This window comes from Lytechinus pictus, chromosome 17 (genome assembly GCF_037042905.1).
Source record: "Lytechinus pictus isolate F3 Inbred chromosome 17, Lp3.0, whole genome shotgun sequence".
In the NCBI taxonomy this organism is placed as follows: domain Eukaryota; kingdom Metazoa; phylum Echinodermata; class Echinoidea; order Temnopleuroida; family Toxopneustidae; genus Lytechinus; species Lytechinus pictus.
Genome location: NC_087261.1, coordinates 4,081,445 through 4,212,568, shown reverse-complemented (window position 1 = coordinate 4,212,568; position 131,124 = coordinate 4,081,445). Strand labels below are relative to the sequence as shown.

At 36.5% G+C, this 131,124-nt stretch overlaps 3 protein-coding genes across 10 annotated transcripts; 2 read left to right on the top strand and 1 right to left on the bottom strand.

The window, feature by feature from the left end:
• Positions 1 to 33,086: 33,086 nt before the first annotated feature.
• On the top strand, positions 33,087 to 64,246 carry LOC129279845 (orexin receptor type 2-like). 3 transcript variants are annotated; one of them, XR_010296297.1, is made up of 8 exons: positions 33,087 to 33,528; positions 54,595 to 55,094; positions 55,674 to 55,910; positions 56,409 to 56,582; positions 59,269 to 59,411; positions 60,020 to 60,153; positions 60,955 to 61,979; positions 62,216 to 62,634. XR_010296297.1 is itself a non-coding variant. In XM_054915903.2 (7 exons), the coding sequence occupies exons 2-7, from the start codon at positions 54,702 to 54,704 to the stop codon at positions 61,173 to 61,175; spliced, it is 1,302 nt and encodes a 433-aa protein (XP_054771878.2). In that variant the 5' UTR covers positions 33,087 to 33,528; positions 54,595 to 54,701; the 3' UTR covers positions 61,176 to 64,246. The 3 variants fall into 3 exon arrangements, 1 of the variants encoding a protein (XP_054771878.2); XR_010296296.1 differs by having other exon boundaries at positions 60,955 to 62,033; positions 62,196 to 62,630; XM_054915903.2 differs by having other exon boundaries at positions 60,955 to 64,246.
• A 1,447-nt stretch (positions 64,247 to 65,693) lies between these two features.
• LOC129279822 (nuclear transcription factor Y subunit gamma-like) lies at positions 65,694 to 81,946 on the bottom strand. Of its 6 annotated transcripts, none has more exons than XM_064112082.1 (10): positions 81,537 to 81,946; positions 78,818 to 78,926; positions 77,686 to 77,760; positions 76,333 to 76,446; positions 74,965 to 75,060; positions 74,368 to 74,547; positions 71,454 to 71,528; positions 70,452 to 70,577; positions 69,007 to 69,111; positions 65,694 to 67,358 (listed from the first exon to the last, which is right to left on the bottom strand). In XM_064112082.1, exons 2-10 carry the CDS (start codon positions 78,920 to 78,922, stop codon positions 67,245 to 67,247), a joined length of 990 nt encoding a protein of 329 aa, XP_063968152.1. In that variant the 5' UTR covers positions 78,923 to 78,926; positions 81,537 to 81,946; the 3' UTR covers positions 65,694 to 67,244. The 6 variants fall into 6 exon arrangements, with proteins under 6 accessions (XP_063968152.1, XP_063968151.1, XP_063968153.1 ...); XM_064112081.1 differs by having other exon boundaries at positions 81,554 to 81,923; XM_064112083.1 differs by having other exon boundaries at positions 81,559 to 81,644.
• Positions 81,947 to 89,075: 7,129 nt separating this feature from the next.
• On the top strand, positions 89,076 to 118,918 carry LOC129279944 (gamma-aminobutyric acid type B receptor subunit 1-like). Its single transcript, XM_064111889.1, has 19 exons — positions 89,076 to 89,817; positions 92,927 to 93,064; positions 93,835 to 94,005; positions 96,436 to 96,537; positions 99,461 to 99,526; positions 104,992 to 105,186; positions 105,532 to 105,676; positions 108,265 to 108,371; positions 109,130 to 109,193; positions 110,840 to 110,929; positions 111,200 to 111,350; positions 111,844 to 111,976; positions 112,188 to 112,298; positions 112,572 to 112,694; positions 114,508 to 114,622; positions 115,234 to 115,451; positions 116,179 to 116,295; positions 116,465 to 116,602; positions 117,264 to 118,918. Exons 1-19 carry the CDS (start codon positions 89,323 to 89,325, stop codon positions 117,480 to 117,482), a joined length of 2,898 nt encoding a protein of 965 aa, XP_063967959.1. The 5' UTR covers positions 89,076 to 89,322; the 3' UTR covers positions 117,483 to 118,918.
• The last annotated feature ends 12,206 nt before the right edge of the window (positions 118,919 to 131,124 follow it).

The following is a 131,124-nucleotide window of genomic DNA, read 5'->3' as shown; positions in this document are numbered from 1 at the left end:
AACTGCCCGTAATGACAAAGACCAACAACGACGAAGTCTTTGTGAAGGTGTTACGAGGAATCTGCTCTTCGAAGAACCACCTGTCCGTTGTGAAATGCATGTGAGTTCATGAGAGTGATCAAAAGTCCCTTTGAACATGTTGAAATTACAAAGAGACGTTCGATGACGTCGTGATATATGCGCTATACCGTCCTGAACGGAATATGATCATTAAAATGAATAAAAGAAACTCAACCCTTCACGTTTTCTTGATCGTGATGCTTCCATGTTCTACCACTGATAATCAAGATTCAGTAAAGACATTTGTATGGCACTTGCTGCTTCTATTAGTCACCCTGTGATATCAGCAACATGGATGGCCGTATTCCCCAGATCGCTTCTCAAGTCAGATTGCCGCTACATTATCATGATTATTTTCCCCTTGTGAAATTCGAGAATGCGAGAAAATGTTAACCTGTAACATATATTTCACGTTCTTCAGTGCTGGAAATTCTTTATTAAGGATGAGATTTCTTTGATTCCACATTCTTAAAGGTTTATGCCATGCTCCCTGTATTTTTTTTAACGGGAATGGGGGCCGCGGGGGCTGATATCCCACCCCTAAAATCATCTAGGCCTATTTGTAATCATCACTCTATAATTGGAATGAGATCACAGGCAGAAAGGAATGGATGAAACAATACCTTCGAAGCTTAGATCCACCTCCTTTAGATATCGTCTGGTACCCCAGTCAGACCGCAGGTCCCTATGCTAATGAGCAAAAAGGCCAGATTCATCCAAATCATCTCGTGGCTGAATCCTCCTCCTTGCAAAATCTCGTGATACGTGAGATTTTCTTTCTCTAAGAATTTACCTGTTTTAACCTCAAGTTAAATGAAATATTATTGCACCATCAGATAGAGTAAATGTTACTCTTCCATATTGGTCATTTATTTTGTATACAATATTTTGTTAAATAAGTAAATTTCTGGCCTGAAAATGTGCCTCAAAACTGAATTTTCTTCCTCTGTTTTCTTTTGCAAATTGTGCAAAACTTTTTATTTTGAGCCTCAATGATATCTATATCACCATAAAGCTGAACTTCTGTACTTTCTCACAATGCCACTCTTGATATGCGGCACCTTTTAATCGGGTCAAGATCACACTTTTCCCACCAAGGTACAAGACGAGATTTCTGAAATTTTGTACTTGCATGAAATCCAGAGTTCTGATTGGCTGGATAAGGTTCACAGAACAACAGGCGCGGGGTATTTGAGGAGATTACCACATGGGAAGTGTGACCTTCCCATGAACACAGGCACTGGAACCGTTGGAATTTGCCAATGGGTGGTCTCTTTGACCAATCAGAGTGCAGTATTCTTGTTTTCAAGCTGCTTTATGTACTTGGCAAATGAAAAGTGTGATCTTGACCCGATTAAACCAATTCTAATTTTGAAACCTATATCATTTTAAAGCATACATATTCAGCTTTATCATGATCTAAAAATTATTTGGGCTCAAACAAAAATAAAGTGTGAAAATAGCAGCTTTTGTCAGGTGAAAATAATTATTTTGTAGCATATTTTAGATCAAAATTTTAACCTATATTACAAAATCTTTGAATAAATTCAAACACATGACCTGAAAGAATGATTCTTCTTCTTTACAATGATACCAAATTCATGAAATTCGATGCACAATTAGAGCAGCAATGACCGAATGAAAAGAGGTGTTTTGGTCCGCATCAAGCTCATTAAATATGCAAAACATATCAAGTCATGAATATCACTTTGATGAAAGAAGCCACTTTCTTGGGACCTGCCGTCTGACTGACCCCCCCCCTCCCCTTTGCCGGCGAACGTGTTAAAATGGCTCCCTAGGATGAACCGAATAACACCTCAATAAACATGAAGGTCCTTCTTCCTCTGAACCCTGTTTCATTATACATTCACCAAATCTTCGTCTTTTCCCCCCAAGTCCATCAGGAGCAATTGTCTAGGTATCCTTTCTCAAGTTTTGCTCAAATACATCCAACCCCTTTAGCATCGATAAATATTCCGAGAAGGTCGCACTAGATACAAGAATCGCAGCATCTCGAGAGCTTGATACTATCCAGAAGTTTTTTACCCGGAACTTTGTATTGTGGTGTGGCTGTTTAAGAAGAAAAATTAGCATCGTAGATGTCCAAATCTGCAAGCAATTTCGCACTTCCGTCCTTACTTTTTTTTCTTCTCACCAGTGCTTTTTATCTGTGATGTTATTTTTTCCTCTTTTATTAGACTATAAAGATATAGATCTGGAAAAATGGCAGTGATGTTTTTAAAACCATTTTAAGTCAATAAACATATACCTGGAGGAGTCTCGAAGATTTAGGAGAGATGCGGTGGGCGGCTGCGGGGGGGGGGTGCTCTCATAAAACTAAAATACTTATAGAATGTAGGTTCGGACTGATTCATCAGCAGATCATTAAAATTGTCGTTCGTCATACTATAATAATAATATGTCAATTTATATCAAATGGATAATTAATTTCACAAAAAGCAATTCAGCACCAATATTATATGAATGCAGGAATCCTTTGAACTATTATTTTGTTCGGGAAATTATCACCAAGGGAGGGTCCAGGTTTTTTTTTTGGGGGGGGGGTGGTCGGAGGGAGAACGAACGGATGAGAAAATGATTAAGACGCGGGAAATATCGCGAAGGAAAAAGAAACATCAAGCGCATTTTGCTTACGATAGCTATATACCCCTGCATTTGATCCTTACAGGTTTATAACTTCTTGTATCACTTTTTTTCTGTTGGCATTACTGCCGAAGGGTTGTGAAACCAAGGGGGGGGGGGGGTTCACCCCCATTGTTTAAAAAAACATGTAAAAAACGTGTAATTACCATATTTGTGATTTTGTGCATGTTCAAGCAGCCACTGGGTCCCTTCATAATCGTTCCACATACCTGTGTTGTATGATAATCACTATATATTGTAAATTTGTAGTTTTGCACAAAAAAGGAAAATGGGAAAAGCCAGTATGATAATCGTGAACCACGGAAAGAGAGAGAGAGAGAGAGAGAAGAGGGGGGGGGGGTACAGAAATGTGAAGTAGGGGAGGGGCCAAGAACGTGCAGAATTATGAGATTCATCCATGAACAGTTAATGTATACACTTTTCATAATGTAGCACTCGTCTTTCTCCAAGAAAACGTGTTTGTGGATAAAAACAATGATCACGTTTATGATTTTTGAATAGGCCCTACGATATTCATGGTGAATGAAATTTAAAGACCAACTCTAAACAAGGTTATTATCATTATTATTATTACTTTCTTCACTGAAGGTCTATTTCAATTTATTACATTATCATGTCATTTTAATTTTCGAACTTGCCACTTAAAACCCACGAAGGATGATATTTGATACGGCTCAAAAATCTCATATCGCCCTCTCGATATCGATACTGAGACAAGCAGACGATAATGAAGAGCTCAATAATATTTACCATGTCACCAACCGAGTATTCATTATGACGTAATGAACCCTCAAACTATGTTTACTTCAAGCACAGCAAACAAGTTTCCAATGATTAATGTTTAGATTGGTGATGCTTATTTGCAGAATATAGCGAGGGATTGTGACACGATGACCCCTGTCAATATCATATGAATTTTCATTTCACAAAATATGTCTCAAAAGTTTCACCCCAAAAGGTAAATACTCCAAATGGTTCTGATAATATTTGACGAGATTACCACACCCCTAGCTGCTTCTAGGCACCATTCTTGTTCAGTAAAAGCTCCGACTACATTGCAAAGAAGAAGCTAGTTAAAATGAGTAGTGTCTATAGTTATATCAACTGGGTGCAGCTATCATGGCTAATTACATATCTTGCTATATGATAGTAATTATGGACCATTTATACAGCGTAGCTACTTTTGTATTATACTCTACTGCACTTAACAGTTAGCATCATAATTATTATTACCCCGGTTGTAGCCGAGCCGCCATATATACAGACGCTCAAGCATTCGAGGAATTTCTTCCTTCCGGATACCCATTCACCTCACCTGGGTTGAGTGCAGCACAATGTGAGTAAATTTCTTGCTGAAGGAAAACACGCCATGGTTGGGAATCGAACCCATGTCCCTCAGATTGAAAGACGAATGTCGTAACCACTAAACCACGAGGCCCCCACACTATATTCTTGTCATCAAAGTACTATTTTTTTTATTGACATGCGACGGAAAAAAGTGCACAAATTGACTAAAAACGCTGCTTCCAGCTTATATATATCTTTATTAAGCCATATCAACTTGTTTGTTTTAAGATCTCATTCAGATAATTACTCCTGCTTCTGATCTTCAGATGCATGAGTTCGCATTTATGGCTTTCCAACTATTAAATAGCTCGTAATTTGCATTCTCGATTCCATAAACTTCCATATAAGCATTACTTTCATATTGCAATAACGCTTAATATATAAATAAATGTTGCATATTATTATGATATATTATTGTTACAAAATGTTATATTCTAGTCTTCTTCTCTAAAAGAATGTTAATAAACTTGGGCCCAAAATAAAAAAAATGGTCCCTTTATCTGACGGAAATGACATATGATCAGGATAAGAGTAAACTTCGATGTTCTACTCGTGTTCAGTCGTTCAACTGAACTATTGTTAAACCTTTTGGGACCATATCATGAGGATACGACACAGGGGGGTTTTCATGAACATTTTTTTGTTAGTGAATTTCACCATCATTTCTTAAAAGCTACTGAAACTTATGCATCTGATTGGCTAAGAACAAATTAGTGTGTTAATTCACTAAAAAGGACAATTCATGAAACACACCCCAAGCTAACGACGATTCTAATCTCTCCAAAACACGGTTCCATGCGAGCAAAGTATATACCTAGCAAGGTTCACCTCACATACGATGGAATCACTCTACGGCGGGAATCACTTTTCAACAATCTTTGAACATGGTGAAGACTCTTGATTGATTCTGTCTCTCAGGTATACATATTAATGAGCAGACAACGATTGCGAGAGTTTCGTCCGTAATTGACATTTTGTTCTTCACGCTTGTTTGGTTCCGATACTTAAACCAAGACAGGCAGAAAGAAGAGACAGACTCGACATCTTCTTTTCACCTTTCGTTTGTCTTCTCAATAGCTTGCTGTCTAATTCTTCAACCCACACAATTTTGCCTTCCTCCAAATTTTGAACATTTTGTTTTCTTTCATGTTACATACTTATTTCAGTTCAGTTCAGTTCAATTAAGTCATATCGTTGCTTTCACACATTGTGGTTCTATCATTCATTCAAGATTCTAATTTCATTCAATTTTTATATGATTTGATTTAATTTCGATGTAAATAATTTATCCTTTTCCATTACCATTTTCGTTTACTCTGATGTCATTCAAAGATTCCCCTTTCAACCTTTCAAACAATTTCAAGTCATTAATCATTTTGTTCCATTTCATTTGACTTCTTTTCTTTTCATTCATCCTCATGTCACGACATGGCATTTAATGGGGGGGGGGGGGGCAGTTGTTCATTTCAACTCAGTTACATAAATACCGTTAAGATATAGACATCATGTATAGAACGGAGTTCATGATGTGTTACAGTTAAGACAAACAATTGATTTCGTAGTATAACTGCAGAAATATTTTTCAAGAAGCAGGATTTATCATATCATTTTGTTGGCAATTCAATATTCCGATAGTAATTTTCATTTATTTATATTTACCATGTTTACAGATTCAGCAATATCTAAAGTCATGCGTTTGTTTTTTAGGCGTTCCCCAGCCTATATAATGCAGTCACTTTCCTCGGATCATAATATGAAATGGTTATATTATAATATTGAGCAATTTAAAGATCAAAGAGCTTTGAGGATAAAACGGATGACTAAAATATGGATTTACAGAGTGTCTGAAAACTCCCATCGTCAAGCTTATTGATCACGTCATAATGGAAAGTACCGTATAGAGCAAAGTTAATTGAAAAACTGCACTTAATATCTCGTGCTTTTATTAGCTCTACATATTCATCAGGCAATGGGTGTCGTCGCCTCCTAACATATTGCGGCATTCTTAATTCTTAACTAAAGAAATACATACCGTATAGCAATAACAAAAATTAAACTATTTAGAATGGAAATATATGGAGACTCTATTTCTATATTTTCTGAATAATTTTGTATTTGCAGTATTCAGGAAATTTGGAAGTAATGCTAGTGATCTCCTCTTTTTTGCGTAAATATGTATTCTTCTCGGAATGCTCTCTGTAAAGAAAATGATTTTCATCACTATTAACATAATTGTGGGCTATACAGTATCTTTCCTCTGAAACAAATGCCGATTGGTGTATGTCCGAAATCATTCGTCTACTCCCCGTTTGATCTCATCCTACATCATGTACATAGCCTGTACTTTGCATATTACCAGTTCGTCTACAAACCATTTTGTTTATGGCGAGTCGAAAACAGCCGTTTTAACATTTTTGTACCAGCTACATAATTATGGGTGGTTTGAATAAAATTATATTAAAAAATGATGTTTTCGACTTGCCGTACGGCGGCCGTAGGGGCAATGTGACTGCAGCATAAGTTGTCCAACTAACCATTTTTGTATAAGTTCCAGTTAAGCTTTATCCATTTCGTCTAATATCTACTTTGTCTAACAGCACCATTTCGTCTATCATGTCTATTGTTAGATGAACTGTTTATGAACCAAATTCATATTTGACAGAGGACAAAATAGACAAGTACATTGAGACCAACTTGGCATAATACTAATTGAGAATTAGAATAAAGGGTTGATTAGACCAAATTAGTGTAGTCGTGTAGACCAAACGAAATTTAGACCAAATTGACAGTTGACCAAATGCATTTAGCCCATGTGGTATCAGACTAACTGAGAAGAAGACCAGCTGCTTGTAGACCAATCAAATCAAGAAATTCTCTCAAAATTTCTTGATCAAATACGAGCCAACGTAATTATATAAGTTACCAGCTAGGACAACAATGTTGACGAGACAAGTCAAATCTATAAAATTATCTGATTTTTTAAATGAAAATGGGATGTTTATGGTCTTGATTAAGGTTGACAAGTCACTATATTATTTTCAAACGTAAATTGATATTGATGTTCATTAATTCTTACTATATTCTTGTGTGGATTATGTAACAACATATACAAATTTTGTTAATACGCTCTGGCTGAGTAATTCAATTCAATTCAATTTCATTTTATTGTCCACAAATGACAAATATGTCACATGCGTATATGAAACAAAATTGCATTAGAAATCGACAATAGTGGCAAACACATTTTTATGTATACTATTCGAATACCGACAATTGTAATTTTTCGACATTTTTCTTTATATAATCGATTTATTGTATTATCTTCTCTTACATATTGAGACTTCTTATTTCTTTGATCATACAGACTGAACAAGCGTTACCTTTCAAGCAGGTTTCCTCATATTTTACCTTATTTCAATTTGTCTTTGATTTCAAATAGCTGTATTATTTAATTTGTATGAATGATGCATATCTGATTTACATAATTATTACGATGAATCTTCTGATGTTATATGGTTTTTGTATTATCTTCACATGTGAAATAGGTAAAAATAAAGTCAAATTCAGATTATGGGGTGCTGGATTGAAGTTATAGATTTGGCCTTTTACCATGAACTTGATTGATGAACAATAATTAATCGCTGAAACATAATGTGCTTCCTATACCCTACCGTTCTTTTATTTCCACTCCATTCTCAACTTGATATTCTATTATTCATGACCTTCTGATTATACCGCAATCACCTGAATATCACATTCACCATGACCCATTCTCTCCGATTCCACATTCACTCTCGTAATACGAAAATGGACGGGGCTTTTTGAGCAATTGCCTGGATGGGCGGGGTGTTTGGATGAAAAGTGAGATGTCAGGAGCTTAACCTATCCATTTTAGACCGTGTTCATACATCCAGGTGCAGTGGCCGATCCAGGGGGGGGGGGGCAGCCGGCCCGTCCCCCCCCCCTTTGTGAAGCAAAATTAAATTTTTTAATGTAAAAATGCCATTAAAACAGAAGTGTGCCCCCACCCCTTTGAAAGTGATGACCTTTTTTTTTGCTCGTCAATTTTTTCGAAAAAATGTGCCCCCCCTTTGGAAAATCCTGGATCCGCCCCTGTCCAGGTGTATGAAACAAATCGATCACAGCTATTACTTTTTTTTCATTGAGTCCACACCTAATTTTCAAGAATGCCTATAGTACTTCCATTTATTTTTATGAGCAATGTTGATGAAATACCTTGCTCAAGAGCGTAGGTTCCGCGGCCAGGGATCGAACCCCGGACTTTCAAAATGATGTCCAGTCGGCGCCTTAGATCACCATGATCACTCGGCCACGGCACCTCCATGTTGTTTCGAATGGCATATCATCGGCCGTTTTGGAGTTGGTTTTGTTGACGTAACAACAGTATTACATAATTTATTTTGTTTATTTTTTTATTCACTCGGTTTTAAGATATAGATACATGATGCAAAGTTCCAAGGAATAAAACCAAACAGGTTTGAATTATGGAAAAGATGTAACATCAAAAAATTGGAAGCAATAATGCCGTTGTTGGTTTTAAGAGAAAATACAAATCCCTTGACATAATTTAAATTCCCATCACGATTAAATGATAGATGAATAAATCTTTTGAAAATCAAATATCATAAAATAAAATTTTGAATAAAAAAATACTTGACCTGGGAGATATATGATTTTTAAAACTAACAAAATTATATCTTGTATAATTTTGTAGGCCAATAAAGATGACCAATATGAATTTCGTGAATGAACGGGGAAATGTAAGTTTGGACACGGGCGACTCAAACTATTTCAATGAAGTGAAATTGGGGGGCAACTCCTGATAGGTAGAAGCACACTCGTAGTGATGGTAGGATGAAGGTCTTAACCCAGACATCTCCAACAGTTCTCACTTTCAGATTTACGGGATTGAAAAGTAGGCGTTCATTTCCACGGTACACCTAAATGACTTGTAATACAAGTTAGGGAAGAAGGTGAACAGGTGAAGAGAGAATGGGGGGGGGGGGGTGGTTGTAGGGTGAGTGGTGGCGCCAACAGGTGATTCAGATCGCGATAGGTAAACGTGAGAATAACTTATCAATAATAATTTTACTTGCTTATATATAGCGCTATGCGCTCTACAATAATGTAGCATATTATTACCCATGCATGCAGGCTTTAGCTGAGCTGCTGTTACGCGCATTGCGTTTCACGGAATAATTTCCTGCCAGGTACCCATTTACCTCACCTGGGGGGTGTTTCACAAAGATTTAAGTATGACTTAAATCGCACTTTAATGCCGACGCGTATCTGAAATGCAACGCACAATCTAATTGATCAATATACAATAGTGCGCGTCCTCTTTGCATGATCTCACCAATGCGGTCATGGCTTTTATACCAAGCACAACTACTCTTAAAAATGTTGGGCAACATACGGTCCACACAACAATTGGTTAAAACTTTATCCAATTCTGGGTAGTTTTACACCAATAATGTGTGCTTTGGGTGAAAACTACACAGTATTGGTGTAAAACTACCCAGAATTGGATAAAGTTTTAACCAATTGTTGTGTGGACCGTATGTTGCCCAACATTTTTAAGAGTGTATAGGCATTTAAGTGCGACTTTAAGTCATAATTAAATCTTTGTGAAACACCCCCCTGGTGGATGTTTCATAAAGCTGTTCGTAAGATAAGAACGACTTTAAGAACGACTGGTTATCCTTTCTTGTGGTAAATGATATTTTCATCGGCGATGGTTTAGCGCGTAATAAGTCGTTCTTTAAGTCGCTCTTAACTTACGAACAGCTTTATGAAGCACCCACCTGGGTTGAGTGCAGCACGACCCTATGTTTCAAATTCCGGAGACGAATCCACTGGGCCACAACGCTCCACATCGTGGATCCAAATTGTTAAGATGGAAACCCAAGGAACATTCCATTTATATATGGATGTTGTTACTATTGTAGCTTTTTCAATAATGTTTTAACTTTGAGTGTCGATAATGGGACCCATTAAGCACATCATTATCAACACATCATAGTTAAATTGATGATGATATTCTTTTCATAATCCAAATTCAGTTTCTTTAGAGATAAAAATAAGACCAATTGAACATATTGATAAGCATTTGATAATGTTGCACATTTGGAAGGACTGAACTTGAACATGATGATATCTATTAGGGATATAATTTACCAATTGAAAATTTGATAGCACCACTTTCGTGAATATGTTAGACATGTATCCTATCGTGGACCTATGACATGTCCATGATGCTAATAACTATGCATACATGGACGCCACTCGACACGCAACAATATCTCCTCCCAATGGAACAAATCCATTAGCAGATCATTCAAGGTCACAATAATGCACTCATTCACAGAAATATAGTCACTCAAAATGCTCCATTTGATTTACGAAATTATAATGCACTGATATCTTGAATTCGAAGGCCCGATGATATTCGAGACCCTTTCCCCGATAAACTGCTTTAAGAGGAGACACGTTAAAACTTATTCTGTTGCTGCTGCTAATGATGATGACAATGATGATGACGATGGTAATGGTGACGACGATGAGGATAACATTGATGATGGTGATGATGGTGGTTGTGGTGGCGGTGAAAATGATGATGATGATAATGATGATGGTGAAGATGATGATGATGATGAAGATTGTGATGATGATGATAATTGTGATGATGATGGTGAAAATGATAATGATGATGGTGAAGATGATGATGGTGATGATGATGGTGAGGGTGATGATGGTGATGATGGTGATGAAGATGATGATGATGGTGGTGGTGAGGATGATGATGATGATGGTGGTAGTGGTGGTGGTGGTGATGATGATGATGATGATGATGATGATGAAGATGAAGATGATGGTGGTGGTGATGATGGTGGTGATGATAATAATGATCATGATGATGATGATGGTTGTGGTGATGATGATTGATAGTATATATCTCTGTATGGCATCACGTACGTCATGTTTTAACTCGTTATTCTCTGTTCTCTGGAGTTACCAATCTACTTAAATCCGCCTTCAATAGCAACATCACTTGACTTCTGCCATCAACACAACAATGAACCACAAGGATCGTCCCCGTTTCTTCTTTCTCCCTTTATTTCTACATCACTCATCCCTAAAATGGAGTCATCTTCTTGAAGAATGTGTCAGCCAGACAATCCTGAGGATCGATTTAATAGCGTTTTAAGAAAGTAACCGCCCTAAAAATCAGGTTTTACGTCGCGCGTAAAAGACCGAGATTTAATTACAATACGTGGGAAGAGCAGGTAGCATTGATTGCGGTATAAGCTTACTCCCCTAACGCATCAGAGCAATGCTTCGTGTACCTTTAACCCTTCCCCTCGACTCGACCTTTACAAATACTTGATGTTGGGATGAGATGGGTTAAAGAGGGTGACAACAAACATCTTGCAGACATCGGCCTCCAAACTTGAACGAAGATAGGACGAGGGAATAGCCAAGATCAGCAATTATCTCCATCCTTAGATAGAAAATTTGCACATAACATGGGCGTTTTAAACTATTTCTAACTGTATTTTTTTTACAGTTGAATTTCAAATTATTGGTATTGTATTACAGCATGTAAAATCGTGAATAAAAGTCCTGGAAATTACAAAAAAAATACAACATGGGGGCTCTGGGCCCAGCAACACAAAGGTTAACGACTATATAGATGAAACAGCCTATCAAGATCATCGTTACATGCGCATTTTGCTCAGTAGATTCATGAGGAACCAATCAGAATTGTACTTTCAAATTAGCGATTAATCGCTAACCTTTGTGTTACGGGACCCAGGACCCATCTATCAGATGAAAGTATCATTTTGACAGGATGCTACGCTTGGGTGAGCACTGTCCATTTTGTAAAGCTTGCAGAAATCCGTTGGCGCAACACGCTTTGTCAAGGGAAAAGGTGAAAAACGAACTACCCATTTCTCTTTTTTTGTTGTTGCATCGTTAGTCAATGGAAATTAAACAGATACGATGTATCTTCCTGCAACAACTTTCCTACCCGAATGAACATTTTTACCCAAGGTGAACACAACTTTTAGGTTCTTAGTGCCAGTTTGATCTGAGGACATGGAATGAAAAAAAAATCAATGTAAAGAAAAGTTCATTTCAGACATCTCCAGCATTTTAAAAAATTAAGCTTCGTCATTTAAAGGGGTTTTTACATTCCATAATTCATTACATACTTGTTTCCCGACACTTTCCCTTGACATGATAGGGAATGACAGGAATAAAAAAAAATCGAGCCGAAACCATTTGTGCATCATCTGATCATAGCATATAGTGTTGGTCTTTGTGTGGGGCAGAGAGGGGCAGTGGCGCTCGAGTAGTCTGCTGGGCAAACTCTTCGCTCGAGTTAAGGGTCTGAATGTGCAGCCTACTCATGCCTTGTGTACTGAAGGCTCTCTGGAACAGCAAGTTTTGTATGTGCTAGTCTTTGCGTGGAGGCACACTTGTTGATCAAAGTTCCAATCAGGGTCTGTGCCTGCATGCAGACTAGCGCTCGAGGGATTTTTTTGGGGCAAGGAAACAAGTTAGACTGTTAGAAAGGAAAAAGAAGAAGATATCTTCAAATTAATATGATATGCTATAGTCCTCGTGCTCTTCTTGATTAACGTCTATTTTTATCCATATAAATATTTCCAAGTTTTTCGCAAATCACTTTTACGCACTGTAGGCCTACATATACCAGAATGTGTGAAAGGCCCCATGGGTATTCCAAATATGTCATTTCATAGGATTATTTCAAAGTATAAATTTTCTCTTTGATAAGCATTGTATAACGGCTGAAAATGAATTTATCGATGGAAAAGGTTAAAGTAACAGTCAAGGCATCAGTTTTACGTAAACCATTAATATTTTTTCAAGATACTTGAAAATGTATTAAAAAAATATGAAAAGCAGTCAGTAACTTTATAAAATTACTTTAAAAACCGAATGTAAGATTTAAATAAGAGACCATTCTTCACCTCATATCAATAGATCCTTGTACGTTGTAGGCCAGTCTTACCGGTTACTTCGGTGATTACCGTCACAACATGAAGATGGTCACAGTCACAGCGGCGAATCCGGGCACCAGACCGACCTAATCTATTACGTTATTACCAATGACATACCATCGATCGGTTTGGAGTCGGTTTCGTGGGTGTGACTGTACACGTCACGATGATCGCTCAGAAAGAAGAGAGTCGATCAATATCAATAGATTATCAACTAGTCTTTATTTCAGCTTAATTTCTCTCGTTTCCGTCGGATATGCAATCATGACCAACAGGTTTAATCAAAATTTAATTCTGCGAGTTCCTCGGATGAAATCTACCTTAAATTGAAGCTTTGTACGATGTGGTATGAGAGATCACTTTCAGGAGACCTGGATGAAGAGAAGCATGACGTCTTCAGATGAAAGGAAAGGGGTCTTGCCCCCTCCTCCGAAAATACATATATAAATACAATGACATTCTGGTCTTGTACAACGCATATCACGTTATCATCTAATTTATCTATACGAGCTTTCAAAGTACTTAGGACATCATTATTACCCTGGCTTTAATCCATTAATCCTTAATACATGCAGCGCAGAAGCAGGGATGGGGATAGATTCCTGCCATGTACTAATACCTCACCTGGATTGAGTGTGGCAAATGAATATAAATGTCTTGCAACAATATCCATTGTGATGTGGTATGAATTTGAACCGTGTGGTTCAATTCCGGAGGTTTATCCACTAGACCACAACGTCCCTACAATTTAAATGCAGTCCGATATTGTTTGATAAGCAGAAAAGGTGATTATAATAGTGTGTATATGTATTTGTCGGGAAGGTGGTATATGGAAGATGGGGAGTAGTGTCTTTCATGCACCCCTATCGTGCCCCTCAAGTATTTTAGGGAATCCACCCCTGATTCAAGTTCATTCGAGGAAAGTGTTTCGTGTTCGGGATCTGTATTTTCCTCTTGTAAGTCTGATTGCAATAGACAGAACAGTTCGACACCCTAATTCACAGGAAATTGAAGAAAAGGGATTACAATCAAATTCCAGCCTTTACATATTAAAATACTAAAAGGGAGATAACCCGGTAACATGATTTTCTTTAATGACAGCTCTTTCCTTAATTATGACCAAGAAATGCCTTGATTTTGATCATTCTCTACCATTTCTTTCATAAAGGGGAGATCTGCATGGAGAGCATTTTATGAAAGGACTTTCCGGACGTTTTATCCGAAAAGCCTTGTTTTATCCGACAATTACCATAGTAACAATGCTTTTCAACCATTCAAAAACTAAGGAAAGTTGACATATTTGACATCTTGTCGGACGGAAAATGTTGATGAATGCTCCCCAGCGGGGGGGGGGGGGGGGGGGGGGGGCTGGGTACCTCCCTTTCTCTCCTGTTGCATAAAATGCACCATCAATAGTTAAGGGGAAAATTCAAAAGGAAGGTTTTTATTAGAAATTTCCACTGATGACGAAGTTACCATAAAATGAATCGATATCCAAATAACCAAACTTTTCACCGATGTGAAAGGGATAAGCAATAACAAAAAAATGTGGGGTACTTGCACGTCTTGGATTTAGTTTGCTGCATCTAGAATTCTTTTGAGCGAGAGGAGCAAAACGAACAAAAAAATCACTTCTTTCATAATTTTTTGTACATGTCTATAGTCATGATATTAGGCCTAATTTGATCATTTTTTGCTCTATTATATAAAGGAGAAAAATAACTCATTGATTAAAAGATAAGGAGCCATTATTTGCTTGGAAAGTCTAAGCAAATTATTATTCTCCGACGAAGATTCTGCTAGGATCGAAAGCTTAGGCCCGTTTTTGACTTTCTAATTTACTAAATTGGCTCTCTTTTATTAGATAAGCAGTTTTCAGCAGCTTCTTTTTGCCAAATTATCATTCTGTTGAAAAATATATGACAATGATTTTTGTAGTGGAGGAATGGGGGGGGGGTTAAGTCCATCCGTCCTAAACAAAAGCAACACATCAGCATATCTATATGCCATGTGTGTTACTGGAGAATGGAGATCAATATTAATATTTCACCCTTTTTATATTTGCAACAAGATTATTCATTCATTATATTTGTTGCATAATTAGCGCACACAACAAGTGTGAAACTAGTATTGGTCTATCAGTATGATCATTATTTGTCTATGATATGTGTTGCAGAAAATATTATGTACTGAAAGTGACATTTATGAGAAGGTTACATAAATCGTATTTCAGACATTTCTCCTTTATTCTGTTAAATATTGATCCGACAAGGACATAAAGCGTGTCCTGTATTTATATATATCTTATGTCAATAAACTATATCACCATCTTCCGCCCTTCATTCATCGAATTCCTCAATCGAACCACTATGCTACAACAATTCTGTTTTGTCTCTGATAGAGCACATCTCAATATTTTTTTTAACCTTTTTACGACATAACTTTATGTGTTTTCGGTAAAGAATCTCAAAGAATTGATTATCACTCAAAATAGAGAGCTCACATGAAGCATTTTTAAACATCAAGGTGAAGGATGTGTAGCAGCTCTTCTTTATCAGAAGAAGAAATAAACGAAGAGAATAGCAATCCATTTATTCATTACTTTAAAAACGATTTTCAAGTCAATTTTGGTACCTACAAAATGTGTTAACATGGTAAAGTGGTATCCTTCCGTGTACATGGCATATTACATGTATCATGGCATTATATTATCAAAGAGAGACAGAATTTCGTATAAAAATGCATTTTGAATTCTCTGGCTGCATGCACCTTGAACTATTTTATAACTGACATCTCCTTATAAATCAAGCAACCAAAACTTCCACGGTTTCATATAGAGCAGTAAGTATTATGTTATTTTGTCACTCATTCTTCGAGAGAGAAGAAGGAATATCTGTTGAAAGTAGAGTGGATTGAAAATGATCAGCGGGATAAGAGTGAGATCTTCAATTGAATGTTCATTCTATAAATCTCACCTTTTGTCTAAAGTCACTGCTTAAAGGTCAAGTCCACCCCAGAAAAATTTTGATTTGAATAAATAGAGAAAAATCAAACTAGCATAACGTTGAAAATTTCATCAAAATTGGATGTAGAATAAGAAAGTTATGACGTTTTAGAGTTTTTTGCTTATTGTTCACAAAACAGTGATATGCATAACTCAGTGACATATAAATGAGACAGATGATTTCTTTTGTTTTTAATTGTTTGAATTATACAATATTTCATTTTTTACAGATTTGACAATAAAGACCAACTTGACTGAGCCATATAGTATTAAACAATGCCAATTCCACAGGTTCAGGGAGGAATTAATCATTGATTGTTTCGCTTGACAATGAGGAGAAAATTAGAATATTTCATATTTCATATAATAAAATACAAAAGAAATAGTGAGTGGATGACATCATCATCAGTCTCCTCATTTGCATACCCACCAGGATGTGCATATAGCTTTTTTGTGAAATTAAGCGAAACTTTAAAATATCATAACTTTCTTATTGTACATCTGATTTTGATGAAATTTTCAGAGTTATGCTTGTTGGGGTTTTCTCTTTTTATTCAAATTAACTTTTTGTTGGGGTGGACTTGTCCTTTAAAGAGTAAACGTTTTCAATATCGTTCGCTGACCGTTGGTTTATCTCAACCATTGTTTGAGTGTTTGAAATAAAACAGTGGACAAATTTTATAAAACAATGTGTATTATACATGATATAATTATTATTTCAATTGAGCGATCAACATGATCAATGAGAGTTGTTCGAATCAATTTACCAATTGGAATTCAGTTATCACATTGTATCTTTCTTTATCTTATATTTTCATTTTACCTGTATTGTCTGGTCGGTTACCCCTGTGTAGCAGAAAGGGGCCTTTGAAAACAAATAAGTTTTGTATACTTTTCATCTCTCAATATTGCAGACCCGTTGGCTGCGGCAAGAAACACAAGTGTTTGTGAATAAATCTACTATTTTTTTCTCGCAATAGTTGTCATTACAATATTTGAGCGAGTATAGAGTATGCCCCTGTTAGCCCATCCGTAAAGCGAAAAAAAAATCCAGATGAATGTGACAGAAAAATAGATTACAATCAATATTGTACGGAAAACACAAGCTTTTGAAAACATTACTATCACACGAAAACTCGATTTATGATATACCACGGAAATCCAATCAGACCAGAATAAAGTTCACTGAAAACACATTGCAAAATAATTTAACACAATTAAATGGACAAAGGGATCTCATCTTTGATTCATTATCAATTTAAACCTTTAAGGTTGAAATATAAATCGACTGGTCACTATCCACAGCCAATCTGGTCTTTTTTTCATATCCATCGAATTTACAGTGGAGATCCGACTTTGACGGGTCTGCATCTAATGTCATTCTTCATCAAAATTCAAACATTGTCGAGTGTTTGTTCCGTAAACAATCTGATGTGAACGCTGTGCATGATAGCCGCTTTTTCCCCATCCTGGTTCAACATTATGAAGACAGTCCACATATCAAAAACGTGCTCATCTTCGAGTTATCTTTGTCACGAGATCGAAAGGAAACGAAAATATTTCTCACGCGTTAAACTGGAAGCCTCTTCTTCTTAAAAAAGGGAATAAATAGAAATGATCATGATAGGGAAAGGAAATGATGTTGATGTTAATGAAAGTATATAATTCTTTTAAAAATCAACGCGGCGAAAATTGAAATCAATAGGCTACAACATCATGTAGTGGCGTACAGATGGGGGGATCTTGCCCCCCCCCCAAAAAAAAAAAAAAAATCACGAACAAGGAAAGAAAAAGAGAAAAGGAAAGAGAGACGGGTGAAATATGATATTACTTTCTGAATATTATGTAAAAATCTACTACAAAATGGATTTTGTAATAAAAATTTCGAAATTTCTGCTCGCTCGCAACTTACGCGATACGCCATAATCCCCTTTCATTATCATTATTGTAAATAATAATAATAATAATAATGATACTACTATACTACTACTACCAGGGGCCGCGGAAGCGGGGGGGGCAGGGGGCTTCAGCCCCCCATTTTTTTCCAAAACCGTGTACAAAAAGGTAAAAATGACCATATGATTGTGATTTGTTGCATGGTCAGCCCCCCCCCACTTTGAAAACCGTTCCGCGGCCCCTGACTCCTACTACTACTACTACTACTAATAATAATATTATATGCTTATATAACGCATAATATTCGCCAGAATCTCTATGCGCTTAAAAAAAAATTAAGTCTAATACAAGTATACTTAGAATAAAAAACATGAATACTAAATGAACAAAATGACTGAATTAACAAAACAATACAAAAAATTTTGTTGTAGAGAAAGGCGAGCTAAAATATGACATTCTAATTTCATTTATTTATTTCAACACGATGAAATTACTTCAGCTTTTCGGTTGTATAGTCCTTGATGTTCTTTGGTAAGTCAGTAAAGATCTGGGGAAAGTTTCGACCAAGTATAATTTAATTTATGTTTAAGATGGCGTTTTAATTCTAATTACATGACACCCATTATCATTTTATTGTTAATTTTGCCGCACCCAACGTGCAATATTTTAGTGGTGGAAGTGATTGTTCAGTTACCTTAACCTGAAAGAAAATTACGAACATTTTGTGTTCGCGGTGCATGACTACTTAGACCCGATAGAAATTATAATCCCATATATGTAGCTTGTCATATGATACGATATGTCGGTATTCTCCATGCGAGAAACATATTTACCAACTGACCGCCGCGTGTCATTTGGCGAATGTCAAATTTACCCTTCGAAGTTGAAAATCCTCCCATCTATATAGAAGTTCTATATACATCTCCTCTTAACCACGCTGTTGGCGCCCCATTCCCTGCAAGTCTATCCCTTCCCTCTATATTTTTGTATAATTATATTCTTTTATGTTTTATCACCCCTCTCCATATGTCACTCTTAACAAGCCACATATTTGTAGTGAAAAATCATAGAATTTCATTTTAATCTTAAAAAAAGTCACGTTTGATATTGATGACTCGAAATTATTCCACAGACACAATACAAGAAGCATTGTTGTTTTACAAAGACTGTACTGTCATCATTAAAGAGAAAAATAATTATTACGATTGTAGAGATGTACAATTGCACAAAAACGTGTCCGTAGCATGCTATAAGATAATTATGTATAAAGATGTGTTTCCCGTTCCGCTCTTCTTTTCTAGTATGTCATATTACACAGTGAAGATGCTTTATGCTTATTCCTTATAGTTATACGAAACTGATTATCATGATTATGTGTTGTTTTCGTTCTTAAACAAAATTTTAAAACTCTAAACAGCATTGCTCATTTTTTTTTTCAATTTAATTGTGTTAAAAGTTGAACATTATTGTATAGTCTTTAAAGCATTTATTTAAACTAGTATTCTTTGATGGATCTTCATCAAACTTACATAAATATTTATCTCTATTTAGGTAAATTGCCAACTCGTCCACTTACCACATGGTCTACTTTCATTTAGTCTATAATGCCATTCCGTCCACCAACATTTCGTCTAGCAACCATTTTGTCCAATAACCATTTGGTCCAATCATCACTTCGTCTAATAACCAGTTCGGCTATGACCATTCCGTCTAATAACCAGTTCGTCTATGACCGTTCCGTCTAACAACCAGTTGATCTAATAGCCAATTTTCATTCATTTCGCCCAATGAACACTTTTCTAATTAGACCAAATGGTTTATGGACTAAATGGCTATTGGACCAACTGGTTATTAGACGTAATGGTGAGTGGACGAAATGGCAATTAGACCATGTGGATAGTGGACGAATCGATGATCAAATGATAGTAAACGAATTGGTAATTAGACAAATCGGCATTAGACCAATTGGAAATACACCTCTATTTATACCGCTGTTATCACCACTGGCGTAAATCCCGGGGGGGGGGGGGGGGTTGGGGGATATATCCCCCCACTTTTCGAGGAGGGGGGGATGGCCTGTACAAACATCCCCCCCTCACTTTTTACGAAAGAAATGAAGAAAAAAATCACAAGAGATAATTGTTTTATTGGTGAAAATTCTTCCAAAAATACCGCTTAACAAATAAAATAATATTATTGAATCATAAAATGAAAATAAAGAGCCAGTTCACCATTTCCAAACGAAATACTTATGTCCACATTATAACATTGAAGAGAAACCCCCGTTTCTTCCAGTTCATCAATGTTGGGGTCTTTGGGAAGGGATTAAGATGGAATGTCAAATTTTTTTTAATGTAATCTCTAATAAAACCATTAAACCATCATGGGGTAAAAAAGATAATAATATTGGAGGGGTATTTGCCATATGGACATACTGTGGCGTAACTACGGGGGACATGGGGGGCACATCCCCCCCCCCCCCCCATCGGCTGACCAAAAAAAAAAACGAGGAAAGGGGGAAAAGGAGAAAAGAGGGAGAAAGGAAGAGAAACGTAGTGGGAAAGAAGAAAATATTATTCATTATAATGTTATATTATATTATAATTATGTTAAGTTACATTACATAAGAAACGTTTTTAGCATAACTTTATGAAACATAATTTGCCCAGGGCCTACGTCTTCATTGTTCCTGGTGCTCGCATTGTCTGTTTAACGAGATATATAATCCTGTTGTACTAAAACATCCCGTTTTCAAGTCAATATAAACCAAATATATTTCCTAGCACTTGAGTTATCATTGTTTTATGTAGTGATGCATATGCTTCTTTTTCATGACTCAAAAGTGATTGCCCCATGTTAAGGTCTTCGTATATATGAAACATTTCCTGTCCGTGATTACGTTCGCATTAGTGGATTGGTGAGATATGTCTGCTCTTCATGAATTCCTAAAATCAGTCCTTAAAATGTCCCTTCTTCTGATCTGAATATAAAAAATTTTCAGCTCGCGCTTCGCGCTCGCATCATTTGGTTAATGAAATACGTATGGTCCTAGTTAATTCCTACAAAGAAACCTTAGAATGCCCCACTTCAGGTCTGAACTATTTAAGTTTTCAGCTCGCGCTTCGCGCTCGCATTGTTAAGCGAGACAGGTACCTATCATGATTACACAAATTTGATTATAATGTCCCTTTTTAGGTGTGAATATAAAAAAATTCAGCTCGCGCTTCGCGCTCGCATTATTTGATCTGTGAGATACATATCCGTTTAATGACATTGTCCTTAAAATTTCTCTATTAGGTCACTCACTCAGTCATTCAAAAATGTTGCTGGTGCCCCCCCCCCCCCAATGCCGTGACACACGGTACGCCACTGTGGACATATCAATGACAATTCCTTGCATATCTAAAAACATGATTGCAAAAAAATTCCAAAATATTTCAGTCATCCCCCCCACCCATCAACACGGATTTACGCCAGTGGTTATCACAAACCAACTTATTATCAGGGTGAACTTCTCCTTTAATAATCATTTAAACTATTAAATAAGTTTGACAGTCACACACAATACAAATGGCATATGAATCATATTATAATTCTTAAATGTATAGACCTATGTTAACACCTGCTATATACTTGTTAAGAAAGCAAAATAGATCGGGATTATTCCCTTTGGGAATTTTCACAGATGGTAAATTAATGTACGCATGGTTATAGAGCGCTCGACCATGCTCTATAAGAGAAAGCGTTAATTAGTCAAACCAAAGCCATTAATTACAAAACTCAGTCAGTAATAATTATAAAAGAAAATCATGACACGGTATGTTCTTCTGACAAACCAACATGATTACTAAAACACAAAAAATGCAAACCGCACCGTAGACACGTTTCCTTATAATAAATGTAATTAACACTATAACCGACGATAATTGCTGTTTTTGCTATTATGTCGTTACGTAACATTAAAGTCTTCGTTTGATTTATTATTGTAACGTTCCTGGTATTGAAATTTCATCTGTTTTATCTGGCCCAAGTTGTCAATCAGTAAATTTGGCACAGAAATGTTTAATATTGTATTTCATCAGGTTATTTAACGACTCGAGTAAAATATTAATGTCTTTAATCGAGGTTTAGTATTTGATAATTAGTCTTCTCTCTCTCTTTCTCCCTTTGTCACACACTCATTAATTGATCTATTTTTCTGTATTACGTCATTTCCCCCGAATCATCCTCTGTCTGTCTCTCTCTCTTTCACCCTCACCCTCTGTGTCACTCTCTTCATCTCTATCTCATATTCTTCATGTGATTTTTTTCTCCATATACTCTGTATATTGTCGCTCTAATCACATAAAAAAATTCAACTGATAATAAATCACTGTATCATCTATCGTACAAGATGGTTTGATCGATAAAACTGGTTTTACGCGAACACGACACCTGATAAACATGAACAAAATAATGTAGATCGATTTTGCTGTATAGATTGGTTAACATAAATTCGGAATTATGTGGAATGATAAATGTTTACATCGAAATATATACAATATATACAATATATACAATATGCAATCACAAATTCAGGTCATGCACTTTTACTTTTACGTTTTAAACACGCCCTAGAAAGACCCTTTTATATTCCTCACTTTGTCCGCCTGTCCCTGTGTGTGAGTGTACTATTTTGTTTTAGTAGTAAACCAAGCCGGTTTTTATTTCCCGCCAAAACATGGTTTGAGAGCGGGTAATCGTGCGTTGGTATTGCAAGGATTGTTTGTATGACGGCTCTGTTAATCCCTCATCCTCTCGATACATGCCCTATCCCAACATCACATCCATCCATCTTCATTCTCCCTTCATTATTGGTTTCCGCCCCGTCATCATCCGAGGATCTTGGACCCTCGATCACGGATTGATTGAGGCATGCGATCGCGCTCCGATACAGATGGCGGGACGGTCTACCTTGTATGGATGACAAAGATTTTACCCGAATTACCGGTTCTTTTGTCGGGGAAACCTCTTGCCCTCTTGACGAATGCACAGGTGAAAATAGTCTTGTCAACGAAAGATGGTATCGGTCACAAAAAGAATTGTTGGTATAAACTTAATGATCAGAAAAAATCTCTCTCGTATCAATATGGTGAAAGTATTAAAGTTGATGCCCTTTCTTAAATAATGTCTCGCTGAAGATTAATAATCATCTCTGTGCAATTATTGTTAAAAGTCAACTATATTTCTATTTATGTATTGAATGTGCTTAAACACAGGAACAAGAAATAATAAGGTGACTCGGTGCTGTGCTGGGTTAGAAGTAACAGGACCATGGTGCGCGCATTATATTATTCATCAACATATCTTTTAAGATGTGCTGTGAGTCAAAATTTATTTCGAATTTTTTGTCTCCTCCTTATTCTTCTTCCTCCTCCTCCTCCTCTGACTCTTCCGCATCTTCTTGTTCTTCTTCATCTTCTTTTTCTTCTTCTTCTCCTTCTTCGTCGTCGTCATCGTCGTCATCATCATCATCATTATCATCATCACCATCATGACCGCCGCCACCACCACCACCACCACCACCACCACCACCATCGCCATCATCATCATCATCTCCTGCTCCTTCTTATTCTTTTTCTATCTCTGTCTCTTTCTTTCAACTTCTTCCATGTCAACTTCAATCCGAAGCAAATAACATCCTTATTACTTCAAAATTTTCCTTTAAATTTTTTACGCAGGTCCAACTTAAAACAGTTCATTTCATTGCATATCGTGGTTTCAAATAAAATTGTCTTCAATGAAATTAATTCATCTGTCAAGACAAAGATATATATTTCAATAAAAATCGTAGCTTTTGATGAACCGTGTACAGTCAGAGTCATTTGATGTGATATGAAATTGAATTCATCACAATCTTTTCTCTGGTGGAGAGCGTCACAATCAGTGTTTCTTTCCATCTCTGACAACATCCACTCGGAGACTCTTCATCTTGCTGATGAAATAATGGAATATCTCTCTATGAGATGACAACAAGTAGCTATGCTGTATACATCTTGCGATAAACATCTTCAATATACATCCTTGTGAACGAGTGAGTTTGGCAAATACGTAGAATTTATTTCTCCCTGTGAATGTACCTGTATGTATAAATGGTATAAGTTTACGGCATAACAAACCCTCGTTGACCCCCCCCCCCCTCGAATCTTGTAAGAAGTACATGAAAACTATATACACAAAAATTATGCAAGGAATCAAGAATACAATTAAACATGTTAAATAATGTTGTGGTTTTATACAAATCTAACAAGCTTGCAAGAAGTTTTTCCGTCTTTTAAAAATAATAGTGGACAAACCTGGATAACAGTAGGCATGTTGTATTTTGTTGATGAGAGATTATGGATACCTTGTTGTAGGTACCTTAAAGGTCAAGTCCACCCCAGAATAATGTTGACTTGAATAAATAGAGTAAAATCAAACTAACATAACACTAAAAATTTCATCAAAATTGGAAGTAAAATAAGAAAGTTATATGACATTAAAAAAACCCCAGTGAAATGCACAATTCAGTGACATGCAAATGAGACAGCCGATGATGTCCTCAACTCACTATTTCTTTTGTTTTATTGTTTTATTATTTAAATTATACAATATTTCATTTTTTACATATTTGACAATAAGGACCGACATGACTGAACCATATAGTATTAAACAATGCTAATTCAACATGTTCAGGGAGGAAGATCGTTGTTTCATTTGACAATGAGGAGAAAATTTGAATATTTCATATTTCATGTAATAAAATACAAAAGAAATAGTGAGTGGATGATTTCATCAGTCTCCTCATTTGCATACCGACCAGGATGTGCATACTATAACTGTTTTGTGAAATTAAGAAAATTTTAAAATGTCATAACTTTCTTATTTCTCATCCGATTTTGATGAAATTTTCAGTGTTATGCTTGTTGATTTTTTTCTCTTTTTATTTGAATCAACTATTTGTTGGAGTGGACTTGTTCTTTAAGGATGAAGATATATTTCAATTTGTTCCTTTTTTGCGACGCTTCCTTAAACCAACTGTGGGTAGACTGGATTAATGTAATTGTCATCCATATTTCCGCCCTCTTTGAATATACTCACACCTTTATCCGCCCGAAACTGTTCACATTGAATATGTTGAATGAATATCTACACGACGGCAATCGAAGGAAAAAGATATCGCCAAACCCTAAGGGTTATAACCGACTTATCACTTTGTTGACTGCATGGGCCAGTCCTGCAAATTATGTTGCATTTTGGCGATCGCATTTCCGCCCCGAAACTCAAGATTTCCAGAGTTAGCGCCAAATTTTCTCATTTTCATTCTTAAAACTCACATGCCCTGACGGAAAATGGCGTATAGTAATTACCATAAAGGTATATCCAACGCTCTATTGCTATACAATGATTGCCGTTTTCTTGGAAAAAAAATTGGGCAGTTTCGAATATCGTAAAGTAATACCGGGCTTTAGACATGCAATACTGACCAAATTTCTATGTTTAAAATACCAATGTCCAAAGCTGAACTATTTGTCGAATGTTTAGTTACATGTGTAAGAGGAAATATGAATATGAATGATATCGTGCATGGTATCCTTTTTCCCTGAGGTGAAATAATCACGAATATTTTCATCTTCGACTCGGTAAATGTATAATCGTCGACGTGCATCAATATGACTACAAGTGCAAAGCCTCGAACTAACTAGAAATGCACTTTCGCCATCCCATCGTATTAAAAGAGATTTAAATTATTTGTAACTACATATACTATGAGATAGATCATTATCTTATGCTACCGCCATACCAATGAAACCGACTCCAAACCGACCGATGGTATGTCATTGGTAATAGCGTAATATCTTTGATTGGTCTGGTGTCGGTTTCCATAGTGTGACTGCAGCACAATGCTCGGTCACATCAATGAAACTGACTCCAAACCGACCGATGGTATGTCATTGGTAATAGCGTAATAACTTTGATTGGTCTGGAGTCGGTATCGTTGATATGACTGTGGTATAAATTATACAATAACTGGTATACATCGATATCATTTCATTAAACCCCTCAGGATAATCTTTCCAATGAGTGAGAAAGGTTTTATTTTTTTCATTGATCTCATTCTCACTGACAAATGAAATGGAAACCTATAAACATGGCATGTTTGAGAGGCAAATATCATTTAAAAAATGAAACATAATGCAAAGTGTTTTTATATTCAAATGTGTCATAAGTTGAATCGTTCTTATTATCATGATTATGGATAAGCATGATAGTCTCAACTATTTCGCCAAACTCTCCCAAATCGTATCTTGTTCTTATTTTTTCATCCATACTCTTTTTATTCTTCTTCTTCTTTGACCTACCCCTGGCGATCCTCCCCACAACTCGGAACCGTGCTATTGCATTCGTGTGTTCGTCAAGTGCATCATCAAACAAACACTATACGCCAATGTCTATACCTGGGGCTACATACGGTGCCAGACAACCCCTACGCAACTCTTGCAAGGAGTGGAAACTCGTCACCGAAAGTTCCATGATTTCTAAAGACCTGATTTTGTATGGAAGTGGGTCCCCATTGATCTCAGTATAATCAGGTGAAGATCAGAACAAGCAGGATTGCTAGAATTAGCAACCCTTTCTAAAGATAAAGGCGTATGGTGTTAAAGTGTATTTGAGTTTGAATTCTTAACAGGTATATGTTTCTGACATTAAGGGACATTTAAAACCAGTAAGTTCTCATGCATTTCTTATTCAGAAGAGAACACACACTGCATGAATCAGACTCATTAGGACCTTTATAACTGCAAATATACATGATCAGAGGGTATAATCTCTTAAAAGTATAAACATATTGAGATATTTCTAAAAATTGTAAAGGTATAGTTTAATATAAACTTCTATTCATACCTTAAGCATATTTTATTCACTCATAAAAGTGTTATATTTCTTCAGAATTTCTGACAATCGTACAAAATTACGAAACAATATCACTTCAAAGAAAAGACGTCATTATCCCACCAATAACTGCCATTAAAAAAAACTTGTACAAAATTAGTGTCAACATAAGTGCAGGCCAAAAATGCTTTTTACTCCAACATGTCCAAAGAAATGGCATATAGATTCACCCCCAAAACATGTAGGTTTTAAAGTGGGGGCGCGTCACATGAAATGGAACAAAATACTTTTGGTATAAGACGACATCGTTTAACTCATTTGCTTTGAATAAATGCATGTCATGCATATGGAAAAAAAATTACGTCAGGTGAAATTGATTTTATCCAGCCATGTTTCTTACTATTTCTATCCATAAATGACTGAGTTCTCGTCATATTTGACGGGGAAAATCGTCAAATATGACTCAAACAAAAGGGTCAACATCCATCCGACTCTTTAATTCGGTCATATAATGTGATTATTGATGTTTAACCTAATATATTTATATATATTTTTTATTTATTCCACTTTTAAAACAAATAACATAATATACATAACAAATGTATTCGTAAACATAGTGTATCAATGATCAAATTAAGTATCTAACATAAGTATTTAACATAAGATACACTACAAAATGTAAAGAAAAGTGAGGAGCCTAAATAAAAAGCAGAGCTTGTAGAAAATTAGGCTCCCATTGAAAAAAAATACGTCTAACCTTTATCAAATGTCATTTACTAATTGTAATAGCCGTGACCTCTTTTACCAATGACTCGGATTCCAGTCATTTCCATGAAAATGCGATCAACTAAAACAACACAAAATGAAAATCTCTTTAATCCTATCTCAGGAGAAATAATCAGACTTTACATTTTCATTTTTTTCTTCACTTCATAAATAATATCAAATTTTGAAATATGCATGTAAATCTCTTAACTGTATACAAACCGTGGGAGATTAAAGATTAAGGACACCTCCCTCTTGGGAAATCTCGAATAGTCTTCTTTGCTTCTTATGTTTACATGGACCTTCTGTTGGAAACTTGGAGTCATAACCGAGTATGATATCACTCGAGACCTGTCCCGATTCCTTTAAGACTATTGGAGTAGTGATGCTGGCCCATTAATTGAATTAAGTAGCAATGAACTTCATCGGTGATCCGATCCGGTATAGGGATGCCAAGCTTAGCTGGGTTTATTACCCCTTGAAATAGCATGGCGAAGCGCCTTGAAGGGGTATACAGTATCCCCATATACACCCCGTCACTCGATGATATCTATACCAGCGATTTACGAGGAATCACGTGTAAATTTGGTATTTCATATAGTTTTGATAGCTGAACCTACAGAAATATTAAGGCAGGAAAGAAAATATTCCACCAATATTATTTCGAATAAACTAGCGAATGACATGGACAAATGTGGCAATTTGTGTTGGTACGTACACAGTAAAAACAAAATTATACAACGCTGTTTACTATATGAACCTTACAGTAATTGTTTAAACAGTTTAAACAAGTGTTAAATCTTAAGCAACAAAGTTTAATTTTCAATATATAATCTTCAATAAATTAAACATGATTGTTTAAACGGTTAAACAAATACTGTAAGGTTCACATAGTAAACAGCGTTGTATAAAATCTTAAACAGCGTTTTTACTGTGTAAACGTATTTTTATAGATAATGAAAATGGATAAGTTAAGCGATTACAGATAATATTTTGATATTTGGTCATTTATAATTATGAGAATTGACGGGACAATTTTTTTATCGTACTGGTATAATTATGTTCCGCAAAGGTATAATGTTTTAACACGTCCCCCTTCTTTAGTTCGACGCCGTAATCCACGTTCCATTCGATTGCCTGAACATCGACCAGGCAAACGGCGTATTGCTTTCAACAATATCGCCTAATTTATACAAATCTTCGAATTGCGTGTCTTTAACTTGAATTAGCCTGCGGCGTTTGACTGTATTGCCATAGACATACCGGCTAGTTATCTGACGACAAAGTCACGGAATTCCTGAGTGCGAGAGAATCTTTGGTGTAAACACAGAAGACGAATCCTACACAATAGTATGATTAAAACATCTTGACTAGTATATCACAAATGACATAAAGCAAAAGCACATTTACCCCCCGCCACCGAGCTATGAAGGATTGCGAGCGGGTTTCTGTTTGCGAGGTATGCCGAACCGTCGGGCCATCTTCTTTCCTCGAACCGTCCTTTGTCGTGTTATCTAAGTTAGATGGTAAACAATCCTATTTCCTCCCTACCTCAACCACAGGTATAACTGATGATCATGTCCGCCAAGGATTTTAATGAAGTTATGGAGGAGGTCACGACACAGGGATGATAGTACTATTGGATAGTAAAACAAATATACACTGCTCATGACAGAATTGATTATTTAGCGAATAGAAAACTTGTAACTTCTCTTTAAGTCCCTTTGTCTCGATTAACAATAAATCCCCACTGTCTTATGAAAGTAGTTCCAAAAAGGAAAAAAATGAACTGTCACAATTAAAAAAAAATGATGGCATAGATCGGTGTATATGGAGCCGCATATTTGTTAGCGATATTCTTATTGCATTCATACTAACAGAAAATTAGTTTCTTTGCTAAATTTATGATGTTTATTGAAGGTTTATTGGTAATTTTGTCATTATGTAGCCATTAATCACATTCATTAATTTTTAATCAATATTGACCAGGTTGGTGTTTCATAAAGCTGTTCATAAAGTAATGCACGACTTTACGCATGCTGGAACAAGCGCTAAATCAGTCAAAAGAATATCATTTATAGAACAAGAAAAGGGTCAACATTCGTGCATGCAGTCATTCGTATCTAACTAACAGCTTTATTAGAAAGTCAAAAGGGGCCTAAGCTTTCGATCCTAGCAAAATCTCAATAACAGCTTTATGAGAAACCCACCTGTTCAACTGAAAGATGTGGAAGGAATTCGAATCATTGGAAAAATATAAGCGAACATTAATAAATTCTAACATAAGGTAACGAGTCATCTGTAAACATAAAATAAGAATGGCCCAACCAGCATCCTTGTGGAACACTACTTTTATCACTTCCTTTCGGACAGGTTTATTGGACAAAATGAAACTTAGGACTATGATATATACCATTCCAAAGTCAAACTTTGAATAGTGTAATCTGTATGACATCCATTTAGAAGGGTGTTTTCTTTCAAAAGAGCAGTTTCTCGGAACAGAATTTCAAGAATATGTGCCTTTTCTGACGTTGTAGATCACACATACCCTCTCACTAACTTGTGTCAAATCAAAGAAGATCAACGACAATGAATGACTGATTTCATCTTGCGTTCTAATGAACAATGATAACATTCTCTTATGAGAACAGAGGAGATTGTCGATTTAAATTGTTCATGTTTCTTAATGTAGAACTTAAAATCTGCATCCTCCGATTAAAAGTAACGCGTAACAATAATATAGTCCTGGCAATATTCATACCCCAGATAAGCGCTAACCTATTCCAATGTTATGGGATGCTATTGGGTCAATATTAGATCTCGAATAATTTGACTCGTTAGACTGTAATTAGTGCAGAAGGTTGACCGTCTAGATACAAAGTCCCGCGCATGACATAGCATGATGACAGAAAAGACTGGTGGTGAACCCATCTTAAGACAATAACCACCCTGCGGCTAAGATCAATAACTTAGGAAGCCGGAACGCAAGCCAATTTTCGATGAGTGGAAGTGTACGCGCGTGACTTCTCCTTAATGCACCGCAAACGAGTTAGGCGCGTTCACAGCAAAGGGTTCAAACAAATCCATCTCTACTCGGGTAACAGCACTGCACTTCTCCCCTCGTAATCCGTGGATTTCAGACTCAGTCATTCAACTTTGTGGAGTGTTTGTTTGAGTGGAAATGTGTGAAAGAATTTGTAAGGAAATTTAGCTGAGGACGGTTGAAGTGTAGCAAGAAATTGCAAAGCAAACTTTGTGACCCCCGTCGTTGTCAAACGCTTCAAATGCTTGGTACCCCCGACCTTCTCATAATAACATTGGGTCTTCTGGAAAACTTCAATTAAGTCAATTCATTGCAATAAGTTTCATTTCAGCTATCAACGAGATGTTTTATTGAGTTTTAATTGATTTACTTTAATACATATCACCTTTTACAATTAGATTTCTACCACCCCCCAAAAAGCATAATCATAAAGTAGCCGTATTTGTAGTAATGTGAGTAAGCAAAGCGAGCGAGGAGTAATGATAATTTACATAAATTGGTGGCAGGTCTTACTTTGTAAGAGGATACTATTTTTACGTTTAATGCTTCGCATAATCTTTTCAGGTGTTTCTCAACATCAAGTTGATTCTTACCCAAATCTCTTGAATTTGATAAGTTCTCCCGGCACCTTTTGAAATGCCGAGTTCGACCCAAGTAGGACTAGGAGGGCACGTAACCAATATTGGGAAACCCTATATCACCCTCACCCCCTCAAACAGACACACAATAAACAATGGATGAAATTCTTTAAAGCCTTAGTCTACGAAATTGACAAAATAACGGACCAATGCAGATGGAATAACGCTATCAACCGACTTTACATGTTATGTAAATTGGCTTGCGGGCATGGTGGCTCAGTGGTAGAGCGTCCGCCTCATGAACGGGGGGTCGTGGGTTCGATCCCCGACCGAGTCATACCAAAGACTTATAAAAATGGGACCTTCTGCCTTCTTGCTTGGCGCTCAGCATTTAGACTGGAGAAGGGTGATAATAACATATTATGTTATGCAGGGCCCGCTGGAAGAGCAGTCTTATGATTGAAGTGGCTACCCTGAGTAAATAAAACGTTATTATTATTATTACTATTATCATTATTATTAATACACACTATGCTTTTAGAAATTCTGCGTCCGAGAGGTGCCACGCCCAACCCCATCCCGAGATCTTTGGTATACTAGTATACCACATTGTTAAGATGAACATATAGGTCGTTACCACACGAGGGATGTCTAGGGGTGTTATGACATGGCTTAGCGCTCAGTCATCACACGCTAATTCATCCCAGTAAAATGGATTAAATCATTTCGTTTAAAGGGAGGGAGGGGGAGAGAGATTGGGAAGTTGATGCAAGGTGCCGAGGAGGAGAATCACCTAGGAGGAGAAGTCCACTGCAGAGGAGAATTTTTATACCAGAGAAAAATCCCAAGGTAAGTGGTTGGATAATACAAAAAAATACTAAGCGGAAGAAGTTGCAGAGTGACTTGACTTTCATAAAAGTTGATGATGAACACAAATGAAGAAGATGACGACGAAGAAGAATATGCAGAAGAAGAAGCTGAAGGAGAAGAAGAATTTATGTCTATAAAACAAACGACTAATGTACGTTAACTTTGGGTAATTTGTTTGTTCTAAGTTATGATATCGACTGTAAGCCATGCAATAATTCGATATCATTTTCTTTGGAAATGAAATTCAAAAGAATTTTATTTAATACATGTGTCTTACCTTTTTGATATAATAATTAGAAGCCCTCCCAGCATCGTTGTAATACTAGGTATCTTTAAATATATTAGCATAACAAGTCTCATTTTATTTTCGAATAAGTTTCTCATATTTTACATGTCATTGCTATGAATATTTTGACAATAAAGTCACTAAGTGGTTAATATTACATCATTAAGTCCTACTGTTGTATCTGTTACATAGGGATAAATCTCTATGATCTGCATTTTGATATACCTATTGAGCATAATATACGCCTACTATCTATTGATTATGTCAATTCAAAGTTATTTAGGATATATATTCAGAATGATAATGGTAACTGTCTATGTGATTAAAAATAAAAGAAGATGAATGAATTAATCCTTACAGACTGCAGTCATTGGACGTAATACTGGCATATATAGAAAGTTCTCAATTTACACTATTAAAAGCTTGTGATTGGCTGTTATTCGATAGTGTATCAGTAATACGCACATTCGACAAGCCGTGTAATACAACCCTAAGCTATCGTATCAAGTTATAACCCAATCACCGTGGCGTATTTATGTCATGTGAGCATGCGCACTCGTCCCATCACTAAGTATGTGTCGTCTGCAACGCGATGTCCCGGGTTAAAAGTCCACTCGTCGGCGGTGAGCTCGTGGGCACGGAGTGGTGGTCAGTGCGTTTATCTAGCGAGTACTCCGGTTTTAACCTCTTGTGGTCGCTTCAGCCTGGATTGCCCGACATGTAAGCCTCAGATGCTTGCTTCAACGAATATTGTGACGTTATTTGCTTCTATCCGCCCTAAATCTTACAAACTTCAGCCATAAAGGAATCGCTGACTTTCTGCCCGTCACCTAGTGTACAATGTTAGTCCTTGGTTAAACTTCAAAGTTCAACTTCATCATTTTTGTAGAGAGTGGGATACTGTAAACCGGAACTGCTGACAGAAGTGAAAGTATTGCGTAATAATACTTTCTAGCTTTGATTAATGATTGACAAGGATTTTAAAAGGACGCGGTCTCTGTCTCTGGATATTTTTACCATTGTATAACTTTTCGGGTGTGTATACATAGAATGTAAGTATTCGACTTGTTAAACAATATTGTTTATCATCCAACTGTAACGAGAGTATGACGTTGGTTTAGTGGAGTCTGTGCGTTTATAGTTTTCGGTGTGATGTGATTAGAAAGTGGGATAGGGGGTTAGGAGATCATAGGCCCACTGACAAATGTAAGAGAGAATGAAATAGAATGGTAGATGACGAACCAAGTAAAATTCTATATGGATGAATATGATGAGTTGACTGGACAAGTAACAAAATAACCGTTAATAATAGAGCGGAGATGATGGGACTAATATTCGTCAATCTTTTTAACAATCATTAGACATATCGATAAAGGAGCGGTTTTGTTAATAGTCATTACAAGTAACAACAATATTTTGTGGTAAATTTTATCATAGTTTTATGTTTACGCTATCATACGTCTTTTCTACAAAAAGGAATGGATCATAGATGATTGCCGGGTACATTTTTCAATAGGAATTTCATTTTTCATTTCATTTAATTTTATTTCCACATCCAAGAAACAAATATAAATCAAGTGGCATATATTCGTTTGTCTTTATAATTCCTTGATTATAATCTATTGATTTGCACTTTTTATATATCATTGACCAATGTCTAGTAGGCCTCACTCTAGCTCGAACATGTCTATGCTATAATACAAGTCGGACCCAGAGAAAATACATGAGGAGTTTTATCGGTGTATATCAACTTAAACTCTTCTGACGGAGAAAAGACATTCGCCTTCTTCTATGCATGACCTTTATGAAGTAGAAATGTCCTCGCTCTCTGATTAACACCATTTAAGTATAATAGGGTGTCGAGTGCTAAGCAGTTTTTAAAGTCAAATCAATATGTTGATTATTTTCAAGGAAAGATCCAAAGCGTTTGCTTCCGCCTTCAATGTTGTGATTCCTTTTGTGAATATTGTTCTTCTATTTCTGCGAACATATAGAAACCAAGGCCTCGGTTGTACACATTGGCAATATAATATTGATACAAGTTAATGTTCGTATTGCGGGCATTTCTAATCATCCTTGCTTTAAAAATACCTTGCCTATTGTAAAAACACATATGACCTTCCCTTTTTATCCCATGCATTGTATTATAGAGGATAGTTGAAATATTTGTATGCACTGGCCTACAAATGGGGGCTTGGGGCTATGGCCCCTAAAAGTTTCATGACTAAGAAGAAAACGAAGAAAAAGATTAGTCGAGTAGTCAAGAGTTTTCACCTTTTTACTTATTTATTAAAATTTGAAATTTATACACTGTAAAAAAATGAAGTGCTAATTTAGCACTTACAGTGCTTGTATAGCACTTCATTTTATACAGTGTAGCATGACTGTCTGGATGAATTTGTTTAAGTCTTCCGATAAATTATTTCAACAACTTTAAGAAAAACTTTACAGCTTGGGGGAGGGGGTGGGAATATCAATTCGCATTTTAGTTTATTATCACGCCCCTCCTGCTTCTTTTCAATGGGCAATTTTAAGTTTACGGTGTTGGTATTTGAAACACAATTTGGATTGCGTTTCCTAGCTCCGAAACCTGTTTTGAGCGCACAAAATAATCTAGATCATAATCATATTGAAAGGCCGACATCTATCGAGTGACTTTTCAAGACCAACTTCATTTTGTGTTTGGTGCTATGTTCATGTAAAAAAATGACCTAACACCAACACCAAAAGGTCAACACCGAACGTAAAATCACTCATTGTAAAATTAAGGAGTTAAGAACACCAGTCAGTGTTCACTGAGAGGACCACACACATGGGTGTTAATAATAGACCATGGAGGTTGGTCATAACACCAAACAGTGTTAAAACAAACAAAAGGTGTTATATTAAAACAAATCGATGTACAATTAACACTGAATTTACCACTGGTGTAAAATGCTTGGTGTAGTTATCTGTGAACACCGATGGTGTAATTTTAACCCCACCGTTATTGTGGGTGTGTAAACCTTTAATTATTTCTCATTATCATCGTTTTACAAATCCACTATCTCCCGGTCGTCCTTATTCATAATTAATATCTTATTGTTCTTTTCCCATATCATGATATGTATGAAGTTGGCAAAGTGAATATACACCGTTATAACAATTAGACCGACTATACCCATACAGCCAAGGGGGGGGGGAACCCCTGTTTCAATTGGCCATATCTCTATGTAAATATGAATTGGACTCTAATATTTTGTATACACATTGTACATGCGTCCAGGTACCAGGAAACATAAATAAAAACCAAAATCCAAAATTTCACCTATAATACCCATTTTCCCAGGATGGGCCACATATATCAGTGCTAATTGTTCTGACACATTTTACATAATACTTACTATTGGCTTCTTTATCAAATAACGACTACAAATAACTTATTTTCAATTCTGTTGATGAAGAGTTAAGGTTTATCAAACATGTCGAATGTAGATAATACTGTGGATGGAACCGTGTTCAGCGTGTGCCATTCTCCATTGAAAACTTCTTGGGTCGTAAATTATCAAATTTTTGCGTCAGACCCTTCCCCTTCTTTCCTCACCACGCTCACTGACAGTCGGAAGTACAAGATAGTGTGAGTGTTCTAGAAGTGATAACTTCACGACGTCATGTCTATTCCTACTCAAGTTAATATATTGTGTTTATTTGTCATAACGCATATCATGCAAAACGTTATTACTGATAGTAAAACGCCCTATAATTCATTCTTGTATGCATGCATAACAGAGAAGGTGCCTCCGAACAGATAATCTAATGTGACCAATACCAACAAACTTTGAAGAATTGTACTGAATACCACTGGCGTATTTACATGGGCGGAAATCCAGGGGGGGACAGGGGGACGTGTCCCCCTACTCAAAATAGTAGGAGGGGACACAATATAATTTGTCCCCCTACTGTTTGTGGTATTTTATGATGGTAAGAAATACATCATTTAATTTTTTTTTTTGCTTGTCAAATTTATTTTCGTCGAAATTACCTTAAATTTGGGGTGATAACCTTTTTTCTTCTTTTTTTTGCTTGTCAAATTTTCCAGCCCCTTGTCCCCCCTACCTTTTGGGAGAGATTTCGGTGGTGTGTGTGTGGGGGGGGGGGGGGCTAAGATTCCACGACAAAGGAACAAAATAAAGAAGGAGACAAATAAAGAAAATTAAATGAAAAAGATGAGGTATTATATTATTTCCCAAATATTATGACAAAATTTATCACAAAATTAGATCCTCATTTAAAAAGGTCAAATTTTTGCTCGCTCGCGACTTCAAAAAATAAATGTCTCCATACGCCATTTTCTGCCACCTCAAGATATTTCGGTTCATTACAACACTGCTAGATAACACATAAAAATATGTAGTGAATAAGAATGAAAACACTAAGTAAAATTTTACCCAATATTGGGTAGAATGGGAACATGCATGTTCCTTTGCTGGGTATTTTGTTTTACCCCATATTTGGCTATTTCAACGCAACATCGCGTAAAATTTACAAAATATTTGGTATCTTTTTACCAAGCCAACATGCATGTTCCCATTTTACCCAATATTGGGTTAACCTTTTTTTAGAGTGTGTATTAAAAAGGACTCTAATATATCATGCTAAATAAATCGCACTGAATCGGAAAATACCAAACTGCCTTTCAAAGTGATTTACAAAGAGGGTTTCACACGACTCTCGATCATACCCCAACACGGAAGACATGTATATTCAAACTCCCTTAGAAAATAAAGAGCAGATAAATCCCGTGCTCTTCTAAGAATGGATTTTTGGTCAACTTGGATTAAAAATTAGAATTTCATTAATCAAGGAGTAACCATATAGTTATCAGACACAGACCCCTTGAAGTTTATTCTTATGAAAAGTGAGTGTTAAAGCCAACAACATATAAAAAATTCATTACAATTTTGTTTTGTATTTTTAATTCTCCTGTTAGATCTTGGAAATTGTTTTTTTTCCAAAAGAAAAATTGCCCTGTACCGTGTATTGGATTGGCAAGTCAGGTTGATGAACTTGGAAATTCGGGCAGAGCGAAGAGTATTTTCCACTTCTGATGTAAATTTGCCTGACAATACAATTCTCAATTGGATCTCTTGTGCAGAACGTTAATCGAAATTTTCTACAATAAAAGAATAATCCTTACAAGTGTCCGTGAGCTTCGGGATCCATCGGCGCCGTAAATGAGATAAATCCATCTTTATACTTCTTTCTCTCTCTGTGAAGGCCTATACTTTGAAAAGGAATATAAAACATTTGAGGGGCTTTTGGGGCAGATTCAATGCCCTTTACACCTCAAAGCAGATAAAAGGATAAACCGATTTTCCATACCATCTTCGTGCCTCAGGAGATGGGCAAATGCAAACATCAGAAAATGACTAATCAGAACTGCATTTCTTAAATGTTTAATGTTAGTTTATTTTATAATTGTTAGGTTATTTTCATTTGTTGTTATCATTATTATTATAACTATTATTATTTTTTTTATTATTATTATTATTATTGTCATTATTATTATTAGTATTATTATTATTATTATCATTATAATTTCCATCGTCATTATCATCATAAAAATCATCATCATTATCATCATCATCATTTGGGTCATAATATCAATATGGATAAAGATCCGGCGTTGAAAACAGACTGGAAGAATAGGTTAATGAAACTAGAAAAAATACTTCAGAGTTGGAAAAGAAGAAACCTAACAATTTTTTTGGGAAGGTCATAGTATTGAAATCTTTAGCACTCAGTCAAGTCATTCATTTGATGATTATAGACACTATACCAGATGAATTTTTAAAGAAATTAAATAGAATCATTTTCAAATTTTTTTGGGGTTCAAATACAGAAAAACTAAAAAGAGCGGTTTTAACGAAAAGTTGTGTACATGGAGGTATCAATATGACTGACATAAACTATCAATTATTGAGTTTTAGATTGAAATGGCTGGGTCAATTTTTGAACGAAGCTAGTGAGATTAATAGTATATGGAAAACCATGAGTAATGCTTGGTTTGATCAGTTAGGTGGCATAAAGTTATTGCTCAACTGTAACTATGATAAAACCATTCTTAGAACTATAAAAGAAAAAAGAATACCTATATTTTATGGAGAGGTGCTGCAAGCATGGATGATGATAAGGTCTCAGGTATGTCTGGAATATGAAGAGCATGAAAATGAAAAAGCTCGAGAGATTTTATGGTTTAATCAAAGTATAATGTTTAATGGCAGTATGTTTTATTATAGAGACTGGTATAATGCTGGAATTCTATTTTTAAATGATTTAATTGAAAACGGCTCATTCAAGAGAACATAATTTTTTTTTGGTGTGTTGAGAACGAAGAAAGGTAAAGCAAATTTGATATTTGATTATATGAAACTCCAGCAAGCTATACCAAAAGTATGGATACATCAAATCACAAATATGAACGCAGAATACCCACTAAATAAAAGAATGGAAGTCCCCTGTATTATTGTTAACAAAAAAGAAAAACGAATACAAGATTTAAGCAGTAAATCATTTTATAGATTAATTATGTCTTGTAATAAGATACCATTCGTAAATATGCACTGTTTATTTTGGGAAACAAATGTGTCTATTGATCTGTTGATATTACATGGTCGAATGTTTTCAAAAGATTTTTCTTGAATCTTCAGGAAAACAAATTACGTGAGTTCTGTTTCAAATTTTTTTATAACCTACTACCAACCCAGCGAAACCTCCATAAATGGGGTGTTGCAAACGATAACAAATGCTTACACTGTAAAGTCGAAGAAGATGTTACCCATGCATTCTTCACTTGCGAGTTAAATGAACCCTTTTTTGTTTATTTACAAAGAGTTATCAAAGATGTTTTTCATAAAGAAATACAAATCGACATAAATTGTTTATTCATTCTAGAACATGAGGATTTATACATCGTTTTAGTAATAGCTCTATGGTGTATTTATAAGTTTATTCTGGAAAGAAATTTAAATCAGTATGATAGAAGAGAAAACGGTCTTATTCATGTGTTTAAAAGAGAGATAGCAGGAAAAATCCGATTAAATGAAAAGATGCATAAAGTAGATAATAGGCTACCAAGAAGACTATTTGACTATATTTGAATTCATCTGATGTAATATTGTATATGCCATGATGATCCCTAGAAGATACTGTCTTGATTATTTTGTATACTTTGTATTGCTGAATTTTATTATGTTTCATCAATAAATCCTCGATCATGAGGGAAATACAAAAAAAAAAATCATTATCATCATCATCATCATCATCATCATCATCATCATCGTCTTCTTCATCATCATCATCATCTTCATCATCATCATCATCATCATCATCATCATCATCATCATCATCATCATCATTATCATTATCATCACCATCATCATCACCATCATCATCATCATCATCATCCTCCTCCTCCTCTTCCTCCTCCTCCTCCTCCTCATCATCATCATCATTATTATTATTACAATTTGATTACTATGTTTTCATGTAGACTCTCACTCGTTTAAACCCACATTATTTAAAAAGATGTTAAAAAAGACATTCATATAGTTCCAACTTTTTAATGGTCACACTGTAAGTGATAAAATCGTATGTTTTTTTTAAATATCTTTTAACATATGATTTTATTTTGCACTTTCAGCAGTCAAGAATATAATAGAACATAATCAAAAGAAATACGATGGATGGAAATATTCTTACTCGTGAATATTGTGATGGCTCTCTCGGTAATGTAAAAAAAAGTAATTTTTCAGCTGGCATTTGGCGTACCATAATCATGTTCCAATTGAAATAAATTGCCATGGCTATTTAAGCGCAAACCTCTTAGTGGCACCCTCTTAGTATGTATGTTGCAATTAGTAACCATTTGTTCTGTAGAAATTGTGAGGTATTTTAGAGATCTTCTTTTAATTATGAAGCATGAAAAAGATCAGAAGTTGATTCTTGACTGACAAGAAAAAACAAATTTGATTGCAATTAAGAAGGTGGCGCAAATTAATAATGATAATAATACCAACATAGCGCATATCACTGCCAAATATGTCCCTATGCGATTTTATACATGTTAAAGGTGACAGAAGAGGCAAAGAAAAATGATAAATTTGCAGGCAATCATGGCACTAACTCATTTAAAAGTCTTTTTAAATAAGTATGTTTTCAAAGTGGATTTAAACTTGGGTGGAGAAGAGTTCTTTACATATGATGGGGTGGTATTCCAAAGTGAAGGGGCAGCATGGGCAAAGGATCGTTCTCCATAAAACTTGGTCTGAACACTTGGACAATTTAAAAGATCCTTCTGAGCTGATCTAAGATTACGAGATGGTAGGCTACATACTTAACTAAACAATCAATAAGATATTTTGGAGCCATTGCATGAAGGCACTGATAAGTAGTACTTTAAACATTACACGCGACTGGACTAAGAGCAAATGTAGTAATTTTCAGACAGGTGTGATGTGGGAATGTTTTTTTTAGTACGGGTGACTAGTCATGCTGCAGAGTTTTGAATTACTTGTAATTTGTTAATTTGGGAATCGGTCGTCCTAAAGAGTAAACTATTGCAGTAAATGACATATTACAAAATGCCTGGACAAGCTGCTTTGTAGTCTTTACATCTAAGAAATGCCTATAACCCTACCAAGTTTACATAGAGCAAAAGATGCTGATTTACATTTTGCAGAAACAAACTTGTTCATGACCATATTTTGATCAAATATCACGCTTAGGTTTCTGGCTGTTGACGTGGGCATAATAATATTGATGACGTATCAAACCTAACAACTGGAAGTTTCATACTTCTGCGAAAACGAGAAATATGTAAAGTAGTTTTGAAAAAGCCAAGAGGTGTGGGGTTCTATTAAACTATCACTGCGAAGTAATGAGCCTTGAAATATATCTTCCATTTGCAGGATATTTCAATCATCTTTTCTCCAATTCATTTTCCCAAATGCAATTTCTGGCGATTCACTTTATAACGTAATAACTCTCTCTCCCTCTCTTAGATTCTGCATGGTTCAAGTATTTGACATGTTCAATCAATATGAAAATTGTTATTCAGTCAAGTGTGGAAAAACCCATCAAAACTATATTTCTTCGTGTGATACATGGATCATTAACGTTAATAAAACCATGTTCACTTGTTTAGGAGGGGGTAGGGATATGGAATAAACAGTAAGTAAATTTTCATTTTACATTTTAATTGATATAGATTTAGCGTTAAAATACATTAGAAGTAACAACAAAAGATTTATAGCAGTGCAAGAACCACCAGCAGCAGCAACAGTAGTAGTAGTAGTAGTAGTAGTAGTAGTAGTAGTAGTAGTAGTAGTAGTAGTAGTAGTAGTAGTGGTGGTGGTGGTAGTAGTAGAAGTAGTGGTAGTAGTAGTAGTAGTAGTAGTGGTGGTAGTATAGTAGTAGTAGTAGTAGAAGTAGTAGTGGTGGTAGTAGTAGTAGTAGTAGTAGTATCTGATTTTTTTTTTTTTCTCTTATCTTTTCTTGTTGATTTGTATAATGTTTAATATATGTATCGTGTAATCTTCTGTGTGTATCATGTAATATTCTAAATTATTTTGTGCGAACAAATTGAATTTCCATTTGTACTTGATTGCAATTGGACAATAAAAATATCTGAATCTGAATCTGAATCTGAAGTAGTAGTAGTAGTAGTAGTAGTGGTAGTAGTAGTGGTGGTAGTAGTAGTAGTAGAAGTAGTAGTGGTGGTAGTAGTAGTCGTAGTAGTAGTAGTAGTAGTAGTAGTAGTGGTGGTAGTAGTAGTCGCAGTAGTAGTAGTAGTGGTGGTAGTAGTAGAAGTAGTGGTAGTAGTAGTAGTAGTAGTAGTGATGGTAGTATTAGTCGTAGTAGTAGTAGTAGTAGTAGTAGTGGTGGTAGTAGTAGTAGTAGTAGTAGTAGGAGTAGTAGTAGTAGTAGTGGTGGTGGTAGTAGTAGTAGTAGTAGTAGTAGTAGTGGTGGTGGTAGTAGTAGTAGTAGTAGTAGTAGTAGTAGTAGAAGTAGTAGTGGTGGTAGTAGTAGTAGTAGTAGTAGTAGTAGTAGTAGTAGTGGTAGTAGTAGTGGTGGTAGTAGTAGTAGTAGTAGAAGTAGTAGTGGTGGTAGTAGTAGTCGTAGTAGTAGTAGTAGTAGTAGTAGTAGTAGTAGTAGTAGTAGTAGTAGTAGTAGTAGTGGTGGTAGTAGTAGTCGTAGTAGTAGTAGTAGTAGTAGTAGTAGTGGTGGTAGTAGTAGTCGTAGTAGTAGTAGTAGTAGTAGTGATGGTAGTAGTAGTCGTATTAGTATTAGTAGTAGTAGTGGTGGTAGTAGTAGTAGTAGTAGTAGTAGTAGGAGTAGTAGTAGTAGTAGTGGTGGTGGTGGTGGTAGTAGTAGTAGTAGTAGTAGTAGTAGTAGTAGTAGTAGTAGTAGTGGTGGTAGTAGTAGTAGTAGTAGTAGTAGTAGTAGTAGTAGTAGTAGTAGTAGTAGTAGTAGTACTACTACTCCTATTACTAATAGTAGTAGGATTAGTAGTAGCAGCAGCGTCAGCGGCAGAAGTATGAGAAGTTATAGTTGTAGCAGTAGTAGTAGTAGTAGTAGTAGTAGTAGTAGTAGTAGTAGTAGTAGTAGTAGTAGTGGTGGTGGTAGTAGTAGTAGTAGTAGTAGTAGTAGTAGTAGTAGTAGTAGTAGTGGTGGTGGTAGTAGTAGTAGTAGTAGCAGTAGTAGTAGTGGTGGTGGTAGTAGTAGTAGTAGTAGTAGGAGTAGTAGTAGCAGCAGCGTCAGCGGCAGAAGTATGAGAAGTTATAGTAGTATATTAGAAACAGCAGCAACAGTCATTATTATTATTATCATCATTATTATTATTATTATTATTATTATTATTATTACTATTATTATTATTATTATTAATATTATTTTCTGCAGTAGTGGCAGTAGCAGTAATAGTAGTATAGTCATCGTATATTAACATTATCACTTTGACCATTATAGTTATTATCTTTATTATCTTTCATTAATTATAACAATTATTATCAGTATTGTTATCAGCATCTTTAAAATCAGATTTCGATGAAATGTTCAGCGATACGCTTGTTTGATTTTTTCCTCTTTATTCGAATAATGTTTTTGGGGGGGGTGGACTGCCTATCTCATGATATCCAGTCTTAACCAGTGCAATTAAGAAAGACGAGCGATAATTCATCCCTTGACAACGTTAAGAAAATTTTATAAATGATTAATATTAGTAAATTATAGCTGCGATACGTAGAAAATTAGACCAAAAATGAGATTTAACTCTCTCAAAATGTCTCGACGAGGAAATAGCCGAGATAGCCGGTAGGTAATACATGGTTGGTCATCATCAATTCTACTTCAACTACATCAATCTTACTTGGCTTTCGGCTTGCTTTAGCATGTAAAATATAAAATGGTAAGGTTTTACATTTTCCGACTGGACTGTAATTTAAACACATAAAGCATGGAGCTATGTGTGTTATAGCTCCACGCATAAAGTCTCTTTTTAACATGATAGATATCGGATATTGTCCACAAATTCTTAAATTCTCCAAGGATCAAGTCGCCTTGTCTTTCCAATCTCTTTAATACAATTGTGGTTACTTTATACCATCTCTGAAAAGATAGCATAAAGTGAGATGGCTTTGAAGTTTCAACTTGAGATTATGTTGAATCATAGGAATACTGACAGACAAACATACAATAAAATAAGACAAACACACAAGAAATAAAACAAACAAACAAACAAGAAAGCAAGCAAACAAACAAACAAATAAATAAATAAATTTGTCTTTAATTCCTTAGACTGCTCAGGCCAAGTATTCCTTCCACGCAACTGAAACTATTTGTTTAACGGGCTTGTTATTACTAGCAATGAAACGACTCGATGAAATTGTTTTAATAATTGGTTTTCGGAGAACAATGCCATTAAAGTAAGAAAAAAGAGAAGACGATCTTTCTGCTCGTGATGACATCGATGCGTTGATGACTGATCTTTTGATATATTATTGACTCTTGTTTATAATATCTTAACACGATTCGTTTAACAGTTTAAATATCGACTGGTGTCTTATCATCTTGAAGTGCGGAATATGTTTTATAGTTGGCTTGTCCAGATTAGAATGTATAGATTAATTTACTCTTTGCTATATAGTGATATATTTGTAGATTTGCTTGCTATTACTACATCTCGTAAATTTTCGAATGACTTTGCTTTTGATCGGTGTTTCTAAACCATGAATTTATGTAAGCGACTCCCCTATCATGCCTATCTTTCTCTATAAAGAGTTTTTTTTAAATGTTATATTAATCTTAATCCACGAGATTCTAGTGGTCGACTGTATCTCTATCTACAGTCATGATCTATTATAGGCGGCGACCAGGCCCCCCGGGGGGGGGGGGGAGAGGTGTCTCGATTTTCATTTCGTGAGGAGGAGGGGGGGGGGGGTCGCCCTTCGAATTTTAAAGCTTAATTACGGTCTTACATCAAAATGCAATATGTTGGCCACTTACGGAAATATTTCATAAAATACGAGTCAGTTTTGCTGGCAAAATTATGTTATGGGTTTTTATTACTGTTTCGAGAAAATTTTCGGCTTGAAAATTCGATCCCTGACATAGCATCAATTACCCCCCCCCCCACTGACTTCTAGAAACGGCTGCCTCTCTCAAAAAGCACAACATAGAATTACCCGTCATGCATTGTATTTAAGTGGAAGAAGGATTTAATCTCATTTCTCACTTTCCCCGATACCATTTCGAACTGTCTACCGTGCTAATACCGCATCCTTTGTTCATCGTGTAAAGAGGAAAAGAATTAATTTTAACCCATTTCCCCGATCGAGCTCAGCGCGTGCTTCTACAAATCCCTTCAAAATCACGACAGAAGGGATTTAAGCAGAAAATGGATGTTGTTTTTCATCTGGTTTCTCTGAATTTGAAACACTCCCTTATTCATGGTATTCCTCCTCGAATGCGTGTTGAGGTGAGACAAAAGGCCAGCGCGATACCTTCGCATTTTGCTGATAGGGGGTGTTCGCGAGGCCGTCACCAATGATTATCCCGGCGATCAGTTAGTGTGGAGCATCAGGCTACCTTGTGATATGGATGGACAGTTCAACATCCCCTCTCCCAAATCCCAACTCTTTAAAAACTAGCCTTGTAGCTTATTACATACCTATCCATTATCCCATTGGCGATTCCATTGTACAGTCACACCAACGAAACTGACTCCAAACCGACCGATGATATGCCATTGATAATAACGTAAAAGCTTTGATTGGTTTGTATTCGGTTGTATTAGTGTGACTTGGGTGCCGTTTCATAAAGCTGTTCGTAAGTTAAGAGCGACTTTAAAAACGACTGGTGATCCTTTCTTGTGGTAAACAGTAGATTCATTGGCGATGGTGTAGCGCGTAAGAAAGGATCACCAGTCGTACTTTAAGTCGCTCTTAACTTACGAACAGCTTTATGGAACGGCCCCCAGGTGTATCAGCCGATCCAAGGAGCAGTGCCGTGGCCGAGTGGTCTAAGGCGCCTGGCTATACATGTAAAGTCCGGGGTTCGATCCGTGGCCGCGGCACCTATGCCCGTGAGCAAGGCATTTAATCAACATTGCTCTTTTATCCTGCTTTCAAATGAATGGAAATGCTACATGCATTATTGGTAACTAGATGTGCACTTGTTTTTGTTAAAAAAAAGAAAAAAAAGACAGGTGCTTTGAATTTTGCGTCAGGGGAAGAGAAGAGGGGGGGGGGGGGGGTGTTGGGTGTGAATAACATGAATACTAAAAACCAAAACTAAACTTCATATAAAAATCAATAAATTAAGAATTTTTATATGAATTACCAATGGAAATTTAAACTCTTCAGTTAATCAGAATTTTTATTGAAATCGTTCTTTATTTCCCCTGGTAACATATTTTGTGGTAGGAACGTTGTAAGAAGTATGTAGAGGGTGAAAACGTTTCATTCTTGATGCATATGATACTGGATAAATGAGGTGGGCATGAATTGATCTGTTACTTTGCACAATGACAGTAGTATATTACCAGTAAGGTCAGTGAAGGTGTGTCCTATAGGTTCTATCTCACTTCACTGTCCATCTACATTACATCATGGCGGCCTATTTCAATGGAAATAAGAAAAGATATATACATTTTCCTACATTGTATTTTCTAAACCTTGCATTTAATCTCACTTTAATATTATCTTCCTTAGATATGAACGTATTCAGATTAAACATTCGAATGCTACGGTTACTCCATATTGGGTTAGAATGAAACATACATGTTCTTTGGTCTAATATATCATATTCTGTGTGAGAATTTACTCCCAGTTTGTGTGAATTTGGATGAAATGTTCATCTATACTTGAATGAATACAAAAATAAATAATGCAATGCATTGACGTTAGATCCTCCCATTGACGGTCTATATTATTCCTTCTTTCGAATTCATTAATCTGCTTAACATAATACTTGAATTATATTCTTTCTCGTTTATACTTTAAATTTGCACCCCAGTCGAGTGGGAATCTTGATTTTTATCATGCTAATGTTACCATGGTTACAAAATAATTACCACTGATAATATATCGTTGCTGTGTGTAGGTAAAAAAAAACTAATTCCAAATGATTTCTCATTATTTTGTCTAGTCTATGTTTCAAAGAGTGCCAATAGTAAGAGTGCTAATAATACTCCATAGCCTATTTACATACACGTGCATGAGATCGTTTCGTAAAGTGTTTATTAATCCACGTCTTGGGCAGTATATCAATTCCATGTCGGAGATACCTCTCGTAAATTCTCGGATTGACGCTAACATCGGATGGCATACCGATGGAGGTTTAACCAGAGTACGAAGCATTATTGGCTGACTTTACTAGTATCGTATGAAAATAACATGAATAACATTTTTTTGTTTAAAGGTATTGTTTAACTTTGTGAGCAGCCGATTAAAAAAATTCTTAAACCAAGATAAAACATGTGTACAAGTGCATGTATTAGAACTAATAAACCCTGAAAACAACCATTATTGAGAATGAAAAGCGTAAACTACAAGGCAAACCCCGATTTTGTAAATAGGCGTCTTATAGACGCCTAAATAGTACACATAAGTGTATGGGATGAAATTAAGATGGTGTTTTCGGTCACTTTATATTTCAATTTTTGAAGCACTAAATAATTATTTTCGAACGCAATTTTTTCTGGGCTTCATTTTTGTAACATATCACAGACACAGGTGACAGGTGTGACCTTCTAGCTCAGATTTTTTAAAAGTCAAACCAATGTTAACCAATCACTTTAAGATATGAAAACAAAGAGAGAAAGTGGTACATGGGCATGAAAGAGTGAAAGAGGGAAAGTAAGACAGATAAGAGCGAGAAAGAAGAGAGAGAGAGGGGGGGGGAGAGAAGTAAGGAAAAGTTGTGCATGTTGTATGCGTGAGAGAGTGGGATTGGAGAGCCAGAACGAATGTGGCTGGGTGAGTGGGTGTGTGTGTGTGTGTGGGTGTGTGTGTGAGAGAAAGGTAGAGAGAGTCACAGAGAAGCCAACAATTATAAGAAAAATTATAAAAAAAAGAAAGACGAGGAAGAGAAATACAAGGTTAATGAACTATGTTGGTCGGGGTATACAATCGGGTTGCGGGTCGACAGGTGAATTCGCAGAAACATTTCATGACTTTTCTTACAAATTAACAGCTTCATGAACTCTTGTCTCACTATTTCCAGGATACCGCAAGCATTTCAAGTGATTATGCAAATGGGAAACCATTTTTGGGGTTACTTTTCAACTCATCTCAAGTTTGTCATCTTGGGGATTGCCAATGTCTAGGTGTCCACTTCAGATTCTACTCATGGATGAATACATGTATATAACGATACCATATTTCCTCAATCTACTGATACACGCGATGTCATTTTAATGGCAAAATTCCGAACATGCAGGGGGGGGGGATCTGAATCTGAAAATGGGGAAAGATGGAGGTATTATACCTTGATGCTAATTATCTAATATTTCCCAATCATCAGGGAAATTTCACATCAGCTGAAAGCACTCTTTGCTAGAAGAGATGGTGGCTAAGCGTTTCAAGTGATTGAATTTTAAACGATTAGGTGAGAGGCAGTGAATGCGTGTACATGCCCAGCAAACAGGTTTAATCATCCCCAGAGGTTTCGGGGAAACTCTGAGATGGCAGCCCGTAGGGAGGGAGATTCGATTGGTATTGTGGTGTTTGAGAGGAGATTGGAGGTAAGGGGCTAGAGATCGTGGCGTGTTGGGAGTCAGATGATGGTGTTTTGTGATGTTTCGATGTTGGGTCATATTCGGTCAGGTATAGGAGAGTAGTCTTGAAGGCAAGACTAGATTTGAGGGTAAAATGAACTCTTCATCCTCTCAAGATAAATGCCTAATCCACTGTGATACTGCATGCTACTCATTGATCGATACATATTCCAAGTTTCTGACATAAGGTAGAAGTTGTTGTTGATGATGATGATGATGGTGGTGGTGGAGGTAAAGATGGTGGTTGTGGTGGAGATGATGGTGGCGGTGATGGTGATGGCTATGGTGATAATGATGATGATGATGACAAAGATGCTGATGCTGTTGATGGTGGTGGTGATGGTGATGATTATGGTGGTGGTGTTGATGATGATGGTGATGATGATGATGGTGGTGATGATGATAGTGATTTTAATGATGATGATGATGGTAATAATGGTGATGATGATGATGGTGATGATGGTAATGAGAATGATGACCACTGCACTGACGATGGTTGAGGCTATGCTAATGATATTGATGATGATGCATGTCACTCGAAATGATGATTTACTCACCTCACATGATCTTGATGATAGTTAAGGGCTGGTTATATTTGTTTTCATGGTGATCATTTTTATGATAGTTGATAATTATAATGTTGGCGTTGAACGGCATGTTTAACTTCGAAACATTGTGTGCAACGCATACTTTCTCTTTCAAATTTAAATCCGGGTTAAAATCTTACTTAAAATAGTATGAAAAAAAAAATACTGTAATCAAGATCTTATTGAAATTTAAATTGAAATACCCTAATATACCCTAATATGGAAGTTCAGATAAAAAAGGACAAAAGTCACACCAGATGGCAAGTACGAAAAGGTCAAAAGTTTAATGTTGGAAACCACAAAAACCATTAATCAGTTTTAATGAATTTTAATCGTTGATAATGTGATAACTGGATCCATGGTATGGCTCTACTCCAATCCCTCCCATGATGTGATGGCAAACGTTTTAAGAACCACTCATGTCGCCAAGAACCTGGTTAGCTTAAACCCAAGACACTGAACAGATCGATGAGACTTGGTGTGGTGTGGTTTCTTTCAATCAATAGATAGGAGAGATGCTCTTAATGGGGGCTCATCTGGAAAGAGTCATTATACCAACTGTATGCCCCAACCCCATCCTCCTAATCTACTCTCCTCATACACACTCCGTCTCAGTACCTCTCCCCTCTTCCCCATCCCAATTCCTCTTTCCTCTGTTTTTTCTCTTTTCTTTCTTCTCTTTTTCTTTTTATATATTTTTTTTCTTCATTTTTTTAAGTTTCTTTTTTTCTTTATAAATCTCCTTCTTTATTTTATTATTTGTTCTTACTTTGGTGCTTATTTCCTTTCTTTCTTTCTTTCTTTCTTTCAATCAATCTATCTATCTATCTATCTATCTATCTATCTATCTATCTATCTATCTATCTATCTATCTATCTATCTATCTATCTATATCTATCTATCTATCTATCTATCATCTTTATCTTTTTTCTCCCTCTCTCTTTCTTTCATTTGTGTTGGATGAAAAAATAAACAAATCATCAAACTTGTGATCTCAACACAAGAAAATATTTCAAAGTGGTAGCTCAAATCTTCGGTTTCTGATTTTTCTTGTGTTGATTTGTGTGTTCTTGTGTTGTAATTAGTTATTTTTGTTTCTATATCTATTTGGACATGCATTTCCCCTTAATTCGTATTGATCCCCCTTTTTTTTAATACATTATTCTCCTTTCTTTTCTGAGACGCGTTCCCGTAATGTCATTGCCTTTCATTTCTTAACTGCTTCTAAACTGCTTCTATTTTAACTTCAATTTATTCCTTTCTATATATTGTCATGATTGTGACAAAGATCTAATACGCGCAGTGCCAAAAGACAAATACTATCATCAATTTCTAAATATAATTGTAAGCAACATGTCTGTTTTGCTGATGGATCTTTTCAACTCGCGGAGAATCTTTAGTAAAGGGAAAGGGAAAATCCCTCTGTAAAGTAACGCCTTTCCATGGCTTTCGAGAAGATTTAACGATCGCAGAGGTTAATATTCGCTTTATCTCTAGAAGGCGTGACGCAGGAATGACACAGCGCACCAGAATCAAATGAAGCAATAAAAGTTACATGTGTCAGAGAGATCACATTAATAGTCATATACTTCTTTCATTAAATGTTATCAATATTTCCTGTTAGAGGAGAATATTCTTGAATCACTCATTTACGATGATTTCATGGTTGGGTCCATGTTATTTAATAGTTGACACGACATTTGCTCCTGCGACAATTGTTCGGGTCTTAATATCTCAGAGGACATATAGGGTTAGAGTTAGCATTGTAATATGATTTTTGGTTCAGAATAATGTAAAAATAAGACTTAGGATTTATTTAGTTTTGGAGGTTAGGTTTTATGTTTGGCTTAATGTGCAGATTTTCCATCGGAGAAATTGTAGCCAGAGCAAATGTCATGGATCTATTTAATGAGGGGGGAGGGGGGGGGGGTATAAGAAGCAGTGGTGTACACATTGGGGGCTCGGGTGCTTCCCCCCCCCATCCCCCCCAAAAATAATCATGACCAAGAAATAAGGTGAAAATGAATGAAAAGATAAAGAAGCAAAGAAGGTTGAAGTATGATATCATTTTTAGTTATTATGTCAAAATCTATCACAAAATTTGATTTTTGTAATAAAGAATGTCAAAATTTGTGCTAGCTCGCTCGCAACTTTTTATAAGTTTTGCCCGATAGTCCAATCTTCCCCCCTCAAAAAAATTTGGCTCATTACACCACTGATAAGAAGAGGAACTTATCACAAAAGTCATTCAAAATGTTTATTTTTGGCAAAGAAGGGCAATCACACTGTGCCCCCCCCCCACCCTGATTGTACCTGGATCGGGGAGCCTTTCATGTAAAGTTTAGCCACTCACTAAGTTTCCCTCAGCGAATGAGATGCCAGGATATGCAGTTGCTTGTAACAATCATAGTCGAAAATAATCACCGACTATTCGTTTCATGAAATGTTCACACTGGTGAAATATTATAGCGCCGAGTTCGGTCGGCAAGAGATACTCGTTTCACATCTCCTTTAGATTTCGCTGATCCCAAATCCCGTGTGGTCTGGAATGCAATTAGTAGGGACGGCTTTCTTATGTCAATGCCAAGGCAATAGTAATGTGTTTACATACATGCATATCATGAAGAGAGGGTATTCATTCATTTGAGGGGGGGGGGGGCGAGCTAGCCGGAGATCGTTTGAAGGATAAAAAATTACTAGAATATGTCATTGGAAATGCAATGCAAGTCAGGGGCCACGGAATGGATTTGAAAGTGGAAAGAAGGAGGGGTTGACCATGCAAACGAAAAAAAAAACGCATCAGAGAGTATTTTTAAACAATTTCGTACAGGTTCATTGGATAAAGGAGAGGGGGTTGAAGCCCCTAGTCCCATTCACAGTTTCCGCGGCCCTTGTAATTTACCTCATGTCACATCGTTCTAACGGATTCACTAACCATAAGCAATATTAAGCATCTAAATATACAATGTTTATTTTTTGGCCATGTTCTTGCCACGCTTTTTCTTTGCTTCTTCTTCCTTTTGTACCAGGTTCATTTTATTAATCTCATTACCTTCCTAATATTCTCTACTTTTCTGTCATCTTGTTGTCATCATCCTCCTTTATACAATTTTTCCTCAACTGGCGTTTTTTTCTGTGAGGGGGTGGGGGTGGGTCTTGGTCTAGTGGTTACGACTCTCGTCTTTCAACGAGAGGGACGTGGGTTCAAATCCCTGCCATGGCGTGTTTTATTTCGGCAAGAAATTTATCCACATTGTGCTGCAGTCAACCCAGGTGAGGTGAATGGGTACCCGACAGGATAAATTCCTTGAATGCACCAAGCGCCTTTAGCAGCTGGAGCTACAGCCGGGTAATACTATAGTGCACCATTGAATAGGAAACTAGATAAATCGGCGTCTCATAAATGCATTATTGCTATTATCATTATCATTATTTATTATTATTATTATTATCATTATTATTATTATTATCATCATCATCATTGTTATTCTATTAAATCATGGATCAGTCAGCCACACTTCGTATGAATATTACCGTTATCGCCTTGGTTTGCGTTTTGTCGCCTCCCCTCATATTTTTGGGGGCAAAAATCAACCAAATCAATCTTTAAGTTGTCTTAAAATGTTTAAATATGTATTTATACTCAGTGACAATAGCCAGAGTTTGTACACAAAGACATTATTACGTCAAAAATTGAGTGAAAGTATTTATGTTTATACCAGTATGAAGGAGGTCTCTATTAAAGTATCACACGAGAAAGAGTTCAAAGAATAGTTCCTTTCTCCACATTCAAGCTGCATTACATCAAACTTGTCAACTTAGAGCCTGATTATGTTGAACGTTTATCATTGCCATGGCACTGTATACAAAGTTCAAGAGAATTCAAATGTTCAGCAATAAATATTAAGTAAATGTTCTTTTGAAATTAAAAAACGTATATTTTCGACGTAGAAGTTATAACGTAATATAATCTACAGTAGATGCTGACGTCTTACCGTTAATTAATAATTCAATGCATGACTTGGATAAACAAATATGAATCATAGAATTCATATTTGATTTCGATTTCTCGCCAGATTAGATGAGGATAAAACAATAATGAAAATATTACCATTAACGGGTAAAGAAGCCAGGTAGATCCAATCTGCTTTCAACACCAAAGCAGGTGTTTTTTATTAGCCACAGCAGCTGGCCTATGACGTATGTATCATTAGCTCTAAATCTTGTATAACATACGTATGTTGTGCGTAGTCCCATTTATATCGATTTATGTCAAGAATTCGAGCTTTGGTTTTAAATAGATCAAATGAAATTGAGTGTGAAAGAATGCACCTGCATCCGAATACTGAATAGGCAGGCGTACTTATATCAACGATCTGTGCACTGTAAAAAAATGAAGTGCTAATTTAGCACTTACAGTGCTTGTATAGTGACTGCACTACGAGTTCTGATTTTCTAGTTCAAATTTAAACTGGAAAATCAGCACTCGTAGTGCAGGCACTATACAAGCACTGTAAGTGCTAAATTTGCACTTCATATTTTACAGTGTGGTATCATGACCTACAGAGCCCACAGCTCAAAAAATGCTAAATGTAAATCAATATGCTGACGAAGTTGTATAACATTTATTTTCTTGATAAAACTGGCACAAACCATGTATTTGTCAATCATTAAAAATATTTGATCAGGATTATCGCTATTGATTTTAAAAACAGTTGTGCAGGTCTATACCTGTCAAATTTCTCATATAAACGTATTGATAAAGATTGATTATGAGTTCTTGACCTAAAACGAAATAACAATGTTTGTCTACAAGCCACCAAAGTTTAGGTCTGTGACGTTATATGCGAGGAGCTCTCATCTATCCATCATGCAGTCATGTCGATGTATATCATGCAATATATATATGTTTTTATAATTTGACCTTTACATTACTATCATCAGACACACAATTTCATAAACGATTTAATTAGAAAAACAAAATATAATTGGAATATATAGAATTTACGTTACATGAGATGTGGGGTATGGTTTGCATGCCGTCACAATTTTCTTATTCTTTGGTAGACTTAATTTCGTCAAACAACATTTCCTCTCATTTTATGCATTTAGTAAATCAACTTCACATCAAGGTATTTCCTTTAAAACTGTTCAGTGCATATCTATATAATCTATTCAGTTTTTAATTATTTCTTCCCTCTTTTATTTCTATACAGTTTATGTTCTTCTACAAGTCTTGGTATCTATCTATCAAGTTCACATCGATCTGTTGATACCGGAGCTTCATTTCTCCATCCGTGTTACAGGCCTTGCTCGTAACGAAATGGCGACAGATTATTACCGCCACACTAACTTATCTCAACCGTACCAACTCTCCAGCGTCAACGACAGTGCTTCAAGCGAATGGAACTATGATGACTATATCCAAGAAATTTACGATCAAACTCGAAAGCGAGTCTATCCTGAAATTCACGAATACTTTCTGATTGCGATTTATATCATCATCTTCTTCGTCGCGATCATGGGGAATACCATGGTGTGTATCGCGATACTCAAGAACGATCACATGAGAACGGTTACTAACTATTACATAATGAACTTGGCTACCACCGATATTTTGATCGCTTTCGTATGTCTACCGATCACAATCACAGTGGATGTATCAGAGTCATGGTTCTTTGGTAGAACGGCTTGCTATCTGATTCCTTATTTTCAGGTAAGACCGATGTTATATCACCCTTTCCCCCTCTTCCCCTCTTTATTCCTCGCACAATCTTCTTAGAAACATAAATGTAATGTACGAAAGCAAAGGAACAATGCCCCCCCCAAAAAAAAAAAAAAAAATATATATATATATTGTTTTTTTTTTGCAGGGGTAAACGTGGTAAAACGAAAAAAAAAAGGTATAGTCAAAGTAGGACAGTCACTGAACTTACATCCTATAGTGGTTTATGACAAATGTTAGCAACGTTGTAGCTGGTAATCTTTAATAATTATGTTTACCAGCGACAACGTTGCTAAAATATTTAGTACATATTTGGTCTCTCTGCGAAGAATTTCATGAAAAGACCTGTCCTATATTTTTACTCGAGGGTTAGCATATAGTAACAAGCACTGTGCCTCTCAGCTACAAATGTTCGAATGACAAAGTAACGTTGATATAAAGGCTTCCCTGAAAACACCTGTCTGTAGACCGGGGGAGGGAGGGGAATTAACGGGTTTAAAGAGGCCTAAATAAAATAAAATAGAACAAAATAAAATAAAATGACACAATTTTCTTCTTCTGATTCCAAAGCTTGTGTTAGTATGCGCATCGATCTACACATTGATGATGATAGCTGTGGATAGGTACCTTGCCATCTGCCATCCTCTCAAGTTCCAGATTCGAGCCTCACGAACCCTCCTCACCATCGCTCTCGTATGGGTGGTCTCATTCTTCATTGCCCTACCCGTAGCAGTGGTCAACGATCTCGAGCCCCAAGCAGCATCCGTGCACATCGGAAAACCTCTTTGGCGTATGTCGTGTACAGAGGTAGGTATTCATGGTTACTACATTGTCTTAATGAATGATAATAACAGTAATGTTTTAATGGAGGGAGGAGGAGGGGGACGGCCTATATAATAATTTGACGTCATTTGCCATAAGTATGATAAAATTGGGGGTAATACAAACATGATAAAGTCACTAGATATAGACGTCTCTTTTATATTCTTTCTTCTTCTTTTTCCTCTTTATTATTTTTTTCTTTTTTGTTTCGCCTCTGTGCATTAAAATCAGAATTTATCAGAAGTCTCTATAGCGGTTTAAAATCATGAAAATAATTTCGTATAATTACGCCGGCCTTGAAACAAACCATGATAATCGCACTGATAGGAAAAGGTGTTGCGGTGCCTGAATCATTAAACAAAGTAATAGCATAAAAAGTTAAGAATATAAATTACTTAGAAAAATAAACATTGCCATTATAACCTTGTCATAATCTTTAACCAACATTTTTAAAAACTAATTTCCTTTTCCGTTTTCTTGTAGAATCGCTGGGTAGGCAAGGTCTGGGAGAAGCTCTACCACACTGCGTTCTTCTTGGCCGTCTACATCGTTCCTCTAGCAGTGATTGGGGTCGCTTATACCAGGGTGTGTCGAAGACTTTGGTCTGGTATCCCGACAGAAGAGGGATGTGGAGCGTCTAAACCAAGCTTTAACCAGGTGTGTAGGGGCAATTATAGGGTCGCTTATACAGGGTGTGTCGAATAATGTGGTCTGGTATCCCGACAGAGGAGGGATGTGGAGCGTCTAAACCCCGGCCCCCCACTCAGTGTTATTTAGGGTACGCCTATGCTCGTTCCCTCCCTTTGAAAGCACCCCCCTATCGAAGGTCTGCCAAAATTTCTGAACCCCCCTTTCGAGAGCTTTTCGCGGGCTTTTTCTGCCTTGGAGACCCCCCTAAATCCGAAACACTGCTCAATATGTACCCCCTATTTCAGGTGAGCTCTCATTCCAACAAAAGGTCCTACTTTACTTTTCAAAATGAAATAATCCTGAATGAGCTTTCAAATCTAGCAGGAATTTTAGGAATTTGATCCCGGGATTTGAACTATTTTCTATGTTATTCAAGATATTTCATAACCCCCTTTTAAAATTTCTCAGGAGTCCGAAGAGAGAGATAAAAAAAACACCCCCTTTTTAAAGAAATCTCCGAGTGAAAATACAAATACACCCCTTTTTACAATTCGCGGGCCGGACTTGTCCCGCGAAAAAGTACCCCTTTACCGGACATTTTGGGAACACGCATGCGGTCCTTCCGATCCCGGAGTGGGGTCTAAACCAAGCTTTAACCAGGTGTGTAGGGGCATTAAAAGGGTCGCTTATACCAGGTTGTGCCGAAGACTCTTGTCTGGTATTCCGATAGACATGATAGAAGAGGGGATGTGGAGCGTCTAAATCAAGCGTTAAATAGGTATGTGTCAGTTGTGTTAAACGGTTAAAGGTAAAACGGGGAGGCTGATACCAGGGACATTCGAGATCACTAGCGTACCTACGGGGGGGGGGGGCAGAGGGGGCAGACTGCCCCCCCCTGACGAGTCACAACCCATGCAAGTGACCCATGCAAGTGACATATATTTATTTACTATATATATAGATGACATAGTTAAACAAGTTGAGCACTGTCAAATCCATCTATACGCTGATGATTCTATTTTGTATTTTTCTGATAATGACGTAAATCTCATTGAAAGCAATTTAAATGCTGACCTAAAATGTATATACGAATGGATGTGTTTAAGTAAATTAAGTCTTAATATCGACAAAACTGAAAGTATGTTATTTGGGTCACGTCATATGTTGTCTGTGCACAAGTCTCTTAATGTCAGAATTTCAGGAAAATGTATTCAGTCTAAAGAATTTGTGAAATATTTGGGGGTCTTTATTGATCCAGAGTTAAAATGGAATTGCCACATTGATAAACTTTGTGCTAAAACCAGTAAATTAGTAAATTTCCTTGGTCGGCTTCGTTCATTTTTAAATGAGGATAGTCTGAAATTAATTTACCGTTCAGTAATTTTGCCATTGTTTGATTATGCTGATGTAGTCTTTGATTCATCAAATTTGAAATGTACCCAACAATTGCAAAAGATACAAAATAGAGCTTGCAGAATAATACTCAAAATTAATCCGTATAAATATATATCAAACCATACTGTTCATCAACTCTTAAACTGGGAGTCATTAAAATCAAGGCGTATAAAGCATACTCTTTTAATGGTGTATAAGAGTCTGAATGGTCTTAGTGCGCCTTACTTGAATAATATATTTCAGTTTTCTACTCATAAATATTCTCTCCGTTCTGATAAAAATATTTCTCTCCCTAAACCACGGACTGAATACTGTAGAAGAATGTTTTCATACAGGGGTACGACATATTTTAATGAATTGCCACGTGATGCTAAATGTTCTGTTTCTTATAATTCATTTAATAATGTAGTTAATAACCACATCTTAAATTGGGTCTGACTGTACATTATTCTCTGTTGCTTAATTCATATGCATTGAAATGTAGGGTGTGTTAACGTAGGGGAGGGGTGGGGGGCTAGATGTTATGACCGATTAGTTTTATTTCTTATTGTTTTGGTATGTTATTCTTATATTATGTATAATTTATATTAATATGTGTAATTTTGTTTTATGCTATATGAGGACCCCTCGGTAGACCAGCAGCACCATGATTGATGCTGCTGAGTAGGGCCATCCTCCCGTTTTTCTATTTACCAATTCATATGTATAATTTTATATGTATTGTTATCTGTTTTTTTTTAACGGAAATAAATTCAATTCAAAAAAAAAAAATCCCTGCCCCCCTCCCTGACGAGTCTTGAAGACCTTTTTTTTTTTTTTTTTTGCTTGTCAAATTTTATTCTGGTACGAAATCCTTTATTTGTGGTTGAAGACCTTTTTTTTTTTTTTTTTTTTTTTTGCTTGTCAAATTTGTTGGCGGACGAGATCCTTTATTTGTGGTTGAAGACCTTTTTTTTTTGTTGCTTGTCAATTTTTTTGGCGGACGAAATTGCCCCCCCCCCCCCTGTGGAAAATCCTAGGTACGCCACTGTTCGAGAACATGGACATTAATTTTACAATGTTAATAAATCAGGGACCGCAGAATGGTTTTGAAAGTGTATGTGAGGGTGCGTGTGTGTGTGTGGGTGAGGGTGTGTGTGCGGGGGGGGGGGGAACTGACCATTCAAAAAATTACAATCGGGTGGTAATTTTTTTTATTTTTTTTGTACACAGTTTTGGAGAAAAAAAGTGGGGACTGTAACCTGTAAATACACATTTCATATTTTTATCTTATTGTCTGCATTTGGCTGATAATTTTTGTTATTTTTGTTTCTCCCAGGCCAATGTGGTGAGTACGACAACGATCAGCAAATCTACTGAGGCCCAGCTCAAATCACGTCGTAAAGTCGCCAGTATGCTCATCGTGGTCGTCATCGCTTTCGCCATCTGCTTCTTTCCTTTCCAACTACTCAATGTTCTCAAGTATGTTAGCATCTTTGAAATACTAAGCACATCCCAATAACAATAAACAAACAGATACATACTCCATCAAAATGTGATCATCAATTAATGTCAATTAGTGACGTTTTTCTACGAGGGATGGTTCTTAATGTTATGTTACTAGTGAAGAGCACTGCTCTCCGAGAGTAAAAAAGCGCAAAATTATGATGATCATAATGACCTTTTGTTATTCATTATGATCCCCATAAAAAAAAACTTTTTCTAGCACTCTCACTTTTTAATTTTATGTAATGTGAAATTGAATCCAATTTTGTAGGAGTGTTTACGTTTTATGTATTTTGGTGAAGAGAAAAACAATACTCTGGGGGTCCATGGCCCACCAACTGCTCCCCCCATCTGTACGCCAGTAAAATACTCATCCATTTCCTAAAAGATATCTGATGATAATGAATATATAGTAAGATAACAAAATAATATTCAAATTAAAATTAAATTTCAAGATGGTTGTCAGTTCAACGTAATATATCAGAAAAGAGACGTTCGAAAGATGGATGAAGCTAATAAGATAAAATGACTATCGATTTCGATCGTAATGAATTTTGGTCGATATGATATTCTCTTCTCTTAAGGAAACATAACGCATTTGGAAATCTCCGAGATGCATCAGCTCAATACAACGCAGTTTACATCCCTTACATCATAGGGCACCTCATGGCTTTCATAAACAGCGCTATCAACCCAATCATCTATAACTTTATGAGTGGTAAGAATGAAAGGAGAGTTTTGCGGTAACACCATGTTGGTTAGTCCTGAATACTGAATAGGACTGTTGGCTTATCGTTCTGATAGAAGCTCTTAAAAGAACTGTAAGAATGACTAAAGTAAAAGTTACAATTTATATGGCAACGATGCTCAGTATAGCCGATCAAATCCAAAATGACTCCATGCAATATACCATTGGATGGTAAACTTACCATAGGCCCAAAAGTAAATTTTACGCAACGGGGAAGGGCACAGAACCTCAAAATGGACCTGTATGCTATTGAATATTAACAAAATCAGGTGTACGGAGTGCCAAGGGGCGTAAAGTGAACGAGGGGGGGGGGGGCATCCCCCAGTCAGGATCGTTGCCCCCCACTTGCCACCCCCAGAAGTTTTCATTATTTCCTGTCCATGGTTTAAAAAAGTGCCAATAACATTCAGTTATCATCTCAGGATATAAAAAAGGTTCAGCTCGCGCTTCGTGCTCGCATTATTTATTTGGTGAGATAGCATCTTCATGAGTCACTACAAACAGTACTTGACGGGTCCCTTTTTTGCTCGATTTTGTGAAACAGGCAACAAAATTCATGTAAAGCCGCCTCCCCCCAATGTACTTTTGCCCCCATTTGCCCACCTAGTTTAAAAGTCCTGTTTGAAACTTACCCAATGCTTCCTCGTGTTTTGTTTTTGTATTTTAGTTTTCTTCATGCAGTAAAATAAATAATCTGAATAATTATTAAGAACAGACAAGTGTATTTTGTATGCCTAATTAATGTTTGTTTATTACCTCTTCGTTTTACAGCGAAATTTCGGCAAGCTTTTAAGTCGATGTTCGATTGTTTCCCGTGCTGTCAGTCACCGCGCCGATCGCAGGCAATCGACGGTACATCCGGCCCCGCCTACCGACGCGCAAACAGCACAGGAGTGTCTGATACGCATACTACTGAATACGTACCTATGACGTCAATCAGAAATGGGCGTGGCGTCAATAACAACATCTCAGCCATGTCCAAGGGTGTGTGAAACAACGAATCATGATTAAAGGGATGCGATCATTAGCTGGAATGATGCTAGACATCGGTATGTGGGATGTCTTTTTCATCTGACGAAGAACTATTCAACATGTTCAAGAATGCAGTTCGAAACGTCGAAAACAAGTCGACCTTTCAACTTTTCAAACAGTTATTTGCTGAACTCTTTCATATGAACAAAGAAAGAAAAACAAACAGTCCTTTTTCAGGACAGCGCACACGACACTTCTCCAAAACCAATCCTACCTAGTTACTCCAGCAAAACTATGTTGAAAAAATCATTAAAAAAACATTCATCGGAAATTTTCAACCGAGATAATACTTTCTTCTGATTTGTGATACAAGTACATGAATAATTCGTAAGTCATAATGTATCCAATGCGCGATGAACGAATCAGGAAAGCCAACCTTTCTTAAAAATCGTGGAGAAGGATAAAAAAAAACCCAAGTGAAACCAAAGAGAGGTTGCAATATTGAGTATTCTTGCCATTTCACTACACAATATATAAAAAAAAACGGATGATAATGATGATGTTATCACTTAGACTGTATATAATGTGCTTTATATGGTTGTGTTGTTGACGTGTGTGTATTCAAAGTATTTATCAGATGCTATAATCATATTTTTTATTACTATCCTGCATGTAAAAAGTCACGTTGTAAAATGATATCCAGGTTGTATTCTATGTAAATAAGTCACTACCATTCGCAATTACTGTACAGTTGTTCTTTACATAATTCATGTAGACGGAAAGTGAAGTGTTGAGATATAGTCTTTTCATTCACCTTCAATCAAGTATCCTCGTTTGTGTACAAATTGTTAAGATTCAATGATATGACGCGATACATTGTGATTACTGGTCTGGTGGGTGTTTCATAAAGCTGTTCGTAAGCGACTATAAGAACGACTGGTGATCCTTTCTTACGCGCAAAAACATCGCCAATGAATATACCATTCGCCATAAGAAAGGATCACCAGTCGTTCTTAAAGTCGCTCTTAACTTACGAACAGCTTTATGAAACACCCACCAGGTCATGCAAGTTAACTAGAAATGCTAAGTATTATAAAATCTTAACCGATTTGATTCCCTATCCCGATTTCTCTTTCAGTCTGTAAAGTATAATTGTAAATGCCATGTAAAGTATAAGTCACTCTCTAATAGGTGACTTAGTAGGCAATCTTTCACATTTGTCTCTATGCTGAATGGTAAAACTCAACAATTGAAAGCAGCAACATTCCTTGCTGTAAAATGTGTTGAGGTCCTCTACGTTCGATGCTAAAAACTTAAGTATTTATATCCAAGAGGACGCATGGGTACAAATGCACAAGGGCGGAAATCTGTCCCCAAAGGTAGGGGGACGAGGGGCTGGAAAATTTGACAAGCCAAGCAAAAAAAAAAGGTTATCACCCCAAATGTCAGGTCATTTCGACCAAAATAAATTTGACAAGCAAAAAAAAAAAAAAGGGGGGGGGGGGGACATTTGATATTGTGTCCAGGCCCCCTACTATTTTGGGTAGGGGGCCTGGAATTTCCACCCATGCAAATGCAGTGCAGTTATCCCATGGAGCTATTATGGTTATCCTGTATAGGCCAAGTATTTGGGCCACCTCAAACTTTTTGACTTGTCTGCCGCTCGATTTTGGAATGAAAAGTTGTAAAATTTGATGCGAATATTGAAACATGGAACATCTTACTGTGTGAATTTGTAAATCATCAAACGAATACGTGTTCAAGTCTCAGTGTGACTTTATACTACCATTATGAATATAAGCGATTTGAACATCTAGTCGTAATAACGTCTGACAATCGTATGATTGGCTACGATTTGTGAGTAATTCAGCCTTTACTCCAAATGAAGGCTTTAGCTCATCCAAAATAGTTTTAACCTGTTACTCCCCAACCCCTCCCCCCCCCATTTCAGAAAATAAGCAAAATACAATCTGTTCCAAAATCAGATCGTGCACCAGTCGTAAGGTAAGCGGGCCTTTAAGGTTTAGGAATACGACACAGGACCACCTTGTTGTGCAGTATACAATTTTCTTAAAATTCATTTTTCCTACCATTCCAGTCCTCGGTATAAATTATGAATTGGCATAAATCGAAACACTGCCGAATTATTTTCACATAAACAAACGTGATGCTATTATATACTGTTCTGACAGTTATGTTCTCATTCTGATGGTATATTGCAAAGTGATGAAAACGACATGTAGACCATACTCTCAAGAAGTGGACTCTAATGTCCTGTCGACTTGTAAACATAATATGTCGACATGATAAGGTCATATTCGACTTGACCGTTAAACTTGCTATCTCACTTTAAGGGGAATCCAGCCTTGGTCATAAAATGTTGTGTTGGAAAGGAGAGAATAAATAAAAAAAGTTATGGCTGTTTTGAAATTGAGATCCCTTAGACTATGTAGATTTCAAATTGGCAACTGGGTAAGTAAATTCTGACAAGGGGCAAGGACAACTTTCTCATAGGCCATGTACTTTATTATCAGGGATTTGTGGTTTTCTCCGAAGTACCAATACCCCTGGGGCAGTAAACTAAGTATAACCCAGATAGTACATTGTTTTATGTCCCCATGAAAGAAAAATATAATATGAAGTAAAACTTTTGAACACCCAACGTGTTATAGCCATTTATGTTTTGGAGTACATCGAAGAGTCGTCCTTGCCTTACATCACTATGACATCACATGTGTGGCCAATTTGAAGTCTCCATGGGTATAGTGATAACCAATAATTACAACTTTTCAACATTCATAAATATCTTATTGTTTGTCCGATATTGTTCAAATGTTCATATATTACTTTGTCTGATTTTTCTTTTTCCTCTGAACAAAGTTTTTATTTGGGTTGGATTCCCCTTCTTAAAGCTTCGGTAAATCAGAGTACTTTGGTAAAAGTATACTTGTAGTAGCTTAGACACTGTTTTGAAGAGGCATACAGTTGTTGTGATGTATGCCTGCCAGATTTATCTACCAATAGTAATACAGAATATGTAAATATTTTGCAATCATCAAGAATATGTAATAAACGAAACCTTTTAACGTCATCGCCCATGATTTCACTGGAACAGTAATATCGAGGAGGAAGAGTTTATCCAGTGTGTCTTGTTAGTACGATTGGTATAGGGTTGTTGAATGTTGAAGATGATAATAATGATGACAATGATGACGATGATGGTGACGAAGATGATGATGATGATGGTGATGTCGATGGTGGTGACGACTGACGATGATGGTGATGATGATTATGGAGATGATGATGAAGATGATAACGATGGTGATGATAATGATGATTATGGTGATGATGATGATAATGATGATGATAATAATGATTATGGTGATGATGATGGTGGTGATGACAATGATGTCCATGGTGGTGATGATAATGACGAGGCTGATGGTGGTGATTGTTTGAATGATGGTGGTGACGACGACGGTGACGATTACAGATTGATTTATATAATGCACTGATAACGACGATGATGATGGTGATGCAATTCGGTTCAGTTTAGTTCAATTTCATTTTGTCCAATACGGAAATTCAATTTGGGTTTTTACATACATAACTAGTGAAAAACATTTGCCCATTATAAGCTAAGGTTATGTTTAAAATCATGAATAAAAAAAAGAAGAAAATAATCACGAATGATTATTATACAGAAATTTTGAAAATAACCAGAAAAATATGCAGAAATACAGAATGATGGTTCCCTATCATGTAGGCTAATGATGGTAGTAATGGAGTGTGTGGGGTTTGGAAGAGGGGGGGTATTGAGGATGATTATATTGATCAATGTGAGGATTGATGCTGTCAGTGGCAGAAATTATTATCATGGCATCCAAAAGGCCTCAGCTGTAGTTTTAAAGAAATGTACATGTATATTACAGCTGATGGTTGGTGTTTTTTTAACCTCATCACTATCAACATCATCCTCCACCTCTTCCTCCTAATGACCACCACCACCACCAACAATACCTGCACCATCAATACCAACACCACCATGATCGCAATCAACTCCACCGCCACCATTAACAGCCGTTTCATTATCACCACCACCAGTGACATTGGTATCGCTACCAAGCATCATTACCATCACAAATATCAGCATAATCCTCATCATGTTCACTGCTTTCATTATCATCAAAACCACTACCATCACCTTCATCATCACCACCACCACAATCACTATCAAAATCACCATTATCACTACAGAAACCACAATTAGAACTACCATCATCATCAACTGCATTAGCATTATCACCTACATCATTATTATCATCAAATATATCTATAACGCCAAATAAACAATCACTCATATTCATCTTTACTACCTGAAATTCACATCATTGTCAGTTATCAAGATCAGTACTTTAGAAATATCATCAAACATAATGCAAACCTTCGTGTACATCGCATTATAATACATCACATCATCCTTCACAACCTCATTCAAAAACATCATCTCACAAATGCATGTTAGATGATACATCATCTTCAATATGTACAAATTCATATTTATTTATAAAAATTATGAACAAAGATGGCTTCCAATAAGAAACCAACTACATGACAAGAAGCATTCTATTCAGAACAAATAAAATTAATGAGCACCCTTATCTTGGTAATGTCTGTTCTGCTTCTACTGAAATCTACCCTGAGCACTGACCACCTAGAAACAGTTTACTAGGAGCATGCTTATGCACTTGCTTTAAAAAAAATGTAATAACATTTATATTAAATATAGTTTCATCTTTATTAGTTGAGAACTGTAAAAGTAATTTCATTAAACAGTAAGCACTATGTAGTTATTAAAACTCTGTTAATAAATTAAGTGTGATAAAAAAAGCATGATAAATACTGTTGACGCTAAGATTGGCAAAGGGAAGCCACTCAGAATTGATAAACGCCTGAATATCACCTAGACTGGGCATTTCGTAAATTAAAAATGTGCAGTCCATGGCGTGAAAAGTGCAATCCCAGGGTAGTCTACACATGGTAATCCTAACAATTTTAGCATCATGTCAGAAACCTTAACATTCAGAAATCCCCTGTCACAAAGTATGGATTAACCCCCCCCCCCCGAGATTTACAAGCAGATAAAACTATCAATGGCAGCCCTATCAATCGTGCCCATCACTGTTGCTCTATTAAAGTTTCTTGCTAGTGCTGCCACCAGTAAGAGAACCTGGAGCCTGTTGCAGAAAGAGTTGCGGTTAAACGCAAGTCAAAATATCAAGTGCAAGTCCTGAATACGGGTGCTTCATTGGCTGAAAATCAAGTTGCGCAAGATTCTCTGAGTTGCATTTGATCGTAACTACTTAATCGTAACTCTTTCTGCAACGGGCCCCTTGTAGCATAGTGACTGTCAGTCATCATTTGTGTCTCTTTCCTTACATGTACATGCCATAAAAAATGGGTTTTCATCCATTATTTCACATAGATATTTCCATTCATCGTTCCACATAGGTTGTACATGTAGCAACCGCTTGATTTGGATATCGACAGATCATAACAGCTATAACATTCAATTGTGCCTCTTCCTATCACAGAATTAAAATATAAGATGTGCACTCTCTGTTCCTCGGAGGTTGAAGCAATCGATTGATTCAAATGGGATATCCACACTAGACCTTGAATAGAAGCTCTACTTTCCTTTATAAAAAAATGCAATAAGGTGTCCATTCAATGTTCCACAGAGGCTATAGCTAAACAGAATATCATAGAAGGAGCTCCTATTATCACCTGCAGTCACATCTATCTTCCTGACATGTAATTCATTACATGATTTCCATTCAATGTTGCTCAAAGATTGTAGCACTCGCTTGATTTAAATGGAATATCCGCAGAAGATCTTTAAAAGAATCTCTCTCTGTCATCCTAACATGCAATCAGATCACACATCGTCCGCTCAAAGTCCTTCAAAAGTTGTTCATTTCGCTTGATTTAAACAGGATACCGACAGGAGACCTTAGCAGATCTCCGCATCAACTGTGATACCCTTTATGTCTCTCTTCCTAACATGCGGTCGCCATACAGGGGTTCAATCACTGTTGCTCTGTACTGGTAGTCGTTGTTTCCGGTAAGGCTTGTTGAAGGAACACCTGTTGTCCTAGGTTACCAGCTTGGGTCTGGCCAGGAACCTGTTGAATCTGGAAGATCTGTGGGAAGGGGGTTAAAGAGAGAAATAGGAGAGATTAGAGTGAGTATCAACAAGAACATACTATAAGAACTGAAAAAATGAAATATTGAGAAGAGTTTGATTAAAAAAACACACCCTTGCTTTCCCATAGGGTTAACAGTGATCTCATACGCAATTTTGGTATAAAGGGGAATTTACCTTAAAATTTAACCCAAACTGGCACTGCACCATACCATGACTTTCCAAGACTTACGCAACTTCTAGACCCAATTTGTGACCCCCGGGTAAGCGGTTCCAAAATTATGCAACATCATTAGTGCAGGTCAACCCCAAATTGCTCAAAAAAATTAACTCATGTACAAATCCAAAGCAAACTGTGTTTAAGCCATATTTTATAAATGTATCATTTCTACTTTTACTGATTAAACTCAATCGATTTCATCTTGTTCATGATTAGAATGAGTTGCTGATGATTTCCATAAAAAATAAACATAAGAAAAAATTGTGATATAGAATTTTTTTAAAGTGCAATTGATCAGAATTCTACAAAGAATCTGTGAATAAAAAAATAACAGTTTGGGTGTCTTATTTAGTTAAGTATCACAAACTTTTGATTTTGTTTTTTTGTAGTGCGTGATAAAATCTACAAGGCTGTACGGTTAATTTTTTTGAAATAATAACATTTTTTCTTTCATGAATTAATTATGCTAATTCATGCATGAAATAAAACATTTGCTCTAATCAATTATCATACGGCCTCAAAACTGCTATTTTTTATTCACAGACACTTTGTACGATCCCGATCAAATGTACTTAAAAAAAAAAAAATTTGGTATCACAATTTTTTTCTTGAGTATTTTATTTCTTATGTATTTATTTGTTTTTCTTGTTCTTCTGTTATTTTTTATTGTTTTTTCGATGGAGATTGTTGCAGACTTAATTCTGATCATAAACAATACAAAACTAATTAAGTTTAATCAGTAAAAGTAGAAATAATGATACATATCTGAATTTTGGCTAAATACACAATTTGCATTGGATTTGTACATGAATTCACATTTTTGAGCAGTTTTGGGTCTGACATGCCTGTACATAATATTATGTAATTTTGTAACTGCGTACTTGGGCATCGCAAATTTGGTCTCAAAAGTTGTGCGAGATTTGAAAGTAAAAAGTCAGCAAGCGCCACGGTTGAAAAATTTTGCACGGCCGATTTATAGTAAAAAATGTAGAGTGGGGCGGATTCCGCTCCCCCCCCCGCCGCCAGCCTTTTAGGGATAAGCCCGGTGCACACTATGCGATTTGTTGCAATCCGAATTTCAAAGAAATTGTAATAACATTTGAGATGAACATTAATTAAAGCCAAGAAAATCGTAGCAATCAGAGTTCAGAATTGTGGTAAGGACTGCTGACATCGAAATTCAGTCTAGTTTGTCAACATCGGCTGCAACTTGAAGCCGATTTGGACTTAACTCATACACAGGGCTTGCCGCAAAGTAAACTTATGATTGTATTATTCCTAACATTATGCTGAACTTCAAATAAAATACATGAAGTTCTTGGAACCTTCACATTTTGTGCAAAATACGATTTATTAAAAAATCGCATCACATCGAATCGCATCGCATAGTGTGTGCTGGGCTTTGGTAGCATTAACTTTTTAATACCTGTCCTCCTGATAGCTGTGTGATGAATTCCTGTCCAGCTGTCTGCTGCTGATTACCAGAGCTACTTTGTCTGACATACTGTAGCTGATTGCCAGCAAATTGAATCTGAAAAAGGATAAGAAATACATTATTTGATTACATCATCAAGTACTCAAGAGTTACCAATCTTGTGCAACCAAACTACGAATCACAATGGCAAAAAGAGGAATTTCCAATGAAAAAACAAAGAAGGAATTTGTCAACAAATCCCCTAAAATCAGACCTGCTAACCTCTGTGGATGAGATACTGAACTCAGTGATCCTCCAAACTATACCGGTATTCTGAATATTGTGCCCCAAATGATGTTTGACTAAATGGATGCTTGCAAAGACAAACAAATGTTCATTTGCCAAGCAAATGTCAGATGCCATAGCGATTTGTACAGCATTAGGGGAAACAGATCACATGAATTCAGAACTGGGGTTTCTTTGGGCAAGGTAAGTTAAAATTGGCACAGCCTATTGTGAACTCCCTTTTATTTATAATTCATTTTGTTGATGCAAATATATTACTGTATATCATCTAAGTTTTGCATCTTTCTAGCTAAAAACTAGGACAAACAACAAAAAGCGAAACAAGATACGGTACTAAACTAAATTTGAGCCATCTACTTTACATGCCAGAAGGATAGAATAACTGGCATTCACCATAAAGCACTGCAAACCAATTTCCTAATAAGATTTTAAACATATCATGTGAACAAAGAAATGTGAGTACCAGCTTCAAATTCATTAGGAATGCTTCCATGCAACATTTTACAGCGGCTGTAATGATGAAGTTGTCTTTGAATGACTTACTATGAATCAAATAATCGTTGACTTCTTATTTTAACAGTAATGGTGTGCTCCATTTCACCCTGTGTACCATATTTCCCCAGTCTCTCCCTACACAGCCCATGGAGAATTACAAAATCCAGTTGTTCAAAAGAGGTTTCAATTGTAAGATGGTAGAAAATCATGGTGTATGCAGATTTGTGTGCATAATAACGCTTATTTCATCACATACACTAGAAAAGTCCAATCACAAATCAGCAAGGGGTGCTAAATGATTGAAATTTCTTTTGAAATAAAGCCCAGTGGCCCGTATTCTGAAGTCGGGTTTAATTTAAACTCTGGTTTTAAGTTGTGTTTTAACTATGGAAAGCCAGTTGTTACATAAATTTCTAACAGTAGAGGTTCAATGTATCACTTCGTTTGACTACCAATACATTATTAACTGCCTGAGAAGGATAAGTATGACAGTTGTCTTCACCATTAAAGAAATAGTAAAGAGCACAGTAAACGTGCGAAGCAATCACTGTACACAAAATTTTGAAATGTTTAGCTTCCCCAATTTTAGCACAGATTTAGACCATGGTCTATAAACCTGACTTCAGAATACGGGCCAATGAGTTTATGGTGCTTACCTGTTGATTATCCCCACTAGCATTCGCCACCACCTGCTGTAAATTGGTACCCGCTGGTAGCTGGATAGGGATGACCTGACCTTGTGAGTTGATCAATGTCGTTTGACCATCAGAACCCGTCTGGATCTGTAAGAGGTATTACGTAAATGGGCTAATCAATGCATACATGTAGCATCATTTCCAGTACGAACAATTATGATTTAGAAACCTATAATAATACCATCAATGAAAACTACATGGTTTGGGTACATTTAGATGAGATCATATTCAATTAAAAGAAGTAGAGGGCAATGACTTTCTGTTTACCAGTAAATAAAAATGGGAAATCAGATTTCGTTATGTACTTTCGTTCGATAATTCATTGAAGATACCTTTGCAATACAGAATCCATGATTTGGTATGTACAGTTCCTATAACGAAATTACATTTAAGATCCAGTTTGAAATAAAATTACAGGTTCTTAAAAATGAAAAGGCTTTTTCTTTTTTTCAATGTGAAATCACTGTCCCTAATGGAGTACAAATCAATGCTCTAGAAAGTTTTCATATTCACAGTGACACCCGAATGTTCTGATCAGACAAAGTGTAGGAGGAACAAGACATTGGGTGGAAACAATGGATTGACCCCCTAAATCTTTGACCTTTCAGAAATTTCTGGCAATGCTGTGTATACATGAGGGTCTACAACCTTGAGGATTGCATACAGTGTATGCTGAAAGCCTTTACAATCCATGTCAAACAATCAAACATGGGAAAAGGGGGAAGAGGGAATATTGTATGTAATCAAGCTTTTCTGATGAAATTTTGTACTGTAATGAAATTGACAGTGAACATACAGCAAATAAACCCATAAACTCTTTCCCCTCCACGGTTAACACTTTGCCATTGCCTCTGAGGGGGAACGCTCAGGGAACAGGATCCAAGCTATCAAAATAACCCTGTGGGGTGGTAGCCCTTATCGGTACCGACATTGATGGTACCGGTGTGGTACCATCAAACTCACCTGCTGCAAAGACTGAAGCAGTTGCTGCTGCTGGGTACCACTAGTCCCAGATTGGTTACCACCAACGGTAATAAACTGTAGTGGTAATGGGTTAAAAGGAGCGTGGTATGCGTACAGACGGTGCATGGTGGAGAAGGCAAGGGGGTATGAGATACATGGATGAAGGTGTATGTGCAGGATGGGATTGCGGTATGAATGACAGAAAGGGTACATTTTGATATAAAGGGTGCAAGGGAGGGTTGGAGGGTGCATGAGATAGAAAATGGTATTTGAGTAATGGAGGTCACATGGAGTGTGCATGTTGTGGTATGGAAGGTGAATGGTGAGGTATGGAGGGTGTATAGTAGGGCAGTGAATGGTATCAAGGAGTATAAAGAATGCACATTGACGTAGCATGATGGGTACAGGGGGTGCACAGTAAGCAATGGAAGGTGCATGATCAAGTATGAAAAGGTGTATGATAAGGTACAGAGGGTGCATTGTGGGCAAGGAAGGTGAATGAATGGTTGGAAAGAGAGAAATCAAAGGGTACATGGTACCATGGGTGAAGGAACAGTTTACAACAGTTAAAGCACATACATGGAAGGAACCCATATGGACAACCCAAAACAATACATGTACATCGCAAAGAGTGAGAAATAATTATTAAACAAAATCAAGATGGAAGTAAACAAAGCAGGTGTCCATGCATGTCCAATGAATTCAGCCAAGGAAAAAGCAGCAACACATATTTTGCAAAAAAAAGTGATTTCTTGATACCAATCAATAAAGGGAATACAACGAAAAGGGTAGAGCAGCAGGGACAAAGAGCCATGGATAAAGAAATTGATATACCATAAAGCAGAAAGACCAGACAGTAATTAAGGAAGGGACAGGGAGTGGGCCAATGCAATCCAATCCATATACATGTAATGTATGCACCTCAGAGTCAGGAATGCGATGAATAAAAGAGGAAAAAGCAGCAGGATATATATGGTGGACAAGGTTTAGAGAGGAAAATGAGAAAATGAATTAGAATAATGAGAGTCTATTGATATACCACATTCCCCCAAAAAACTTTCATGGCCATAAGCTAACCTTCAATGAAAAATTTATGAATAAAAACATCATGGTCTGAAAGAACCCCTAATGAGTAGACAAAATGATTGTTTGAATGAACCATTACTGATGGTTTGTAAGATATCCATATGAAACAAAAAATGATTTGCACTGGAATGAACTGAATCAATGTAAACTTTTAACCAATGAAAACTATGATCATGCTCTGTGACCACCTTAACCCTAAAAGGACTGGGGGGCATGATGCCAATCCCCACCCCCTGCAAGAAAAACTTTTGTGTGCTTGCGTGTCAGAGTCCTAAAAAGGACTGAGAGAGAAATAATATCTACCGTTTTTTTTTCATTTTCACTTCATTCTACCAACTCCTACTATCACGATCATGAAAGTTCATCTGTGTTGGTAAAAGATAACGATTTTGTTGAACTTTGGTTCACAACACAAAAAACAGAAAATAACGAAGAGTTACCTCGAAATTTTCGGCTGCTAACTGCAACCTTCGTCAGCGATGTGACCCAATTTGACCTTAGTGACGTAATGGTCGATGATCGGGTCGTAGACATTCGGAAGCTTGTATCGTTGTCAAGGACAGACGACTAAGGGTTTATGTCAGGAATCTTATATAGGAGAAACAGAACGTTCCCTTAGGACAAGATTCCTTGAACATCGACGCCCTAGCTCCACTTCCTCCGAGGTATCTCAGCACATCCACATCGAATCCCCTGGCCATCTTGTTGACATCAACAAGGTACAAGTGCTGGACAGGGAGCCGCGGTACTTTGAGAGAGGTGTGAAAGAGGCCATCTACATCCGGGCGTTCAGACCTTCTCTCAACAGAGACGGGGGGCGATACAAGCTTCCGAATGTCTACGACCCGATCATCGACCAAATCGGGTCACATCGCTGACGAAGGTTGCAGTTAGCAGCCGAAAAATTTCGAGGTAACTTTTCGTTATTTTCTGTTTTTTGTGTTGTGAACCAAAGTTCAACAAAATCGTTAACTCCTACTATCCTTTTGAGGACTAAACCCCACACTAAATCCAAACCACCTGTACAGAAGCGTCGTTAGCGCTAACAGGGGCCCTACTACAACCGGTAATGAGGCAGCGATGCCTAATGTTACAATACATTACTCATACATTGAAATAAATGTTTTGACTTCACAATCCGAACGATGTGTCTGGGCTTATTGTTAGCTCTCTGTTAGGCTAACGTTTCTGTGCGGCCGGCACTGAACATTAAATAAAATACATGTTTTGTGAGGTCAAAGATGGTATCACAAGAGAGAAAATGTGGTGATGTCGAAAGGGTGATCCTGTGCTTTATAAAGTGCTTGAATGTGACACTCTGACATTGTCGGTCGAATCTCACAATGAGGACGTTCGCTGCGACCTTTCTCAGATCCAACAACTACATGTAATGCTTTGTACCATATAACAGTTGAATTAAGACTATATATATATATATATACAAAGACATAAAGGTTTGTATTCTGATAATTAAACCTGGGTACATCCCTAGTCTAAAATAGAAACTTAAACCACACTTCTGAGGAATGCTGGCTTCATATTATTTCTTCCATATACCTGGCAATTATAATGTACCAATTAATTAACTGAAATTCATATTTTTTTTTATTTTCATAGTCTTCCCATTTCACGACTCAATTAACATTTTGATAACTTTTTGCAGCAGGATAAGAATAATTTTAATTGATGAATGAGTTGACAACTGGCACTCCATAAAAGTATGGTCCAAGTTAACCCAGGTTTAATTAAACCATGGTCATCAGAATACCACCCAATGAGAGCAACCAGCTCTGGAAGGCAACATATTAAATCGAGAGCTAAAGGTCACCTGAACTTGTGGTTGAGTTGTAGCAAGCTGACCGGCTGAGGTGTTAGCAGCACTGACCACAGTAGGAGCGGTGTTCTGGACTTGCACGGTACTTGACCCTTGGTTCTGACCCTGCTGAGGAACGCTGAAATAATACTGGACTTGGTCGGCCGGTATGGCCGTCTGCTGCAGCTGACCCTCCTGTTTACACAAAACATCACTAGGAGAATCAGTATAAGAAATCAATGCATCAGGATAAGTAATGTGGGACTATAGTGTTGCAGTCCCACATGTAGATTTTCATGTAGTAGATCGTGTGTGACATCGACTGCAAATTATCTTTTAGAGTCTAGAAAGAAGGGAATATTCTTCATTTTCTAGATGGTATCAAACTAAAATCAAAGCAATCATATGGAAAATATGGAAAGACGTGAAATGTGAAATTTCAGCTACTTTTGGGGAATAAAAAAAAAAAAACCCGCCAGTTAAAATCGTTTAAATGTTTGGGTTGTTTTTCAAAATACTGTTAAACGTAATGACTGAGGCCTGCTATGGACAATATGATTCTGTTGTGGGCAACATATCTGAGATTCCCAATGTTAACAAATAATTGCTTACCGATCTCTTAGGTGGTTTGAGTTCATCTCTGGGTACAATATCAATCAAGAAATCAAACTGATCATACTTGGTGATTGCCATGGCGATGTCATTCCTCTGTTGATAGAAACACATAGAGTTGATGTGTAACAAATTGAGCATACATTCAAAATAATGTATCTTGTACACCACACTGTCTGGTTTTAACATGTTCACTTGAATACATAATCTGTCATAGCATCAATCTTTCAATTAAAGTTATGGTATGTGAAAACATAATAGCCCCTTCCAGCATCAGATTTCACAGGATTCGAATAAAATTTCAATACAAATTACAATCAATGTGTGAAATGTATAATTTATTTAAACCTAACTGCACAGGTGGGGTGGACTGGGGAATTTAAAAAAAAAAAAATCTGTAACATGAAAAGCTTTCACCTTGACATTCCATTACTCCTTACCGTTGTGTCTCACACACAACACGTGTACATGTACGTCATACCATAACTTGCTAAAAAAACACGAGTTGTGTACAAACCCAACACAAATTCAGTTTTGAGCTGAAGTCCATAAATGCATGATAACTTTTGCAAATATTCTAATAGAATAGAATAGTAATGGTTTATTGGCAATAAATGATTGGCAGCCAGTGGCTGAAATATACGTTTACAAAATATAAGAACATACAAAGATATTATACAGAGTAGATAAATAAAAAAAAAATGCATTCAATACATAAATTACACAGAACGATTACACAAAGATATTCATAATAGATTGAATTACACAAAGATTTTCATTATAATGGATCTAATTACATAAAGGGGTTCTGAGTGTAAGTGAAATTATAAATCACATTAAATCAAATATTGCATAAATAGACAAGAAGAATGCGAGAATGTAGAAGCGCCATGGTGTAGCGGTTCTGACTCTCGCCTTGTAATCAGAGGGTCGTGTGTTCGATTCCCACCATGGCCTAGCGTCTTTTGGCAAGGCGTCAATCCACAATTTGCCACTCTCCACCCAGGTGTTAAATGGGTACCCGGAAGGATGCGAAAGCCTATGTAGTATGCCTAGCAATTGAGTCTTGGAACTCTTGTTGGAATGCTCCCCAGGGAGTGGAAAAGGTGCATACATTGTATGCGGGCATGCAAGGATCCGATTACCGGGGTAATAATATATCTGTAAAGCGCTTAGAGACGTCGTTCCGATGTGTTAAGCGCTACCGGTATATAAATGCGGAATATTATTATTATTATAATGAAATCAAATGGTAAAATAAAAGATATTATATGTAAATATGTGATTCATGTGATTTGAATGGATCAAACCATGGAAAGGATCCATGATGAAACACGACTGTTTGTAAGATGGGGTCATGTGACAAACCTGAAGCGTTCTTCTTTTATTTTCTTCTGTATGAAGCCACGCTCTGAGTGAGAGTTCTGTAATGAAGATTTCAGCAGCCTTGGCAAATAACACTGGGGCTTCAGCACTTATCATCTGTATAATGGGTAGTAACAGAAATACAATAAACCGTAAACCACATCAGCGATAGAAATACAATATTGAATGATTAACTATAATGAATGACAATCTACATGTATACATGTATTTACAATATAAGGGGAATAAGTTTAATTCATCAGTACATGTTAGACTCGTATTCCAGGAACAGTATCTCATTATCATACAGTGTAAATGAGATTCTCATCAATTCATTTTTTTCAATAAAGAATAATTTGAAAATGAAATTATAAAAGTAATTGATGAACATAACAATACTTTGAATCAACCTCAGGCATATTTTGTGTGAGCATGCATAATTCCAGAAATAATTCATGATCAGTTTCATGAAATTACAGCTACATGTAATGCAGGGAATAAACTGAGCTGATTTTTTGGATAAAGTGACCGATTTAGAATATTATCAAAGCAATCAGATGAACCCGTTTTGCAGAAATTCATTCAAAATTATATACTACATGACACAAAAAAACAATATTTCAAAAAGAAACCATATATTAAAGAGAAATTCCAGTAGTTGCAGTAAACACTGATTTCATGAGAAAGTCTGTAAAACCAGGCTTAATTGTCAGTATATCATCGAGGATCTAGATCTGGTACAGTTACATAAACTGAACTTTGTGAAATCTTGAAATCTACGCTGAAAAATGTTCAGACTGAACTTCCCCAACACAGATAAGCGCACGTGGGACTGTGTATAATTATTGCTTTGAGCGTCGGGCCCCGACGCTCTACCCGAATCCTGTGCTTATTTGCTGATTTCTCAGCAATTAAACAATTTCTTCCAGAATCCTTTGGCACATGCGTTTTATTTATACAAACAGACACTTTGGTGGTCATTTCATTGGATTCTGTACGAACTCATTTTGATATCGTTACCAAAACTAGCATTTACCTTTAATCTTAGAGAGTCACCATTTGTTCACCCCCCCCCCATCCATATCATGACAATTACCACAATCAGCGCCTTGAGCACTCTGCAGAGTGGATTTGGCGCATTACAAATGCCATCTAAAGTATTATAATTAATATTAAAAACAACAAAGTTTTCAAGCATTCTCCACACCCCACCAAGTCCCCAAGGGCCCTCTCTACTCTGCAGGACTATACCCTATAAAAATAAATTATACCATAAAATTTAAGGGATTGTTGTCCTGTACTATTACTAATCATTACAAAGAGCCAATTTAGAATTATATCATAAATACTATATACCTTGACATCTTCGTCTAGCTTCATAATCTTCTTGATTCTGGCTAACGGAAGTTCCTGCGCTTTCTTGAAATCACTCTGTCAAAATATTATGATCGTAAATGAAAAGACATATTGACATGTGGCAGGAAAATTTCAGAGTATTCAACAAAATAATTAATTATTCACTTTAACTTCATCTGTTGCAGACTGACTCCACATATATGCATCTAACATTTTATTCATTGTAATGTTTGATTACGGATCAAATAAACATCAGCAGAACCATCAATCTATCTGAGATAAAAAAATTGGTATTTTTTTTATTTCATCTTACAACTGCAGCAACATCAAGGGTATATAATATGGTGAAATCTGATTTGGGGAGATTTCATACATGTAGATCTTGATGACTTTGGAAAATAAAATGAAGAACATTGCCATGAAATCAATCAATGTGGGTTATTATATAATAGATTAATCATTTAACGAAAGCACAACAGGTATGAATTCATATGACATAAAACGTCTTTGAACCATCTTTTTAGACTTAAAGCATTTGGTACATAAGTCATATGATTTGTCTCACAACAATTGAGCACTATGGAAAACATGTGGTGAGATTTGTTGTATCAGATCTGAAAGAGGCTTTCAGATAATTTGAAATACTACACTGAAAACTTTTAATCCAATATTATAGCAAGACCCAAACCACCAACCAGAGAGACTGGCAAGGGTCAATCTTTCATTAACACTAGGCACAGGCTGCAGCTACATGTATATCTTTTGCTGTCACTCTAAACGTAAGCAATATGTCCGGTGCTGAGGCCTATAACAGTGAAGCAGCAACCACCTATACACTCCCATTTTTTTTTAAAGTCTTTGTTTTCTTTTAACCATGATTCAGTGCAGGTTTTTTTTGTATGAAGCACTGGAAACATACGTTCATACATGTAGATAAAAAGAAAACAGTTACTAAAAGCAAGACAGTAGTGTGTGTCGGCATTGGTTGCTTCACTGTTTGTGCATCAGACGTATCACTTGTGTTTTGTGTAAAACAGCATCAGACTGGTAAAAGCAAAAATAACAATTGCCTATATTATAGGCTACCATAGAAACTACAGCTTTATGGTTAAAGATGGTAGGCCTATCTTACATTCTTCAAGTTCCTGATGGTTTCCATCTGTCTCTCCCAGAACTGTTCATGATGCATCTGAGACTCAGTTTGGTTACTGCCTGTTGGACCGTCTGAGGAATCCATAACTCTAGATGGGAAAAACAAAACAAATAATCTCATACAAATCCTTGTTATAAGTCCAAGTCAAGAATGATTTGTTTGTGTTGATTTGTTGTCAATAGAAATAAAAAATTATGAAGCACCTTAAAATAGCTTCAAATTTTGAGCCCAATGCCAAAGATAAATTGGGTCACTTACATGTACACAGTGCATGCAGGGTCTACAGTATAGGCCTACACAAAAGGTATAACATGAAATTTTACATAGATTTTAAAAGGGGAATCCAATTTTATAGCCTCAATGTGTGGAAAGAGAAAAAAATAAAAGAAACAGAGAGGTGAAATTTTGAAACAGAAAAGAAATTGATGTTTGACAAATGAGATTACCAAGAACTTCCAATTGGCAATTTGATGAGTAGATTGTGAATAAATATAATTGGTTACTAAATAAAAATAATACCGGTAATAATAATCATTATTTGACCGATATAAAAAACACTTTATTCATGTAATACATCAGAGAAACAATCATACAAAGAAATGTGGGAGTGGTAAATGGGTTACGTCAAGAGGCTCAAAAGTGGAATTTAACACTGATGACTGATGTTTCCTTGAACATCGACACCCTAGCTCCACTTCCTCCGAGGTATCTCAGCACATCCACATCGAATCCCCTGGCCATCGTGTTGACATCAACAAGGTACAAGTGCTGGACAGGGAGCCGCGGTACTTCGAGAAAGGTGAGAAAGAGGCCATCTACATCCGGGCGTTCAGACCTTCTCTCAACAGAGACGGGGGGGCGATACAAGCTTCCGAATGTCTACGACCCGATCGACCATTACGTCACTAAGGTCAAATCGGGTCACATCACTGACGAAGGTTGCAGTTAGCAGCCGAAAATTTCGAGGTAACTCTTCGTTATTTTCTGGTTTTTGTTTTGTGTTGTGAACCAAAGTTCAACAAAATTGTTATCTTTTACCAACACAGATGAACTTTCATAATCGTACTGATGTTACCTGGAGGCATGCGGCGTATCTAGCATCAGATCCTACAAAGCATTTTAGGGGCGCAATTGTCTGCGGACAATAGTGACTCTATTATGCTTGTGAATGGCCCATACATTTCTTTGCCATACAGTAGGCCTACATGTGCTGGATACGCTAGTGATGCACCCTCTCACATGCCACTCCCATGACATAAATCATAATAAATAATAATAATTGTACAGTTCTTAAATACGCATAACGCCTACAGGTCTCTATGCACGATGAAAGCAAGAAATGTGGTGAGAATTGTAAATTTAAAAATTAGACATCAAATAATTATACATAAGATCAAAGAATATTAGACATAAACATAGAATATCTTCCAATATCTTCCAATATTGCACATAGAAAAATGGGAATGAAAGGGAAGGGGGGGGGGGGGTGGAATCATCACCTCAGCGCTGAACAGTAATATAGGTTCTACATTCATTGCATTATTGAGTTACATATTTTATACTTCATAAAGACTTGCCCTGCTGTTCTGTATACATATACAAATGATTAATCTTAATAAATAAATAACAATCAAATTGAAAATAAATAATATAGGGGCCCTATAAATAAAATAATTATAAAAAGAAATGTACAATTTATTTTATTTCATATTGAAAGATTCAGTAGCTCTAATTACAGACTGCAGTTTATTACAAATCTGTTATTGCAATAAGTTTAATGAAACAGACCCCTCAACCATGTCAACATGCTCAAGATGATCTGAATTGTATGTGTGTTCATTAATTTTTTTTATTCACAATCTTTTTTATATTGATCTACTAAAGTTAGATCCAAGGTTAAACATGATCTAACGTGTCGTTAGACCATATTTTTTTTAAGTTAAAACATTAAATTTAATAAATAACAAAACTTTTAACTAGTCTAATGACTAATGTCATGATCAGAAACTCTAACTTTGTCTTTAGACTTTACTGCCAGCTGCCCGGTAATTGAAATAAATAATGAACAATGTAGAAAGGCAAAGGTTTTGATATCCAATGCTCTCCCTGCTCAAACAAGCATCACGAAGAATATTAACAAAGGAGAATAAAAAACCAACTCAATTCTTAAACTCAGTCCCACACATACGTCTGGATGTATGTAAATCACACATTTTAATTCATCACTGTTAATGTTTTGTCAATGACTGTCATTATCAGAAGCGGCGCGAATTGAATCCTTAGTGGAAACATCATCTTCAATTTTGGCCAATAATCATGTGTATCTGAATAAAACATTCCCTTATCCTCAATCTGTAGATATAGCATAACATTTTGGGAGTCCATTGACACCTTTGTGAGGTCACATAACGTGTGATTTGCCCAAAGTTGGCATCGGAGAAATGGGGAATTTTCAATGGCTGTTGGCCGAGCAAGCGAGAGCCAATGACCATATGCATTGACAGCCGTTGCACGGACCGCCAACCAATCACGCTATGCCAATACACCGCTCAGACAACATCGACTAACGATTGGGCTACTTACAAAGCACGCAAAGTCGGCGATAAAAAGAGAGGAAAATACAAAATTAGTAACATTATAAGCTACAACTAAATATTATTCATCATCTAGTGCACGGAAATTCACAATTATATCTTACCATACAAGAAAAAGTACCTTACAAAGACAAATTCGTAGTCGAGTCGCGTCAAAGGCTGGCCGATGTGGAAATGGAATGCGATGATACCCGATAATTATGTGTACCGGTACGGTATACTGTGTACATGTACGGTACCGTACTTGTACACATCGTGCATGCTTGTTACACGCAAACGTGAAACACACACTGAAAAAAATAGCGGCATTAATTGCACGAAGCTGGGGGGGGGGGGGACTTTTTTTTTTCTTAGCCCTAAAAGGGATGGGGCCTTGGGCTATTTGAGATGTATTGGGGGTGACCCGACAATTGCTCCGCCGACATTTGCTACGCAAAATAAGACAATTGCTCCGGACAAGTGCTCCGCCGACAGTTGCTCCGTTTACACTTGCTCCACCGATATTTGCTCCGTCGACACTTGCTCCGCCGATATTTGCTCCGTCGACACTTGCTCCGCCGATATTTGCTCCGCCGACATTTGCTCCGGTTACACGACAATTGCTCCGCGACAATTGCTCCGCCGATAATTGCCCCGCCGACATCTGCTCCGCCGAAAATTGCTCCGCGACGATTGCTCCGCCGACATCTGCTCCGTCAATATTTGCTCCGCCGTAAATTGCTCCGATAATGCGACAATTTATTCGTACTTTCTTGTGCATAACAATACTGTAGCACAGGCTGAAGGCGTCAATTTACAAATTTGTATATTATAATAATTATTGCAAAGTAAACTTAAACTATGCTTGCATGATATATTACATTACATACACAGGGGCCGCGGAAGTGGGGGGGGGGGGGGCTGACCATATGCTAACAATCACAATCATAATGGTAATTTTTACGTTTTTGTACACGGGTTTGGAAATAAGTGGGGGGGGGGTGAAGCGGCCCCCCAGCCCCTGGTTCCGCGGCCCCTGATACATAGCATAGAAAGAAATAGAAAAAAGGGGATAAGCACAAAAGAGGGATAGATATTCTTAATTCTCATTCGTGCCAGGGACCTGGGAAGCGGTGGTGCTGGGGGTGCTGCGTGTATTATTTTCCATAGGCAGCACCCCTACCAAATAAGGTTCCCCCTGTATTTGTTTAATATGTTATAATGTACATAATTATCACATCCGACAATCGCAAGTCATTTACAGAGTCTTTCACATATTCCAATAACATCGCTCCTATAACGCGACTCAATCAAGCTCGCGCTCGGCACTCCGATACAGACGTGGTCGCACGCGATACGTGATTACCATAGTTTACACACTACTCGATAGCAGGGAGGGACATATGGGATATGAGTGTGATTGGACTTGAAACTTCCAGATTTTATGTCTAATCAAGTGTGCGCGCGCCCGACCGCCAGTGTTTTGTATTAACAATTACAAGTCAGACAATAGAAATCAAATTTCACAGTCTTTTTCGCCCTGCCCCATGGCCCTGAAAAGCGGGGGTGCTGGGGATGAAGCACCCCCAAATTCTGGGGGTGCTTCATCCCCAGCACCCCCGCTTTTCAGGGCCATGGGGCAGGGCGAAAAAGACTGTGAAATTTGATTATTTTCCACAGGCAGCACCTCCTGGAAAGCTAGTGGTAGGTATGATAAATGACAGAAATGTAATAAAAATATTAAATAGGTGGGTTGACATGGGCGGAAATCTGTCCCCAAAGGTAGTGGGACCAGGGCCTGGAAAATTTGCCAAGCAAAAAAAATTCCCACTATCCTGTTTCTTGTGTTATTACAAGGAATCAAGATTGTTTCATTTTTTTTCATACCAGTGTGAATGATATGTCTCCCTTATAATGAAATAAGTTGCAGCAAAGAATATGTAATGGACTAAATCAGTTGTCAATTCAACTGTTTTTGGTTCTTGAAGGGAAAATATTGAATAAACCTAATTCTATATAATGAAATACAAAAGAACAAGTGGGGATATGACATCATCAGTTTGCTCATTGAATATTAAATGAAGACATGCTTAAAACTGTTTCACCGGAATAAGGCTAATCTTTAAAATGCAATAACTTCGATTTCCTTGTCGGGTTTTGATCAAATCTTTATTCTTATGTTCGTCTGATTTTTCTTTATCTGTTCAAACCATATTTCATTCAGTGCGGAGTTTCAGATCAGAATATCAAAAAATTTCTGCTCGCGCTTCGCGCTCACATTATTAATATATCAAATTACCCATCATTTTCTTGATTTACAAAACATGAATAGAATGTCCCGTTTATAGGTCTGAAATCTCAATTTTGCTTCCGCTCGCGCTTTGCGCTCGCATCAATTGTATAGTTATATACCTATCCTGTTCATGATTAGAAAAGTGCTTAAGATGTCCTGTATTTAGGTCTGAAATCTCATTTTTATTTCCACTCGCACTTCGCGCTCGCATCAATTGTATAATTATGTACCTATCCTCTTCATGATTAGAAAAGTCCTTAGAATGTCTCGTTTTTTGGTCTGAAATCTCAATTTTGTGTCCGCTCGCGCTTCGCGCTCACATCAATTGTATAGTTATATATATATACCTATCCTGTTCATGATTACAAAAAGTGCTTAGAATGTCCAGTATTTAGGTCGGAATGTCAAAATTTTCAGCTCGCGCTTCGCGCTCGCATTATTTGATTGTTGATATATGTATCGTCTTAATGGGTAACTGCAATTACACGGACGGATCCAGGCCAGCTTTCGCCAATAGGGGGGGGGGGGCCGAAAAATATTTTCATCAACATTTTCCTCGATTGGCTGCTATAATCTGATTTTTTTTTTTTGGGGGGGGGGGGGGTTCAGTGGGTAGTCCGAACTAAAGACTGAAGTTTTAAGTATATGTTAGTTTTTATTGTTATAAAGAAGATATCTCATGTGGTATTGATATATAATGCGAGTGCGAAGCGCGAGCTCAAATTCTTTGATATATTATGTCCTTAGACCTGAAGATTCTGAGCAGTTTTTATAATCATGAACAAAGATATGTTCAACTTAACAATACAATATTATCCAACTAAACAATGCGAGCGCGAAGCGCGAGCCGAAATTTTATTATAGTAACGTGAAAAGGGACTCAATTGTTTTTAGTGATTAATGAAGAGGATACAAGTATCACCAATTAAATAATGAGAGTGTGAAGCGCGAGCTCAAAATTATTGATATTCCGACCTGAGAACTGGACTGTCTAAGCGCGTTTTTATTAAAATAAAGAACAAGCTGTGTGTCTAAAAAACGAAGCACGAGCTTAATTTTTTGATATACTGACATGATACAGGAGTATTTTTACAAATTTTGGTAAGAATTTCCAAAGAGGATAAGTATCTCACAAATCAAACAATGCAAGCGCGCATAGCGAGCTAAAAATTTTGGTATCAATTAACAATTTGTGTAAATCAAACAAAATAATGAAAGCTTGATGTGCGAGCTAAAATATCGTGTGCAAATTGATTTCAGAACTGGATATATTAAGTGCCATTTAATCCTCTTGAATGGGATTCATTACACAGGCAATGCGAGCGCGAAGCGCCAGCGAATTTTTTATATAAAGTCTATTTTCCAATTCTTCCTGTTACCTTTCGGGGTCGGGCCGGCTGTTACGAGGCTGTGAATTACACATCATGGGTATAATACCTCTTTCTTACTTTTCTTTCTGTTTTTCATAGTTTCTATCAAGTTAAAGAGTACATTTTTCTGCAGGTTGTCAAAAAATAGGGGGGGGGGGTCGGGGCCGGCTCGGCCCCCTCCTGGATCCGCGCCTGGCAAACAATCCTTATAACACGTCCCTTTCGATCAGGCCAGAGCGTATATTAAAAATATCTGCTCACGCTGATAACGTTCGCAGTTATTATCTGTTACATAAGCATCTTGTTCAGGACCACAAACATTGCTCAAAATGTTCAATTTTCAGTACAAAATACATGAAATTCCCCCCCCCCCAAAAAAAAAAAATATACATATATATATGTGTGTGTGTGAGGGTGTGTGTGTGGTGCCCTTAGAAGTGTGTGTGTGTGTAATTATGGAAAACTCAATTGTGCCCCCCCCCCCACCTTTGAGGTGAGATTTCAGGACCCCCACTGAAAAAATCGTTCCCAGGTCCCTGTTCGTGGGGGAGCATTTGAGTAAGTTTTATTTCGTGCCTGGTGATTAAAATGAAAAAAAATACGCGTTCTCATGTAATTGTTATGACAGTACAAAAAAACTTGTTTTTAATTAAGACCTTCAAATGGGGCAATTGCTTTAAGTAGTCAGGAAAAAGAAGCAGACTATTGTACATAAAACAATATTAAAATGGTGATTAAAATGAAAAAAAAAATACGCGTTCTCATGTAATTGTTATGACAGTACAAAAAAATTGTTTTTAATTAAGACCTTCAAATGGGGCAATCACTTTAAGTAGTCAGGAAAAAGAAGCAGACTATTGTACATAAAACAATATTAAAATGGTGATTAAAATGAAGAAAAAATACACGTTCTCATGTAATTGTTATGACAGTACAAAAAAACTTGTTTTAATTAAGACCTTCAAATGGGGCAATCACTTTAAGTAGTCAGGAAAAAGAAGCAGACTATTGTACATAAAACAATATTAAAATGGTGATTGAAATGAAAAAAAAAACGCGTTCTCATGTAATTGTTATGACAGTACAAAAACAATTGTTTTATATTAAGACCTTCAAATGGCGCAATCACTTTAAGTAGTCAGGAAAAACAATATTAACTCGAAGTGCAAGGAAATATATTGGTGTATATTGACTTAAAAACGGGAGGTTTTAGTACAACATGGTTATATATCTCGTTAAACAGACAATGCGAGCACCAGGAACAATGAAGACAAAGGCCCTGAGCAAATTAAGTTTCATAAAGTTATGAAAAAAAATGTTTTTCATGTAATATAACAACATAAACATTATAATGAACAATAATCTCTTCTTTCCCACTACGTTTCTTTTGCCCCCATGCCCCCCCCCCCCCCCCCGTAGTTACGCCACTGCGCCCATTTTTAGCGTCAAAATCGCTCTGGCGAAATATATATAAGTGGAGATATTTGCTCCAGGTGAAATTCAACGGTACCCCACCTTATTTGTCGAAAACCTGTACTGTAGTCACGCAAACTGTTTACTGTCGGCAAATTTTGTCCCACACTAACATGACCAAGATAAAGTAAAAATTAATATTCACGAAAATACCAACTTGTGAAAGGCTACATGCCGTGTCGCATACATTCGTAATTCCGAAGCTTTGTTATTCCGAAGGTTCGGTTATTCCGAAGGTTCGTAATTCCGAAGGTTCGTAATTCCGAAGGTTCGTAATTCCGAAGGTTCGTATTTCCGAAGGTTCGTTAATCCGAAAACGAAATAAGGTTCGTAATTCCGAAGGTTCGTTAGTCCGAAAACGAAATGAGGTTCGTAATTCCGAAGGTTCATTAATCCGAAAGCAAAATGAGGTTCGTAATTCCGAAGGTTCGTTAGTCCGAAAACGAAATGATTAACGAACCTTATTTCGTTTTCGGACTAACGAACCTTCGGAACAACGAACCTTATTTCGTTTTCGGATTATCGAACCTTCGGAGTTACGAACCTTCGGAATAACGCCACAAATGTTCGGATTAACGAACCCTTTTTCGTTTTCGGATTAACGAACATCGAGGTACAGGCAATTTACGTGTTTCGGAATTACGAACCTTCGGAATAAAGAACCTTCGGAATTACGAAGCTTCGGAATTACGAAGTGTACCCTTTGATACAAGCATGATACAAGCCAGTGTAATAATAATAATAATAATAATACAGGTATATTTACCCAGGGAAGCCGCTTCAGTTCCGAAAACTGTTCTTCCAGCGGGCCCTGCTATTATTATTACCCCGGCTTTAGCTGGGCTACCTAGGCGCTCAAAGCATTGAAGGAATTTCTTCCTACCGGGTACACATTCATCTCACCTGGGTTGAGTGCAGCACAGTGTGGATAAATTTCTTGCTGAAGGAAATTACGCCATGGCTGGGATTCGAACCCACGACCCTCTGTTTCAAAGTCCGAAGACTAATCCACTGGGCCACAACGCTCCACGTGTAGGCCTATATAAAAAACTAAAATAACAAATTTCTAATAATTATGAAATGTGCTTAGTGAAAAACGCTTTTTGCAAATTAAATATACCATCTTTCTAATCTTATCTACTATTAGGCCTACTGGTTTTCACAAAGAAAAAAAATCCTTTTGTATTTTTTTCAATGAAATTATTACAAACCATTTAAGAACTTAAACATAACCCTACATGAATTTAGCAGACCAATTGAAGTGCTAATATACGTGACTCTCCTATGAATTCCATCACCCATTTGAACTGTATGCCTACTCACCGCTGTTTCGTCTAACTCAGTTGGTACAATCAATAGCCGTTTAGTCCATTTACCACTTGGTCTAATTGGACTAAGTGTTGATTGGGAGAAATAAATAAAATGGAAAAGAGATATTAGACCAACTATAGGTATGAGACGAAATATTAGACGAAGTGATTATTGGACCAAAATTGTATGGTTATTGAACTAAATGGTTGTTAGACGAAATGTTGATGGACGGAAAGACATTAGACTAAATGGGTGAACGAGTTGGCAATAGACGAATTGGCAATTTACTCCTACAAATCGTACCTAATTGAGAGGTAAAAAGGGCGGAACACCCTCCCAAAATAAATATTAATATTTTTTTGTTGCAATTCTTCACAAAATCTAACCAACTTATTACACCTGTTCCTTTCAATACGAATCAAAATTTTCAAAAGACCCTCGAATTAACATTAGCCATTTTGTTTCATTTACCCCTCGCATACATTCTTGAATTTTTTTTGTGTGTGTCTATGTCATTCCGAAGAATGCAGTCTTATAATACAGACCTCCTTCCTATATGCGTTATATGCCTCCCTATACTTAACTCCCACTTTACTCTTCATAACATTAATTCATACAATATTTGCAAGGGAACCATTTTCATTAAATTCGCAGGATATGAGGCCATGATCGAGAAATTGGAAGTTATCAGATCAATTAGGCCACATTGCCAATGCAATTTGACTGCCGGGATGAGTAAACATTTAGATATACAAATGCTAGAAAGTGCGAAAAGTCGCTTAGCATGCATGCATAAAGCCGACAATCGGAATTAGATAAAAATGAGACTTCGCTTTCTTAGATGTAAAAGATTACCACTTTACCGTCGAGAACGATAGTCGTCTCCTTTTTGTTTCAAAAATACAATAATATACAAAACGATTCAATCTATCTATATACCATCTCATGTTTCATCTGCGTGAGCAGAGAGAAGGGGGAAGGAGGGGGAGGGGGAGTGGGGGAGGGAGGGATCTATGTGAAATCTGTAGTAAAAATGTAGTATTTCTGTTGGGAAAATGCCATTTTAGTCCACGGTATCGCACCGTGCTGTGTTCAACCAAAAGCACGATGACAGAGAGAAGAAGAAAGAGACGAAGAATATGAGATATAGTGGAGTGATGCGAGCGGATATTCTATCGGAGCGAGGAAAGTGAAAGATATATACGATAGGCATGATAGGGAACTTATAAGGAAGCGGTGAGCCAGAGCAAACCATCTCGCATCAGACCATCATATAGATTGGACATGTATCAGATGAAGCTTTGGCTACTCTTCAATCGAGACAGTAATTGCCGATAAAGTAAATGCTGGTTTCACGTGACCACTCAATCAAGGAATACATCTATGCTTCGTCGATATATAGGATTATGATTTAAATATTCTCTGTGCTCTTCAAATCACTTTAGTTTTTTTTTTGATCCGATAATGATGTTTTCGTCAAAGTCAGGCATGATCGCGCTTCTCTTTCTAGTCACCATGACATCGGGAATGACGACGAGTAGCCAGACGACGAATGAAACGACTACCCCATCCTGGATAACACCTGAATTACCAACGTCCATCACGACGTCCTCATGGAACAAGACGCCGAACGAAGAGATATCGATGACCACGACTTCCATACCTTCGAGCTTCACGACTGAGGACACCACATGGTATAGGTCGACATCGCCCTCGAGTGAATCGACACCAATGACGTCAGCTGAGAGCACATTGTCCTCATCGCTTTCGACCCCGTCATCCGTGGATGGAAAGAGAATCCTGAATATTCTCGGCTTGTTTCCGATGACGATCAGCTTAGGGGAGGAAGTGCGAGGTGAAAGTTCGAAGTTATCAGCCGAGATCGCACTCGAGCACATCAACGAGAATGAAAACATCCTTCCCGAATACGAACTTCGTTTACATTCGCTCGACACAATGGTAAACACGATTTTATTTCTTTATCCATCAATTTATTACAATATTTGACATAATCTAAAACATCCATTCACGTGGACATGGACAAAAAGTCATGATGGGGGTGACACATTCTTTTTGCTCGTTTCTTTCATTATTTTTATTTACATAATTTTGACTATTCCTGTTGTATTGTTTCGTTATCATTTTTATGATGATGATGATGGTGATGATGATAATGACGATGATGATAATGGTTATTATTATTCTGTTATATTTTTTGTGTTTATTTTTATTATTATCATTATTTAAATCATTATATTATAAATCATCATTATCTCATCACCAGTATTATCATTAATATTCCATTATCATTATCATCTTCATTTCAATATATTTGCTATTGTTCTTATTTTATGAGTGTTGTTGGGTTTTCTGCTCTTGTATTATATTAAAACCTTTTAATTTTACATAGAAAATTAGGTTAAACATGAAACAAAACCTTGCCTTCCATACACCTTAATTTACCCGATAATATAAAAAAAGGCATGTCGATTATTGTAGAAATTTTTATTATTCAAAGATCATTGTATTTTCATGTGGTCGTTGCAAAGACTGAATAGAAGATGGTTGTCATGGCTCCATGACTACAATTACAAAATTAGACATTTTAACAAAACACACTTTCGCTGATGTGGTTTACGGTACACCATGTGGAGTGTTATAGAAACAGTGGATAGAAGAAGAAAAGAAATGAATAGGCGAGAAAGTGGAAATTTGAGAGTATAATTATCTTTCTTGAATGTAGTCCTGAAAAGGTCTGTAAACCAGAAGAGATTGATGAGTTGAAAACACCTTGAGTATAGTAGGATGGATGAGGAGATGCTGGCTTGAGTCTCTTCTGGTTTACAGTCCTATCAGGACTACATTCAAGAAAGATTACTCTACACTCAAATTTCCACTTTCTCGCCTATCCATTTCTTTTCTTCTTCTATCCACTGTTTCTATAACACTCCACATGGTGTACCGTAAACCACATCAGCGATTGTACATGCCACCATGCAAACCTTCAAACAACATCCAAAACATACTTTGCATTATACTGTTTTTTCTATGGCCTGTACCATGATATAAATAAATTGATTAATCATCTAACAGCCCTCCTCTGTTATTGAAGGTTGCCACTTTATTACCGATCACTAATAAAGCTGGAGTCGTGATCGACTGTTATTAATTGATGTAGCCTCGTGCCTCGTACATCAACTTGAGGTGATGTTTGCCTTCACAAAAGGTTGAATTTCATTAAAACCTCTAAAAATGTGCACTCTCATCGAAAAATGCATTCAGGTAGCAAATTTTTTTAAATGTTTCGAACTTAATGGAATCTGAAGAATCCTGCTTCTTTTTTATGTTTCTAATGAAAATTGAGAAATACATTCAGGTTTGAAGTTCTCCGTGATATCGAGTTGCAAAAGTAGGGTAAATGGTAAGTTAGATTTGTCTGGCAGCGTAATAATTTCCAAATAAAGTTCATGTACGAACACATTTATATTTCAGCGGTTTCAATATTGTGAAAGTGTAATAATAAATTGTACTTGAAATAAGTATTATATCCTGTCAAAGTTCAGATTACGAAGAAATTTCAGGGGGAAAATGTAACGATATCATGCAATATTGAAAATATAAAACACTTATGAAGGAATACGAATAATACCTTCTTGTATGTCATATTTTTTACATTAAAAAGCATTACATATTTGTTGTTTGTTGATTTCATTTTGTTCTTTCTTCCAACAGGACGTACAATTCAAAGTCGCAAAATGAATTTTACCAAGTTGTAACGTAAAATAAACGAGAAAACAATGATATGGGATTGAAATATAGCGCACACAATTATAATCACCACATGGAGACTTCGCTCTCATTCGTTATGTTCGTGGTTAGGCTTAAAATAATGACGTCCCCGTAAAGAAATTAAGGGGATATACAATAACTATTGAGTAAGATTAAGACTGGTGACCTAAGCCCCACGAGATTAATGACACTTTGGATCCACACAAGAACATTATTTAGTTCTTTAATGTGTTTGACTATTAAATAAACAATTCATTAAACAGAGCATACTTCAGCATGTTCAGTGAGTGAATATTCCAAAGAATCATGTATCATCTGGATCACTGTTAAAAAACCGTCAGATATACAATGGCCATGCCATGATAAATGATGACTTTCAAAGTTCTCTCTTTCAGACTACTCTTTCGGGAGTGTCGAAGCATTGTAGTCTTTATTGTTTTATATTTATCATATTATTCACCGCGATGCTTTGTTTTATCAGTCGTTAGAAATTACTGCTCACCGCAGTGTCTTATTTTGTTCAGTTGTATATTAGAAGAGCCGTCTCCATTTTGTTTTATTTTGCTTGTAGCATTCTAATCAGGTTAAGAGGGTATGAAAACATGATATGTGGATGGTTACAATGCAAATTAGATTAAACGATGGTGTAGGGGTAGAATGAGAGGAGGGAGAAGTAAAGCGAGAGAGATCGAGAGAAAGTGTGTGTATGAGGGTGTGAGAGAGGGGGTAGAGAGGGGTGTTTTTTGTGTGATAGAAGGAGAGAGGGGTAGAGGGAAAGGGGATGGTTGAGGAATATTAAAAAGAATTAGGAAACAGTTACCAATTTAGTTATTCATCTAAAGAAACAGAAAAAGGAGACAAAAAGGAGAGATGGTGTGTGTGTTATATGGTAAATCATTCTTCTTGGGTTTTTTGCGTGTGAGAGATTGTATAAAACAGCAAGATAATCACGAGAAGTGACCTGTCTTTTTATGAAAACGAACCAATGATACAGCAAAGAACAAAAAAGGCGTCAATATCTAATATTTCAAACTAATTATTATAATCGATGATACAAAGCTCCATCATTATTGGTTATGGGCTCCAAGTTTTATTATGTTTTAGCCTTTGGTTTTATCTGTGGGTGGGTGTTTCCCCCTTTTCTTTCTTTGTAAAGACAGATCATACGTAGGAGAAGATTGGTGCGGTGGATTTATTTTGGTATGCAAGACAGTGCTACAAGTGCGACTAGAATTTGATAATGATTTTCAAATGTTATTTTTATTTCATTTTTGAACAGTGTCACCCTGGTGTTGGAACCAGACTTTTGTTCGAGGAAGTGAATTCCAATACAACCTATATCATGCTTCTAGGTTCAGGCTGCTCTGAAGTAGCAAAAACTGTGTCCTTAGCAGCAGATCTATGGAACATTGTTCAGGTAAAACAAAAAATTTGATTGGTTATGCAGGAACGTTACAATGGAAAATGGTGAAGCTTACATTATGGTTTATCAATTTTTTTATACAAAGGAATCTTGATCAGTTTCATTCTTTGTCAAACATTTTTAATTAACAGTGATTATTTTGTGCCATTACATCGTACTACTTCCAACAAAATGAAGCGAGCAAGGTAGGTACTACCAGAGAGCCCTGTGGAACACCATATCCTGTGTTTATTGAAATCAAATGGAATGCTCATCATTAATGATTGATACTAAAATATTTGAGTTATTCTAACTTTCATAATAATGTGATGCCTAAGACGCCTTAGGCAACACCAGACCCTTTGAACAGATTTTCTATGTAACCATAATGATCATTGTCTTATCATATTTTTTTTTCGTTACTTGTACTTGCCCATCATGCTTTGTCCTTGTGTTTATATATTATTTTCGTTGTTTTATACTCATTTCATTTATGATTTTTTTTCTATGAAAAGCGTTGTTTTATTCATTTTCATTCACTGTTTTTATTTCTGTATTTGTTGTGTAAATCATGTATGTACACTTTGACAGGGCTCCCTTGTAAAGCAGGCCTTTTGGCTTGATTGGGACTACCCTGTCTTTTAAAGAAAACGTGAATAAATAAATAAATAAATAACCTTAAAAGGAATGTAAAAAGGAAACTCAATACTTTGAAATCTGGATAAAAAACGATAGGCAAATGCCATATTAATAATTACGATGATAATTATCATTTGTTTCCATAGGTTTCGTATTCTGCCTCTAGCCCAGCCTTGTCCAATCGTGAAGCCTACATGTCGTTTTTCCGAACGAATGTCGCTGATTCTCTCTACAATTACGCCAGATTGGCGATAATAAAGCACTATGGCTGGCAAAGAGTTGCCACCCTTCACGAGAATCAGGAAGCTTACTCCACGGTAAATATATGTATGCATACACTCCCAGAAATGACAAATCCCATTGGCGTACAGGGTGGGGGGGGGAGGCTAGGGACCATTACCCCCAAAATGTTCCATGACCAAAAATAAAAATGAGAAAAAGAAAGAAAAAAGAGAGAAAAAAGATAAAATAATATTTTAGTATATATATTGTCAAACTCTAACACAAAATGAGCAGATATAAAAAAAATGTCAAATCGTTTTACTCGCTCGCGACCTTTTAGAAAATAATTTTGCCCTACACGCCGTTTGGCCTATTCAACATTTTGGGCTCATTATACTTTAGTGGTACCTTCCGTTAGTTAAAGATAACATTTTGAAACCGAATGAGTCAAACCGATGGTATGACATTGGAAATAACGTAAACATTTTGGATTTAACTAGAGTAGATCAGGGCTCCGTCTTACAAAGAGTTACGATTGATCCGATCAACCATAACTATGGAAAGCCAGCAACGTCAACATCTAAAATGCATGCTTTTTCAAAATATTTTCTAGATGTGGTGTATACACTCATTGTTTTATTGAAAATTAGTGTCCTTCTTTTTGTTAACAAAGGACATCATGCAAACTTCCTGGAGAAAAAAATGTGACATTGTTGGATTTCCATATATAGTTTAAGATGATCAGTTCAATCTAAATTATTTTAAAGACGGGAACCCTGTCTGGATCTAATCAGTGTGACTGGTGCATAACTGGGTCCCATAAAGACTTGTTATGATAACAAATGCACAATTTCTATAGAATTTCCCCCCTTTTCCACACAACTCTTTCTTTTCATTCTTTTTCACTTCGTAAATAACAGATTAAAAGATGATAACAATAATAATAGTCATGTATTTTTATATTGTAAATAGCTCTTACTTGAATCTAATGTGCTTCACATGTTCCCACATGCTCCTCCTTGCTGCCATTGCTTCAATGTTTGTTTCTTGTTAGATATATGTAAATGTGTTTAGATGACATTGTAAATCTATGTCTTTTTATTCATGTTAATGTTTATAATGATGTTTGTTAACTATCGACCGGTGAAAGGAGAACCTTTAATAAGAACTAGTGTCCTTTTGGATATCCTTGGCCATATGTTGATGGGTCTTTTGATTTTCTTGTATTTGTAATTTCTTGTATCCGTTTTGCCAAAAATAAAGTAAAATGAATAGATTGATAGATAGATAGATAAATAAATGAATGAATGAATTAATGAATAAATAAATAAATAAATAAATAAATAAATAAATAAATAAATAAATAAATAAATAAATAAATAAATAAATAAATGAATAAATAAATGAATAAATAAATAAATAAATAAATAAAAATAAAAAAGTAAATAATAATAATAAATAAATAAATAAATAAATAAATAAATAAATAAATAAATAAATAAATAAATAAATAAATAAATAAATAAATAAATAAATAAATAAACAAATAAATAAATAAATACTCTCATCCAATCAGATAGAAAAATTTCAGTATAGCTTTAAACTGTTATTGCAGATTTGTTATATAGTAGCTAATACTATGAAATGAGGCCCCGGTGCTTTGTACACAGTCTTGCTCTTTCATTTCAATTTCTTAGAAGTCCATTCATTATATTTTCAATAACATGTCACATGGTTGTACCGATTTTTTTTATATATATAAGTCAATAATCCTTCAACCGGCTGCATGCCCTAGTTTATGGAATGTATAGCTTTCATATATCAATGGCTTTATTCTGACATGTCAGAACGGATGTTTACCCATACAAATATCAAGAAAAATTATTAATAATAAAAATGGTCGCTTCAAACATGGGTTATTAAGATATCAAATAAAGAAATGAAGAATTATTGATGATTTATCAGACTTCGGGTCATGAAAGCCTCAGAAGACCTGCACTCATCGACTGTCAATGTTAAAAGAAATTTGGTGGGATGAAGAAAAACGATTGACTGAAGAGATGGCTTGGTATATCAGTGTGAATAAATAAATAAATAAATTACTATATAAATCAATAAAGAATGAAAATTATAAGGAACTACACTAAGAAATAAAATGATTCCAAAGATTTTGTATGATTAAGACAATACCTAACAAATTTTAGTGTGGTTATTTCGGTTATGTTATTTTGCCTTTCGTTGATTAAAATGTTATGCTATCTTCATTATTTTTGTCTTCAAGTCGATATCGTGTCTTTACTTTGAAAATATTATGCTTTTATTTGCTTATCTATTCCCTTTTTAATGACTTTACAGGCAGTTAATTTATTTAGTGACTTTCTTGCTGCTAATGCTGCCATTTTAGGTCGTTTTTGTTGTTGCTTATTGTGTTTTATTATATATGTGTCATTCGAATGGCTGCCAATGCTGCCATTTAAGGTCGTTTGTTTACTTTGATGTTATTATGATTTTTCATGATTATACAGGCAGTTAATTTATTCAGTGAGCTTCTTGCCGCCAATGGTATCAATCTAACTACATCGGAAAGTTTCACAGTCGAACCCGGTGAGCAGATAGATAATCTGAAGGTAATTTCTTATCACTTCTCCAGTCGCCTACAGATGGGGGTGGGGCTTAGGGGCTTTGCGGCCAAGAAAAAAAAAAGATAAGAAAAGAAAAAGAAAGAGAAAAAAAGTGAAATATGTTGATATTTTCTGAATATTGTGTCAAAATCTATCACAAAATTAGATTTTTGTAATAAAAATGTCGAGAATTTTTTTTTGCCAGATATACCATATCTGGCTTATCACACCACTGCACTCTTCAAAATATATATTTTTAATATGATGAAATGTTAAAAACGAGCTGTTTTGCTTGCTTGGTGCCCGGACCTTTCCGCATATCATTGACAAAAAAGATGGAGGGGGAAGGGGGGGGGGGTATTTGAGTAAATCCAATCTGAATATCCATGTACTCGTTAATTTTCCCGAAGTCGATTTTTCCCTGGGATCACAAATCTGTTCGAAATGCGTTCGACATTTGGACTTAGGCAAAATTCAACTTACAGGAAGTAAATAACACTTGCTTTGCATAATCTGTTACGAAAGTATTCATTTTAGGCGATATATTTCGATTTATGGAAGGTCTGACATCCCCTGAGTCTCTTTCTCTCAATTTCTCCGTCAGTATTCTATTTTTTATAACTTCTCTTCTTGTAAATAACGGTTATGAAGGGATCGATCGACACATGGTAATTTTTTTTAATCTTCCTAGCTCGATACAATGTATATTCTAACCAACTTGAGCTTTTTTAAAGTTTCATTTTCATCAAACTCAAATTTCAATGCAAGATCATATACCTAACCCCCCCCCCCCCCCGTGATCGACACCAATGATAGAATATCTCTCAACGTATTGTCCCTTTTAGCGATTTGAATAGGTATGGCACTTAGTATGTCCAGTAATTGCTTCATCAATAGCCATACGACCTTAAACACCAATGCAACAGCTATCTCGGTGTTATCATGGTTATTGAGAAATCGTAGAAAAGTAGGGCACCAAATGAGAAGGATGGCGATGAAGGTGGCTGTCTTGGACAGTGAATTAAATTAAGTGCTCGGGAGAAAAAAAATCACTTTATTCGATAATTTTCAATTGACCTGCCACAGGCGATCAAGTTGATATTGGTATATTGGATACACTTTAATCATGTGAATTGCGTCCAAAATAAATTAGAAAGTGTTTTTTTTAACCAACGTTTGTGTGATTGTATTGACATGATTGATACTTGGATTGCCGGCTCATTCCGTTATTTTTTTACGTAAGACGAATCAATAACATTTTTTGAGAAATGAAACATGAAACGCTATGTTATCACAAGATAACAAATTAGAAGTTAAGGGGGCATTTTCCCCGTTGTTAGAATAAAACAGTCACGTCTTTGACAGTGAGGTTTAATTAATAACAGTTGTTGTCTCCATGATAACTGCTCACTTGGCATGCTTGGTAAGGCACCTTACCAAATTGAATTCTGCCCCACTCAGCGTCTTTCACATGCATCGCACTCCAATGGTTAATATGAGGTGTATACACTCTGATCAGGGGTCGTGGAACTGGGAAGGGCGGTGGGGGCTTCATCTCTCTTTTTTTTTCAATAAACGTGTACAAAGACTTAAACAAAAAAATAACCATCTCATTTTGGATTTTCTATATGGTCAGCCCTCACTTTCGAATCAGCGGCAAACTTTCAAAACCGTTCCGCCGCCCCTGCTGCTTAATGTGCAGGTGAAATGAATCCAATTGCAGATCAACTGCAAATAGTAACTCGTCATACTCAGGATTTAATTCAATCTAGACTTTAAGATTTATTTTTGAATCTCAAAATTTAAGTCAAATCTCAATAGATTTAATTCTGATTAAAGAAAAACGCACCTCAAACTCGTGGAACGATACCTTCGACAAAAGTCTTTGTCAACACGTCCATAGGAAACGATTTCAAACTCTCTGTCCTCTCCTTTCTTTTTGAGAGATTATAAAAATAATGATATTTATAAGGCGCTTTCAGAGCGCAGGTGGAATCGCTAACTAATAACTAAAGCCAAAATCAAATCTAGCAAGACTACATTGAAACAGTGTTCTCCTTCTTCGCGTCTGTTGCACGTGCGTATACCTGTACACTATCATGAATGCCATCAGACCATATCTCCTTGATCAGACCAAGGAGATATCTCATTGGCTATACTATCATCATGATCATTCGAGCATGCATTAAAAAAAATCAATATATTCGCCTTCACCTGCTCATACCTATACGCAGAGACCATGACCTCCACTGTATCTTTAAACACATAACCTTGTGATGATTTGAATCATTGTATAGATAATATTATAGATAATATTATACATGCGCACAGATGGGGGGGGGGGGGGCCTTGGGCGATCATGGAAAAAAATAAAGGAGAAAAGGAAAAACAAAGGAGAGGAAAAAGGTGAAATATGATGTGCACTTTTAAATATTTATTATGTAAAAATATATTACGTACTAAGATTTTTAAGATTTTCTCTCGCTCGCAAATTTTCCCAAATGTTGTGATCCCTGATTTTTGTTTTACTTATTACGTCACTCTTACATTATCATGGGGGTACTAAAGAAGTGGTGCTCACCAATATAGTCATATACATATATTTTTTTCAAGCATATCCCTGTAGTATAACTTCTCGAATTAAAATCGTTACATCATTTTGGCCACTGCGACTTCATTTACTCTGATAAGCTGGGCTGATTGGTCTAAGACTCTTGACTATGATGATAAAAGAGACTTTAACGTTAAGGGTTTAACACAACCCAAAGTGCCCTTAGCAAGGCATTTTGTATCGACATCGCACATTTTAAGTTTATTAGATCAATTATAATGCTACTGACTTTTTATCCTAACAATATAATTTGAAAATATTCCGGTATTAAAATCTTAACAATGATTTCATTCCTCTCCTCTTGATTAAAAAAAACAGGAAAAAGGAGCATGGATAATTTTTGGCAACTTTCAGGAAGTCATGGCAAGGAAAGTGTTTTGTGAGGTAAGTACAATCCGACTCTTCAACTTTCTCGCCCCTTCCCTCCCTCCCCCTCTCCCATCCCCTCTTTCTCTCTCTCCCTCTCCCACCCCCTCTCCCCCTCCCTACTCCCCCTTTCTCCCACTCCCTCTATCTGTGCACGCTCTCTTTGTCTCTCACTTTTTCTTCCTCTCCCTGACACTCTCTTTCTTTCAGTGTTAGCACCATTTCAACGTCTGCAATCAAATGAAAGTGTTTAAAAGTGTTTATTGGTTTAATAATAGGAGCCCAACATGTTTCGTTTTCTCTCCTCCCTTTCATGGTCGTAGGGCTTTTTTTCGGGGGAGGGGGCAACAGCCCCAACTCCATCTGCACGCCAGTCAGGCCGAACTTGATATCTGATTCACATATAGTATTCCCTGTGATCCTAACCATTTATACTAAGGTAGTCATGGTAGTGGACATGTTTAATATCATGCTATTAGACGCAAGGTAATTACCCGGATACCACCATGGTCGTGGTGAAGGAGTCACGTACGCTCATTGTCGGCACGGTAAACATTAATCAAAGGTGACAATATAGGACGGTCGAACATTTATTGCAGTAATGAAGAAGATCGTAAAGTATGTTGAACCATGCCAGAAATAATAATACATTTTCTTTTGCTTAAATCACTTTCCTCAAAAGACGAAACAGAGCAACACAGACGTGTGTAAGACTTTAAGTAATTAAGAGTAATAAGTCCATGTATATCGTGAGTTTCATCTTGTTTGACAATTCATTAGACATGTCAGATTCACTCACATTATACACACACCCACACATTAAAATGAAAAGAAATGTATCTTATTATTTGGACTCGACTCGACACGGATATTCATTTTGAATAAACTGTACATCAACTTGACAAACTAATATGGTATACAGCACACTGCTTCTCTTCCTCAACTTAAAGAAGGAAAGAAAGTGAATGGCGGCGACGACGACGGGTGAGGGAGGGGGTTGTAGCGGTTAATTCTAAAAATAAACCATTGAGAATGTAGTAAAAAATGTCCATATAGGAGCGCTTCATCACTTGCAAAGGAAAGAAAAGATAAATGATTTTTGCTACGATGAATAAGAGACGAATGAAATGGAATAAAGCAGGTTACTTTGTAACTTTCAAACAAGATTTAAGATGGATCCCCGAACGAAAAGACTTCTATATGGATATCACGATGGTAATCCTTTCATTGTGAGATGAAAACGACTGTGAATGAATAGCCCGCAGTGCCCTGGCGTCATTTTATATTTGAGATATAATATGATTTGAGATATCATATTGGAGTAGTATACCTTTTTAATCTAATTGGGAAGGCTTCTAATGCATCAATGGCATGCACATAGACCCGAAGGAATATTACTCAATCGATAATAAGCTGAAGAATCAAAGAGAAGGGCATGGCCTTATGGAATGCAAGAGGGGAATATACTATCATTTCTCTCTCCATATAATATATCTCTCACTCACACACACACATTCCCACCCTCCCTCACACACGCACAGTCATATGCAACAACACTCAATCACCCCCTCTCTCTCCCCCACCCCCACACACACACCGTCACACATTTTTTAATACACTCACCTAAACATACACTCACACGCCCACCCTCTCGCGTACGCACCCTCACCCATACTCACACACTCACGTAATAATCCTCAGGCTATATTCTCGTCAATATCTGTCGAAATTTTTTATCCATGAATTCATTCTTTGATCCTTGTGAAATCATTGTAAAATGAAGTATCTTTTGTAAAATATGTCAGATTTATGTCTTCATTCGTGTTATTTTGTTCTTCTTGAACAGCATTGTGTTTCTCGTTCTTACACATCGCTCAAATAGAATGTCCACCTCTTCTTCTCTCTATCTGTGTGGCTATCAGTCTTTCCCCCTCCCTCCGTTGAACTTTTATGTTTATATCTCCATCTATCTCTCCATCCATCCGTCTATCTATCTATCTATATATATAGCTATCTATCTGTCTATCTATCTATATCTAAGTATGTATGTATGTATGTATCTATTTATCTATCTATCTTTCTATATATCTATCTATCTATCTATCTATCTACCTATCTATCTATCTACCTATCTATCTATCTATCTATCTACATATCTATCTATCTATCTATCTATCTATCTACATATCTATCTATCTATCTATCTGTCTGTCTGTATATCTATCTATCTGTCCGGTCCGTCTATCTATCTATCTATCTATCTATCTATCTATCTATCTATCTATCTATCTATCTATCTATCTATCTATCTATCTATCTATCTATCTATCCATATATCTATCTATCTATATATCTATCTATCTATCTATCTATCTATCTATCTGTCGCATCTTGTTACGCATTTCCTTTTCCCTGTTGTTCTTACTGTTTCCGTTCCACACGTACTTATTAATTTTTTATCAACCTAATTTCATATCGCCACTCATTTATGTTTCTTGCTACTTTTGCAAGGTCGAATGGAGGTCACTCTTTATTGTGTATTGGCTGGCTGTTTTATTTATTTATTTGTTTTTATCCATATATAATATATACCTTGTTTGTATATTTGCGTTTTTTGTCAATTTATATGTCATATTTTTTACCTTGTACTAGCATTTGTAATTCAGCCTTTGGCTGCAACGAATGTTTTTTGATGTACCAATAAAGACCATTATTATTATTATTATTATCTATCTATATCTATCTATCTATCTATCTTTATATATATATATATCTATCTATCTATCTATCTATATCTAAGTATGTATGTATGTATGTATGTATGTATATATCTATCTATCTTTTTATTCATATATCTGCCTGCCCTAGCCATTTGTTAAATTTAGGGTAAATTTGCGGCTTTATGACATATTTCCCATTAAACTTTATTTTATTTCAAAATTATTGTCTATTTTGATGCTCGTGACCGTCATGACCTTGATGCCTACTTAAAGTTGAATATCCATTTTAATCCTCTTTGTATAATCACGTTCATGGTCACTATTTTCTTCATCCAATTCAAGGACATGTCCACTTCCTTTTGAATGCTTCATTATACTTTGTACTCTTTACTCTTTACTGATTGGTCGACCACTCCGGTGCAATCAGAGAGTTTTCGAAATCACGACGCGATCGTTCTCTATAACGCACCAATTCCTTTGAAAATGCAAGTCAAAACACAATGGAGAGCTGAGGGGCTTTTGTCGAAAGTTGGTGGACCGGGACAGCAGATCATCCGAAGATATGCACCGGACGAACAATTGCAAATATTTCGTTGTCTAGAATCAAGAGACGACGCTGCTGTCCGGGTCCACCAACTTTCGACAAAAGCCTCTCAGCTCTCCATTGTGATTTGACTCGCATTTTCAAAGGAATTGGTGCGTTGTAGGGAGCAGCTGCGTAGTGATCTCGAAAACTCTCTATTATCTTGTCACACAACAAAATGTATTAAACCATCCGATGGGATACCATGGGAGTTTTTGTCGGTCCCTATTCGGTATGACGGTGTGACATTAATGAGCATATATTTTATATTCAGTGCATTCGTTTTGAAATTCTTGCTTGTAAAAGGATCAGAGTCCTATCTCACTGCACTTTGAACTAGAAAATATGTCAGATTTGGTTTGCGTAGAGTCCCGGGGGTGGGGGATGGGGGCGAATATCAAACCATTTAGATATAATGTCTACGTCAGGCAAAAGAAACGAAGATGACTTGCGTTCAGACTGTAAAAATAATATGTTTAATTTCGTCTACACTTTAAGAAAAGGAATCAAAGTTTTAGTATAATTCTGTTTATATAATGAAACCTAGCTAGATTATTAAACAGATAGCTCTTATTGGAAATAATGACAATAAAATGCGGGAGAGAAGGAGAGAGAGAAAAAAAAAAAATAAAGGGAACGAGGAAAAAAAGTTATGAAGGAGACGGGAAAAAGAAGACAGGAAAATGTGTAAAAATTTCGTGCTTTAGGAATACCTTCTTTTCATTTTTGCTTCTCATGTAGAAATTGTAATGAAAATATCACATCAAAAATGGAAAAAACACACCTGTTCTTCCTTTGTCGATAGAGAATTTTATACTGCATTCCATAAACCGCCATTTATATTGGTTATAAAATAGAGTTTCTTTTACGAAGCAGCACTTCTGCAAAACAGATTGGCGCCTTTCTTTGTTTCGAGTTCATGTCAACGTCACATAAACGATATCAGACCGATCAAAGCTATTACGTTATTTCCGATAACATACGATCGGTCGGTTTGGCGTTGACTTCGCCAGTGTGACGGTGCATAATAATCTGTACAATTAGAGAATATGCAACTGAATGACACTCTCTTTAGAGCATTGCTATTAGTAAAACTCCGGAAGGAAATGAATGAATAGCCAGCAAAGCTTTTATAAAGGAGCGAGTCGGATGAAGATTTTTTTTTATCAGTGGAGGCAGTGGAGGAAAAATAATACATGCTTCATAATGAGGTAGTTATTGGACTTGAATTACATTGAAGTGAGCTGATATTATTGCGGATTTTCTTTCATGTGTCTGTTTCCCCTCATTTGAATGGTTGAATGTGAAACAAAAATATACGACCACGAAAAAAAGAGAAAAGGAAAGAAAAAGAAAGGGATCACGGTAAAATATTATATTATTTTCTGAATATTATGTCAAAATCTATCACAAACTTGGATTTTTGTATAAAAAAATGTAATTATATTTTTGTACTTGTAGAGCGATTATCGCGAATACAAAGGACTTTGGATATTCAAAATGGCTTTAGCCTAGCAATAAAATACACTCAATGTGTTTTATTCTTTTCCTTAAAATATAAAAGGATCAAACTTTTACAAATTAAAAAGCATGCGAGTAACATACTCAGTTGCATGAAATTTCGAAAATCATCTAATACATTCATTCAAGCAGTTCACTGTTACACAGAAACTAGTATAAGTAGCAGATAAATGATTTACCAGTCATAATAATAAAATGAATTAAGTCAATTAATGTTTATCATTCTTGACTCGATCTAATGTTGAAGGACCTGCGAGTTTGCCCGTTTTTTAGTTGTTAATGGAATGAAGGCAAACTATGCCTGCCGCCCCATGCCATCCGACCTTCTACTTGACACACAAAGTGTCCATTCGTATCACTGCAAAAAGAATGCACACATTTGTGATCATTTCTGTTGGTACTCTAATATGCGAAAAAGTTCGTCATTTTTTACCAACAGTGTTTGGGCAGATATTGTGACTAATAAGTAAAGAAAAAAAAAACCGACCATCTCCATGATCTATCTGTACAATTTTATCAGCGGGATATCAACGACTGTAAGAATTAAGGTTCTTCTTTTTTTTAGTGTATTCGTGACGGGAAATGAAAATGATCAAACAAATACTGTAGATACATGTTTTTTTTTCTCTTCCTCTCTTTGAACGTATATTCATTTGTAGGCGTACAAGAAGAAACTATACGGTAAAAACTATGCGTGGTTTCTGCTGGGAAAGTACAGTCTAAGATGGTGGGAGAAGGAGGATAACAGTACTACATGCACACCTGAACAGATATATACTGCGTTGGACGGTTATATACTGACGGATTCGGTTCCGATGAATCTATATCCGGATAGACCGACCATATCAGGACATGTAAGAATAATTATGTTCAAGTTCTGCCGTGTTTTAGATATTTAAATGTGAAGTCAGGTGATAAAATATTACATTCAATAAAGTTTACTTCTCTGGGCTAGCCGCACATTGTCATGATTGTAGTGTTGTCATGTTGTTGTCTATACGCATCATGAAAGAGTGTATTTTGTGGTGGGGTACACTAACCTTTGAGCACAAAATTATGATTGTGCATTCGAAAAGTCAAATGTGAATTTGGAATTATCCGAAACATTTCCAAACATGCTCAACATCACGACCATGCCTTACAGATTTTGGCTATATAACAAATTACATTCATGATTTCCCCCAAAAAATTTCTATCAGACTTCCGCGGAGATTGCCGAGGTGTTCCGAAACAGAGCCGAACAGGCTGGATTTGATGACGTGGCTGTGACGTCATATGCATCCGATGCCTATGATGCTATGTGGAGTATAGCTCTCACATTGCAGCGGGCTTCATCAGACCACGGTGATTAACAATCATTATTTGCAATTTGCTTATTCTCTAAGAATTCAAATTCACATTCATCTCATAATCATTGATAAATTTGGTGTATTAGATTGAATTTATGACTACCGAATAAATTCGTGTTCATATCCTTATATTACTCATTGAAAATTTAATAAACTAAGTTACTTAGTTTTAAATCGTTAATTAATCATTCAATTGGTAGATCCAGAATTTCATTTCTAAGACTTTAAACATAATCATTTAACATGAGTCAAATATATAGATCCCACACGCAGTGGCGTAACAGGCGGGGGGGGGGGGGACAGGGGGGCAAGCTGCCCCCCCCCCCTGGCGGAGCTCACCGGGAAAATAAAAATAAAACGGGGAAAAAAAAAAAGGGGGAAGAAAGGGAAAGGGAAAAGAAAACTAAGAAAAAACATAAAAAAGGGAAAACGGAAAGATAACGGGAAATGGAAGGAAAAAAAAACAAGTGAGAAAGAACAATTCGCCCCGATATACAAATACATTAGCATGATTAGTAAGACAGGGAAATAAATTAAAGATGACAAAAAGGCAAACAAAAGCGGGAAATAAATGCAGAATGGAATTAGCCAAAATCTAAATTGGAAATTAAAGAATATAGGGACAAGATAACGTACACTACCGGGCTGCCGAGGATTGAGATAACGAGCGGGAAGAAAAATGGATGGTATATAGCATAATGTCGTATGAAAGTCTATCATAAACTTGCTAAATCTCCAAAGGCTCTGTCCAAGAGTCAAGACCCCGTGCAGTGGGGGCTCTTCATCTGTAACCTTTAATGGGTTCTATAACGGGCCCCTATATGGACCCTTCCTGCATTAAGCTTTACGTTGAAGCACTGGCGTACCGGGGGGTGGTTCCACAGCCAAGGGGAAATAAAAGAAAATAAAGGAGGCAGCGAAATGAGATAAATGAAAAAAAAATATGACATGATATTTGCTATAATGATGTAAAAATCTATCACATAATTAGAATTTCATTTTAACAGGCCATTTTTTTCTGGCTCGCTTCGCTCGCTGGCGACTTTTTACAAATTTTCACACATTTGCTATGGTGTGCCCCTCACAATATTTGGATGATTACGATACACAACTGCATTGAATTTATGTGTTGTGTTAAAGCTATATAAATATACACGCAATTTGATTAAAATAAGTGGCCATCTGTAAGGTTCAAAATGGCTTTGATATCAAGAGGTTCCGGGGCTCTGCTCTGGACCCCACCCATAAAGCACTGTTATATGGATGAGTTTGGACCATGGCCCCCAAAAGTTCTACAACCAAACAAAAAAAATGAGGAAAGAAAGGAAAGTGTATTATATTTTCTGAATATCACGTTAAAATCTATCTTCATGTTAGATTCTCATGAAAAGGTGATTATTTTATCTCGCTCGCTTCGCTCTCTCGGGACCTATATTAAGCTACTTATTGCCAGAAGCGCCATACTCGGCCCCCTCGAGCATATAGAGCTTCGCCCTGATGCTCACAATCATAACAAAAATCCTGTTCACCGTGGCGTACAAAAAAGAGAGAAAAAGGGAAAGAGAGGAGGGTGAAATATGATATCATCTTTTTAACATTATGTCAAAATCTATCACAAAATTTGATTTTTGCAATAAAAATGTCAAAATTTTTTGCTCGCTCGCTTCGCTCGCTCGCTTATATATATATATATTTGCCCGGTACGCCATATCGCCCCCTCAAAATTTTTGCCTTATGACGCCATTGCCTGTTCCATGATATGACCGGGATTTTTTTTGCTCTTGCCCCCCCCCCCCCCCCCTGGCCACCGACCCCTGTTACGCCGCTGCCCACACGCTAACGATTCTCTATTCCTTTCTTATTGCGATGTTAGAGTAATGATAATCAGTACAAACAAAATGATTTTGTTGTGTTTTATTCATCTTGCAATTCTATAAATTGCATAAAGTCTCAAGCGCAGGACAGGTAACATATAAAATGTCTTATCAATCTGTATAATCGTGGAAGCGTCACCCGCTGGTCTATCGCTTGATTGTATAGTATGTATCGCAACCACTTACCATGTTTATGGCGCCATTCAAAGTGGAATGAAATTAAGAAGTGCGCCTCACTCGCAACCAGCTTCCGGTTCTCTATTAAACTGATCGATCGCCTCCCATCGTGAATGCTACCTTGCAATATGAGAAGTGACCTATCGTCGACCGCCTCCGTTTTTAATTCAATTCGCAGCTCAATTAGCCGACCGAGTTTAACCCAGAGTTCGTCAGTGATATGCTACAGGTTGTGCGAGTTCAATTGAATCATTTATTACGAGAGTCTCCTTATGAAACAGATTTTTGGTCTGAGGAAGTTGAATGAGATTTCATTTTATAATGTCGTATTGTAAACCAATTGCTCTGTGTACTCACCTCATTTGGGCCTGCTGCTATGTCGGTTAAGCCTGGCCAAAGTTTTCAGATTGTCCGGAATATAACTTGTATGTAGGACAAATCTATGAATTTGAATGAAGTTTAGTGAATCAGTCAATTCAATCATACTTTGATCCCTCAATTTTCTTTAAATCTCTTATATTTATCATATTAGATTTAACCATTGTTTCTGGCGAACTGCACGAGTTCTCTTACGAGAGACACGGCACAAGAGAGCACTTTATTAATACACTATCAACCTTGCAATTTGAGGGGTTCTCGGTAAGCCACTTTACATTTTCTCGCTTTCTTTTTTAAATGTAGGCCTTAATTTTTCAAATCTATTCATGAAGAGGTCGATGATGATGACGATGGTGGTGATGGTGGTGGTGGTGGTGGTGGTGGTGATGATGGTGGTGGTGGTGGTAATGATGATGATGATGTGGAAGCGCCGTGGTGTAGCGGTTCTGACTCTCGCCTTGTAATCAGAGGGTCGTGTGTTCGAATCCCACCATGGCCTAGCGTCCTTTGGCAAGGCGTCAATCCACAATTTGCCACTCTCCACCAAGGTGTTAAATGGGTACCCGGTAGGATGCAAAAGCCTATGTAGTATGCCTAGCAATTGAGTCTTGGAACTCTTGTTGGAATGCTCCCCAGGGAGTGCAGAAAGTGCATGCATTGTATGCGGGCATGCAAGGATCCGATGACCGGGGTAATAATGTATCTGTAAAGCGCTTAGAGACGTCGTTCCGATGTATTACGCGCTATATAAATGCGGAATGTTATTATTATTATTATGATGGTGGTGGTGGTGATATTGATGAAAGTGTAATATTAATATAAATCATCACATCATTATTATTCATTTTTCTCACTTGTGTTTTCTTTCAGTTGTTTTTTCTCTCTCCATTCCCGCTGTCCCCTCTCTCTATCACTCTCTCTCTGCCTACCCCCTCACTCTTTCCAATCCCACGAATATATCCCATGTAAATTTAATCAATATACTTATTTATTCAATTTACTTTTTCTTAAATGACCAGGGATCTGTAAGCTTTACTGATGCTGGTGACCGTGAGGGACTAATTGAGATTCGTCAAATCAGAGGTCAATCAATTTCGATTTCATTTTTGACGTTGAAAAGTAAAATTTAAAATTGCTTTTCAATTATATTATGAATTAAAGCTTTATGCCAGCTTCTATTCAATTTTACGTTTCAACTTCGATTCCAATGTCAAATGTTCTGCCAATTGCAATTTGAGATTTTTGATATATTTTTCAAATTCATTTTCGATTTATATTTCAGTTCCACTTTAGATTTCGATTTCAATTTCAAGTTTAATTATAACTCATACTTTAGTTTCAATTAATACTTCAATATTAACTGCAGTCAATTGATTCTGGTTCAGAATCTTTTTCCTTTTCATATTTAGCAGGCGCGGATCCAGGAGGGGGCCGAGCCGGCCCCGGCCCCCCCCCCTATTTTTTGACAACCTGCAGAAAAAAGTGTACTCTTTAACTTGATTGAAATTATGAAAAACAGAAAGAAAAGTAATAAAGAGGTAGCATACCCATGATGTGTAATTTACAGCCTCGTAACGGCCGGCCCGACCCCGAAAGGAAACAAGAAAAAGGTGAGGGAAGAATTGGAAAATAGACTTTATATAAAAAATTTGGCACTTATATATCCAGTTCTGAAATCAATTTGCACACAATATTTTAGCTCGCACATCAAGCTTTCATTAATTTGTTTGATTTACACAAATTGTTAGTATATATCACAATTTTCAGCTCGTGCTGCGCGCTCGCATTGTTTGATTTGTGAGTTACCTATCCTTTTAGGAAATTCTTACCAAAATTTGTCCAAATGCTCCTTTATCATGTCAGTTAATCAAAAAATTAAGCACGTGCTTCGCGCTCGCATTTAATTGCTTGAGAATACAGCTTTGTTCTTTATTAAAATAAAAACGCGCTTAGACTGTCCAATTTTCAGGTCGGAATATCACAAATTTTGAGCTCGCGCTTCGCACTCTCATTATTTAATTGGTGATACTTGTAATCCTCTTCATTGAATCCTCTTTTCACGTTACTATAATAAAATTTCGACTCGCGCTTCGCGTTCGCATTGTTTAGTTGGATACTTATCTTTTTTCATGATTATAAAATCTCCTCAGAATCTTCAGGTCTAGGGACATAAAATATCAAAGAATTTGAGCTCGCGCTTCGCGCTCGCATTATATATTAAGACCACATGAGATACCTTAACTTGTTTATAACAATAAAAACTAACATACACTTAAAACTTCAGTCTTTAGTTAGGACTACCCCCTGAAAAACCAACAAAAAATCTGATTATATAGCGGCCAATCGAGAAAAATGTTGATGAAAATAATTTTCGCCCCCCCCCCCCTATTGGCGAAAGCTGGATCCGCCCCTGTTTAGGATTAATACCTATTTCAATTTTCTCTTTGGCTTCTTAATTAATATTTCAACATTTATTCCCATTCCGAATCAATTGGTAATTTTCATTCTATTTTTTTTAATAGTTACTATTTCAATTTTAAGATCAAATACAGTCCAACTTCCAATTTATTTCTAAGTCATTTTCTTCATAGCTTGCCAATATTTGAACGAAGCTTTGCATTCAAATGAAAATGACGATTGTTCCAAATCAAACTCATCCAAGACTTAATCTACAATTGGAAGCACAATTACTCGATTTGTGATGTGAAAAATGTTTTTTTTTTCAACAGATGGCGAAGAAATTGTGGTTGGTCTATATTCATTTCATGGCGATGAGCGACATGGAACAGATTTGAATATCACAGATATACAGTGGTCAGGTAACTCAAACATTACATGATTGGGATTAGAAAAAAGAAACTTTTTGCTGATGAAATAAGAATATCATTTGAGTAGCATCCCACGTTTACATTGCACCTGACACAAAACACAAAAGTTATTTCCCCTTTACGTCCATTTGTAATTTTGTGTTTGCCCCTTTGCCGCCCCTCTCGTTAACAGCACCTACCCCCAGATCCGCACATGACAAAAGTCCATCGCGATTAAAAAAAGTATAATGTTTCCATGGGTTTTCTTTTTTTTTATTACAGGAGGCAGACCTCCCAAAGATGAGACAACGGAAGAGATAGTATTCCACACCATTCCTCTGCTATATCTTTACGTAGCAGGTGGATTGTGTGCCGCAGGGATAGTCTTTGCCTCCGTGTGTCTTCTAGCTACTATTATACTGTGGGAGAGATCGTAAGTAGTATCTTTAAAAAAATGGGTAACGTTCGGTATTCGTCATTCCGAAAGTTTGTTATTCCAAAGGTTTGATAGTCCAAAATGAAGTAAGGTTCGTTAGTATGAAAATAACTAGTGAACTATCGATGATGACGACTTCGTCGAAGATGACGATGACGAAGATTATGATGAAGATAGTGAGGACGGTGATAATGATGATAATGAGGATGGTGATGATGATGATGATTATGATAAAGAGCATGCATGATGATGATGATGACGACGACGACGATGATGACGAAGATGTTAATGATATGACAAATGCTATTAAGGTGATTACAACGACGATGAAAAAGAAGACGATAATGAAGGTTGAAATGGTGATGATAATAATGATGACACTGACGATGATTATGATAGAATATGTAGAAAATGTAGAATCAATAATGGTATCATATCTTGATTATAATGCATATCTGGTTTTTCTTCCTTTTTTCTATTTATTTGTCAGAGCATTTTACAGAGCATCTCCGTTATTCTTGGTATTGGGCTTACTTGGTTGTGTCGGGATGTATGTATCTATCTTCTTGATGGGTGTCGGAAGTGACGTCATTGGACCTGATTACCAAGTCATTCTTTGCACGGTAAGCAATTTAACTGTGGAGATGCTCCATAAATCATCACGAGAAACTGAAGACGAAATGGTTTAATTCCGATATACAAGCAAGTGATCTGTTGTTTTATTTGGTTGTTTCTTTAAATATTTTAATCATAATTCAATAGCATCGCCCTTTTCATGAATTTAATTTGCAATTCGTAATTTTTCACTTTCTCTTTTATTTTATTTGTTTTAAGGTGAGGTCATGGACTCTAGCTCTGAGTTTCTCTTTGGCATACGGCGCCCTCTTCGCCAAGATTTATAGAGCTCACAAACTGCTCGTCTCCAAAGCGAACCTGTGGAACCCAGTAAGTTCAGAATACAAAAAATATGATTATAAATTAATCTATTGGTAACGTAAGATTATTAAGATGCCAGATGGGATGTTAATGCTAATGGTGAGTGAAACATTGGTAGATGAGACATTTGTAGATGAGACATTGGTGGTGATGGTGGCGATGGTGATGTTGCCTTGGTGTTGTTGTTGATGATGATGATGATGATTGTGATTGTGATGGTATGTACTTGTGGTGGCCATAGAAGAGGTCTAATTTTCATTATCTTTCACATCACAATCTCAGGGTGGCCATTTTTCATTCATGTTTCGGTCGTTGATGTCGATATTTCTCTTCTGTGTGATTGTTCTTATCGTATGGACTGTCTGGTTTCCTATTCAAAGGGATGTCGTCTCATCTGGGAATGAGGTAAGATAATGAGCGTATCATCCGTTTCCATGGTAATGTAATCAGATTCCGGAAAAGGCAATCATAACCGATATCAGTGAACATGAGGAAGCACTGAAAATAAAGGTGTTAAATTGACACCAGTTGTGTGTCTAGAGGACGGCATTATAAGGTGTTAAAAAAATTAGGTTACACGACATTTGCTCCTGCGAAAATTGCTCCGGGCTTTACTTCGTCTCATCGTCTGAGATGTATGGTTAGGGTTGCAATGTGGTTTTACCATAGGCGGCGGAAGCGGGGGGGGACGGGGGGACGTGTCCCCCCCTAAATTTTAGGTGGGGGGACGAACCCCCCCTAAATTTTTTGTTGATTACCTTTTTTTTTTTTTTTTTTTTTTTTTTTGCTTGTCAATTTTTTTTATCTGCGTCCCCCCTAAAATTTTTGGTTGATAACCTTTTTTTTCTTCTTTTTTTTTTGCTTGTCAAAATTTTGTTGTGGTCACCCTAAAATGTTGGGCTTCCGCCGCCAATGGGTTTTATGTTAGGTTTAGGTAATGGTAGGGTATAGTGTTACATACAGTGTTGGAGTTAGTCATTCGATTAGTGCGTGGAATGGAACAATTGTCACAGGAGGAAGTGTCTTGGAACCTGATATTGCACCCTATAGTTTGATCATGAATTCAAACTGTGTTAAAACAAAAACCAAAGGTGTTATGATAACACCAACGGGTGTCGATCTAACTCCGTGAATTTATGAATGGTGTAAAATGACTGGCATGGTCATTTATGTTCATCCGATAATGCAGTGGCTTTGAAGGATGAACGCTACTATTAAAACCTAATTCACACTTAGGCTCTCGTGACTGTTTGGAAGCTTTAATGTTGTTACCATGACAACGATTAAATTGAATTGGTTTATTCCCCACTTTGTCATATTCGATTGTTCTTAAACCCTCCTCTTAAAACATGCTTCCGTATCCTCTTAAGTTGGAAATTTTGCTCCACTTGTTGCCATGACAACCTCTTCCATTAATATCTTTCCCTCCCTTTGTCATGCACGTAGTAAAATTTTTATGAATCCTTGTCAAATCATCGTTTGCATCATAAAAAATCCACTGATTCGTATGCAAGATACTTTAAAAGGTTTTTGAGAAAGATGGAACCATGATAGTGCACCATACTTGCCTCCCGACCTTCCCATCTTTGCCATGTCTAATGTACATATAAAAGTTTATTCAGCATGTCCAATCGCTTGACAAATGGTCTTCATAATAATGTATTTCAATCAAATGCGTTGGGAAGTTTACTATGTTCAATAATGGTGTGATAACAAATTACTTTGATACCTGCTCGTTATTTTTGTTCCTCAGTTCCCATAGTTACTATTCATCTTATAAATTTGAAGCAGGTGCTTTTAAATTGATATTCTCTTTGTTATCTTTTTAATATTCGATCGGTTTTACTTTCTCCCATTCTCTGCCCCCCACCATCATTTTCACCCTTCCTCTTTCCCGTTTTTCCACCCCTTTCTCACCCTCTCTTTCACATTTCCCCTACTTTCTTTCTCCCTATCCTTCTCTGTCTATCTCCATCTCTAACTTTTTTCCCTCTCTCTTTCTCTCTTTCATATTTCCCCATTTCTTTCTTCCTTCTCCCTCTCTGTCTATCCTCATCTCCCCCTCCCATCTCTCTCTCTCTCTCTTCCCCCTCCCTCTCCCCTCTCTCTCTGACCTCTCCACCTCTTTTATATTCTATCATCCCCCCATTTCTTTTCTCCCTCTCTTTCTATCTACCCCTCTCTTCTCCCACCCTCTCACCTCCTTTTCTCTCTGTAGTACAATGAAGATACGAACACCCTATATCGTTTTGAAGTAGAGTATTGTCTTCGAGGCAATGCTCTTTACTTCACCGGAACCATTATGGGTTTCCTTGGCCTTGTTCTGCTCCTTGGTAAGTTTTTAATACATAGGCCTATCAAAAAATAAAATTATTCATAATTTCTTTTCCCCTTGAATAAAGAAACTATAAGTTATGAAGTAATTATTACCATGGGCAGCCTAAGGGCACTTTCACTAGGGGTAGGTAGGTGGGGGTGGGGCGGTGGCGGGCAGGCAAGGTACTTAGCCCTGATTTTGACTTCACTTTTCCCTCAACAACAATAAATGAAAGGTGTAATATAGGTACAAGACTTGGTGCGCTCTTTACCTTTCCCTTTTTGAGATAGAAATATAAAGAATAATTATGCGTACATGAACATAAAAACGCTCCTAAAACTATATCATCCTACAAATTAAGACTTAACCCTAATTTCCAGACTATGATTATCACCACTAAGGGTATCCATGAAATGTATGTCAGCTATTATTGTAATGATTCTAGATAACTCAATTGTAAACATCATTAACAAATGTCGTATTTCTTGGTTACTGCGTATAAAGTTTATTTTCATCTCTTAAGATTTTATTTTCATTTACGTACAAGAAAACCTTGGTCAATTATGTTCCGTTTATTTCATGTATGATTATTTCATGATTTATTTGTATGTTTTGTTTATTGTTCAGGTGCATTTTTATCTTACGAGACTCGTGCAATGAAGATAGTGACATTGAACGATACGTTTGTATCCGGTATTGCTGTCTACTGCTCGGTCACATTCAGTGTCATCAGCACTCCTCTCGCCTTCATCCTAGGCAATAATCCTCAGATTGGGTACCTTACCGTTGCTAGTATGGCATGGATCGGTGTTACACTGGTGCTTATCATTATATATGCACCGAAGGTGAGCTGTGATGGTGACGATGGTGGTGGTGATGATTGTGAGGATGATGATGATAATGGTACCCGGTGGTGGTGGTGGTGATGATTATGCTGATGATGACGATGATGATGATGGTGGTGGTGATGATGGTGGTGATGGTAACGATGATGATGATGATGATTATGATGATGATGATGATGATGATGATGGTGAATTTGGTGATGATGATGATGGTGGTGGTGGTGGTGGTGGTGGTGTGATGTGTTGGTTGGTGGTGACGACGATAATGATGATGATGATGGCGATGAGGATAATGATGGTGATAATATTGACAATGGTAATGAGGATGATAGTGGTGCTGATGATGATGATGATGATGATGGCGGTATTGGTGGTGGTAATAATGGTGATAAGTTTGATGATGATGATGACGAGGAGGAGGATGAGGAGGGTGAGATTATGAGGTTGATGATGATGGTGAGGAGGATGATGATGAGGATGGTGATGATAGAAAACATATTTGTCTTCTAATATATGCCTTGTCCTCATTATATTGCTTTCATCTATAATTCCCCATTCATAATTTAACATTTTTCAACCTTATGCACTTGTACTTTTGATCTCCATGATGTAATGTGTAAATGATTATATTGTTTTTTGGATTTAGTATGTAAAACATTTTAGATACAGTTTGCATGATTCGCGTCTTATTGTTTTGTTGTTCCACCTCCGTATTTTTTCTACATAGTTCCATGCAGTTCGAGGCACTTGGGCTCAGAGACAGAACTCGCAAACCAGAACAATCCAAGAGATCTATGACGAGGAGGTCGACGAGGAGACCAAACTCAGGCACAAGATTGATGAGGTATATATATATTTAAAAAATGTCTCATGTGTCGCGGACTTTATGAAGGAATGAAATAATTTTAATATTTTAAAGTTATGGAAAGAAGCAATGGTAGATAATGATGTCGGGTTAACACCATCCATTCTACAATTCATTGTCACAATATCTCATTTTCTACCTGTTATAGGTCGATCGTGATATTGAAGAATTTAAGAAGGAGATTGCTCGTCGTAAGGAGTTTGGCCGTCAATCTCTTCTCAGAGGATTCGGGATCTGGTGCTTCGGTCATTCCCTCAGACTCAGCTGTGGACATCGCAAGGTCAAGGTATGTTTCATCTTGAAAATGCCCCCCTTTCTGCCATTTTAAATCCTAATACTACAGTCATACCAACGAAACGGATTCCAAAACCGATCGATGGTGTTTAAGTAGAAATAAAATCTCAGCTTTTATCGGTCTGGAATCGATTTTGTCGATGCGTATGCGGAATAAGCCAGGACCACCTTGACCATGTTGAATATAATCGCTTTGATCGTTGAGATGGGTAACATCTTCATGATTGTGGCTTCTCCCCAAATATGCTGAGCAATGTCAGTATCTCAAAGGCCAGTCACTATCCCAATAACAACGATTCACGTGGTGGTGGTGGTGGTGGTGGTGGTGATGTTGATGATGATGATGATGATGATGAAAATGATGATGATGATGATGAAAATGATGATGATGATGATGCTGATGTTGATGATTGTGGTGATGATGATGTTGATGATGATGTTGATGATGATGGTGATGATGGTGGTGGTGATGATGATGATGATGATTGTGGTGATGATGATGATGATGATAGTACTCATGATCCGTGTTTATGATGATAGAGATGATGGTAATAACGACGTTTTTTTAATTTAGCCACCCCATCGCCTCATCCCAGCGCCCTTTTAATGTCTAGGTCTATATCAAAGACGATTCATCCTCTGTTTTGTCTTAGGTCCCATCTCTTCACACTCAAATGCGCAAGCCAACGATGACAGAATACGACAACCATGCCCTCGAAGCTTCAGACTGGAATCTTGCCCGATATGGCACCCACGAGCCAGGGTCATCTTCATCAGGCGAGGGGTCATCTGGAAATCAACAAGAAAATAGTGACAGGGCCACCGAGGCGACCAACAAAGTCAATTCACAGTCAGACTTGACCAAACTCTAGGAGGATGTGGTGATATGTCGGGTAAATCTGATGCCTTTTGCTGGTAACTGCTGGTAACTGAAGCGAGGAAGATGATTTTCTATTAATTGTTCTTATACATATCACCAGATATTTCTTCAGATTCATCTTGATGGTCATTTGCTTGCCATTTATATAATTTACGATAATACGTGTTTCGAATGCATATCTGATCAAGATGTTTACAGATGAAGATATATATCTATATATATATAGTGAAAGGCATACATGTATATATTATTGAATCTAAGTAGTGGATGACATTTGTATTTTTGTAAGGTTTCTTAATATTAGGGTGAAACTCACAAACATAATACTTTCTATCATTTTGCAAAGTGAGTGTATACGTTTATTTGAAGCCACTGTATTTGTTTGCAAAAAGAAATATTGCATTGAATTGAACGGTACGTTCCCATGGATACATCGGTAACCATGGAGATATGAAACACTAACAATCTTTGACTTAACATCCTGCATATTCTGATCAAAGCTATTTTAACATAAATATATTTTATGTATTGTAAACAAGAAATCCGTCGGGTTTTTGTCTCTTTAATATGCATTTTTATCATAATAGAGTTTATTTCAACAATTTTCAAAACAAAGAGAATTGTATCTGTGCATTACTTTTTATGACGATAGTTAACGTGATTTTGTTTCTGTTTTGTGTTAGAATAAAGAATCCGTAAATTATTTTAAAGACTTGATGCTAAGTTTCATGTTATTTACATCATGTTATGATGAATACAGTTTTTTTTATATAGTTCTTAGTCTATTATGCAATTACGTTTCCATGCATTATGAATAATTATGTTTTGAATCTTGATTAATTTGATATATTTCGTCTTATCATACTGAATAGTTTGTGTATGTCTTTATTCGAGAGATGATTTGCGCATTTAGAAGGATTTACTGATTTATTGATTGATTTGTATTACTTTCCCAATATATTAGTGTTCTTATTCATGTTATTGAATAATTGAATGTTTGTTATTATGTCTGCACAATTGTGTTTGTCCCCAAAATTAAAAAAAAAATCTTATATGCAAAATAAATCATTACCATGAAATTGTTGATTTAATGAGTCAAAATATTGAATTTTGTAATAAATCAGCCATCACATGATTAAGTTACGAGTGATAAATCCTCTGTATGGTCAATCTTTATCTGATAGTGTACATCATTTAACTATATTGATATGTATGAAAACTTCGTCTATTGGGTACGTTTGTAACATTTTTCACTTCAGTAGCCTAGTCCAATAAACTGCCTCACAGAAACAGATTTGAAAAAAAATTGCTTCATATCTCTTTCTAATTATTATAGCGTACATGAGTAGGGGTCGTCCCCTGACAGAATCCCGATGAACGAATACAAAAATCTAATTTTGTGATAGACTTTGACATAATATTTAGATTAAAAAACAATATAATTTACCACTTTTCCTTTCATTTTCTTTCCCTTTCCTCTGTTTTTTTTTCTTGGTCCATGTTCCCCACGCCCCCTCCCAACTGTACGCCAGTCAGATCCGTAATCTATTCAGAAATTACTGCGCTCTGGTCAAAATATAAGAAAAACAGGCAAATACGATTAAAATAATATTTGATATCAGCTGACCATTTCTTCTAATTACTTTTATCATGTTTAACTAGTTTGGTATAAAAACAATTTAAGGCGCTGCGTCGTATGCGATTTCTATTGCGCAACAAACCACGTGATCTCATTGGTACCATTCCCTAGTGACGGTGTAAAGGGGGAGTCACTCTATCAATTTACATTTACGTGTTTGATCGATTGGAAAGGATAGATAAGACTGTGATCAATAATCACGATTGTTCCCGTATGGTCTCAAACCGTAGGGGCCAGCATTGTATCAGTGACCTACTAAATAATTCATCCAAACTTTATTTGTTATTTTGAATAGATGATTAATGGATTGGGAGGGGAGGGGGGGGGGAGGGGGGTAAAGCAGGGGTGCAAGAAACAAGCACTGCCATCAGACTTCAGCCTTCTGTTTAACTGTTGAACTAGTCTCAATATACATATGGTTTATGGAAAACAAGTACCGTAACTTTCACTGAAAATCAAAACATTTTCGAAGGTTTTCAGTCATTTTGGAAACACGGATCGGTTATCATGGCGATGAAAATAATAACTCTTGACTTCTCCTAATTATGACTGGAAATGTTTAAAAACATTAGAATAAAGTCTGATGTCGCTTGCTTGTGCAGTACATACCATACAGATGTTTTCAAGCATTATAAAAAACAAATTTAAATTGATGATCAAATGTGTGTGAAATTTTGCTCATCCTTGATGATGAGATTTATACATAAAATAATATTGATATGCGATTATGGTATAAGTGAATATATTATCATTTTATGATGATGCATGTATTAAAAATGAGGATTTAAACATTCATTACCTAGTCTAAATAACCTTCAAATATAAATCAAACCATTAAATAAAGGCACCGTAATTATCCTAACCGTTACCATGGTTACGTCTACAGTATGAATAAATTCGCACAAAAGACATAAATAAATCAAAATAATAGTGTAATATAATTATATTATATCATTTTAGTGAGTTCACTTGAACATGCAGGAGTACATGTTTTTATTCTTTCATTTAAAACATCAATACTGACACAATATGAGAAAGTGTTCCTAAGAAGTCAATATAACCAATGCGTTAGTGAATGTGTGTCTGACTAACCGAGATGGTTAAAATCAACCAATTTATTGGTTAGAATCTATAAGAATTTGTTTGATATTGAACATTTTTTATTGGTCGGACATCACAGTAAAACGCTGTTTAAAATTTTAAGCAACGCTGTTTACTGACTATGAGCCTTACATTAGTTGTTTAACAGTTTAAACAACCATGCTATTGAATATTAGAAATTAAATTTTGTTGTTTAAGATATTAAACACTTGTTTAAACGTTTAAAACAACTACTGTACGATTCTGATAGTAAACAGAGTTGTTTAAATCTATTTAAACAACATTTTTACCGTGCACATTCATCAATAGTATAGGTTACTTTGACAAATCCTTTTAAAGAGTGTAAGCTCATACAATTGCAAAGGGCAAATGATTGCGTTCATGCAACATGTCTGCTCTTGTTACAAAGTTGGATAGAATTAATTCCAAGAAAACACACATTTTGAAGAATTAAATGCTCATCATAATCAGCTGCTATTAATATGTGTTTAAGTTATTTCCACTGTCATTCTTGATGAAAATAACATTGTTCATAACACCGTATACATAACACTATATTTTTGTTTTGAGTGACACTGATCCATGAATTCTTACAGAAATAAAATGGATGATTGCTTAAACCCGTTTACAACTGCAAAGCAAAACGGTAACTTGTTGTGAATTAAAAAAAGAACAGTGTTTACTAATATGATAAAAAGGACTTGCTATTACATACATTCATCCACGAAAAAAAGAAGAAAGTAAAATGCATCGTAGTTATTTTGAGGAATATTCATCTCATTTGAGATAAGCTAATTTACCATGATTATGTTGATTATGTTTAAATGCATTTAGAGTGCTCTAATGGAAATGATCTATTGTGAAATTCGCTACGAATTTTCTTCATACTTGCACAGTTTTGTGTGAAATTAGGAATAGAATCACAAATATACACGTAGACTAGAAATCCAATCGAGAAAGATCACTTTGATGTCTTTCAGTATAATAATATGCACATTCCACAAATTCTTACAACAATAAAGCATATATATATCACATGATCAACGCAATTCATATACACAAAATATGACATAATAAACAATTTTTTCGGATGTAAATCAATTTTTCTATTGGTACAGGAAGTATAAGGAATGAGCATATTTAGATTGCAAAGTAGTTTAACAAGCAATTAAGATGTATGACGCAATAATGATCATAAAAGTACATTATACTAAACGCCACGAATATAGAAACAATAACACTTAGATAGATTTTAAATTGCAGTGAAATATTTTGTAAAAAAGTTCTTCATTATAAAAAGTATGGCAAGAATATACTTTTGCAGTCTTATTTTTCTTTATACATTTTAACTGTACAAACAATGATATCAAACAGTACGATCTTAACCCATTACCTAGTATAGTCAGATACTGCACATCGCATTATTCTCACGATCGCATTTGTGATAAAGAAATATTAGAGATATGTGTGTAATAAACTCATATAACCAGATAAAAATATTTTTGTTCATGGTCTCTTGAAATAGATTAAAATAAAGGCTAAATTCTATTGAGATTTAAATCACGAATATTTTTTGTATTGTGAATCGTGCTATTGAAAATGAGGAAATGAAAACAAAAATGACAAAGTCCACGAGAAACATTTTAAACAAAATATTAAACTGATGATCACCAACAAACTTTCATGATGAGAAATACTTTTCTTAAAGGTCAAGTCCACCCCAGAAAAATATTGATTTGAATAAATAGAAAAAAATCAAAGTAGCAAAACGCTGAAAATTTCATCAAAATCGGATGTAAAATAAGAAAGTTATGACATTTTAAAGTTTTGCTTATTTTTCACAAAACAGTGATATGTACAACTCAAATGACACAGTCGATGATGTCCCTCACTCACTATTTCTCTTGTTTTTTATTGTTTAAATTATACAGTATTTCATTTTTTATAGATTTGACAATAATGACCAACTTGATTGAATCATATAGTGTTAATCAATGCTCATTCCACATGTTCTGGGAGGAATTAATCGTTGTTTCACTCGACAATGAGGAGAAAAATAGAATATTCCCTATTTCATATAATAAAATACAAAAGAAATAGTGAGTGGATGACGTCATCAGTCTCCTCATTTGCATACCCATCAGGATGTGCATATAACTGTCTTGTGAAATTAAGCAAAACTTTAAATTGTCATAACTTTCTTATTTTACATCCGATTTTGAAGAAATTTTCAGTGATATGCTTGGTGGACTTTTCTTTTTTTATTCAAATCAACTTTTTGTTGGGGTGGACTTGTCCTTTAAATGTCTGAATAGGTAGCATGGTCAATGTGCTGATAAGATCGCATTATGTTTCTATGCTGTAGGGTATAGTAAATATTTCCATATTGTATCTTGGAAATAGAGGAAATAAAAATCATAATTTAGTGCTTCAATAACTTAAAATTAAAGAACGAAATCATGAACATTACGTAAAATCGTATACTACAAGAAACATTCATATGGTCTATTTTTATGAATCGTTAATTTTATGGGATAAGGAAACCATGGAAACGGAGTACAGTCCATTTAAAATACAGATTGTTTTTCAATGATACCAATTCCAGATCTGTTATAATTTTTTTAATTCACAACTTTCCAATAATTCCATTTTCCCTCAATTTATTTTTTCTTTACATTTGAATAATCTGCTTCTTTTAAAATACAGCGCTTCAGGGTTTACACTCTCTTGAAATTATTTTTAAAAAATGAACATTTGCCTGATTGTATTTGCAACCGTTTTAGGCAAAGTCAGACCAAAGAAAATGACTTCACACCAGTTACCAATTGTATGCTATCCGAAATAGTGTAATAACGTTCAGCGATATCGAGGTAGTTTCGTTGATGGTGCTGTAGAGTAATACATGTATAAATAAGTTGAAATGTGATTACATTACATATATCAGTATATAGAAGGCATGCATACGATATAGAACAAAACTTACAAAGTTTTACAATTAAGATAATGATATAAATATGATTATCATATTGTGATCATAATTTTTAATGGGTATAATTGCATCTTTCCTTAAGACGTGATAGTAAACACAACAAATTCAAAATATTACACAATGCACATCTGTTTAAAAAAGTGACAGCTTCATACACACAAAGTGAAATAATCACCAGAATCTTCAGTTCTTTACGATTCAGAATATTCAATTAATGTTAAAACATAAGTGAATCATTAAAAAGTGAACGGGGATCATTAATGTTTGACATCAAGGAATTGCCTTGACCAAATCAAGATAATTGTTGCATGTTCATACATACCCCAAATCGCCCATGCCAAGTAAATCGGAATTCTTGTTTGAAAGTTGTACTTGATCACATATCTTTTTCTCAAGGGACCAGTTCTAATCTAATAAGGTAGTCAATGATTTTGACCTACTTATTTTTAATGAGCCAATCAAATCTTTAGTTTCTTACAATAACCATCAGTGAAAATCGCTCACTTTTGTTTCATGAAGTGCTCCTTTGGAATGAGATTTTATTATAAAATAGCGGCAATCGTGTCACCTCAGGGGTTTAGAAGAGACTTGCCAGTGGGGATTGTGGAGCGCTATATTTTGTCCTGGTTTCATCGTCCGAAGAGCATTAGCCGTAAGACTAGGCTCTGTCACAGAAATCTCAGCACCCTCCCATGCCATTGGTCTACTTGTTCCTTGTGAAGGGGGCATCTTCTTACCACTGCCAATCCTTGCTCCCTTCGGATAGGAAGAACCTGCTGCAGCACTCGATGGATCAAAGGTTTCTGAGATCACATAACTATCGATGGTAGAACAACGCGAGGCTGATCGGTCTGTCCGCGCCGATGGAACGCGTCGAAACCGTTCGGATCCTTGATGATAAACGCCGTCATCGCTTCGACGTCGTACATCGGGTCGGTAGTTGGACGGCGCTTTGCTTATTATCAACTGCGTGTCGCTTATAGACGATTGATCCGTTACGACCACGGGAAGTTTCCGAGACGACGTCGAGGCAGCAGCACCTGATGAATGACCAACCGTTCGTGATCGTTCTGCTAATGATGTCCTCGATGTTTCGCTGTCTTGGTTGGAATCTGTTGGTGAAATGGATTGAGGACTGATTTGTTGGCGATAATGTAAATGATTCTTTAACTTAGTTGGGTTGAACCCCCTTGGAGCTGTCGGTGAGGCAGTATTGCACGTTCCAGATCCTGTGTTGATATCAGAAGCTGATATCCCCTGTATTGAGGCTGATACAGGCGTTGGTCCCCTCTTCTTCTCTGAAGAGTTCCATTCCTGATACACAGATGCGTCAAAATGTTCGCTTAACGCAGCCGTGATCTGTTTCAGGTTCGCTGCGGCTCGGCTCATCTTCGCTGACTTCGTTCCATCGTAGGCATAAGCAGGATGTCGCACAGCAGAGCTGCCTGACGTAGCTGCAGAACCATACCCCTTTTGACTCTGTCGTCTCCAGGCTGGCTGACCTTGACGAGCCTGGCCCTTTGGAGGTGAAGGGTAATTCTGCTGTCCGTTAGGAACTCGAAACAAGTCCACGATCTTCTTGGCGCTAATGTTGGCAGCACCTATCAGGTATCTATCACGTCCTCGAATATCAAGAGGCTTTGGCACAAAAGCATACGATTGAGGCATCCGACCTCTTGATGGGTTTCCAGGATTGTTGTAATGAGCTGGACGTCTCTCGTACATCGGAATACGATTCGGGATCGTCCTCACCTGGAGATCAAGGTCAAACGTTACCTTCTTCCGAGATCGTGTCGTTCCGCTGTTCGCATCAGAAGGCATATCCCGCTCGCAGGTGGGCTCGTTTATTATGGGACTTTTCCCGATGGTTGTCGCCGGCTCCCGCGGGACAACCATCACATCCGATTGTCCCGTCGTCATTCTCGTAAATCACACATCCTTTTCCGTCGAATCATTTCCAAATACTTCTCAAATTCAGGGTTTTCCATTTCTAAAATACGAACCAGCACACGTACAATCCAATGAACGATGCACTCCACTTCTAGTAGATCCTCCAAGAGTTTGAACGAATGATAATACGGATGGGATTCAGACGATTTGCTGCATTATCCACGCAGTAACAATGGTCTGTCACTATGGATAAAGACACAGAAAATCTGCGGGGGATCCCGCTCGGGTCGGCTAGACAATATCAGGTCTATGATGAAGCACTGAACCCATCAGGGTAATACGAGTTTGAAAAGATTCTTGCTTAGAAAGAAATTGAAAGCTCACCCCCTTTGTGATGACGTATATGCGCGGTGAACTTGAACGTCACAATGGAAGTTAATCGAAGTTGTGGCGATCAATTATGAGACAGGTACACATTCAATAGGCAAAAAAGGTTCTTGGATGTTCAAGGTTGTTTACTCGAAATTACTTCCCCCGTTATTTAACTGGAGGCTGATTCCATGAAATGAACCTGGATAGAAACCTCGTCAATATCACAGTCAACACTTCACTTTACTTTATTCATTTTACGTTTATGAATACGTTTGGATTTCGATGAAAACGGTCTCTATGCGCACTGGCAGTTAAAAATCTACCAAGGTCACAGGATATAGGTCCATGTCTCTTATCATTTAAAAAAATACTGCTTCAGTAATATTTACAGTTAGTATTAACTCCTCGAGTTTAAATGATTGTTTGATATCCCCTCCTCTCCTCACTGTCGAAGAAGAAACACAAACATTGACAAGCTTTCGAAAACTTCTACAGAATCTGTTACCAACAAAGCTGACTTGCTGTTTGTGATTAAACACTTCGACGTCTGTGCATATGTCAACATGATTGTAATGTAACACAAAATAAAGTAGAGATGTTCAATGCAAATCCATAATCCAGATCGGTTTAAACGGAACGAGGAATATAGTCTACTGCAAGTAGGTATATGCTATCATTGCGTACTCTCTGATGTATCTCAAAATGCTAAGTGAATCACGGAGTCAGTGTAGCCGTTGTTAAGTTTACGATGGCGAACATAATAGAGAGAGCACTTGTTAGGTTTCATTAAATGTCACGGAAAATCAGACCTGGTTGCAATCATCATGATTACACGTAATCCAAGGGAAATTGAATAAGCATTGGTGGCAACCATTCAAAGTAGAAGATGTAGAAAATACACTGGAGATGAAGACGCCAGGAACCACAGTTCAGCCTTGTTTCACCGCTCATCAACTGACCAACCCAGAAGACACTAATTAGAGACTGCGGAATATCTCCAACCGCGATTTCTTCCTACCAAGGTAAATGTCACATCCTGGTCGATCAACCCATCAAGATAAAAGTTTTCTTGAAGGGTGAACATGCAACCACGATAGAAGCCTGTAGAATGATGCTGAATAAAGGTGGATGGGACACAGGTAACAAACGGAGGAGTTCTTGAGAGATAAATGAAAAAGACCAGCGGTGAACGCTTGCAGGTTTTCCTGTTTGTAAATAGGGGTAATCTTCTTTGAGCGCACCACCAGTCGGTCTGGTAGAAGGGGGCATTTACGCACCCCTTCATAATGGATCGATACTTCTTTTACTGCTCGTTGGAGCCACGGACCTATGAATATTCACAAGTTCCCGAACTAATGACCCTTTCAAATTCATTCATACATTTTTTACTTTTAAGATGCCATAACAATATAAAAACAAAGCCGATCAAAAAAATACAAATTATGGCTTACCGGAAATATTAAGAGGAATTTCACCTTGCCCCCCCCCCCAAAAAAAAAATATTTCAAAATAGCATAAAAATAATAACAAATATTGGTGACGGTTTGATGAAAGTCCATTGAATATTTAAAAAGTTATTTTTTTTTAATTTTACCTTCAGTATAGGCCTATCAACGGACAAATTCTTTCACATCCGCCCATGAAAGAAAAATATTTTAGTCATCGTGAAACATTAAAAATTGAAGTTATGCATTTTATATTACATATCATATGGGAGAGCAGATCCTCACATATGACGTCACTATAAATAAAAATAAATCTCTAATTATACTTTTTTTAATCATCGATGGATTTTCTTTAAACCTTCACCAAAATGTATTATTTTTTTCTGGTATTTTTACAATAAACTTTTTTCAAGGTGAGCTCCCCTTTAAGACTATATTTCTTATTATATTTTTAATAGAACCAATCATCATGATATTCACAGGCAACTAACAATTAAAGGGATTAAGTATGCAACTATACTCTTCCCAACCAATTAAAGATGAATTATTTCTACAGCAGGTCTCCCTCTTTCAAAGCTGGCATCAGAGATGGGACTCGACAGACTACCCTCTCTACTTATGTAAAGGAGAATAAACAAATCAATCAACTAATATTTTTAGAGATCATTGGAGGGTGCAAAAAAAGTCATACTTTTTCACACAAATCAGCGATATTTTTTTTCAATGTGGGCATGACATACATCTGAGCTAGTAACAGATGTAAAAATATTATCAGTAAAAATACCCTACTTATGTTGATTTCGTTTCATTAATTTATGTTAATCTTAATCATCATATTATTTAATGTAGGTTTTAGAAACATTGCCGAAGAAACAAGATTTGGTTGTAATGGTCAATTTATTGATTTATTTAGATACAGGTAAATGGTATAATAAAATACATTTTTTCAAATAATTTCTTACTATGATATGGATGTAATCATCATTAACGCATCATGTATCTGCCTAACAGCCAGCCCTGACTACCACATTACTTCTCTATTAAGTATATTATATTGGATGTATGACTTCACGGGGTCTGATGGTGATATTGATTGGTATGGTATTTACGTTTTATACTCAACAATACGTCCGTGACGATTTGCTGTTCTACTTCTGTGTTTCTTTTGTTAATCAATCGATTAGTGATGTATACAATGTAAAGATTGGTTCTATCAAGCTCCTTGGTTCTATGGGCTCGCATTGTGCTTCACGACGCGGGGTGCCCACTTTAAAGGAGGGGGGGGGGGATAGAATGGTGTCTGATTGCGGTGGGGGGGGGCACTGCATTGTCAAGCGCCATCTGAAGTGTGAAAAGTTGCTGTAGGAGTGGAATATCTGGAAGACAGTACGAACGATTCTTAGACTAATTCGTAAGATCTTCTCGAGAAGGCTGTGCGAAACCAGCGTTCGCAAACCGTTCGTAGGTCATTCGTAAGTTCGCAGCTTGGCCGATGGTCTTGTCCAAGTTGTGTTTTTTTTTTCAACGTCATACGAAACACTCTCTTTGTAAGACGTCGTGCGAATGTCGAGATGTAGGAACATGAACATCGTAAGAACTACTCAAGATTATGTAGGTTCAATAGTGCAATTCTAGGAGCCTTATATCATTCATAGAGGGCTCCTACGGCGTTCGCAAGAACGTCTTACGAACGGAGATTCGTACGGCGATCTTACAAACGATTAATGGCATTGGTAGTAAAGCGTTCGCAAGGGACTCGTAAGGCATTGGTACACACTTTATGCAACTGTCGAATAAAATTTTCTTACGAATGACTTTTTCTTCTTACGAGTGCTGTGAGTTACACATACGACCATCTTGCGACAACAGAAATCGTAAGATGTCCGTAAAGTTCTGACAATGGATACGAAAAACGTACGAATCCAAGGGTCATTGTATAATCGAAAATAATCTCATTTCTCAAGAAGGTCTTGAATTGTTCTTCAAAAGGTCGTTAGAATCCATGCCCCATCTTCGGATCTATACGAACTCCATAATTCGTACGAACAGTGAGATTTGTACGAACGATATGTTAAAGGACGCACACCACTAATATAATAGGATCCGGCAATTTCGGGAATCCCCTTTAGACCCGTAATGGTTGGAAAAATATTCATATAAAATCAACGGTGCATATCTCAGCAATTTTGTTCATATGGGCATAGAGAGGGAATGGATCTACTGGATCTGTTCAGTCCCATGGATGAGCAGTAATTTGTCAATGCTGGGTTTTTATGGGAACTTAATTAGTTGCCCAAGAAGCCCTGACAGTGTGAGCACTGTGACTGCAACCAAGTTTGCATGTAGTCTTGGTTTGAGCCCCTGTAGCGCGAACAAATGCTGCAAAACACCTTTTCATATCTTTAGCGTTTGAAGGATATTGGATGAACTACCAAATGATAAAGGTGTGGATGATTTCATTATTTTGGCGATTTTTTCAAATCTCATTTTTAACACATGAGTCTATGGGGAAATAGTGAGTGGTGTGTGCCCTGAATAAAACTTTCTTGAGTGCCTTACAATATTCAGTCGCAGAGGGAGCTGGCTATTTTCGAATTAATTTGCAGATTGATTTGTACGATGATATCGATAGGTTTCGATACAGACAATGATATTCATTTTCTTTATAACATTACACTAGTAACCAATCAGTGCTATATTTGGAAAACAAAGAAGGAAGGGGTAGGTAAACATTGACACGGGTTACAAAACAAAAAATGAATCCTTATAATATCGTTTTCCTTTCTGCTTTACTAGAACATAAAATTACAATTACATTTGATTCATGGTATTTACATGGAGTATGCTGTATGCATCTGCGCTTCTGTGATTAAACAGTGGTTAAAATGTACGCATATAACCCCAACTGGCAAGTAATGAAATCAAGCCAACATCTGGCTGCTGTGTTTTCCAATGCAGTGCATAATAAAAAAAAATAATAATAATAACAAAGGATGATGCTTGTACAATATTTTTTACTTTATTTTCTCAAGCAGCCTATATTATCGTGACTTTATGAGAAGTGTGATATAAGACATTGTACAAATAATACACGATTATAAGCAAATAACGTACTGATATGCTCAAATAAGCCAGATGTGCAGCAAATTATGATGCAAAGTTTTATTAAGAACATCCCATTGACTTACAGTAAAAAAAAATGTCATAATGATTGTTAGCGGGACTTCAGCTCTCCCAATATGTATATTTGATTTGTAATTATATATATATATGATGTATGTTTGATTTGTATTTGTTTTATAATGTTAATGATGGAAATGAAAAAAAATGAACTACTTGATCTATTAACAAGTTATGTGATGTTAAAACGAAGAAAACGGATACGTAAGAAAAGAGAAAAAAGAGCGATGAAGAGTATATTTTTTTAAAGGTGAGTGAGTGAATGAGTGATTGAATGAATGACATACAACATGTACTAGGAGTTCCAACATCTATAACTCTTATAGTAAAGGTAATAATTATTTGGTGATATTCCGGCTAGACCTGTTTTCTCCTGATGCCTTAAACATTTTACCCTCCACCATCTAATTCAATAATTCCAATATCTCTATTCCCCATCTGTATTTTATATATAGCAGTAATGCTAACCCTTCGTTTCCGCTCTATGGGAGAAAACCCCAGAGCCCCGTGACTGTCCCTCATCTGTAATTACGCCCTCTATAGAATCACGAGAGATTTGAGGTACCCGAACAGACAGTCCACCTGATATCATGACCAATTCGTTTCACTATCCAAATAACTGTCACATCCTCCTCTCATACACTCTCTCATCCAGGGTATACCGCGGTACTCCGAAATAAACTTGATCCGGAGCTTTTGACTTTGGAACAGTTTCCTCTTCGCTTTCAGAACGTAAACTTTTCGAAACTTCTCATCGTGTTTGAAATTGGAATAAGGAGAATGGAAAGTTCCAAAAATTAATTCATTATATTTTTTTGCGCAATTTTATTCATTCGCGATTTATAATTCCCTGGTGGCATTTTACCTCCGTGTTTTCTTGGATCTGACATAAACGAGGCCTAGGATGTCGGATGATAAGCCTGTTATTGGTGTGAGTTCAGGTAACGGTATCGGAGAACAGACTTCGGATATACAGACAGGGACATCGTCATCCTCCCCAACATCGGCAACAGCGTCA

Coding starts and splice junctions, on each gene's coding strand:
- LOC129279845 (XM_054915903.2), top strand. CDS start 54,702: ATGGCGACAGATTATTACCGCCACACTAACTTATCTCAACCGTACCAA. Junction 55,095..55,673: donor ATCTGATTCCTTATTTTCAG/GTAAGACCGATG, acceptor CTGATTCCAAAG/CTTGTGTTAGTATGCGCATC. Junction 56,583..59,268: donor CTAAACCAAGCTTTAACCAG/GTGTGTAGGGGC, acceptor TGTTTCTCCCAG/GCCAATGTGGTGAGTACGAC.
- LOC129279822 (XM_064112082.1), bottom strand. CDS start 78,922: ATGGATTCCTCAGACGGTCCAACAGGCAGTAACCAAACTGAGTCTCAG. Junction 71,529..74,367: donor CAACTCAACCACAAGTTCAG/GTGACCTTTAGC, acceptor TTACCACTACAG/TTTATTACCGTTGGTGGTAA. Junction 67,359..69,006: donor CACAGCTATCAGGAGGACAG/GTATTAAAAAGT, acceptor CCCTTCCCACAG/ATCTTCCAGATTCAACAGGT.
- LOC129279944 (XM_064111889.1), top strand. CDS start 89,323: ATGATGTTTTCGTCAAAGTCAGGCATGATCGCGCTTCTCTTTCTAGTC. Junction 105,187..105,531: donor GACCGACCATATCAGGACAT/GTAAGAATAATT, acceptor AATTTCTATCAG/ACTTCCGCGGAGATTGCCGA. Junction 115,452..116,178: donor TCATTATATATGCACCGAAG/GTGAGCTGTGAT, acceptor TTTTCTACATAG/TTCCATGCAGTTCGAGGCAC.